Source organism: Aquarana catesbeiana, linkage group LG03, assembly GCF_042186555.1.
Source record: "Aquarana catesbeiana isolate 2022-GZ linkage group LG03, ASM4218655v1, whole genome shotgun sequence".
Classification (NCBI taxonomy): domain Eukaryota; kingdom Metazoa; phylum Chordata; class Amphibia; order Anura; family Ranidae; genus Aquarana; species Aquarana catesbeiana.
In genome coordinates this window covers 285,526,702-285,648,597 of record NC_133326.1, presented here as the reverse complement: position 1 = coordinate 285,648,597, position 121,896 = coordinate 285,526,702, and the positions used below count along the sequence as shown (strand labels likewise).

At 41.1% G+C, this 121,896-nt stretch overlaps 1 protein-coding gene across 2 annotated transcripts; it reads right to left on the bottom strand.

The window, feature by feature from the left end:
• Positions 1–24,546: 24,546 nt before the first annotated feature.
• On the bottom strand, positions 24,547–71,389 carry KERA (keratocan). 2 transcript variants are annotated; one of them, XM_073620191.1, is made up of 3 exons: positions 71,177–71,389; positions 68,796–69,688; positions 24,547–27,338 (listed from the first exon to the last, which is right to left on the bottom strand). In XM_073620191.1, exons 2-3 carry the CDS (start codon positions 69,679–69,681, stop codon positions 27,169–27,171), a joined length of 1,056 nt encoding a protein of 351 aa, XP_073476292.1. In that variant the 5' UTR covers positions 69,682–69,688; positions 71,177–71,389; the 3' UTR covers positions 24,547–27,168. The 2 variants fall into 2 exon arrangements, with proteins under 2 accessions (XP_073476292.1, XP_073476290.1); XM_073620189.1 differs by lacking the exon at positions 71,177–71,389 and adding an exon at positions 70,937–71,166.
• Between the last annotated feature and the right edge of the window lie 50,507 nt (positions 71,390–121,896).

Sequence of the window (121,896 nt, the reverse complement as noted above, 5' to 3'; positions counted from 1 at the left end):
TGTTTTTATTGTAGTGCCGTCTGAGGGCCCGAACATCACGGGCATCCAATATTGCATTTCAGCCTTGTCCCTTGCATACAGAGATTTCTCCAGATTCTCTGAATCTTTGATGATATTATGTAATGTAGATGATGATATATTTAACCACTTCAATATTGGGCACTTTCACCCCCTTCCTGCCAAGGCCAATGTTCAGCTTTCAGCGCTGTCACACTTTGAATGACAATTGCGCGGTCATGCAAGACTTTACCCTTATGAATTTTTAGAACATTTTATTTACATAAATAGAGCTTTCCTTTGGTGGTATTTAATTACCACTGGATTTTTTTACTTTTTGCTAAATAAGCAAAAAAGCTTGAAAATTTTGAAAAAATGGGAAGGGGATGAGTGTCATTGGCTTCCTTAATCTGGCCTGACACTCATCCCTTTCCATCAGGCTCTGCTTATTGTAGATGAGTAGTACAGCCAGACCACCGCAGCACCATCCCGCAGGGCTGGACTATAGCCAACCGCATGTACAAGGTACTTACACAGTGCTTTTTTACGCTGATCGGAATTTCCATCTGCCTGAGGAGAGCTCTTCATTCATTGACTTATATCATCTCAGATCATTGTCTTAATAAACTTTTGTGTTTTAACATTATTGGCATCATCATAGACTGTTTCCAGCATAGCGGTCATCTGTTTTTTCCCACAGTGGTTTCCATTTAGCTCTTTTTGTTGTGGCTTTTTTCTGATGGTTTGTTTTTAGTTCAAGGTATTTAGTAAGAGGCATGGTGAGTTTTTTGAAGTTGTCATTTTAGACAAATGTTTAGTAAAATTAGGAAATTAAAAAAAAATGTTTTTTGCAATGTTTTTTGTTTTTTTTTACATACTGTCACTAATGCAATACTGCATTATCATATAACTGGTGCAGTGGCGGCCAGGGACCCTGACTGGTTGCAGTATGTAAAAAGAAAATAATCATATATATTTTTTTATATATTTTTCTTTTTTATTCTTTTGTTTGCGTTTTTTTTTTTTTTTTTTTGTGCATGCTGTGACCAGAGGAATACGGTGTTACCATACTAACACTGTACTACTCTGGGGAGGTGATTGGGACTTTTTTTTTTTCCACACTAAGATTGCCTTCTGTACCAGAAAGTAAATCCTGGTGCAGAAGGTGTATTTATTGCAATTCCCTTGCTAAGAAAATTGCACACATTAAATAACAAAATGAAATTAAAGTAGAGTTAATACAAAACAAATCGAAAACAAAATTGAATTAAATAATATATTGCTCATTAAATATCAGCATGCAGAAGACTTAATTTTAGCTACCTGCCGACCGTTCACAGTGAATATACTGCGAGCGAGCAGCAGGTACAGGCACAATCATGTATGTGTACATAACAGCCTTCTTCTGGGTTTGTGGCGTGTGCCCCCTGATGACCCGTGCTGTGATTGGACACAGTACAGGTTTGGCAGAAGATTTCAGCTAATGATTTTGACTAAAATCAGCTGATCAGCTGTGTCCAGAGTTCTGTGCTCACAAACACACACAGAAGTCTGTGTGCACTGGAACAGCGATCTGGCTGTTTCTTCTCCCTGAAAAGCAGGGGGAAAAAACAGTCAGATCAAAAAGTAAAAGCAGCACATATTACACACATTACACATTGTTAGACATGCATTTAACCCTTTGATTGCCCCTAGATGTTAACTCCTTCCCAGCTAGTGTCATTAATACAGTGTCAGTGTACAGTATTATCACTGATCACTGTATTAGTGTCACTAGTGATGTCAGTGTCAGTTAGTGACAATCCCAGATAGTGTCTGTTAGCGTCTGAATGCCCGCCACCCTATCACAGTCGAACTATAAGTCGCTGATCACCGCCATTACAATATAGCATGTATAGCCATGTAAATTCCAGTATACTGTACAGTGCCTTGAAAAAGTATTCCTACCCCTTTAAATTTTCCAGATGCTGTCATGTTACAACCAAACATGTAAATGTATTTTATTGCAATTTTATGTGATAGACCAACACAAAGTGGCACATAATTGTGAAGTGGAAGGAAAATGATAAATGGTTTTCAAAATTGTTTACAAATAAATATGTGAAAAGTGCATTTGTATTCACCCTCCTCGAGTCCATACTTTGTAGAACCACCTTTCGCTACAATTACAGCTGCAAGTCTTTTTGGGCATGTCTCTACCAGCTTTGCACATCTACAGAGTGACATTTTTGCCCATTTTTCTATACAAAATAGATCAAGCTCTGTCAGATTGGATAGAGAGCTTCTGTGAACAACAATTTTCAAGTCTTGGCACAGATTCTCAATTGGATTCAGGTGTGGACTACTACTGGGCCATTCTAACTCATGAATATGCTTTGATCTAAATCATTCCATTGTAGCGCTGGCTGTATGTTTAGGGTCGTTGTCCTGCCGGAAGGGGAATCTCCGCCCCAGTCTCAAGTCTTTTGCAGACTCTAACAGGTTTTCTTCTAAGATTGCCCTGTATTTGGCTCCATCCATCTTCCCATCAACTCTGACCAGCTTCCCTGCTGAATAAAAGCATCCCTACAATATGATGCTGCCACCACCATGGTGTGTTCAGGGTGCTGTGCAGTGTTAGTTTTCCGCCACACATAGCGTTTTGCTTTTAGGCCAAAAAGTTCAATTTTGGTCTCATCTGACTAGAGCACCTTCTTCCACACGTTTGCTGTGTCCTGCACATGGCTTCTCGCAAACTTCAAAGGGAACTTCTTATGGCTTTCTTTCAACAATGGTTTTCTTCTTGCCATTCTTTAATAAAGGCCAACTTTATGTAGCGAACAACTAATGGTTGTCCTGTGGACAGATTCTTCCACCTGAGCTGTGAATCTCTGCAGCTCCTCTAGAGTTACCATGGGCCTCTTGGCTGCTTCTCTGATTAATGCTCTTCTTGCCCGGCCTGTCAGTTTAGGTGATCAGACACGTCTTGGTAGGTTTGCAGTTGTGCCATACTCTTCCATTTTCAGATGATGATTTGAACAGTGCTCCATGAGATGTTCAAAGCTTGGGATATTTTTTTATAACCTAACCCTGCTTTAAACTTCTCCACAACTTTGTTCCTGACCTATCTGGTGTGTTCCTTGGCCTTCATGATGCTGTTTGTTCCCTAAGGTTCTCTAACAAACCTCTGAGTGCTTCATTGAACAGCTGTATTTATACTGAAATTAAATTATACACAGGTGGACTCTATTTACTAATTAGGTGACTTCTGAAGGCAATTGGTTCCACTAGATTAGGGGTATCAGAGTAAAGGGGGCTGAAAACAAATGCACACCACACTTTTCAGAAATTTATCTATAAAAAATTTGAAAACCATTTTTTTATTTTCCTTCCACTTTACAATAATGTACCACTTTGTGTTGGTCTATCACATAAAATCTCAATAAAATGTGTTTCCGATTTTGATTTTGGTTGTAACATGACAAAATGTGGGACATTTTCAATGGGTATGAATACTTTTTCAAGGCACTGTATATACCATAGTTTGTAGACAATATAACTTTTGCACAAACCAATAATACATTTTTTTTTTTTTTTTTTTACCAAAGACATGTAGTAGAATACATTTTGGCCTAAGTGTATGAAGAAATGTGATTTTTTTTAATTGGATATGATTTATAAAAGAAAGTGGAAAATATATGTATATATTTTTTTTGGTACAACCAAAAGAAAGCTCTATTTGTGTAAATTTTTTTTATATCATTTCATTTGCGTACAGTTTTGCATGATCGCGCAATTGCCAGTTAAGGTAGCACAGTGCTGAATAACAAAAAATGTCCTGATCACTAAGAGGGTAATCCCTTCTGGTCGTCAAACGTTTAGGCCGAATATGAACACAAAGTGATAGTGACAGCGCTCAAAGTCTATTAGAAGCTAGTATAACAACAAGTAGCTGCTGTTTATACAGCTTTATGAAAATACAGACGTATGGAGCAAAAAGAATTCCCACTAAAACCGAGTAGCTTCTTTTACTATAAAGTTTTTATAAAGCTTTGGGTTAGTGGGATACACTGGAACCTTTAAGGTGTCAAAAGACAAACTTATATTTGTAAAAAATATTAATGTTCTTCAAAAAGTTACAATAAAATCATATATAAATATATTTGATTACAAAAGAGGATTGTAACAGTGCTGTACACAATTATGTTACAAAATATGAACCCATATATCTACCCTTGACCTTAAGCTTCTATATTCTGTAAAGAGACAAAAAACAGAATATGCTAGTATGAGGGTGATAGTTTTGATGTGTTTCCCAGAACTAATTCTGCTTCCTCAAAAAATACGGGAGACGATCAAAAGATAATATAATCACAATATTAACATACACACATATGTACTAAGGTATAATAAATACACTCACATGTGCTACCATCATATACCCATTGGTACAATGCTAATTCCTTCCAATTCCTACCATATATATTACATCTCCTGTGTCCCAAATATCCTATATGACAAAATGTTTTATAGTGTCCCTAGTGTAAAAATAATATATTAGGAAGCGACAATTTAAACAACAAAGTCAAAACAATAAAGTCTCTCTGGGAAAAACCATGATATATTTCAATGTCTTTAGTGCAAATATTCCACTAGTTTGCTGGATTATTCACAATCTATAATCATGCTACCAAAATCCTTATCTGTGCACCCACTACCATCAGATGTGCACTCACCTGAAGGATTGAATTGTATATATAATAAAGAAGAGGGGGGGCGCCACCTAAGTGCAGTATCATAAGAAAGTTTAATGGGCACACAGTTAAAAACACTTACAATGTGTAAGAAAGTGCAAGCTTATCGTATGTACCAGGGTCCACCGAAATCCTCAGTCCTGCATGGGCTGCTGGGTTCCAGTACTGAAAAGCGATAATAGAGGAATGGACGTGCTGCCGAGTGCAGGAAGTCCACGACAACCAGTGTGGAACGCTCGGGTGGATGTGACGTCAGTAGGAGAGGAAGAGATGTGGAATGCAGGCAGGCTATGCACTCGGAGCTCTCTGCTCCTTCTGAAGGCCATTTTTTATGATACTGCACTTAAGTGGTGCTCTCCCCCCTTCTTTATCCTGTCTTTTCTACAGAGCTGGCTCAACGCAGAGGATAGCAGCCCCATAGTGCTTTATGCCCCGGCAGCAGAGACTGAATTAGGCTATTACAGCCTTCATGCACGTTGCGTCACTGGGACTAATCACTATCTATACCCTATGCGCCTGAACATATTGTGTTTTTTTTGGACCTTATATATAACTGCTCAAACGGACTTGTGTCCTCTTAAAGAACATCTATAAAACTTCCAGGTTTCTTGAAGTCTAGTCGAAGTTTAGTTCTGTACCAATGGGCATATAATGTTGTAGTACAATGTGTTATATGAGAGTTTGGGAGTGTACTGGCAGCTGAGGGGTTAGGACATGATAACTCTGTATCCCAGGGGAGACTGCTGGGGGGTAAAAAGTTAAAACAAATTGCTCAGATGTCACTAAGTTCAGACCAAGGGTTCTAAAGATGATACACAATATCCTTAAACAAAAATAATCATGGAATGATGATAAACAACACAAAGGGGAACCTTTTATTACCTCAAATGTATGCTACAATGAATGTATTTTTCTAGAACCATGATGGCTTCTGAAGGAGATAGCTGAACGCTTAGGCTGGGTTCACAGCATGGGGTCTGGTGCGTCCCTCTTCAGGGGTGAGGGTGAGTAGGGGTACTCTATATACATTCTATACATTCACATAGGGGGACTGGGATTTGGGGGCCCCCTTGTTGAAGGGGGCTTCCAGATTCTGATAATCCCCTGTGCGCAGACCTCCACAACCACCGGGCCAGGGTGGGGAAGAGTCCTTTGTCCCCATCAATATGGGGAAAAGGTGCTTTGGGGTGGGGGAAGCAGAATCTTCCCTGCTCCAAAGCACCCCAGAGTGTTGAGGGGATGTGGAGGGGGGATCTCACTTGTTCCCCCTTTCCTGGCCTACCGGGCTGCATGCTCGGATAAGGGTCTGGTATGGATTTTGGGAGCAATTCTTTTTTTTACATTCAGTTTTCAGTGGGGAAACCCACTGACAGCTGATGAGTCATCAGTTGTTAAGGACGTGTTGTTCGACTTCCCGGCCTGCTCCTTAACGACTAGCTATTCTTCACACAATATTCAAATCGGTCGATCATTTCTCGACCGGCCCGAATCCGAATCGTTCCAAAAATTTGGAATTTATTAGAAAACGAATAAACGAAATAAAATTAAACACATTTCAACTAAGTTTGATATTATTTTATTCGGAGATTCAGATAAATCCGAATCTCTGAATAACCAAACATTTGTAAATTTATTTTCAGACCGAAACTAATTGCACATGTCTGAAAACTCTATATACGGAACGCTATACCTACAGTTGAAGGTAAAAGAACTATAAAGCATGGACTAGTTTGCTACAGCGGGGAAAAAAATTCTTCCTGATCCCAAAAAGGCCATCTGATATTTTCTAGATCAAGAGTATTGTTATTATCACCTATAAATGTTAATATCCAATTGTATTTTATGCATTTAGGAATGCATCCAGCTCTTTGTTGGTTTTTTTTCTACTGATCTGGTCATAACTAGTTTTTCAGGGAGTCTATTCCGCATTGTCATAGCTCTTACTGTGAAGAAACCTTACCATATGTGGAGGTTAAAGCTCTTTTCCTCTAGACGTGAAGACTTGACCTCTGTAATGACTGCAGCCTCCCTGGCGGTTTTCCCGAGTGTGGCTCGGGGTTAAAATTCAGGACCATTAGCGGTAACCCCGAGCCACACTCGGGATTACATCGCAGGATCCTGGTGTGGCCTTACTTACCTTGTCCCTGGGATCCTGCGATGTCCCCCGCTGTGTCTGCGGGCTCCGTCCTCCTCCGAAGCCTCTCCGTGCCAGGCTCCGTTCCCTGCGAGCGGCGCGGCGCACGGGGGCGGAGCCTGGCGGCAAATTCAAAAAAGTGTAAAATCATAACACATACAGTACTGTAATCTTACAGATTACAGTACTGTATGAAATTATTTCACATCCCTTTTGTCCCCAGTGCTTTGTCCTATGCCCTGCATGCAGTTTTATGTTATATATACTGTTCTTTCTGCCTGGAAACTGGAGATTGTCCATAGAAACCAAAAAGTGTCCCTTTACTTCAAAAGTGGCTTTAGACCAGCTAGAAAACAGCGATAGTAAATTAGAACACTTACAGAATTGAGCGATAGTGAATCGTGGGGAAATTTATTTTATTATTAATTTTTTTTTTTTTTAATTATTTATTTTTATTTATTATATTATAATTTATGTTTTTGTGTTTCAAACTTTACCATACCCGGGATATCTACTAGACTCTTGTTTGGACAGATTTAAGTGTGTTATTGTTAAGAATTACAGACCTACAATATAAAATGCCAAATTTCCATGCAAAATAATTGTACCGCTTTTGGCACCTAAAATCCGAAATAATCATACCGCCAGGGAGGTTAAAGAGATTAACAAGTTCACTATATCGGCACTCTTGGAAAATGTTCATTCAGTTTTTAAATGGTGCAAAAAAAATAAAAACGAATTACAGACATGCCTATCAGGTAAAAGTACGGGGGAGATGACAGTCATTAAATCTTCAATAAATGCACAAGTTTATATTGAGATTTTGGACACTTTTCTTATCAATTGAAAGGATGTTTGGTGATGATGACATCATTTTTCAGGATGTAATCTGATGCAGATGTTTGTTTTAGAACTGCAAAGTACATGGTGATTCCATAATATTTTCCTCAGAATTTAGTGATTCCATATTTTTCCTCTACTTGATCTGCAAAAACAGTTGCGACTGACTACAGTTTTCTTTAATTTTTTCTTTTTTTTAAGTATTTCTTAAAGCCAGAAGGTTGGAATGTTAAATGAAACTAGTTTTGAGGCATGTCTGTAATTATTATTATTTTTAAACATTTAAACAATTGAATGAACATTTTCCAAGAGTGGTGATCCCAAGGGGGGTTGTATACTACTAGTCATGTCTCACTCTGGAGTCTATACCTCTTTTAATACAAGAAAGTATTTTGCTTGCTTTAGAAACTGCAGCTTGGCATTGCATACTATTATTAAGGGTATGTTCTACGAGAAAGCCCAGATACTTCTTGGCCACTGACTCCCCCAGTTGTACTCATCCTAGAATGTATGATGCATACATGTTTTTGGCCCCCAAGTGCATAATTTTACAAATGCCAAGATTAAACCTAATTTGCCACATAGTTGCCCAATCAAACAGTGCAAACCACAGACGTGAAATATCAACAAAGCATATCCCTCAATAGTGTGTACTTGTCTCAGTTAAGAGCATTAAGTGTAATTTCTGTCTGCTGCCTCTTTCCTCTGCCATCAGCATAAATCACTTCTGACAAGTTTTCTTGGCACCAAGAAAAAAAAAGGTAACGGGGAGGGACCTCCGGCTGTTTGACAGCCTCAGCTCTGTTCCTGTGTGCTGTGTGAAGGGGGGTTAGTCCCTTCCCTCCAGTAATCTCTCAGACCTCTCCTCACTGAGCTCTGCAGAGTGTAACTTCAGCTCTCTGCCCCCTGTTGTCTGAAAGCTCAGATAAGCTTTATAAATGGTGGGCTTTAAATGGATGTAGAAAAGAGAAGACGGCAGATAAACAGGTACAACTTATATAAGAGGACTTGTTTCATCTCTGTGTATCACCTGAGGCCAGTCATTTCACTGGGTTTATTTAAGGGTTTACAACCCCTTTAAGGCTTGCTTGTAAGTTGGGGGCATCCTGTAAGGACATTATTCAACTAAATAGTTTGATGTTATCTGCAAACACAGAAATGGGACTGTTAATCCCAAACACTATATATTTTATAAGTATGTTAAAAAATAAAGTTCCTAACACTGAACCTTGGGGTAGAGCACAAATAACCTTAGGCCATTCAGAGGTGTGACTCATTAATCACTACTGTCTGAGTACGGTCTTTTAGCCAGTTTTTTTTTATCAATTTACAAGCTGATTTTTCAAAGCATAGAAACTTTAACTTACAAAGTAGCTGGTTGTGAAGAACCATGTCAAACACTTCTACAAAGTCCAAGTGTAGTATATCCACAGCCACTCCTTTGTCTAAGTTTTTGATTACTTTCTTATTAAAAGAGAGCATATTTGTTTGACAACTTTGGCCTTTGATGAACTCGTGCTGACTATTGCTTATATTATATATATTGTTTTCTAGGAAAAACTTTTCTGTATGTTTTTTTTTGATAAACCTCTCCAGTATTGTCCCTACTATAGAAGGTAAACTAACCAGTCTGCAGTTACTTGGTAAGACTTCAATCCCTTTTTAAATATAGACTCCATATTGGCCTTGTGCCAATCTAGTGGTATCAAGCCAATCATTAAAGACTCCTAAAAAAGTAGAAAAAATTGCCTCGGTTCTGTACACCTTGTAAAACTTCAATAAAATGGCCTCGGAATAACAGAGCTCAACTCTTTGAGAACCCTTTCTGTTTCGGGCCCTTTTTTAAATTTTTTTTTTGTCTAAGCATTTTTATACCATATACATTTTGAGTCAATGTGGTTCTTTTGAGGCTATGTCAATAATATCCTTATTATGGACTTGAGCTCCTCCATTTTCATTTGTTTACACATAGCTGAAGATTTTAAAAATGTGGCTTCTCTTTGTACTATGTACCCCTTACTCATTCATGTAGGGGGGTATCTGGGTGCCCTCCATTTTACAGGGGTTGTGGGAAAAAAGGCCCTTGTCCCCCATCAATATGATGACAAGGTGCTTTTCCAAAGGGGTCCTCCCTGGCAAGGCACCCCCCCAATGAGGTCATGTGGCCTGGTGTGGGTCAAGAGGGGGGTGCACACTTGCCCCCTCTTTCCCTGGCTAGCCTGGCTGCATGTTCAAATTAAGGGTCTGATATGGATTTTAGGGGACCTCATTTTTTTGCATGAGGATCACCCTTAAATCTATATCAGATCCTTTGAGGTACTGCCCTAAAATGTATGCAGACTCAAAGGGTATGGTATGCATTTTGGGGGAAACTGTATTTTGGGGACCTTTGGATAGGTCTGTGTGCCTTTTTAAAATAAATAAAAGCCAGGAGGGCTATAAAGATCATTGCCCCTGGCCAAATGGAATGTTTTCAAAATTTTCTTTGCACTAGTACATGTTCCCCAGGGCAGTACCCATCCTCCTCCATGCTGTTTTTTGACAAACCTTTGCTGAAGTTTGCCGAACCCTGTTTGCACCAAACACGTCAGATTGGCTTATCCCTAGTGGAGAGCAGCCTCAGTCTTGGAAAGTTTGCTCTATTAAAACTAAGTGTTTTTATCTTTCAAGTATGCGCTTGATGGTTACAACTTATATTAAATTAAATCATGTTGTGGTCACTACTATCCAGATGTTCTTTTATACGAACATTAGTAATAATCTCTACATGACCATAAATGTACCATAAAAATGTCTTGTAAATTACAAATTTCTGCCCTGATACTGTTCCAGTAGTGCCATTGCTCCAGTCCATATCAGGGTAGTTAAAATCTCCCATTCTTACCACTGGCCCTTGAAGCTCTTTCTACCTTCTCATTAACACGGGGGGGGGGGGGGGGGGGGGACTGTACCAGACTGCAATAATTAACTTTGAATTAGTCACAGCCAAAGGCAGCTCTACCCATAACGTCTAAGCACCATTGCTCTCCTTTACGGAGGTCCTCATTCACACTCATCTTTAGATCACTTCTCACATAGAGATGGACACTGGAATTTTTTTGTTTTGAAATGTCTCTTCAAAAGAGAACATAGTCAGGAATACTAATAGTCCAATTACGTGAAGAATGAAGCCAAGATTCAGCAATACCAATTTAATCAAATTTCTTGTCATGTACAGATGGGCCTGGAGCGCCAGTTCTGGGGTACCATTGATGTATTTGTAAACCACAGGGTTACTTATTAATTACAGTATTTTATAGTTTGAAAAGACTGGGTGTTATCCATTATTACTATATTGCTCCACTTATCAGAGGGCTTTATAGTAATAACACAAGTTTGTAAATTTTTTAGAGCTTAATGTTGAGTTACGTTATGAATACTGATTTGTTTTCAAAAGAAGTAAATCAGTTTAAGCCAAACCCTGTTGGACTAAAGCCCACATATTGCAATTGGTCTGCACTGATAGGAATACCTGAGATTTCGTTTTATATGCAGAGTGTGATGTGTACCGAGTAGGGGGTATCTTAGTAAAGAATTGCAATTTAAAAAAAAAACTACTGGGTAAAAGTATTGTTTTATTCCCATGAGCAGAAAATTACAATTTAAAGGGTGTTTTGTACATATTAAGCATGTATACCCACTTAACGACCGCCCTATAGCAGATTTATTGCTACAGGGTGGCCGTTCTGTGCAGAATCATATATATATATCTACACTCCGCAAAGGGGGCGCATGCATTAGATGTGCCACTTCAGCTGTGATTAGTCACAGCAGAAACCGATAAGTGGGTGCCAGCCAATGGATGTCTGCCGACACCCGCTGATCGGCTACTGCTGTGACTAATCACAGCTGAAGTGGCACGTCTGCTACATTCTTTTTCTGCAAAGCAGGGAATAAAATCCATCACATCCCTTGGTAAAAGCACCTCACAGAATACACAAAAACACTGCCTAGGCATACATTTAGCCCTTTGATTGCCCTAGATGTTTAATCTCTTCCCAGCCAGTGTCATTAGTACAGTGGCAGTGCATATTTTTAGCACTGATAACTGTATTAGTGTCACTGGTTCCCACAAAGTGTCAAATTTGTCAACGTTTGCGCAAACCAATCAATATACATTGAACCAAAAATATGTAGTATAATACATATTGGCCTAAATTTATGAAGAAATTTGATTTATTTTTATTGGATTGGATATGTTTTATAGCAAGAAAGTAAAAAAAATATATATATATTTTATTTTTATTTTTTTGTTTTATAGCGTAAAAAATAAAAACCACAATGGTGATCAAATACCAATAAAAGAAAACTCTATTTGTGGGAAAGAAACAACATAAATTTTATTTGGGTACAGCGTTGCATGACTGCGCAACTGTCAGTTAAAGTAACAGTGCTATACTGCAAAAAATGGCCTAGTTATGAAGGGGGGGTAAATCTTCCGGAGGTCAATTGGTTATATTGAGCATGTTCCTTGTGGTGCAATGGTTATAACAAAGTACCGGCTCGTAACACGCACCTTTACCCCTGAAAATCGAGTGAAAATCATGTGTGTGTGTTATATGCCGATATTTTCATTGGGCTGCCTCGGAGGAGAAGTGGAGGGGGGGGCGAGCGCCACCCGATTACACAGAGCAGGGATCTCCTGTTTATTCTGCGGCTGCTGTAATATGAAGTCCTGCTTCCTGGATCGGCTCCTATGATAGACGTCACATGTCCCAGCATTGGACCGGTGTTCTGTCTATTATAGGAGCCGGTCCAGGAGACAGGACTTCATATTACAGAGGTAAACAGGAGATCCACGCTCTGTGTAATCTAATCTCCTTACACTGGTGAGGCTGCAGATGGGCACTGATCAGGCTGAAGAGGTGAGGCTGCAGATGGGCACTGATCGGGCTGCATTGATGGGCAATGGTGAGGCTGCAGATGGGCACTGATCAGGCTGCATTGATGGGCAATGGTGAGGCTGGAGATGGGCACTGATCAGGCTGCATTGATGGGCAATGTTAAGGCTGCAGATGGGCACTGATTGGGCTGCATTGATGGGCAATGGTGAGGCTGCAGATGGGCAATGATCAGGCTGCATTCATGGGCAATGGTGAGGCTGCAGATGGGCACTGATCAGGCTGCAATGATCCCGTGATCACGTCCTGTTGTGACGAAACGGCGTGGGGAGGAGGAGCTACGTCCCGACGACACCGCGATTCATACACCCGGAAGACACGGGTTACTTTGGAGCCGGCCGGCTTTTTCTTACGTGTTTTAAACTTCTATGCTTCTGTAAGTGCAACCTTTAATTTTATATTTAATAAAACGCTGGTTTTATGCTATGTGGAGCACTTTGTTTTTTGCATGGTGACATTTCCTTATTTGCGGAGGCTGGTGGGAGAGAGTCCCTGGATCTGGACGCTGAGTGCCTGCTTTAAAGATCCCTGGCTGGGGTTGCAGCCATCCGCTCCCTGGGTCTCCTGTAATTAAGAGACCATTTTTATCTGGTAAGAGGCAGCATTTTTCCAAGAGGTGGAGGTCTGTCTACGCACTCTAATTTTCACCACAGCAAGATTTTGTTACATTATTTCACAGAGCACTGGGAGACAAGTTATTTTCTTTGCATATCAATTTAACACGGATGGACTTTTACTATTACTGTTTTTGTTGAGCCACGGACTTTTTTGGGTTTATTGTATTTTTCTTTATTCATTTATATTTTTTCCTCATTCATCACGGTTCAGTTTTTTAGTCACAGATTTGTCACAATATTATTCCTACAGTTATTTGAGATATTCACCTGTCACTGATTGGGTCATGCAATATTGATCTTTTCACACGGACATAGTCAATGTTTTCTGTGTCCCACTTAATTAACAGCATTTATTTTTGAAGTGTGTATTTACATTGCTCAGCACTCCTATGAAACTCATCTATTTAGTGATCACTATTCACCTTCATATCCTTATGAAGTTTTTTAGACATTTGTCTGTCACCTCTAGTTTTTAGCGCGACCTTTTGATTTATAAATGATGTGCACTGATCAGGCTCCATTGATGGGCAATGGCGAGGCTTCAGATGGGCACTGATAAGGCTGCATTGATGGGCACTGATCAAGCTGCATTGAAGGGCAATGGTGAGGCTGCAGATGGGCACTGATCAGGCTGCAATGATGGGCACTGATCAGGCTCCATTGATGGGTAATGGCGAGGCTTCAGATGGGCACTGATAAGGCTGCATTGATGGGCACTGATCAAGCTGCATTGAAGGGCAATGGTGAGGCTTCAGATGGGCACTTATAAGGCTGCTTTGGTGGGCACTGACCCTTATTTTGTCTCAAAGTTCTTTATTTAAAATTTAAGTTTTTTTCCTGAAACGTCCCTCTTAAAATTAAGGTGCGTGTTATACTCCGATAAATACGGTAATTGTTGATTTTCTGACAGATTTAGAAAACCAAATGGCTGCAGACTGGTCACTTTAAAATTAAAAAAAACGATTGTCTAGCATTTATGTATGATATGTCAATATTTTAATGCAAACCATTTAGCTACTTTTTGTTGGCAACTGTGAGTTTGGTGAATTAAATCTCATTATGTTTATGCAGATACATCTTTTACATATGACATAAGGGGATTTCTTTTTAAGTACAATTTTTATTTATTTATGATCTTTAAAATCAAAGCATTGATTGGTGTCTCTGTCTCACACAGAACATGTTTGCTTGCTGCAGTCAGTCCTTGAAATGACTGTTCTAGTAGGACCGAATGGAAGAATACTGAAGGTAGCAGGTGAGTAAACTGTACTATATGAAGTGTCTGTTAGGGAGCAGCTTAAGGCAGCGCGGGGGCAATGTCTTTTTTCAGATTTTCAGACCATATTTTTTTAATTTTCTTAAATGATACATCCCCCTAGGTTTGTAATATGTTCTTTTTATCAATTGAGTTACCTAACTTCTTTTTTCTTTCTATCTTTCTCTTCTTTTAAACTATATATAGCTTACTTTATGTAGCTTTCATTTTCTGTTTTCAACCCTGTAGACCTACTAATTTCATCATCCATCCATACATCATATAATTAAGGCTAGTGTAAACCCATATACATACGCAGGTACAATATGTGCAAGGATGCTCATGTGGAGTGTGTCAAGATAGGTTTATGGGTGTCCGCTTTATTAACCACTTCAATACCGGGCACTTATACACCTTCCTGCCCAGACCAATTTTCAGCTTTCAGCGCTGTCGCAGTGTGAATGACAATTGTGCGGTCATACAACACTGTACCCAAACTATTTTTTCATTTTGTTCCCACAAATAGAGCTTTCTTTTGGTGGTACTTGATCACCTCTGGGATTTTTATTTTCTGCTAAACAAATAAAAAAAAGACCGAAAATTTTGAAAAAAAAATGTTTTTTTTGTTTCTGTTACAAAACGTTGTAAATAAGTAAGCTTTCGCCTTCACTGATGGGCACTGATGGGGCTGCACTGACGGGCACTGATAAGGTGGCACTGATGGGCACCAATGAGGTGGCACTGATGAGGTGGCACTGATGATGGGCACTAATATGTGGCACTGATGGAGCACTGATAGGCGGCACTGATTGGCACTGATAGGTGGCAATGATATGCAGCACTGATGGTACATATAGGCAGCACGGATGTGCACTGAAAGGTGGCACGGATGGGCACTGATAGGCGGCACGGATGGGCACTGATAGGCGGAACGGATGGGCACTGATAGGTGGCACGGATGGACATGGATGGGCACTGATAGGCGGCACGGATGGGCACTGATAGGTGGCACGGATGGGCATGGATGGGCACTGATAGGCGGCACGGATGGGCACTGATAGGCAGCACGGATGGGCATGGATGGGCACTGATAGGCGGCATGGATGGGCACTGATAGGTGGCAGGGATGCTCACTGATAGGCGGCACGGATGGGCACAGATGGGCACTGATAGGCAGCACGGATGGGCACTGATAGGTGGCACAGATGGGCATGGATGGGCACTGATAGAGACACTGATGTACACTTATTGATGGTATGGATGGATGCCAATCAGTGCCAAACAATAAAGCCTGCCAATCAGTGATACCCATTGTGAGCACTGATTGGCATCCCTGGTGGTCTAGGGTGGCATATCTGGTGGTGACATCCCTGGTGGTCCTTGTGGCCTCCCTGGTGGTCCAATGTGGTGATAATCAATCAGCACAGACCCCCCCTGTCAGAGGAGCAGCCGATCACCGGCTCTTCCTGTTTACATTGTGATCAGCCGTGATTGGACATGGCTGATCACATGGTCATATGACGTCCAGTTCCCGGGGGCGCGCAACGGCTTGATATCATGCTGGACGTCATATGATGCCCGGTCAGGATATTGAAACCACTTTGCCGACGTCATATTGCTACATAGCAGGCGGCAAGTGGTTAAATCCCATTTTTTGTCTCATCTAAACCTTTAAAGGAAAAACTTTGGACTTTGAGACAATATGTCTAATAATATATTCTATTTGTGGCCATACAGGATAAATATAAGCAAACAATAGGTTATAGAGATGCTTACTAGAAAGAAATACTGACTTTTTTTTAATTGTTGGAAACTATTGCTTCAGAATTGTTGTATGAGGTTGAAACATCTCTGCATTAAATAGGCAATGGTAGCCATTCTCTATAAAAAAGAGGACAATTCATTCAGTGATTTAATATATCACCTACACTATATTGTCAAAAGTATTGGGACACCTGCCTTTACACACATGAACTTTAATGGCATCCCATTCTTAGTCTGTAGGGTTCAGTATTGAGTTGGCCCACCCTTTGCAGCTATAACAGTTTTAACTCTTCTGGAAAGGAGTGTCTACAATATTTAAGAGTGTGTCTATGGGAATGTTTGACCATTCTTCCAAAAGCGCATGTGTGAGGTCGGGCACTGATGTTGGACGAGAAGGCCTGGCTCACAGTCTCTGCTCTAAATCATCCCAAAGGTGTTCTATCAGGCTGAGGTCAGGATTCTGTGCAGGCCAGTCAAGTTCCTCCACTCCAAATTCGCTCATTCATGTCTTTATGAACCTTGTTGTATGCACTGGTCCAAATCATTTAGTGGAGGGGGGATTATGGTGTGGGGTTGTCTTTCAGGGGTTGGGCTTGGCCTCTTAGTTCCAGTGAAGGGAACTCTTAAGGTGTCAGCATACCAAGATATTTTGGATAATTTCATGCTTTATGCGACCAGTTTGGGGATGGCCCCTTCCTGTTCCAACAGGACTGCACACCAGTGCACAAAGCAAGGGCCATAAAGATATGGATGAGCGAGTTTGGGGTGGAGAAACTTGACTGGCCTGCACAGAGTCCTGACCTCAACCAGATAGAACACCTTTGGGATGAATTAGAGCGGAGACTGTGAGCCAAACCTTCTCATGCAACATCACTGCCTGACCTCACAAATGCGTTTTTGGAAGTTTATGTGCATGTAAAGGCAGGCGTCCCAATACTTTTGACAATATAGTGTATCATGGTTTTGGCATGTTTCAGCAGTATTGAATTCATGCAGGGACTGGAAGATTTCTCATCCTCTCTTAGTTTCAATGAGCTACCTTTCACATAAATGCATAAGATCCAGTTCTTCTAGCATTAGAAGGATGGTACCACGCTCAAGGGTTTTGTATGCCAAACAAGAAGTTAGATCCCTGCACCTGATTTTCTCCTTTCGGGGAAGATGGACACATATAATTTTCTCCGCTGGGTCTTAAGCCTAGTACACATGATGAAATTATTGGATGAATGATCATCCATTTTTTTTTTTTGCATGCAAGTCTCCTTATTGAAAATGAAGAGGTTAATAAAGAAAGAAAATTCTCGTACGTCAGAATAAAAATTTGGAAGTGATGTAATGTATTGTATTTTGGGATGAAAACTGTACCGATTAAATGAAAATCGTACGATCTGGTATCATACGAGAAAAGTTTTCGTGTTTTTGTCCCTTACGATAATTTCAGACGAAAGCTGTGTACTAATGATCATATTATTGTACGATCGCTTCAAAAGCGGTACTTTTTGTACAATTTTCTGATCATGTATACGGGGGGGCTTTGTTTACAGTCTGAGAGCCTGGCAAGAGAATTCCCTCCAGTCTGAAAAGGCCATTATCTGCAGTTATCCTGGTTGCTTTAATCACTGTCCTCTGCTTTTAGTGTGTATTGCTATGGAGCATACAGTACACTACAGGATTTAGGTGTAAGAGAAGGAAACACCTGGCAACTGCTCTATTTTGAAATAGAAAAATGTTAGCATGTAGCATCGTGCTGGGGATGGGGTAATAAACCTATTTATAGAGCTGCCACTCAACACTTTGCACAGCTGGTGGCTTTAAATTCTAGATGTTGCTGATAGCTATGGTCTCCACTACAATCAGGAACCAATCAGAGTGGTTCCTAGTCATGTGATCACTTTATCAGATATGACATGATTATAGGCAGGCTGGAGGTTTAACCAACAAAATAAGCCTGCAAATGGTACTTCAGAGTGTGGAAGTGTTGATCTGTTTAATACTATAATTGCCAAAAGCAATTACAGTATTAGCAAAAAAAAAGTTTAATTAAACAAAAAAATCTTTTTTTTTTTACACACCTGTCATCCTATAATAAAAAAGACAACAAGATTTTTATTTAAACAGTGTACCAAATAAAAGCTGTAAATGCTTAAACACACACACACACATTTATTTTGATATACTGTACAAGACTTCAGGGATGGGTCCTGGACAGATGGGGTAGTAGGAGTCTCAGAGTTATAGAGTTATTTATAAATATCTGGGGAAATTGTTTGTGCTATTGAGCATTGCTAAGAGATCTGTCCCTGCTAGAGAGATAGAAAGAGGTGTGATACACCTCCTGCAGGTAAAAGCCCTGAGTCGACAAGACGTTATTTTCTTTTATTTGTGCTGAAGACAAGCTTACTTTGCTACATTATTTTAGTATGCAAATTAGTTAATGATTTATTGTTAACCAATGCATGTAGATGTGCCAACTTTGGCCTGGACACCAAGGCATTTATTACCTGTGGCCACAAAAGGGTGGAAGGCAAAATTGCACTCCATAAAAACTAAAGCCAGCCATACATGGATCGAAATTCTGACAGTTCTGGCTGGTTATACACAAGTTTAACAATCAGCCTGTCTGTTTTTTCCCAAATGATCAGTGCCACCGGCAACACTGATCATTGTATTCTGACGGCAGGCAAGGCTTCCTGCTGTCAGAATGTAATAGGACAGTGGGATGGATTTCCCCAAACCACATGAAATGTGTAGATGGGGGTGGCGAGGCATTTTCTTTTATTCAACCTGCTGCCTAATGTATGGGCTGCCTTAGTCTTTATTTGTAGCTCCCAGTCCACTCATCCTGAAACATTAGGGCTAACAAAACAAAAAAGGAAAAAAGATTTACCTTAGACCCCTGCTTCTGGTTCCTTTACTTTGGTGATGATGTCAATGAACCTGGTTGAGGGGTCCTGGGAAAGCTGAGCATTCCAAATCTTGCAAGAATGCTACAATATAGGACCTTATTGCTGTGAAATACGAGGTTAATTTTAAGAATTGTACCTTAGATTTCTAATATTTGCAATGTTTTACTGTGCTAGAAACACAGTGCTGTCAGAGGTAAACAGTATGAATTCATCAGAGATCAAATTCTCATTTCCACAAAGCATACCTAAAACAAAATTGTGGTTTAGCAGTGAAATAATTCCAGGGTTTTGTTTCAGCTGTCATGTTATTATGGCCAATATCAAGTGTATAATTATCTTTAAGCACGTAGGTTTAAAGGTGGGTTGGGGGGGGGGGGGGGCATTTTTTAACTTCCCTTTACTTGTATTTAAATTATGATCGCAGTGATGATGAAAGTGAAATGTGAAATATAAATTGTGTTCTAGTAAGAGGCTATTGTGCATTTTTTTTTTACAGTTTTGGAGTCCCAGATTTGCAGATGTCAATAATTTACTGTAATATTATTAGATATGAGACAGTCTCTGTGCGGGCTATGTTTTCTTCTTTAAAATACAATTATACCCACAACTTTTGCTATTCTTGACCTCATGGGGAGATGTACCTTTCCTTCCTGGGAAGTGTGAGTAAAAATCTCCCCAATCTGGCATAGAAAGCAATAAACCCTGACATACTTTCTAACCCTTCCCTACATAAAACAAAATAGGTAGACATCTAATTTTATGTTATTATTCTTGTAACTGGGAGAAGTGTAAATGGTGTTAGCAGTTGTGCTCTAGCCAAACCATCACAGGAGCTGAGATTAAGTGGCATGATAATTCATTAGCTATCTCTTGTATCAAGACTCTTATACCTAGTTTTCTTTTAGCCATGGTTTAAACAAGGTTGGTTTTTATAGAAAGTGTGGATCACAGAAGTGTTTTTGTCAGAATTGCCAGCTCTCAAGCACAGCAGTGGCTCAGTATTAAAACCACAAGCTCACTAGCTCAGCTATCTGATTCCAGATCTTGCTACAAAGAGATCCATAGGACTATAGTTTACACACAGTACTTTCAAGCTGTGTTTACATAGAAAGTCCCAGCTATGTCATCTTTGACATTTGGAGGTCTCTCTGGGAATTCCATCACCATATTGGATCAGAGAAAAGTTAACCCAACGCCTGCTTACCCTTCCTACAGTATCAGATCATTGTAATAGTCATCTATGTCTGCAGATTTTTTTTTTGTGCTGCAATGGTGTAGTTGGGCAGGGGTGTTGGCTGGATCAGGTCTCCCTTTACATGATCCAATCCCCACTTGAAAAAAAAAATGTATTTTTTTTCTAAATAGATTAAAACCCCTCAAAGGCTAAGTTCACTTTTTTTTCACTGTGTTTATGGCTGCTTCAAAACACTGCTCGATTACTTCTGCCTTTCTTCCTGGACAGACTTTAGGTCGTGACACAGGAAGGAGTTGACCAGCTGAGGGTAGATGATGCACGTTGTGTGCTAATGAGATCAGCTGGTCAACTCCTTCCTGTGTCATGATCTAAAGTCTGTCCAGGAAGTAAGGCAGAAGTAACCGAGCAGTGTTTTGAAACAGCCATAAAGACAATGAGGTAGGTGTGCGTATAATAAATGGAAAGCTGTTTTATTTTTTCGAAAGAAGTACATTAATTGTATTTTGGTGCATAGAGGAGCTGGAATTTAGAAGAAAAAAGAAAAGGTGAACTTAACCTTTCACATTAGGCCCATCAAGCACACCAAATGTTCATGCAGGAATTACAAATGTGTTATTTTATGAGTATCAAATGCTCGTGCAGGAAAGATGCATGTCATGTAAAGTTTTTGCAAAATGCTGACCTGTGTATGCAGCACTATAGAACCAGCTTCTGACTGTGAATTTGATGTGGTTTGGGATTTCCCCAACCCACATCAAATGTGTAGATGGGGGTGGCAAGGCATTTTCTTTTATTCAACCTGCTGCCTAATCTATGGGCTGCCTTAATCTTTATTTGTAGCTCCCAGTCCACTCATCCTGAAACATTAGGACTAACAAAACAAAAAACGGAAAAAATATTTACCTTAGACCCCTGCTTCTCGTTCCTTTACTTTGGTGATGATGTCACTGAACCTAATTGAGGGGTCCTGGGAAAGCTGAGCATTCCAAATCTTGCAAGAATGCTACAATATAGGACCTTATTGCTGTGAAATATGAGGTTCATTTTAAGAATTGTACCTTAGATTTCTAATAGTTTTACTGTGCTGGAAACAACAGTGCTGTCAGAGGTAAACAGTATGAGCTCAGCAGAGATTATATTCTCATTTTCACAAAGCATACCTAAAAAAAAAGTTGCTTTAGCAGTGAAATATTTCCAGGGTTTTGTTTCAGCTGTCATGTTATTATGGCCATTATCAAGTGTATAATTATCTTGAAGCATGTAGATTTAAAGGTGGGTTGGGGGGAGGCAGTTTTTAACTTCCCTCTACTTGTATTTAAATTATGATTATACCCACAACTTTTTCTATTCTTGACTTCATGGGGAGATGTACCTTTCCTTCCTGCGAAGTGTGAGTAAAAATCTCCCCAATCTGGCATAGAAAGCAATAAAACCTGATGTACTTTCTAACCCTTCCCTACATAAAATAAAATAGGTAGACACCTAATTTTATGTTATTATTCTTGTAACTGGGAGAAGTGTAAATGGTGTTAGCAGTTGTGTTCTAGCCAAACCATCACAGGGGCTGAGATGAAGTGGCATAATTCATTTGTAATCTTGAAAAAAAACCTAGCTATCTCCATTTGTATCAAGACTCTCTTATACCTAGTTTTCTTTTACCCATGGTTTAAACAAGGCTGGTTTTTATAGAAGGTGTGGATCACAGAAGTGTTTTTGCCAGAATTACCAGCTCTCAAGTACAGCAGTGGCTCAGTACTAAGCCCACAAGCTCACTAGCTCAGCTATCTGATTCCAGATCTTGCTGCAAAGAGATCCATAGGACCATAGTTTACAACCAGTAGTTTCAAGCTGTGTTTACATAGAAAGTCCCAGCTATGTCATCTTTGACATTTGGAGGTCGCTCTGGGAATTCCATCATCCATATTGGATCAGAGAAAAGTTAACCAACATCTGCTTACCCTCCCTACAGTATCAGATCATTGTAATAGTCATCTATGTATGCAGATTTTGTATTTTTTTGCTGCAATGGTGCAGTTGGGTGGGGGTATTGGCTGGATTAGGTCTCCCTTTACATGATCTAATCCCCACTTGAAAAAAAAATGTATTTTATAATAATAAATAAAAACCCTTAAAGGCTAAGTTCACCTTTGTTCACCTTTTTTTGTTCACTGTCTTTATGGCTGTTTCAAAACACTGCTCGATTAGTTCTGCCTTACTTCCTGGACAGACTTTAGGTCGTGACACAGGAAGGAGTTGACCAGCTGAGGGTAGATGATGCACGGTGTGTGCTAATGAGATCAGCTGCTCAACTCCTTCCTGTGTCATGATCTAAAGTCTGTCCAGGAAGTAAGGCAGAAGTAACCGAGCAGTGTTTTGAAACAGCCATAAAGACAATGAAGTAGGCATGCATAGAATAAATGGAAAGCTGTTTTATTTTTGCAAAAGAAGTACATTAATTGTATTTTGGTACATAGAGGAGCTGGAATTTAGAAGAAAAAAAAAGGTGAACTTAACCTTTAACATTAGGCCCATCAAGCACACCAAATGCTCATGCAGGAATTACATTCGTGTTATTTTATGAGTATCAAATGCTCGTGCAGGAATGATGCATTTCATGTAGAGCTTTTACAAATGCAGACCTATGTATGCAGCACTATAGAACTTCTGACTGTTCCAAACTGACTCATTCTTTCTAAGGCTCTGTTCACACCTAGGCGTTGCTATTTTAAAGGTGTTTTCAGGCATTTTTTCCAGTGTTTTTTCTGGTGTTTTTGCTGAGGTTTTGAAGCGTTTATTTACAGGCGTTCTCAAGGTTAAAAGGTCACCAATGTAAAAGAAGAAAAATGCCTGTAATCTGCCAAAAAAGAAGCTCCTGTACTTTTTTGTGCGACAGGCGCTTTGCTTCAGGTGACAGAACACCCAGATATGAACAGGGGAAATTGAAATGAATGGGATTTGTCTTGTTGGGCGTTTTTAGAGCTAAGGCTTACAGCAGAAAAACGCTCAAAAACGCCTAGGTGTGAACGGAGCCTTAGTGCTGCAGTGACAGTATATGCTAGCTAATCCTTTTCATCTGTATGTGCTACAATGTAATGACAAAATTGAAAATCTTCTCCTAAGCTGCAAGCTAAGTTTTGAATACTACACTGCATTATCCTGCTAGTCAGGTGCCCCAATTTATAACATTTTGGTGCCAATATCTGGGGTAGTGCAAGTAAGTAAACTCTGCATCATCTTTTTTTGCATCTTGTCTAATTAAATTAATAAAACAAAAATATAGACAACCAAATCTGATACAAAAATTTGAGCTCTAGCTGACCCCTTTAAAAATACATATAATAAGGTGGGATACATGTTAAATACTATTTGGAGCAAAATGAGTTGGGAAACATTTGTTTTAAGAAAGCCATTATTCTTTGATGCCATTAACACTTTACAAATATTCCAGTCAGATTCATCTGTTGATTCTTCCAGAGAAGCATGAGCTGAATGTTTTGTGATGGTGTCAAGAACGTTTCTTTGAAGCACAAATTGACCATAACATTTCTAATCGTAACATAATTGTTGTTTCTCATGTACATTTTATCAGCTTCCCTTCCCCCTTTTCGTGTATTTTTAAAGTGGCAGCAAACTGAGATAATACAAAATCTGCTGAAAGGCAGGGTTTATATAACAGAAGGGACCCTGGAGGTCTGTTCTGTCATAAATCTCCCTACTGCCTGTCAACGAGTAATGTGACCTGAGCCGCACATGCCGCACCAATGTCACTGGCGTTTGAATGCAATCAATTCAAGCGGCCAAAGATTCCAAACCCAGAAGGAAGACCGGGTGAAGATGGAAGCGCTGAGAAGCCTTGACAGCGCAGCACCGGGGGGCTCCATTTATAGGTACATCTGTCATTATGTACTAGTACGCAGTGCATACTAGTATATTATGACTTAAAACTGCAAGGGGCCCATGTTTGTTGTTAACAACCAGGACTTTACTACTGCTGTAACCTAAATGTGTCCATTGGGTTTTACCCACTTTACCCTCAGATATCATTGGTTGCCAAGGGTGATATGCATAAAATTGTTAGTACAGAACTAAATAGTCACTGAAATCATGCTAACCTAATTATAACTGCCAGTCATCCATATTGTAGCACAGTGCAGAAAACTACAAGTTTAGAGTAAATATACTGTATTCAGGGACAGGCTTTCATACAGTATGGTCCATTCACAAATTATTAAAAAAATGCAAATACTTAAGCATATAAGGCTTTTAAACATATAAAATGATAAGATATAATATTCCTAAATTATGTGAATTAGCCCATACGAGTCATCTGCTTTTTTTTTCCTTTTAAGGTGCTTAGGTAAATTTATCTATGAAGGCACTTTGATAACAAAACTATCCCTCACTGCTTTCTATGTGCCTTCTGCCCCCCACTAATAAAGGAGCAGGCAATGCCGGTAAGAAACATTAACAGATAATCTGACTAATTAGAAAACAGGCTAAAGGAGAACTTTTTTGGGGTTGTTATATGACCTTAATTCTTTATCCCCTATGGCCTATGTAGCACCTATTAAACCCTGTGCTGAAGAGGAAACCCTAATATGATGTTTGCTAGCATGATCCATTTCACCAGCAAAAAAAATCAAAAACAACAAAGGACAACCACTGAAAAGGGTTTCTGAGCTGCGCCTGCATCAGGATGTGATCAGTAAAAATCAGAACCCTTCCCCGCTCTTTGCTTCTGTGGTGCAGTGGACCCTATTAGCAGTGATTTTGCATTATGCACCTGCACTTGGCAGTTAAATCCTAAAAAGATCCTTTAAAAGGCATAGCCGATATAGGCAGAGCCCGGCTGGGCTCTCAAAAAGTCTTCTACACCTGTCCTTCAGGTGCTTCTAAAGCCAAAATGTTTTTTACCTTAATGCTTTCTCTGCATTAAGGTAAAAAACTGTGTTATAGCTTTCTACTTTCCCTCTTCCCTGTGTGAAGGGGAAGAGAGGAGAGTAGAGACTCAGTGCTGTGCATGGCCACATCTCTTCTCCCGTCTCTTGCTCTTTACACAGGGACTAGGGCAGTAGCAGTAGCAAGAGCCATTGGCTCCTTCTGTTAATCAAAAGCAGTGAGGAGGAAGCGGGGGTGGGGCTAAGCCTCTTGTGTGTATCTATGGAGCTCAGCTCGGGAAGAAGCATGCACTGTGTGTCCCCATAGCAAGCAGATTGGGGGCACACAAAGAAGGGGAGAAGCCAAGATCGCCAGTTGTGGACCCCAGAAGAAAATGTTCAGGGCCTCTCTGTGCAATACCATTGCACAGAGCAGGTGAGTATAACATGTTTATTATTTTAATTTTAAAAAATTACCTTTAGTAACACTTTAAAAGTAGCTATACTAAGGGTGGTATTTCTGTTGTTGCTCTTATGAGGACCATTGTGATAATGCACCAGACTCCCTAGCATTAGTAAGCTGCTTTTTTGCTAATTGGAGATTTCTCATCTCTAATCTATTACCAAATGGTCATAAAGTGTTATGGTAAAAATGAGAATATTGGATTCATTTTTTCTAGATTTTAGTTTTTTGAAGTTTTATGTTTCACTTGTGGCCATCTATACCAAAATTATCCACAATGAAACAGAATGAGCATAGACACATTAACTTTGTTAAACTATTATTTTAACTATTGTGGTGCATTGTACTCATGTAGGCCATGGTGTGTAGTCAATGTAGCGTAAGTAGGGTTAGGATTAAAGAAGAAAGTTTCATTTTAGATACAAATAAAAAGGTTTCCCCTAAAGAAATTAACTTTTTTTTTTATCTAGTTTAAGTATAAAAATATGAATAAATGACTTGTGGGGTTGGATGGACAGCTAGTTAACAAGTCCCACGTTAAAAGGAAAGTGCTGTATAGTAAATGTGTTAATTTTTCCTCCAGTTTTGTAAATTTAAAACAACCTGCCCTACTCATCGGGTGTAGATTTAGCCATAGACAACGTAGGCTTTTGTCTAAGATGTGAGAGCTGCCATGGAAGTACACAGCCACCCGCACTTCATATTGCTGACTCTGAAACAAAAAATTTCAGAAGGCTGCCCTGCCTGCAATCCAAGTGGGTCCTCATTGCTGTTGTTCTTGTTGTTCTTTTTTTTTTGTTGGAATAGTATACTGTGCACTTACAGTTTACCCACCCTGGGTATATACACCTAGGACTGAAATGCTAGCAGGCTGGTGTGACAGTATTGCCTATGCTTATTGTTGCCAGTTCTAGGTATACTAAGACAGAGTGTGAAAACTTTTTCATTCGCCCTCTGTTCCTATATCATTGTATTATAATAATGGCTTTGGTTAGTGTGAAATTAAGCCTAGCCAGTGGAATGAGATGGCGGGGAAGGTGGCACAAGGCAATTAGCATAGGTTGCCTGAAAGGATAAATCCAGGCCTGCCTCTTGTTATAATGTCACTGTGTTGGAGAAACATTATATTTGCAGGTGCTATGGGTATAGTTTTGTAAATTTGCTGGATGATTTACCCCCACCCCCAACCAACCCAACTAACTTAAATTATGTTAGAGGAGCTTTAGCACTTCTATAATTAAATGAATCATCTTGCAAAATAGTGAGACTCTTGTGTGATCTGCATGGAGTCCTGATTTGATGTTATCTTAAAAAAGAAAAACAAAACAAAACATACAAGACATCCTATTTTTAAAAGTCACAAATAATAACCTAAGGAAAAAGTCACTTTAAGGTTTAAGTTGACCTAACTTTTTGAACACATTTAGCTTAATGTAGCTTCCAACACTTAAATCACTATAGTTTGCAAAAGTCTGAAACAAATAATAAGGTCAAGTGGGATTGGTGGTTGAATTTCATTTCCATCCAGTCGCAAATAACGAAGACGAGGTCCGTGAGGATAGTGAGGGTCAAATTCTTCTCTTATTTCATTGGGACAGCTAATAGTTCCATTAATGTCTGCAAAATATAAATGTGTACATATAAGTTGATACAAATGATTTGATGTTTCATAAGATATCCAAGAAGTTATGACATTTATGATGTTTATTGGTACACTTTTTGGCTTTCTGCACTTTCTGCTTTCTTCATTGTTAGGAAACAAATTAAACAATTTGAATAATCTGAAAGCATAAGAAAATGGAACAAAAGGGCACTACAGGTTTGGATTCGCTGCTACCATGGGTTCACGTCAAAATCTGTGTGTTTGTGGACAATACAGGCTTTGCCTGTAGTAACGCACTGGCTGGCCTTTAAACTTAAAGTGATTGTAAACGTTCACCTTGTAAAACAACCCATTCAGTTGAAAATAGAAATGAAAGGCAAAAAATGTTTGTATAGATATAAAAATCATTATAAATACCTTTCTTCCCTTTTTTCTAAGTGATCACATTCCCTCTGTTCTCAGCTGCATAAGAGCCGGGGGAGGAGAAGCAGCAGCACACTGAGATTACCAGTGAATGGTTGTGCAGTGGGGGCTTGTCAGGACAAGTCTGATCATTGGAGGAGAGTATACTGAGTTCCCAGAATAGCTAGAGAACTGACCACTGTGTGCTCTCCTACTTAGTTTGGTTAGTTTTTAATAGAAAAGAAAGGGGACTAGCAGGATCACCAGGGATTTCACACAAGGGAAGCACTACAACAGAATACTTTCCCATACAAGTACATGGTACAGCAGACACATATCAGGAATATGAAGTGTTGGGGTAACAAACGCTTTAAGTCAGTTGGCTGTTGATGTCCTGAGGCTCTTTACAGCTTGTCTCTGTCCATACGCACTACAGTGGTAGCAGGTAGGGATGGGCCGAACAAACCCCTGTTCAGTTCGGACCAGAACTTCCGAACACCGTGAACGTTCGGACCCGAATAACGAACCCCATTAAAGTCAATGGGATCCGAATATCAAATATCAAAAGTGCCCATTTTGATCTTTTAAATGCAAGTAATTAGGCATACAATAGTTATAGGGATCTGGGTCCTGCCCTGGGGGACATGGATCAATAAAAAAAAAGTTTGTGAAAAACTTCATTTTTAAATGAGAAGTGATTTTTTTATTTTTAAAGTGAAAGCCTAAAAATGAAAAATTCCTTCCAATATAAGGGTCCCCTTAGTCTAACTGTAAAGTGGCAGATCTGTACCATGTCTAGAATCTGCTGTAACAATAATTTAATTTATAAAGCCAAAAAAATGACATTTTTCCTGCAAGAAGCTTTTATTTTGCTTAGCAACAGCTGGGGAGCCAGTTTGCATGATGAGGCCACAATGTAGTGCACTGGGAACAAGATTAGAGATTTTTTGGATACATTCTGGTGTCACTTTGACTTTGGATAGAAGTAACGGGTGCGTTAAAAATGGTCTTTGGGTGTTGGTGGCGCCTTCCCGCCGTAACCCTATAGAGATAATCTTGATGAAAGCAATAATTTGCCTTGCTGTAAAAAATTGCAATGATATGCACCTGTCAAACAGGTACAGAAAAATTGGTCTTTGGGTGTCGGTGGCACCTTCCCACAGTAACCCTATAGAGGTACTCTTGATGAAAGCAAGAATTTGCCTTGCTGTAAAAAATTGCAACGATATGCACCTGTCAGACAAGTGCACAAAAATTGGTCTTTGGGTGTCGGTGGTGCCTGTGGGGAGTGGGCCAGGAGATAACAGCTGCAGAATGTGATGGAATAGGGTGGCTGCTCTCTACTTTTTGATGCCAACCTCCTTGGGGTTGTGCCGACTCACCTTCAGTTTCCTCCTCTGCTCTATCTGGCACCCAAGTTGCATCAGTGACCTCATCATCATCATCTCTATCTCCTCCATCTTCATCATTACCACTGGAGACAACTTGGCAATATGCTGCGGCTTGGGGAACATGAATGTCAATTTGTCTACCAGTGTTCCTCCCTCTCTCTAGGCTCATGTTCCTGTCATCCTCAACCTCAGAACCAGAATCTGAATCCAGTAATGGCTGGGCATCATCAAGGAGCAAGTGGCTGACTCTGTGGTCAAATAACTCAGCTGACTCCTCAATGGCTGATGTTAGGGCTATGGCAGGAATAGATGTGGACAAGGAGGCAGGTTTATCCACTCTGGCAACTGCAGGGGACTGCACACTTGTCTCTGCTTGTGTGACAGAGGATGAGGAAGGTTTAGTAAGCCAGTCCACTGCCTCCTCTGCATGCTGTGGCTGGATAGCATGGGCAAACTCACTAAACAGAGGAAATGATGCCCTGCCTGAGGACTGACCACCACGTCCACCTTTGCCTGTGGACAAATTTGTTGCTGGCCCCCTTACAGTGCCAAGGGAGCATCTGCCTCTCCTTGCTGTTCTCCCAGACATTATTGGGAGGGAGGGGGCGGTGCTTATAAGCAAATGTAAAGGAGAATTTGAAATCTATACGTAGATGCACTTTAATCAATGTAAAGAGGTGTTTGGTGCCCTTTAATTTGAGTACTCACACTACACAGACACACTCCGCGGATACAATATAACACACTGCAATATAACGCGCCAAACGTACAGTGATGCAAAGAACCATATGTCGTTAAACTGGCAGTAACACACACAGAAGTAAATGGCGTTAAACTGGCAGTAACGCACACAATTATATGGTGTTAAACTAGCAGTAACGCACACAGAAGTAAATGGCGTTAAACTGGCAGTAACGCACAAAACTATATGGCGTTAAACTTGTAGTAACGCACACAGAACTATATGGCATTAAACTGTCAGAAACGCATGCAAAACGATATGGCGTTAAACTGACAGTAACGCACGCAAAACGAAATGGCGTTAAACTGGCAGTAACGCACGCAAAACGATATGATGTTAAACTGGCAGTAATGCACGCAAAACTATATGGTGTTAAACTGGCAGTAACGCACGCAATACGATATGGAGTTAAACTGGCAGTAACCCACGCAAAACTATATGGCGTTAAACTGGCAGTAACGCACACAAAACTGTATGGTGTTAAACTGGCAGTATGGTACGCAATACGATATGGTGTTAAACTGGCAGTAACGCAATCAAATAAATGGTGTTCAACCATCACTACACTGACGCTATCTGAACTGTCCCTACTCTAGCTATATACTAATGTCAAGATTACTGACACGGTCTCACTACACTACAGTGAAACTATCTGAGCTGTCCCTACTCTAGCTGCACACTATGAAAAGCTGAATGATGGTCCTCCTCACTACACTCACACTATCCCTAGACTGACACTAAACTAATATTCTACACTGATAATTGAAGCAAAATAGCACAGTATAGCACACTAACTAATAGCACTGAACAGAACCCTGTTCTATCTCTCTCCACACCAAAATCACACTGAAAATGGCTGCCATTGAAAGAATACTTTTATACTTTGGGGCGGGAATGAGCCATGATTGGATAAAGTCATGATGACAATGTCCAATCATGACTCTGACAGTGCTCTGTGCCCTGATTGGCTGAAGCTTTCAATGCTTCAGCCAATCGGGGCTTGCAATGCACTGTTCATTGCCACAATGCATTGTGGTCGGTTCGGGGGGGCGAACAAATGGTTGAATGACCTGTTTTTTTGGCTGTTTGCCGAACGTCCGAACAATGAAAGTTTGGCCTGAATTTATGCTCAGGCTGAACTGTTCGCCCATCCCTAGTAGCAGACTGCATTTGTTTTTTCACAGGACATGTTTTCTAATTTTTTGCTGACTGCAATTGTTTTTTTTTGCATGCCCTGATGACGTGTTTATGCTAAATATGTTGGGCAGAGCAAAGGAAGGACAATGCAGTGAGAGTAGACTGGCTCTGATGTCTGTGTAGCACTAACAGATAAACAGCCTGGCTCAATGTGTAGCTTTGTGAGTGTTATATCTCATAGCGAGATCCTTAAAGTGAGAGTGCCTTTTTTTACATGTAAGTGCATTTTACTCTGTTAAATAATACTAGTTATATGATGAACACTATTTTGTCTTTCATTGATTTATAAACATGTTTGGACACTGTTTTTTGGCATCTATATGCATTTTTGAACACAACATGTTTGAACGCCAATTATTCTTTATATACATGGGTGGACCACGTTTATTATCATTATATTTGATGATTGTTTATTAGGATAAAGATTTTTATATTTAGAAGGAAAAAAGGGGGTTGGAGCTTTGAATGAGGCGCGTGCATGACAGTTGGCGAATAGATGGGCAAATGAACATTAGAAATATGTATACACAAATGGTCTCAGAGAAACAGATTGAATTAAAATTTCAACAGTGTATATATATTGATACATACATATAGTAAATAAGTACATCAATGATTAAAACATGGCACAATGTGGAAAAAGATTTTTGGACTATGAGCTGATTCTAGATAGATTTAAACAATATAAAGTCAGTGCATGATTAGGCAATATTTTAAATGTAAATAATTCAGACACATGATTGTGGTAAGAAACTTGCATCCTGGGGCTTAACGTGTTTCGTGGACTATGGTCCACTTCCTCAGAAGAAGATGCAGCACATAAAAATCAGCTCTACGAGCAACAAGTGTTATTGTGGACATAGGGCTGTCTGGGGACATCTGCCCCAGGAGCTGTGGTAGTAATATCTGCGGCCCGTGTATGGGGACTTTGAAGAGGTGCAGACAGCCTTGGTGTGGTCAAAAGTGGCATGAGTATCAATCTCAATTGTAGTTCTCATTATGCATAGCGTAGGCATTATCAAGTGCTAAAAACATGTATATCCCGGAGGTGTAGGAAAAGGAAGCATAAGGGGAGATTTTATATCATGCTTGTTTTATATGTAGTGCAGCATTTCTTTCTTCACAGGCGGTGGTCTCAGCGGGGAGCATTGATAGCTTCAAGAAACTATTAGATAATCACCTGAATGACCGCAACATACAGGGATATGTAATGTAATACTGACACATAATCACACACATAGGTTGGACTTGATGGACTTGCGTCTTTTTTCAACCTCACCTACTATGTAACTATTAGGCAATGATTCTGATACACAAATTTTCACTTTTATGCTTGTGGCTTAATATTTGTCAGGGTTGGGCTCAGCCCTTCCTTCTCTGAGCTGGCCGCTCAGCTGTCAGCTAATTGCCAGCTCCTATCTCTCCACAGTGACTTACCTGTTGATGATATCCTGCTCGTCAGTCCTCCCTACTTAAGCCGTCCAGCCTAGATGATCTCTGTCTTCGCCATGATCAATATCACAGAGACTATCTCCTGCGTTCCTGTTAAAGACTTGCTTGGCTGACATTCCTTCTGGCTCCAGATCCTGCTTGCTGATCCACTACGCTGTTCCCTGGCTTCCTGACTTTCTGGCTTGTCTGACTATCCGTTCCGGTTACCAAACTTTGGGGGCTATGTTTGGACTACATTTGTTCTATTTACTTTAAGTATTAAACAAGTGTGATTTAACTGTACTTCTGTCTCGGTCTGATTCATAGTTTCCAAGTATATTGGTGTGTGCACAAATGTTTTTGTATTATCAATTGTTTTTCTCCGGCCTTTTTTTTAAAAAAAAACAGACCTTCCATGAAATTGGAAGGTCTGTCCTATTGAAAGACCCCCAAGGTCAAATTGCCTGCAAAAAAAAAAAAAAAAAAAAGTAAGTACCTTGGTCCCGACTTTTTACACTTTTTTTTTTTTTTTTTACAAATAACTTGGTTATTTTATTGACAGGAGTATACAATTACAAATTATTGACATTAATATCACAATCATAAGAGTGGTATAAAGATCGTAAAAGTAACATATGTAAACAGCCTGTATATTACTTCGTGCATCACACAGAGACCATATTTAAAACCAGATACATGAATAGCCAAACTATTTAGTGTATTACAGATGGAGAATACCCGTTAGACTTAGTATTCCGTGTTCAGATAAGCATTCGGTTGTATAATCACATGTGGCTGCATTTGCCAACCAGGGGTCCCAAATTTTCCCATATTTGGCTGGGCAGACCCTATGGGCATAGATTTCCTTTTTGTAGGGTAAGATGCTGTTAATAGCGGAGATCCTATCCTGTATTGTCGGTGGAGTAGCCCTCAGCCATTTTCTTCCTATAAGTAACCTAGCTGTGAACAGGAACTCATATAAGAACAGAATATGACATTTGTCTGAGTCAAGATCTGGGAACACTCCCAGTAAGCATTGTTTAGGGCATAGCGTCAGAGGGGACCCCATCTCATCATGTATGAACTTTACTATATGGGACCCGTAGCCTTGTATTCTACAAGTGTCCAGTGCATCCTCCCATTCATCATCCTCCAGCTCCCCCACATCGACAGCCCAACGGTCTTTCAATCTATAAGCAAGTTTTGGCGCTGTGGGACGAAGAAGAGCATTATAGAATACTGAGATAAGTTTTAAGGAATCTTGTCCTGTTATTATGCTAAAGATATACAATTGATCTAGGTTAGGAGGATCAACGTGAAATTAAGTCTGGAGAGCATTGCGGAGCTGGAGGTCACGGAAGTGCATGGAGTTATGAAGATTAAATTCTTCCTTTAGCTGTTGAAATGATTTCATGGTAGTACCGCAATAAACATTTGACAAATATACCACACCTTGTGCAACCAATAAGTTATGGTCTGGTATGGGTAATAATTCCTTTAGGCCTGGGTTATTCCATAGTGGTGTATGTGAATGCGTGAGTGGCGTTTTCAGTTCAGGTGGACCTTTTACACTTCTAATGAAGTGGGTGACAATAATAAGAATGCAAGCCTGCAGTAGGCTGGAGTACATTTGGGTTTTGTAGAGCCCAGCTCTCTCAGGAGGCAGTGGTGAGGCACGGTAAAATCACCCACACCTCCAAAAATCTCCAAAATGAGTAGCCTAAGTCCTTTTTTTCTTTTGTTTAACAACAGCTTTGGGTTAAATCGACTTTGCAGATTATTTGAATTTGGGGAGTGGGGAGCATTCAATAGAATGGACCATTTTCAAGGAATGTTCACTTTATATGGTGACAATAGTAGAATATGCTTGGTCAATAAGTAATTAGCACAACAGCTTATAGTTTAATTTGGAAGAGCATGTGACAGGGTGATTTACCGGCGGGAGAATATGGGAGATATGGTAGAATGTTGTTTCCCCATAACACAAAGAGCCAAAACAAGGACCTTTCTTCATATTAGTATCATTAGCTGTTTTTTTTTTAATGAAAGCTAGCGACGAAAATATAAATAGGCTTTCCAAAGGATAATTATTATGTTAAAGCGTATATGATATTTTAGTGGATGGTTTACAACTACTTCAACAAATTATGCTTGAGATCTTTGAATTGCAGTGCTAGTGTACATTTATGTGTTTTGCATGCCCGCGGGGGGGGGACCAATGGTAAGCAATTTTTCACGGGCGATGGCTGGTGTTGGCGCTTCAATCATCATGGCATAATGGTTGGTATGGTGTCAGGGTGATTGAAGTGCATTATTTCTATTGTTACATTCTAATATATAATGAAGTGGTTCAACTCACCATACTGCATAATCAGTGGGAGCCCTGGGCGTGTCACTTGCCACATCTCCTGCCACCAGATGCAGCGTCTTACTTGCCACCGTCACCTGCCACTAGATGTGGATTGTCACTTGCCATGTCGCCTGCCACCAGAGGTGGATTGTCACTTGCCACGTCTCCTGCCTCCATTTGCAGATTGTCACTTGCCACATCTCTTGCCACCATTTGCAGATTGTCACTTTAGTGAGAGCAGGAGAGCGGTGATGCAGGGTTGGCAGTGAGAAATGATGTCATCTCGCTGCTCCCCGTCGCACCTCCGACATTGAAGCAAGGGGGTCTGGCTGCAAAGTGGAGCTCAACAAAGACCGTGCTGTGAGGGTGGAAGAGCACCGATTTGTGGCGGACAGTGAGAGATTATGTCATCTATCTGCTGCTCGCCACACCTCGCTCCCAAATTGAAGAGGCCCGGCTGTGAAGAGCTTGCTTCTTTCCTCTCCTCCACCTCTCTCATGCAGCCAGCCCGCCTGCCACAGCAGCCGCAACCCGCTGGTTAGGCAGGGACCCTGCAGAAAGAGACTCGGGGCTATGGGCCCCAGATTCTGGGCTATAGCCCCAATAGCCACCCCCTAGCAACGCCCCTGAGCAGAGGGATTGTGCAGCTGCGGACCCGCAGGAGGGTTCTGTGTTCGGCCCTCCTGGTCATATAATGGCTGTGTCCAATCAAAGTCATCAAGTAATGTTTACAGAGAGCCACTGCCAGACAATCGGCTTTCCTTCTCTGCACACGGAGTCTGTCAGTGAGGAGAAGGAGAGCGGATCTGTGCTGCAAGCTGGGGAGAAATGTGTATGAGCTGTTTTTGCAGCTTTTTACACACTGATCACACAGCTAGTGTCCCCAAAACAATGTCCCTACACAGCATCCTGTCACAGTGTCCCACACCATAAAAAACACCTGTCCGTGATCATCTGCCACATCTGTCCATGATTATCTGCGCAAATCTGTCCGTGATCATCTACACACATCCATCCATGATCATCTGTGCACATCTGCCACATCTGTCCATGAACATCTGCCACATCTGTCCCAGTGAACATCTGTCACATATGTCCCAAAATACATCTGCCACATCTGCCCCAGTAAACATATGCGCACATCTGTCCATGATCATCTGTGCACATCTGTCCATGATCATCTGCCACATCTGTCCCAGTGCACATCTGCACACATCTGTCCACAATCATCTGCCACATCTGTTCCAGTGCACATCTGCACACATCTGTCTGTGATCATCTGCCACATCTGTTCCAGTGCAAATCTGCACATATCTGTAAATGATCTTCTGCCACATCTGTCCCAGTGATCAGCATTTGTCACACATTTGACACATCTGTCACATCTGTCCCAGTAATCTGTCAACATGGCTAAAAAATTATTTAGCAGCGATAAGGCTTTCCATATACTCCAGAGTACATCGGACAAGAGTAGCAGGGAACGCTCTCTGTCAAACTCCGAGAGCGAGTATGAGCTAGTAGAAAGCAGTGGCTCTGAAATGGAAATTGAGGAGGACAGAATCCTAACAAAGAGGCTCAGGAGCTTTCAAAAATGTGATAGGTACTCACAAAATGAAATGTGTAATGTATGCCTTTAGAATGCCTGACAGTGCTACTTGAATGTTGGGCCTCTGTATGTGGCCAGGCTGTGGAAAAGTCTCACACATGTGGTATCGCCATACTCAGAAGGAGTAGCAGAATGTATTTTGGGTTATAATTTTTGCTACGCATATGCTGTGTGTTAGAAATATCTTATAAATTGACAACTTTGCGTAAAAAAAATAAATTTTCATTTCCTTTCCACATTTTCCAAAAACTTGTGGAATAAAATGACACGTTCAAAAAACTCATTATGCCTCATAGAATATACATTGGGGTGTTTGCTTTCCAAAATGGGGTCATTTTGTGGGTGTTTCCATTGTCCTGGTGCTCCAGGGCCTTCAAAAATGTGATAGGTACTCAAGAAACTAAATGTGTAATTTAAGCTCCTAGAACATCTGACGGTGCTCCCTGCATGTTGGGCCTCTGCATGTGGCCAGGCTGTGGAAAAGTCTCACACATGTGGTATGGCCATACTCAGGAGTTGTGGGGTGTAATTGCAAGTTTACCTATGCCATGTGTGAGAAATAACTTGTAATAATATGACAATTTTGAGGAGAAAAAAGACAAAAAAATTCTTAATTTTCCAAACAATTGTGGGCAAAAAATTGCAACTTCAAAAAACTCACTATGCTTCTTGGTAATTATATTGGATTGTTATCTTTAAAAAAAAATTGTGAATCAGTACTGCTTGGACCTTGAAGAAGGGGACATACCCCGAAAGCTTGTCCTGAAAAATTGTATGTTAGTGCAAATAAAAAAAGTATCACGGACAGTATTCAATTTTCTCTGTCACAACTGCATTAATACTGGTGACCCCACAATAGGGATAAAACTTTTTCGCAGAAGAGAGTTTAATAAGACTCGTGGCCACTCATTACAATTAGAAGAAAAGAGGTTTAACCTTAAACTACGTAGAGGGTTCTTTACTGTAAGAGCGGCAAGGATGTGGAATTCCCTTCCACAGGCGGTGGTCTCCAAGCGGGGAGCATTGATAGCTCAAGAAACTATTAGATAATCACCTGAATGACCGCAACATACAGGGATATGTAATGTAATACTGACACATAATCATACACATAGGTTGGACTTGATGGACTTGTGTCTTTTTTCAACCTCACCTACTATGTAACTATGTAACTATGTAATATGGCTACAATCACATCCAGTAATACATAGCATAGCTTGTAGACACTATAACTTTCACACAAACCCATTATCATACACTTATAAGGATTTTTTTTACCAAAGACATGTAGAAGAATACATTCTGGCCTAAATTTATGACAACATTTGATTTTATTGGATTTCTTTTAAAACAGAAAGTAGAAAATATTGTTTTTTTTTCAAAATGTTCATACTTTTTTCGCTTATATCGCAAAAAATTGAAAACCCATGGAGAATAAAAACCACCAAAAGAAAGCTCTATTTGTGCGTACAAAATGATAAAAATTTAATTTGGGTACACTGTAGCATGACTGAGTAATTATCATTCAAAATGTGAGAGCACGGAAAGCTGAAAATTGGTCTGGGAAGGAAGGGGGTGAAAGTGCCCAGTACTGAGGTAGTTAAAGTGGATGTAAACCCATTCTCATCATTTCTAAATTACTTCCATAGTGCTAATCTATAAGGATATACATGCCTCCTGCATGTATCCTTACCTGTCAAATATCTGCTTTTTAGCTGTTTGGAGCCCTGCAATACTCTGGATTCTGTGGGCACATATGTTGTCCAGGGCTCGGTGGGTGGTGTCATGATGTCAGTAGACTCCCCGCCCACCTCTACACACCCTTGGCCAGGCATCGATATTTCTTACACTGAACTTCTGCTGGTATCGTGGATTATGCCCCATGTTCACTAAAATCCAGTCAAAACCCAGAAAAGTCACCACATGACTTCAGCATGCCCAATCATGCTGAGGTGTGGAGCAGCCAATCCTGGGAGAGCTGGAGAAGAATGGAGGGGGCATATGAAGTACACAGAATGCCTCTCTCACACTGGTGCATGAGATAAAGAAATCACCTGTCACTCACAGCAAGGGGGAAGAAACTGATACCTATTTCTCTGTGTGTCTGTTTTTATCTTACTGAAGAAAAATAAGAGGATTGCTCAGATCTGGATTAACTCTTCGTGGCAAGACTGGGCACAGATGAAATCATATCCTCTGCTGTAAAAGATATGAGTCTTAATTAAAAAAAAAAAAAAAAAAAACATTTTAGCGCTATATGCCTGCAACAACTGATTAATAGTAAGTCCTTCAATTCAAAACAACTTAAAATAATTGTAAATGATCACTTTGTAAAAACAACCCTTTCAGTTTAAAATAGAAATGAAAGGCAAAACATGTTTGTATAGATAAAAAAATACATTAAAAATACATTTTTTTTCCTTTTTTATAAGTGATCACATTTCCTCTATTTTCAGCTGCATAAGAGCTGGGGGGAGGAGAAGCAGCAGCACACTGAGCTTCCCAGTGAATGGTTGTGCAGCGGGGGCATGTCAGGCCAAGTCTGATCATTGGAGGAGAGCACACTGAGTTCCCAGCATAGCTAGAGAACTGATCACGGTGTCTTCTCCTGCTTAGTGGTCCATTTTTGAAAGGGAAGAAGAGGGACTGGCAAGAACACCGGGGATTTCACATAAAGGGGTAACAAACTGCTTTTTCTATTCATTTTAGCTTGTTGAGATTAGAGCACATCAAGCAGTTGTTGAAGTTTAAGAATTGCATTTTTTTTGCATCTCCTCACTGCATCTATTGAGAACAAAATGTAAAAACAATGTGCACCCAAAACATTGCACACTTTCACCCCTTGTGCAAACAGAGGATCTCCCAATCTTATACCACCCATGTGCAGCTCTCTGGGTTTGAGAGAGGGAGAAAAATCCCCCTTAAAGCCTGTTCTGTTTTCTCCTCATCCTCACTTCCAACATCCCAATCCTTCTTTTCATTATTCTTGTCTGTCACCAGAGATGGGAAAAGGCATGGCCTTCTGGGCAAAACAATGGTATCTAGGTACCTGCCACTGTGGTGTAGAATAAGGGGGTGATTCCATGAGCTGGAACGAAGGCAGTAGAGGAGGCCTCTCCTCATGCCATGATCATATTGGAGCAGAAAGTGGTGAAGGAGGAAGGCAAGGAGGAGTTGAGTGGGGAGTAGGTGGAGTAGGTGGAGAAGGGGGAGGTGGAGGAAGAGGTCACATTAGCAAGACTCATCTCAGCAAGACCATCTTCTTCCCCCATGTGGAAGCACCCCTATCTTTCCTTTCAGGCTTGTCTTTTTTGGATGGTGCTTTTTTGAAGGAGATTGGGAAGCCTATGGCAGCAGTAATATACTTTTAATTTTCATGCTTCCTGCCCTTTCTCCTAGCAGTAGAATTTTCCCCTTCTATTTGCATGCCCTTTCCTCTGCATTGTGGAAGTATGAGCAGCCTATGACCACCAATTTTCCCCTGCAGTTTTGTCTCCAGGGCCCTGACTATATTTAAATAAATAAATACGAATACACCAGGCTGATAAATTCCTGGGAGGAGAAAGATTATGCTGGCAAAGCAGAGGAATTGCAGATGTGCCTGGCCTCTGCTGTGTGCAACAAACAAACAGAAAATAGTGGATTGAAATCTGCCATCTTGGTGCAATCCAGGCTAGGAAATTTCCACTAGTTTCTATATGGGAAGGGTTGCAGTTTAAAGTACTTGGACAAAGTGGGGCTCAGACTGCCAGACTAATGCCGTGTACACACGAGCGGACTTTTCGATCAGGCTGGTCCGACGGACCAAGTCTGACGGACAATCCAACCATGTGTGGGCTTCATCGGACTTCCAACGGACCTTTTCGGTCAAAAATCCGATGGACTTTAGATTTGAAAAATGTTTCGAATCTTCCCGCCGGAAACCTCGCCGGACCCAGTTACTATCAGGAAGCCCGTTCGTCTGTATGCTGGTCCCATGGACCAAATACGACGAGGCAGCTACAGCACCTGCCTGCGAGAATGTTTCGATAGGATCGCGCTGGTTCTTGGCGACAGGGTACTATACAGCTCATGCTCGCTGCAATAGGAAAAACACATTTTCCTATTGTGGCGAGCGTGAGAGGGAGGTGACAATGTCCCTTAGGTGTGGTATGGACTTATGTCGTCACAGTCCCATCATGCCCCGGGACTGTGACGTCATAAGGGGCGGGGTCACCGGGTGACATCACTCGGTGACCACGCCCCATGCCTATACAAGTCATTGCACACCGCTCACGCAGCATTACAGTGGGAGAGAGTGTTGTGTCAACATCAGAAGAAGAGAAGAGGGAACAAGACGACGGAGAAGACCATGCCACTGCTAGTAAAAGAAGAACCGGAGAGTGGGAGCAGAACCGGACACCGGGAGAAGAGGCTGGAGAGCGGGAGAAGAATCGGAGAGTGGGAGAAGAACCGGAGAGAGCGGAGAAGTTGGAAGAGACCCCTGAAGTTGGAAGAGACCCCCGAAGTCGGAACAAGACCCCCGGAGCTGCCTAATAAATTACTTTAAAAACCTGTGTAGTGTGTTTTTTTATTGACACTTTTTCCCCCAGGTGAATGGTTAGGGGTACGATGTACCCCATACTCATTCACATAGGGTGGGGGGCCGGGATCTGGGGGCTCCCAGATTCCGAAAAGCCCCCCTCCCACAGACCCCGACAACCAACGGCCAGGGTTGTCTAGAAGAGGCCCTTGTCCTCATCAACATGCCCCAGGGCGCCTCCCTCCCCCAAAGCACCCACGCTCCATCTTGAAGGCATGCGGCCTGGTGCGGTTCAGGAGGGGGGCACTCGCTCGTCCTCACCCCCTTTCCTGACCGGCCGGGCTGTGTGCTCGGATAAGGGTCTGGTATGGATTTTGGGGGTGTAGGGGGTTCCCCTTAAAATCCATACCAGACCTAAGGGCCTGGTATGCTCTGCTACGGGGCTCACAAGGTGTCAATCTGGTCGATAAAAGTGGTGAGATTGACTTCCTTTTCTAGTCCCGTCGTACCTCATCACGTTCAAAATGAACAGACTTTAGTCCGTGTGTGGGCAAGTCCGTAACTCCGTCGAAAGACCGGCGGGCTTAGTCTGTCGGAAAGTCCGGTCGTGTGTAGGCAAGTCCATTCGTTCGGAAAGTCCATCGTAAGTCCGTCAAGAAGACCATCGGACCTAGTCTGCCTGAAAGTCCGGTCGTGTGTACAGGGCATTAGAGTAGGTAAAGTTTAGCCTTGTTTTTCAGCTTCAGATGGCAGCTGATGCTTGCTTTATTTGGAGCTGCACTGTCCAGCCACTATATTATATTTGTAGCTGTTATCTCTCAAATAATAAACTATAAAAATCATCAAATAAAATAAGATAAAGCCTTGCTTCTCCCTCTTATACTGATTCAATTTAAGTAAGTTTACATCAGAGGTGGGGGACTCGAGTCACATGACTTGACTCGAGTCAGACTCGAGTCACCTGTTTGAGGACTTGCGACTTGCTTGACAAAATTAAATAAATGACTCGACTTGACTTGTCACTAATGACTTGCGATTTGACTTTGACTTGGGCTATTTGACTTGCAATGACTTGGCACCATCCCCCTGAAAATATTACCCACACACTCCGCCCACCACCGCCTCTGAGCCAAATGCCATTGGAGCTGTACTGTAACCCGCCCTCCTCCTGCAGCCCGCCACATGTGACGAGACTCGAGAGGATACAGAAGACGAGTATAAACCGATAAAGTAACTGTGGCTGACTTCTCATCACCATTCAGGTGTCCAGATGTTGGCATTGTTTCAAGTTCAAACTTTGAGCTTAGTTATTTTCCCCCTCAGCAAGGACTACTTTTCAGGCTTGTTGGCCATTTAATTGCTGAGTGTTCTGCTCCTTGTCTGCTGTTTGGGCATTCAAAGTGTTTCTTTAATATGCCAAGAAAAAAGCACTAAGCAGTTTTGTTAACCACTTGACGACCGCCTCACGCTGATGTACGTCGGCAAGGTGGCACGGACAGGCAAAATCACATGTACGTGATTTGCCTTCCGCGGGTGGGGGGTCCGATTGGACCCCCCCCGGTGCCCGAGGCGGTCGTCTTTTGTTCCCCGGCGATCGGAGGTGAGGGGGAGGCCATCCGTTCGTGGCCCCCCCCTCGCGATCGCCGCTGGCCAATGGGAACATTCCTTTGCTAAACAGCAGCAAAGGAAATGATGTCATCTCTCCTCGGCTCGGTAGTTTCCGTTCCAGCGCCGAGGAGAGAAGACATCACTGTGAGTGAAAACACAAACACACACAGTAGAACATGCCAGGCACACAAAACACCCCGATCCCCCCCCCCGATCGCCCCCCCCCGATCACCCCCCAATCACCCCCCCCGTCACAAACTGACACCAAGCAGGTTTTTTTTTTTTTTTTTTTTTTTTTTTCTGATTACTGCATGGTGTCAGTTTGTGACAGTTACAGTGTTAGGACAGTTACTGTTAGCCCCCTTTAGGTCTAGGGTACCCCCCTAACACCCCCTAATAAAGTTTTAACCCCTTGATCACCCCCCGTCACCAGTGTCGCTAAGCGATCATTTTTCTGATCGCTGTATTAGTGTCGCTGGTGACGCTAGTTAGGGACGTAAATATTTAGGTTCGCCGTCAGCATTTTATAGTGACAGGGACCCCCATATACTACCAAATAAATGTTTTAACCCCTTGATTGCCCCCTAGTTAAAGCTTTCACCACTGATCACTGTATAAGTGTTACGGTTGACGCTGGTTAGTTCGTTTATTTTTTATAGTGTCAGGGCACCCGCCGTTTATTACCGAATAAAGGTTTAGCCCCCTGATCGCCCGGCGGTGATATGCGTCGCCCCAGGCAGCATCAGATTAGCGCCAGTACCGCTAACACCCACGCACGCAGCATACGCCTCCCTTAGTGGTATAGTATCTGATCGGATCAATATCTGATCCGATCAGATCTATACTAGCGTCCCCAGCAGTTTAGGGCTCCCAAAAATGCAGTGTTAGCGGGATCAGCCCAGATACCTGCTAGCACCTGCGTTTTGCCCCTCCGCTCAGCCCACCCAAGTGCAGTATCGATCGATCACTGTCACTTACAAAACACTAAACGCATAACTGCAGCGTTCGCAGAGTCAGGCCTGATCCCTGCGATCGCTAACAGTTTTTTTGGTAGCATTTTGGTGAACTGGCAAGCAAGCACCAGCCCCAGGCAGCATCAGGTTAGCGCCAGTACCGCTAACACCCACGCACGCACCGTACACCTCCCTTAGTGGTATAGTATCTGTACGGATCAATATCTGATCCGATCAGATCTATGCTAGCTTCCCCAGCAGTTTAGGGTTCCCAAAAACGCAGTGTTAGCTTGATCAGCCCAGATACCTGCTAGCACCTGCATTTTGCCCCTCCGCCCGGCCCAGCCCAGCCCACCCAAGTGCAGTATCGATCGATCACTGTCACTTACAAAACACTAAATGCATAACTGCAGCGTTCGCAGAGTCAGGCCTGATCCCTGTGATCGCTAACAGTTTTTTTGGTAGTATTTTGGTGAACTGGCAAGCACCAGCCCCAAGCAGCGTCAGGTTAGCGCCAGTACCGCTAACACCCACGCACGCAGCATACGCCTCCCTTAGTGGTATAGTATCTGAACGAATCAATATCTGATCCGATCAGATCTATACTAGCTTCCCCAGCAGTTTAGGGTTCCCAAAAACGCAGTGTTAGCGGGATCAGCCCAGATACCTGCTAGCACCTGCATTTTGCCCCTCCGCCCGGCCCAGCTCAGCCCACCCAAGTGCAGTATCGATCGATCACTGTCACTTACAAAACACTTAACGCATAACTGCAGCGTTCACAGAGTCAGGCCTGATCCCTGCAATCGCTAACAGTTTTTTTGGTAGCTTTTTATTGAACTGGCAAGCGCCAGCGGCCTAGTACACCCCGGTCGTAGTCAAACCAGCACTGCAGTAACACTTGGTGACGTGGCGAGTCCCATAAGTGCAGTTCAAGCTGGTGAGGTGGCAAGCACAAGTAGTGTCCCGCTGCCACCAAGAAGACAAACACAGGCCCGTCGTGCCCATAGTGCCCTTCCTGCTGCATTCGCCAATCCTAATTGGGAACCCACCACTTCTGCAGTGCCCGTACTTCCCCCATTCACATCCCCAACCAAATGCAGTCGGCTGCATGAGAGGCATTTTCTTTATGTCCTCCCGAGTACCCCTACCCAACAAACCCCCCCAAAAAAGATGTTGTGTCTGCAGCAAGCGCGGATATAAGCGTGACACCCGCTATTATTGTCCCTCCTGTCCTGGCAATCCTGGTCTTTGCATTGGTGAATGTTTTGAACGCTACCATTCACTAGTTGAGTATTAGCGTAGGGTACAGCATTGCACAGACTAGGCACACTTTCACAGGGTCTCCCAAGATGCCATCGCATTTTGAGAGACCCGAACCTGGAACCGGTTACCGTTATAAAAGTTAGTTACAAAAAAAGTGTAAAAAAAAAAAAATATATAAAATAAAAAAAAATAGTTGTCGTTTCATTGTTCTCTCTCTCTCTCTATTCTCTCTATTGTTCTGCTCTTTTTTACTGTATTCTATTCTGCAATGTTTTATTGTTATTATGTTTTATCATGTTTGCTTTTCAGGTATGCAATTTTTTATACTTTACCGTTTACTGTGCTTTATTGTTAACCATTTTTTTGTCTTCAGGTACGCCATTCACGACTTTGAGTGGTTATACCAGAATGATGCCTGCAGGTTTAGATATCATCTTGGTATCATTCTTTTCAGCCAGCGGTCGGCTTTCATGTAAAAGCAATCCTAGCTGCTAATTAGCCTCTAGACTGCTTTTACAAGCCGTGGGAGGGAATGCCCCCCCACCGTCTTCCGTGTTTTTCTCTGGCTCTCCTGTCTCAACAGGGAATCTGAGAATGCAGCCGGTGATTCAGCCAGCTGACCATAGAGCTGATCAGAGACCAGAGTGGCTCCAAACATCTCTATGGCCTAAGAAACCGGAAGCTACGAGCATTTTATGACTTTCGCCGGATGTAAATAGCGCCATTGGGAAATTGGGGAAGCATTTTATCACACCGATCTTGGTGTCGTCAGATGCTTTGAGGGCAGAGGAGAGATCTAGGGTCTAATAGACCCCAATTTTTTTAAAAAAGAGTACCTGTCACTACCTATTGCTATCATAGGGGATATTTACATTCCCCGAGATAACAATAAAAATGATTAAAAAAAAAAAAAAATGAAAGGAACAGTTTAAAAATAAGATAAAAAAGCAAAAAACTAATAAAGAAAAAAAAAAAAAAAGCACCCCTGTCGCCCCCTGCTCTCGCGCTAAGGCGAACGCAAGCGGCGGTCTGTCGTCAAACGTAAACAGCAATTGCACCATGCATGTGAGGTATCACCGCGAAGGTCAGATCGAGGGCAGTCATTTTTGCAGTAGACCTCCTCTGTAAATCTAAAGTGGTAACCTTTAAAGGCTTTTAAAAATGTATTTATTTTGTTGCCACTGCACGTTTGTGCGCAATTTTAAAGCATGTCATGTTTGGTATCCATGTACTCGGCCTAAGATCATCTTTTTTATTTCATCAAACATTTGGGCAATATAGTGTGTTTTAGTGCATTAAAATGTAAAAAAGTGTGTTTTTTCCCCAAAAAATGCGTTTGAAAAATCGCTGCGCAAATACTGTGTAAAAAAAAAAAAAAATTAAACACCCACCATTTTAATCTGTAGGGCATTTGCTTTAAAAAAATATATAATGTTTGGGGGTTCAAAGTAATTTTTTTGCAAAAAAAAAAATAACTTTTTCATGTAAACAATAAGTGTCAGAAAGGGCTTTGTCTTCAAGTGCTTTCTAAATGTTGTGCATAAAATGCCAGGACAGTTCAAAACCCCCCCAAATGACCCCATTTTGGAAAGTAGACACCCCAAGCTATTTGCTGAGAGGCATGTCGAGTCCATGGAATATTTTATATTGCGACACAAGTTGCGGGAAAGAGACACATTTTTTTTTTTTTTTTGCACAAAGTTGTCACTAAATGATATATTGCTCAAACATGCCATGGGAATATGTGAAATTACACCCCAAAATACATTCTGCTGCTTCTCCTGAGTACAGAGATACCACATGTGTGAGACTTTTTGGGAGCCTAGCCGCGTACCGGACCCCGAAAACCAAGCACCGCCTTCAGGCTTTCTAAGGGCGTGAATTTTTGATTTCACTCTTCACTGCCTATCACAGTTTCAGAGGCCATGGAAAGCCCAGGTGGCACAAAACGCCCCCAAATGACCCCATTTTGGAAAGTAGACACCCAAAGCTATTTGCTGAGAGGTATAGTGAGTATTTTGCAGACCTCACTTTTTGTCACAAAGTTTTGAAAATTGAAAAAAGAAAAAAAAAAAGTTTTTTCTTGTCTTTCTTCATTTTTAAAAACAAATGAGAGCTGCAAAATACTCACCATGCCTCTCAGCAAATAGCTTGGGGTGTCTACTTTCCAAAATGGGGTCATTTGGGGGGGTTTTGTGCCACCTGGGCATTCCATGGCCTCCGAAACTGTGATAGGCAGTGAAGAGTGAAATCAAAAATTTTCACCCTTAGAAATCCTGAAGGCGGTGATTGGATTTCGGGGCCCCGTACGGGGCTAGGCTCCCAAAAAGTCCCACACATGTGGTATCCCCATACTCAGGAGAAGCAGCTAAATGTATTTTGGGGCGCAATTCCACATATGCCCATGGCCTGTGTGAGCAATATATCATTTAGTGACAACTTTGTGCAAAAAAAAAAAAAAAAAGTGTCACTTTCCCGCAACTTGTGTCAAAATATAAAATATTCCATGGACTCAATATGCCTCTCAGCAAATAGCTTGGGGTGTCTACTTTCCAAAAAGGGGTCATTTGGGGGGGTTTTGTACTGCCCTGCCATTTTAGCACCTCAAGAAATGACATAGGCAGTCATAAACTAAAAGCTGTGTAAATTACAGAAAATGTACCCTAGTTTGTAGACGCTATAACTTTTGCGCAAACCAATAAATATACGCTTATTGACATTTTTTTTACCAAAGACATGTGGCCGAATACATTTTGGCCTAAATGTATGACTAAAATTTAGTTTATTGGATTTTTTTTATAACAAAAAGTAGAAAATATCATTTTTTTTCAAAATTTTCGGTCTTTTTCCGTTTATAGCGCAAAAAATAAAAACTGCAGAGGTGATCAAATACCATCAAAAGAAAGCTCTATTTGTGGGAAGAAAAGGACGCAAATTTTGTTTGGGTACAGCATTGCATGACCGCGCAATTAGCAGTTAAAGCGACGCAGTGCCAAATTGGAAAAAGACCTCTGGTCCTTAGGCAGCATAATGGTCCGGGGCTGAAGTGGTTAATGTTGAAAATAAAACAAAACCTTTCCTGAAAACTGACTTTTAACTCATTTAAAGGTGGAAATGGGCTAGATCAGTATTTTGACTTAATTTGTGACTTGACCAAAATAAATGACTTGACTTGACTTGCTTGACTTCTAGCAGGGACTCGACTTGACTTGCTTGCTTTTCGCCACAGTAACTTGGGACTTGCTTGTGACTTGAAGGTTAAGACTTGAGACTTGCTTGTGATTTGCACATGTGTGACTTACTCCCATGTGTGGTTTACATACTGTCCAGCCACTGAACAATATTTGTGCCTGCTATCTCTCACATAATACATTCTTATTTGTATTGCAAGATGAAACTTGTTTTGTCTTTCTGTTTCTATTGCATCGCCTATTAAAGTGCTCGTGTATTGTCCTAATAGTAGCCAATTTTTAATTTTTTAACATGAATATTACTGGGCGTTTGGTAATAGGGGGAGGAGGGGTTCATGGAATGTGTGACTGATGTTTTTGTGCATTGTATTACACTTTTAAGACATTGCAATGTAGTACTGAGAAAAAAACTGACTTTACAAATAAATAGTTTTGCCACTTCCCAATTAGTACACACTTAAGGGCTTTCCCCTAGTGTTTAGATTTATTGCAGCTGCTAAATGCATTTTTTCAATTCAGGCCTATTACTGCTCGATACAAATCAAGCCTCACAGCCAAAACTACCTAAAAATGTATCCCATTGGGGTGCTGCTGTATAATTATTTTTTAAAGTTGTTTTGCTATGTTATATGTCCACCGTGGCAGTGCTTGGCTTCCCAAGCCCTTTGTTGCCTAAAGCTTGCCTGTTAGCCTTGGAAATGGCCACAAGTATTAGGACTCTTCCTTATAGTTTTCAATTTGGTTCAATGCCAAGTTTAGATTTTGCAGATTCTAAACAGAATTTAATGTTGCCCCCCACCCCCCACACACACCCAACATTGAACCCTAGCAGACGTACTCATGCCTAGTGAATACTGGAAATGCATGAACGTTTTTGAGGATATATGGGTTAAGTGACACATACATCAGGGGTTACTTCCAACATATTGCTGTTTTAAAGAGCTAAATGCCATAGTGAGGTCAAGAAGCACTGGTTTAAGATAGAGTAGTGATTGTCCTTTAAAAAAAAATGTTGAGGGCAGGGACAAATTGACATCTCAGAAAGTCTATGCACTCATAAAATACCCACCCATCAGCATATATGATGCTATGCGACCTACCAGTGGCATGTTACAAAATCCAGATTTAGTGGCAAGTTATATTTTTCAGTAGTGCAATATTGTATGAGGTGAGTTTTACCACCTGTGTTTAAATGTTGTGCCCAGCTTGTGCCCCTTGGACCTATCCATGACCTCTTTATTTCCATGCGTTTTTTTCCACTGCTATGCCCACTCTTCTCCGCTGTAGGTTCCCTTTGCCACCTATTCATCTCTACACCCACCTCTACGTCTTTGCCCATGCTTTGTTAATGCTTTGGATACCAACTTCTGTGTATCCAACCCCCTGGTGTGCCTACTCTCTGCCCTTTTCTGTTGTAGTGGCCAAACTTCAACTGTTGCCAGTCTTCTATATAGTACCTCTGAAAAACCATATTAGCTGTAGCAACTCCTTCTTTTATTACAAAGAATATGCCCCAATGTAACCTCATTGCATGATAAAGTGAGCGAAGATGCCTGCAAGTCATCAAGTGTTCATTCTTGTGGCAGCAGAAGGACTGAGTGGGCCTTTTCTCTGGTTTTGTATTGGCTGGTGAGAGCCTGGGCCTCAGAGTGGGCTCCACTATGCGCAAAAAATCCAATGTAGAAGCAAAGAGGCACATAATATTTAACAAATGCAGAGGACATAACAGGGAACAGGTAAATTCAGACTTATAACGGGGAGAAAATGCTTCAAAAGCAAATAGCATTGTGACGATGGTGTTTGTAATTATAGTCAAATGTTCAAATGATAAATATGACCTTCTTGAAAGTCAATGATAGGGAGATGTGACATTTCCAGACATTATAAGTGTTTTACATACACAATAACTCATGGTTGTACATCTGTGATACATTACTTGCTGTTATATGTTCATTCTAGAGAGTAAAGGAAGAGTGTATTGCAAAATAGTGATATATTACACGCAGTGACAAATGTAGTAGTTTGGCATGGCAAATGTTATGTCTGTACAAACTATATCTCCTCTTGTTAAAGGAGTAAAATGAGAACTGGATGGTTTCAGGTGACTGTCTTTATAGGAAAGTATGCAGTGAAAGTAGAAAGCATTGAAAGCTTCCCAGAGCAGTAGAATAACATTGATGTCTGTTTTAGATACAATATTATAAATTACATGAAATATTAGAGTTAAGGTAAAAGTTGAATAGGTATTAGTTTCAGCCACATAGATGGAATCATATGGTTCATCACTGAACTAAAGAGTATATAATAGTCCATATTACAACAAGCAAAGGACACATATGTGATCAACTATTCTTTACCCCCTTGGTAAAAAAGGGTCACAGGAATATCCAAATATGAATTAGTCAAACATTTCTATGTGTTGATTCAAGTTCACCTTACTTTGGCAAAGGGTAAGTTAAGTTTTGGATAAAATGTAAAAGGGGTAGTGTCTCTGTCAGGTTTCTATTACTGTCTGTGCCCCAGCTGGTGAGACTGACCCTCAGTTTGGTTCTGGTGACTATTGCACAAAAAGTGATGGGAAATCTCGACAAAAAAATGAGTTGTCACAGAAACAGGAGGGGAACATATTTCAATGGAGAAACCTGGAAACCTCCTTCCTGCTTTGTCTTTGGGACAGGGAGTGAAGAGAAATTTTCCAGAAGGGTCGCAAAAAAATGCCTGATGGGATCTCAACTAGTCCCTATTATAGCCAAAACTAAAAAAAGTTTTCATTCTACAAACACTTGAATTGTCTGCTGTTCTTGAATTGTTTGCTTTTCATCCCCCACCCATAGATTTACCTTTACTCATCTTGTCCATGGATGAAGAAATAAAGATGAACATTTTGCAAATCAAAGCAGACTTGAGTCAAAGTCATACACAATGTGCATACTTTTCACAAAATATTTTGTGCTATGGTACTCTATCCCTATATTTTACATTGACATTTTTTACTGTTATCTGGGACATCATTCCATATGCCCCCTGCCCCAAAGCACCCACCCCCCATGTTGAGGGCATGTGGTCTGGTATGGTCCAGGAGGGGATAAGGGTCTGGTATGGATTTTGGGTGGGGGGACCCTACATCGTTTTCTTTTTAAATTATTTTGGCGTGGGGTCCCCCCTCAAGATTTATACCAGACCAAAAGGGCCTGGTTTTGTTGGATCAAAGTTGGATTCTGTTCATTGAAGTCTTTTTGAAGTCAGACATGAAGTCGTAGGGAAGTCATCCGACTTACATGTCAGAGCAGTGTGAACCCGGCCTTAGAGGTACTCTAGGCAAAAATCTAGTTGCCTATGTGTAGAAATGACCTTGACTGTATGGTCATTCATGGTGAATTCTAATAACCTTAAAATTTTGATCAGAGAGTATGCTATTTTGTCATTTGACTTTTTTGCAATATATAATTAACACGTTTGCTGAGCTTCTTAGGACACTTAATTTGTTTTAATTTACCACTGTTATTATAGCATAATAATATGTAACATATCATCTATTATACTAGAGGAAAGGTAAAAGAAAAGACTAAATAAAAACTTTTTTTTTCTGTGGTATAGAAAACAAAAGAAGTATGTCCCTGGAAGTCTGTAAAGCACACCATACACTATACAATCTGATTGTAATCTACTTTAGATCTACTATTAACTATGTAGTGCAAGGGATTTCCGCAAGGGCCTTCCTGAATGTATAGTTTTGGTAAATCTAACAGAAGATGGTACAGAGATTGTGCAATCAGATTGTATAGTGTATGGCCACCTTTATACACCTAAAATGAACTAGCTGTGCTTTTGGCATCATTATTGTTAACAGCAACCCAAACACAAAAGCAAATGCATAATTTACCAACTGAAAAAACGAGCAACAAACACGGCAAAATGCACAGTAGAAATGCAAACTGCAACATGCCTAAATGTCCCATTATCTACTTTGCCACGTGTAGGGCAGCCCAATGCGTGTTGCAGAAAAATACGAGCCGGAAGAAGTCCTTGGTGACACATTGCACAGGACGGAGCGACGTGCTTGCGTCATCGTGAACTGGAAGTGACAGGGAAACGTCATCTCTGTTAGGCGGCAAGTTTGATATGTCATTGCGCAATCTTCTTTTATACTATTTGATTTGTATGTTTTCTTCTATGCTATTACTGATATATGGGGGAATAGCCTAGAATATATAGAGTGCCGCCCATGCCCGTGGATGCTCTGGAGAACTATTTGGCAAACAGCTTGTCTGACCTTTCTTTCACAAGATCCCCATGTTACTCTCTTTGGTGGTGGTCTTCATCTTAGGAGGTGACGGGAGGTTAACTCACTTTTCAGTCACTGGTTTCAAGGGAGAAGTGGGATCCTTCACACACTGGAGGAGTTGTTTATTCTTTTCACCGAAGGACTTTATAATCTTTATGATTTTTTTGTATGACGTTTTTATGACTTTTAACATATTTTCTGTCAGCACAGCACTTTATTATTAAGCATATTAGAATGGCTTGGGCAGAAAAGACCTTAGAAAACGCTTCTATTTATTATGAAAAGTGAAATTCTATCTGAAAGGGTGAATATAGCCTTTAAACTTTCTTCTATAACTATAAAAGCATACAATATGTGCAATGTACCATTTTTATGTAAAAGGAAAAAGAGTTTACGTGATGAATATAATACCTACTCCTGTAATCCTGCAATAAGCAAATGGTTGATTGTCAATTTTTTTGCCAGCAATCACGGTACTGCTATTTTACAAGAAAGTGTTGTTATGATACCAAAACTATTTGCCACATCACCAGAGTATGTTAATTTTTACTAGAGGAGTATCGTGTTATCACATTGTAGCAACTGTTGCTTTTCACCAGAGACTGCTATGACAATTGTCCATTGCCATAGAGACTGTCATGAAAGTTGCATATTATACCAGCCTGTTGGCTGCTATTTTCCCAGAAGCTCTCTAAGTGACATCACACTCCTATCACAACATTTCTCAGTGAAATGTCCCTACACTGAGAAATCTTATGTAATTTTAATTTTCCCACCCTCCTCAAAGATTCTAGAATGCTGAGCAAGAGTTATATCAAAAGTGTTGGAGTCCTTGAGAGCTTCAGTGAGGGCCTGAAAAAAGATCAACTCTACCACAGGTGATCAGAAGGACATTATACATGGAAAATAGCATCTTGAGGAGGCCAGGTGACTAGACTGTTGACAGTGAGTAGCAAATTGCTGACCATATCTGGCCAATTTGCCCACATAAATGTATCATTTAACAGCAGTAGCATTTTAGCATTACTGCTGCTAAATGACAGATGCTTCTCCAATTTCTGATTGTAAACAGGCCAGCCAGGGATCCCAGGAGATGTCATGGACCAAGTATGGCAAAAAATGTCAGGCACCAGATCACCATGGCAGGTGGCAGCAGATCCCCATAATAAACACTCAATATACTTTGTTAAATGGAATGATTCACAATAGATTTACATATATTGTTGAGATTTTTTTGAATGAAACATTTAGTAAAGGACTTTTTCACTCTAGGTCCGTGGCCTCTCTACTCATTCCCCTGGGGGGGGGGGGGTGCAGATGTCTGGCGCTCCTTTATTATAAAGATGACTTCCAGATTCTAATGAGCTCCCTGCCAAAAACCTCCACATTCCTTTTGGAAAACAGGATGTGGGGATGAGCCCCTTGTGCCCTGAACACGAGGACAGGGTGCTTTGCAGGGGGGGGTATTTTCCCAATGTTAAAACCCATGTGGTCAGTGATGTAACCAAGGATCCTTGGCCAATTTGTTTATGCATGCCAGCTGAGCAGATATGGTCATTTAAAGACAGCAGTGCTACCGCCACATAATGTCAGATTCCCGGCCAGCTGCTGTTTGTAAACAAACCAGATAAGGATCTTTCATTTTCATTTACATTTTTTTTTTTTTGTGAGGGGGGAGTAATTAGTGGTAGCAATGTACCCCTTATTCAGTCCCCTGAGGGCTATATCTGGAGGCTACCTTATTTAAAATGGAGCTTCCAGATTCCATTACATTCCCCCCAGAAAATCCCTTCATCCTCTTAGAGATGGAATGTTTAGATGAGGCTCTTGTCCCCTCAACATAGCAACAAGGTGCCTTGCAAGAGGTAGAAGGACTTTCAGCTCCCCTTTGCAAGGTGCCGTCCCAATGTTAAAAGAAATGTGGCCTGCTATATTTCAGGATGCTTGCTAACTTCCCTCTTTTTTCTGACCATCCAGGCTATATGCCTGCAGAAAGGTCTGGTGTAAGTTCTTTTTTTTTCTAATTTTTTAATGTCACTTTTAAAGGGTTAATTAATTGAGTTCTGTAGCTTCATGTCATCTCCCAAGCATGTTATTTAAAGGATTTGTGTATTTTTTATGTTGCTCTTTAAATAAAAGATTGTCTCACCACACAGCAGTATTCCCCCATGGCAGTGTCCAGCTACTCATGTTCTTTTTTTAACAAAAGCTTGCAATTAGAGTTGGAAAAACCTCAGCAATAATTGCAAAATTCACTTCCCATAGACTGTAGGGTTCAGTGCTATGTTCATGGACGTCCCACCAATATTGTTGGACCTCCTGCAAACCAAACTTTGCTCATCCTTTGTAACAGTCTCCAAAAAAATATAAATACTTTCCCTTCTTGCTTCATGTTTGTAGAACTCAGACCATACATTTCCACCAGACCATAGGATTATTTTTTGAGGATGGGTTATTATTTAGTTGGTAATCAAAAAATGTTTTTTTTCTATCACCTGGGCTTGGTAAGGTCAATTAATTGACCTTGGTAAGTAGGTGGGTAAAGTCAAATAATAGATTTTTTAATATATATATATCTTTATCTTGCAAACACTGTTGTGATGTATATCAAAATAAAAGGGACCCTTAGACCATTTACAGCATCGGCTATTATGTCCTATCAATATTAAGGCTCTTGGCGGGTCACCTTTCCTTGCAGGCCAAGAACAATTAATCTTTTTTTCCCTAAGCTGACAGGTTCGCTGAGACCTCTAAAATTTTGATACTAGGCAATGCATTTAGCATACCAGCCCTCTTAAGACATGCCATGACTGAGTTTACAAGTATTATCATTTAAACTAAACAACCTAAATTGCTTGCCTGCAGTCCATAGAAGCTCAGTAAACTTAGTGATCGGAGGATTATTTTTTTTTTCTATTCTTTCAATCCCCTTCAAGCAGGTGGTGTTTTTCTAGAGGAAAGTATGAAAAATAGCCTGCAGACAAAAAATATCAAAGGACACATCTCTCATTCAGCCCTGTCAAACATGAAAAGATCCAAGAGTCCAAGGGAGCAGAAAGTTTATTTTTTCTTTGTTTATATCCAGCAAAGATTAACACTGATATGCTACTAGTGATATCTTTACCCCTAGGATATAGTTGCGGGTGATTTTTTAAAGGTGTAAATTTAAACAAAAGAATGATTTTTTGCCTGCAGAAATACCATAGCATATTTAACATGCAGCATGTTTTGAACAGATACCGAAAAAAAGGAAGGTGCTGTATGTCCACAATGTGTGGACTTGATGTGTGTACTGCCTGATCCTACCAATATTGTCATCACTGGATGACTATCTTGATGTGTGTCTTGACAACCTACAACTTCGGGGGGTAGGTTTGATTCTGATGTTAATGCCCTCCACGAGATGACATTAGGCACATACTAAGTGCACAGAAAACCAATATCATGGTTTATTAAAGTATATATCTGCTTTCAAAGACTGGGTAGACAGCCTTTTTTCTAATAGTTTGCAGCCACCTGATGTTTAAATATTAATATGGGCTTTTACCATTACATACCTAGGTTGACACCAGAATAACTTTTACCTTTTCCTACAAGCCTCCATTCATGAGTTATGGGAAACCTACACATTTGAGAGCGTTGATCTCCTGGGTCTCCCCCGGCTCTCACTGGTTTCTCCTGCTGACCTCATTGTCATTACAAGAGATAGCAGTATGTAGAGGTGAGCAAGCAAAAGCAGTGAGAGATGCAGGGACCCAGGTGATTGACATTCACAAAAGTGTTGGTTTTTTTGAAGATTTGACAAATGTCGGTCAGCACCCTAGACAACTGGAAAGGTGACTGTGTACACCAGTGGTCTCCAAACTGCTGTCCGCTGGCCAAATGCGGCCCTTTGCTTGCTTTTATCCAGCCCTCGGGGAACCATTCTTCCCACTGACACCAGCAATGGGGCACTATTCCTCCCAATAACACCAAAGATGGGGCACTATTCCTCCCAATGACACCAACAATGGAGCACTATTCCTCCCAATGACATAGTTAAATACCTTCCAAACAGTGGCACTGCTTTAGTGCAGCTGATAAATATGCACAGCATTGTCACCCTCACCCTTTCTTCCTCACTGCAGCCTTTAAAAGACAGGAGTAGATTGTGACCCTGCCTCTTTACCCAATATTGCTATTGCTGAGGGAAAGGCAGGTTGCTCCCACAGTTGCAATGTCATGGCAAGTCCTTCCCTTGTTTATTGCAAAGTTTATTGCAAATCATATTGACCTGAAGAATGCAGAAAGGAATGATGGGAATTAAAATCCCGAACCCCTGAATCCCACCTATAGCTGCTGATTGAAGCAGAAATGCAAAGGTCACGAGTCCACCAAAAAACGTAAACACCATGACAACCCTTTGCTTTGCCTGCACTTATATCAACAGCAAGGATTCATTAGAGTTGACAAGTGCTTTAAGTGATCCAGAGGATCCCCTGTACCTGAAAGTACTGGGCCTTTCCAAGGCCTGCTGCAAGTAAATTTGTGGCTAGGTAGTGGTGAGGAGTAAGTATCAGTGCAAAGGGATTAGGTGACAGGCCTTCTTTAAATGTAACTTTCAATTTTTTTTAATTACTTTCAAAGATATTGTTACTCGGTCTCTGGTATAAGTTATGACAGCAATATTCTTTAATTATAAATACAAGTGTTCTAGGAATTGTTTAATGCTATGGATGTGCTTGATACAGATGGTAGGATGGAAGTCCTATAGTTATAGCACTTGTCAGAATGGCTGATGTGCCTAAGAGGATATTGGGCTGGTGGGAGCTTCTAATGTCACGTACACACAAGCGGACTTTCCGAGCGGACTGGTCCGACGGACCGAGTCCGGCGGACATTTCGACTGTGTGTGGGCTTCATCGGACCTGCAGGGGACTTTTTCGGTCGAAAATCTGACGGACTTTAGATTTGGAACATGTTTCAAATCTTTCCGATGGACTCGAGTCCGGTCGAAAAGTCCGCTCGTCTGTATGCTAGTCCGACGGACGAAAACCGACCCTAGGGCAGCTATTGGCTACTGGCTATCAACTTCCTTATATTAGTCTGGTCGTACGTCATAACGTTCGAATCCGTCGGACTTTGGTGTGATCGTGTGTAGGCAAGTCTGTTTGTTTGGAAAGTCTGTCGGAAGTCCGCCAAAAGTCCTTTCGATAGACCGTCGGACTAGTCCGAGCGAAAAGACCGCTCGTGTGTACGCGGCATAAGAGGCACCTTAACCTCTGTTAGGGGATACTATTTTTTGCAGTGCAGGGCTCCTTTTTAGCCCCAAGTTATACAGATAGACAGATAGATAAACAGATGTGTCTTCACCTTTAGAAGTAGAACATGTTACATTTAGTGCTGAAGCCATATTAGGTAAGTAAACAAGACTAAACTAGACAAGAATATGTTCAGCTATAAATGTCAATTATACCAAATGTGAAATAAATTAAATCATGATATGCATGAAAAACAGCTTTTGTGACTACAAATATATTTATTGCTTCGGGGACACAAGATTTGTAAACATTCTATGGAGCAGGTTATTTATTTTTTTAAATTGTGGTATTAGAAACGACTATTGAGTAGTAAGAATTAGCTCATGGTTTATTTTTAATTACATACACTCTAAACAAGCACAATGTCTTCAAAGCTGTATATTGATGCATATCCATCTTAGGTACTTGTAACATAATCCATTCACCTTTTTGGAGAACTCAAGCTATGTTGCCTACATGGTGCACGGGACCTTTTTTATGTCTTGCTAACATTGGGGTTGATTTACTAAAAGCAAATAGGCCCTTTGCAAGGGAATTTGCCCTAAAACATAAGCGATTGCTTGTTATACTTACCTGCTCTGTTCAATGGTTTTGCACAGAGCAGCCCTGATCCTCTTCTTCTGGCATCCCTCGTCAGCTTTCCTGGCTCCTCCTCTTTGGCGAGTGTCCCCATAGAAAGCCTCTTTCCATCGGTGTGCACACAGGATGTGCTGGGTGTGCTTGGATTCACTCTTCTACTTCTGTATGCTGTAGGGGATATTCCAGCATGAAGAGCAGGGCAGGGGGCCAGTAAATATGTCATTTACCAGCCTCTTTCTTTTCTGAATGAACACAGTGCGTTATTGGTATTGATATATATATACAGTGGGGACGGAGAGTATTCAGACCCCCTTAAATCTTTCACTCTTTGTTATATTGCAGCCATTTGCTAAAATCGTTTAAGTTAATTTTTTTTTTTCCTCGTTAATGTACATACAGCACCCCATATTGACAGAAAAACACAGAATTGTTGACATTTTTGCAGATTTATTAAAAAAGAAAAACTGAAATATCACATGGTCCTAAGTATTCAGACCCTTTGCTCAGTATTTAGTAGAAGCACCCTTTTAATCTAATAAAGCCATTAGTCTTTTTGGGAAAGATGCAACAAGTTTTTCACACCTGGATTTGGGGATCCTCTGCCATTCCTCCTTGCAGATCCTCTCCAGTTCTGTCAGGATGGTAAACGTTGTTGGACAGCCATTTTTAGGTCTCTCCAGAGATGCTCAATTGGGTTTAAGTCAGGGCTCTGGCTGGGCCATTCAAGAACAGTCACAGAGTTGTTGTGAAACCACTCCTTCGTTATTTTAGCTGTGTGCTTAGGGTCATTGTCTTGTTGGAAGGTAAACCTTTGGCCCAGTCTGAGGTCTTGAGTACTCTGGAGAAGGTTTTCATCCAGGATATCCCTGTACTTGGCCGCATTCATCTTTCCCTCGATTGCAACCAGTCGTCCTGTCCCTGCAGCTGAAAAACATCCCCACAGCATGATGCTGCCACCACCATGTTTCACTAATTGGGACTGTATTGGACAGGTGATGTGCAGTGCCTGGTTTTCTCCACACATACCGCTTAGAATTAAGGCCAAAAAGTTCTATCTTGGTTTCATCAGACCAAAGAATCTTATTTCTCACCATCTTGGAGTCCTTCAGGTGTTTTTTTAGCAAACTCCATGCAGGCTTTCATGTGTCTTGCACTGAGGAGAGGCTTCCGTTGGGCCACTCTGCCATAAAGCCCCGACTGGTGGAGGGCTGCAGTGATGGTTGACTTTCTACAACTTTCTCCCATCTCCTGACTGCATCTCTGGAGCTCAGCCACAGTGATCTTTGGGTTCTTCTTTACCTCTCTCACCAAGGCTCTTCTCCCCCGGCAGCTCAGTTTGGCTGGACAGTCAGCTCTAGGAAGGGTTCTGGTCGTCCCAAACGTCTTCCATTTAAGGATTATGGAGGCCACTGTGCTCTTAGGAACCTTAAGTGCAGTAGAATTTTTTTGTAACCTTGGCCAGATCTGTGCCTTGCCACAATTCTGTCTCTGAGCTCTTCAGGCAGTTCCTTTGACCTCATAATTCTCATTTGCTCTGACATGCACTGTGAGCTGTAAGGTCTTATATAGACAGGTGTGTGGCTTTCCTAATCAAGTCAAATCAGTATAATCAAACACAGCTGGACTCAAATGAAGGTGTAGAACCATCTCAAGGATGATCAGAAGAAATGGACAGCACCTGAGTTAAATATATAATATATGAGTGTCACAGCAAAGGGTCTGAATACTTAGGACCATGTGATATTTCAGGTTTTTTTTAATAAATCTGCAAAAATTTCAACAATTCTATGTTTTTCTGTCAATATGGGGTGCTGTGTGTACATTAATGAAGAAAAAAATAAACTTGAATGATTTTAGCAAATGGCTGCAATATAACAAAGAGTGAAAAATTTAAGGGGGTCTGAATACTTTCCGTCCCCACTGTATATATATATATATATATATATATATATATATATATATATATATATACAGTTACAGTGCCTTGAAAAAGTATTCACACCCCTTGAAATGTTGTCATGTTACAACCAAAAACATTTTATTGGGACTTTAGACCAACACAAAGTGGCACATAATTGTGAAGTGGAAGAAAAATGAAAAATGGTTTTCAAAATGTTTTACAAATACATACGTGAAAAGTGTGGCGTGCATTTGTATTCAGCCGCCTTTACTCTGATACCCCTAACTAAAATCTAGTGGAACCAATTGCCAACTAATTAGTAAATAGAGTCCACCTGTGTGTAATTTAATCTCAGTATAAATGCAGCTGTTCTGTGAAGCCCTCAGAAGTTTGTTAGAGAACCTTAGTGAACAAACAGCATCATGAAGGCCAAGGAACACACCAGACAAATCATGAATAAAGTTGTGGAAAAGTTTAAAGCAGGGTTAGGTTATAAGAAAAAAATATCCCAAGCACTGTTCAATCCATCATCCGAAAATGGAAAGAGTATGACACAACTGCAAACCTACCAAATTCATGGCCATCCACCTAAACTGACAGTCCGGGCAGGGAGAGCATTAATCAGAGAAGCAGCCAAGAGGCCCATGGTAACTCTGGAGGCGCTGCAGAGATCCACAGCTCAGGTGGGAGAATCTGTCCACAGGACAACTATTAGTCGTGCACTCCACAGATCTGGCCTTTGTGGAAGAGTGGCAAGAAGAAAGCCATTGTTGAAAGAAAGCTATGAGAAGTCACATTTGTAGTTTGCAAGAACTACAAATGTGTGAGGGACACAGCAAACATGTGGAAGAAGGTGCCCTGGTCAGATGAGACCAAATTTTAACTTTTTGGCCTAAAAGCACAATGCTATGTGTGGCAGAAAAATAACACTGCACATCAGCCTGAACACACCATCCCCACCATGAAACATGGTGGTGACAGCATCATGTTGTGGGGATGCTTTTCTTCAGCAGGAACAGGGAAGCTGGTCAGAGTTGATAGGAAGATGGATTGAGCCTAATACAGGGCAATTTTAGAAGAAAACTTGTTAAAGTCTGCAAATCTTGAGACTGGGGCAGAGGTTCACCTTCCAGCAGAACAACAACCCTCAACATACAGCAAGAGCTACAATGGAAAGGTTTAGATCAAAGCATACTCATGTGGCCTAGTCAAAGTCCAGACCTAAATCCAATTGAGAATCTGTGACTTGAAAATTACTTTTCACAGATGTTCTCCATCCAATCTGACAGAGCTTGAGCTATTTTGCAAAGAAGAATTGGAAAAAATGTCACTCTCTACATGTGCAAAGCTGGTAGAGACATCCCCAAAAAGACTTGCACCAGTAATTGCAGCTAAAGGTGGTTCTACAAAGTAACTTGACAAAATGTGGAAAATTTCAAGGGGTATAAATACTTTTTCAAGGCATTGAAAAGGTCCATATATATTTGGACACAGTCACAATTTTCATACTCTTGGCTCTGTATACCACCAAAATAAAATTAAAACAAAACAAACCAAATGAATTTGAAGTGCAGCCTTTCAGCCTTAATTCAAGGGGTTGAACATAGATATCAAGTACAAATTTTAGGAAACCATTAGAAACCTTTGTATACACAGTCCCCCCATTTTCCCCCATTCCCCCCATTTTCAGGGGCTCAAATGTAATTGGATAAATGAATATAATGTTCATTTTTAATATTTTGTTGATAATCCTTTACTGCCAATGACTGCCTGAAGTCTGAAACCCATGGATATTACCAAAGGGTTTCCTCCTTTCTGATGTTTTTCCAGGCTCTATCTGCAGCTGCCTTCAGTTGTTCTTCTTTGTATAGTATAGTCTTATTGGTGATTCTAAATATGAATTCATTCTTGTGTGTTTGTGGGAAGATATCCAAGAGTGTAGAACTCAAGTAGTCACCACGATGTGTACATCTACCACCCAGGGGAGAAGATTAAATACGCTTAGCAGAAGGCAGCATCAACCAGGAATATAGTGTCAAGGATTCAAGATATAGGTCGCAGGAATGGTGTTTACAGATAAAAGTGGCGCAATTCCTACTTTGCAGCTTAGCCTTTTATCAACCAAGCATATAGTGGTAAGGATCAGGATGGTAATCACCAAGATGGTATCCAAAAACAATGAAATTTCCTCCACAGCAAATCCATTTGATAGGTTATAGATTGTGGTATCCAAAAAAGACAAAAAGCCTCCACATAGTGTAAAACCGTTTGGTTATGGATTTATTAAAAGTAGAAAGCTTTACATAAATTGCGGGATATTATGCATCAATAAAATATCCCCTATGTGATCGCAAAGCAAGAAAAGTTCAAAAAGCGCAATGGCATAGAAAGGACTCATCAGACCCAACACGTTTCGTCCACAAAGACTTCAACCTCCAAACTAATAGAAAAGCCAACAACACAGTAGGAAAAACCGTTCCCCAGTTGTGTACACAAAGGTACTGTTGATCCTGGTAAATTCTGCATCACAGCCTCACACAGGTGTGCTCCAAGCCTCCATGTGAATTCCAATAGTGATAGGTACTAATCCACACTGAGACTTGGATAGAGTTGAGCCCTAGTCAATAGGACATCTCTCAATCACGCAGCCGTATCTATCATGGCTTCTGGGTATCTCTCCACACCCACACCTATGACTGAACAGTAATAGGATTCCTGCGGATCAAGCCTCAGCATGATCATTCGCTGATACACCTTCACAATTCAGCTAGATGACAGGGGAGCCATCCGGATGAATAGTAATCAACCAGAGCTAAGCTAAATGTATGGAACACATTCCAAACCTCACTCTGGACTGCATTCAACATGAGCGGGTCCCTGAAATGTCAACAAAGCCTCACTCTGGACAGCATTGAGCATAAGTGGGTCCCTGAAACATGAACCTGGCCTCAATCTGGACTGATCAATAGTCACATTAATAGAATCAGTAAAAAATATATATATATTTATACAATATATTACACCAACCGTATAATAAAATGGAAGGTTTAAACATGATTATATAAAAGACAAGAAAAATTCAAGCTGTATTGATAAAAGCATTAATGTCCCAGTCAACATTTATGCCATATGACCAAAAAGATTTAAGTTTGTATATCCAAAAAGGTTTCTAACTGTGATACACCCCTTATGCTAGGACCCCCCCTCCATGGAGATATATATTTATTTATGATAAGGAATTGAGCACCTTTAGGGTCTTTATTGTGATATTGAAGGTAGTGCTTGGGGACACTATGATTTGTTACTCTTATCTTTCTCTATATGCTCATTAACTCTAAGGGAAAATGGACGTATGGTCCTTCCAACATATTGCTTTTTACATGGATAGTTTCATAAGATAGGGAAATACCTCTATCATTGGTGTTTAATAATGCCATGAAATCACACAGGGAGTCATCGTCACCATTCCATAAGAGGAGGATGTCATCTAGGTAACGTGCCCAAAGGACCAATTCTGGTCTGTCTTGGGCATAGAGGACATCCTCCTCCTACTTGGCCAAACATAAATTGGCCAGGCTAGGGGCAAATTTAGCCCCCATGGCCACACCCCTTTCTTGTAGAAAAAACATATTCTCAAACCAAAAATAATCGTGTTTAGTGGAAAATTCTAAAAATTCCATAATAAAATCCTGTTGGACTCTAGGTAAACTGTTATCTTTTGAAAGGTAATGCCGTACTGCAATCAACCCCAAATGATGGGGTATACATCTGTACAAAGCTGCTACATCAGCAGTGACTAAAAAAAAATTCCCATGAAAGTCTACTCCTTCTAATAATCATGTTTACACCTTCCGTTTTATTATACAGGTGGTGTAATATACTATATAAATATTTTTATTTTTTTAATAGTTGTATTAATGTGACTATTAACCAGTCCAGATTGAGGCCGGGTTCACGTTTCAGGGACCCACTCATATACAACGCTGTCAAGAGTGAGGCTTGACCAGTCCTGATTGAGGCTTGGTTTGGATTCCAGGGACCCGCTCATGTTAAATGTAGTCCAGAGTGAAGCTTGAAATAGATTCCATACATTTAGCTTAGCTCTGGTTGATTACTATTCATCCAGACAGCTCCCATGTCATTTAGCTGAATTGTGGGGGTATATCAGCTGATGACCATGCTGAGGCTTGATCCGCAGGGATCCTATTACTGTTCAGCTTCAGAAAGAGTTGTGGAGCGCTACCTGGAAGCCATGATAGATACGGCTGCGTGATTGAGAGATGTCCTATTGGCTAGGGCCCAACTCTATTCAAGCCTCACTGTGGATTAGTACCTATCACTATTGCAATTCACATGGAGGCTTGGAATGCATGCCAGATACCATGATGGATGTGGCCACATGTCAAAATGTTTTATACAGGTTTGTTCAATTGCTGCTATTTACTGTGTGTATATTATTGCGCAATGTATGGATTTGGACTCATATCCCAGTTAAAGTCTTTGTGGATGAAACGCGTTGGGTCTGATGAGTCCTTTCTAAGCCATTGCACTTATGAACTATTCATGCTTTTGTAATCACATAGGGAATATTGGTTTTACACTATGTGGAGGATTTTTCTCTTTTTTAGATGCCACAATCTAAAACCTATCAAACGGCTATGTTGGAAATGTCATCATTTTTGGATACTATCTTGGTGATTACCATCTTGATCCTTACCACTATATGCTTGGTTGACAAGTGGCTCAGCTGCGAAGGAGTAATTGCACCACTTTTATCTGTGGACACCATTCCTGTGACTGCCATCTTGAACCCTTGACACTATATGCCTGGTTGATGCTGCCTTCTGCTAAGCGTATTTAATCTTCTCCCCTGTGTGGTAGATGTACACATCGCGGTGACTACTTGAGTTCTACACTCTTGGATATCTTCCCACAAACACACATGAATGAATTGATATTTAGACTCACCAATGGGACTATACTATTAATGTTGGTTTCATATATAGAAACTTTTGCACAGTGCATTTTAATTTATGTCAATAATCAGATGTTTGGTCATTTGGTTGTACATTGAAGTCACAATTCACATTGTACATTATAGTATGTTGATATATCAATATTCAATATTCATTATTTAATTTTAGCTCTGCACTTTTTCACTTTATTCATATACAGATTATCTCTCAGACCTTTGCTACCTCTCATAATTTGATTTATTATACCGGCCATAGATGGTTCGAATCTCCACATGTTCAGCAGGGACCAGCCAAGATTCGAACCATCCATGGGCAGGCTGGTTGTACCCAAATTGATCCATCGATTGACTTGGGTACAACCAGCATGTTGGATTTTTACATGCAATTATTGCCAGCGCCAATAGCTGCTAGCAACAATCACTGTGTTCTCCTGGCAGGGATGGCTCCCTTCGCCCCCCTGCTGGGAGAACACAAGAGCTTCATGGGAGAGATTTGTTCATCAACTGACTGTGTTGATGGGGAAATCAAGCTATTTTCTTTCCTGCAACCCATGGTTGCAAGAAAAGAAATGGCATCATCTATGGCCTTCCCAAGAAGCATTCTCAATGCTCCTTTCAGGCAGAGCTTTTGTCGGTGTCAGTTACTTAAATAAAGCTCAAGAACTGGTTTTTAATTATAAAATGTGCACCTCTTTAATTATGTTGTTGTATATTGTGACATTAAATGTGATTGCGCAGATTTGGAAAGGTAGCAATAGGTCTGCTTTAACACTTGTTTCCAAAAGCCTCTTGTGGAAACACATACTTATATCAGTAGTCACATACTAATTCTAAGCAGTAAAAACGAAGCAATGTAGTTTAAATTCAAGAGAAAGTCATTGCCCAAAGGATTGGTATGAGGTCTGTAATTCAGGGAATAGCTGTTTCCATTGGAGGCTTCCAGGGCAGGTAAGGACTTATAGCATGTTTCCTATAATTACTAAATTTGGGAGGGTGGCCAAAGCCCCAGTTATTAGTGTAAGTTGACCAAGGTATTGCATTGTTATACATAAACCATTTACACCCATGCTAGGGCCCTATTTTAAGAACAGGTACATCAATGCATTGCAGCCAGTCAGATTATCTTCTTTTATTTATTCTGGTTACTTTTCGGCCCATGTGTACGACAGCCAGTGCAACAGAAGCCAGCCATTCACCTGGCTTCTGTCGAATGGACATGACTGTGAAAGATCTTCCGATCAGCACCAGTTCAGTGCTCTCAGCCAATGGCTGAAAGTGCTGACCGGTGTGTCCTGGCAGCGGGGGGGGGGCATCCCCTTGGCAGAACACAATAGATCAGCTGAGGAGATCACTGTACCAACATCGGATTGTTAGTACAGCGGCTCCTCCTGAGCTCTACAGTTTTATTTTGTTGAGCAAGCTGGGTTGAATCAACAAAAACTCACAGTGTGTACCAGGCTTTACAGTACCACACAACATCCACTAAAAGAGTTAAAACTTAATTTTTAATAGTCATCACAGTAGATGAAAAGCATACAATATTACAAATATGAAAGAATTGTATTGACACGATTTGTTAAAGGAGAAGTGTGGGAATAATAAAAAACAAACTTCTATGCTCACTTCCCTATTGCAGCATCAGTCTGATGTCGCAGTTACCCCCCCAGCTCCAAGCCCGAGAACTGGGCGATAACATGACTGCTGATTACTCAGTCATTGCTCTTTACTCTGTCCCTCTGGAACTTACTGGAGCATCGGGCTATGGAGGAAGTAGGAGTGGCTGGCTCAGGCTCTCAGCAGCATGCTGAGAGTCTGAGCCAGTTACCAGTCAGGCATCTGGGTGGATCTTGACATTATTTTTGGGATACTTTCAGAGTCTGGAGCAGTTCTGTAATGTCAGCCAGTGGTGGACTTTAGCTGGTTCTGGGACACACGGGAGCAAAAATAAGTGCAATCCAGTGATCTAGAAGAAAGGATAGCCAAAAAAGCTTTGGCTATATTTATCTTTTAAATCCTATATTGGTTTGGACTTATTTGTGCTTAATCTCCACCTTACAGTGACCAGCTATGATATCATACTCAGTTTAACCTTGTGTAAATCGAGTATTGTATATCCAGATATATTCACAAAATTGTTGCTTTCAGTCCCCAGACTGCTGACAACACCAACTATATTACTATATCCCAATATCCCAATATAAAACATTCTCTATGAACAAAGTTAAACTGAATATGATACCATCAATATAAATAGGGGGAAGCAGAAAAAGGTCTAAAATAATATAAGGTTTACAAACTGTGTTAATACAATTATTTTATATTGGGGATATTGTTTGTTGTATTGTGATAGTAATACAAATTATATTTTAACTATATTATTGGATGTTGCCTGATAGGGTCCAGCCCACTAATTTTTCCCATTTGTGGATGTTGTATTAGGGCTAACCACCAATATACCCTAATACAGAATTGTACTAAAAGCTGACATGTGATTGGTTAGCAATGGTAGGTGCACCTCAATGCACATATCATTATCATTGACATATTAAATAATTGCTATTAATGAAATCCTCTGAGTGTATCTGCATTAGAAACACCATACAATTTTCATTACCCGACCCTGATATGCTTTTCTATAACGTTCTAGGTATCAGTAACATGACAGTACACTACAGATCATCGCCATGCTTTCTCTCTTTCTATGATTTTCTTTGGAGAGTGATACATTGGTGAGCTAATCAATTAAGATGACCTAATTGTCATAAAACACTCACATTGCACAAACTTTAACATGAGTAATCCTCTCTGGTAGCTACAGGAAATATAGCTCTCTTTGTGTCTGTTTAATAAATGTCACCAATTGCTTCAAGACATTCCAGCACATGTCATAAAATACAGTAGTTCAATGTGTACAACTAAGTGTTTACTTACAAAATAGGCCACTGCTGCCATAAATTTATTTCCAAAGGGAGTTTTAAAAGTCAGTTCCATTAAATCATGTCTCAGGAACTGTCTTTAGTCCCCCTGATTCCCAGATATGCAAAACATTATAGGGAAAGTTACCTATTATAAAAGCTCCTACAAACTACAGACTGGCAACCTCAGCTAGAATTATGTCACACTGTCATTAGTGCCATATTGTCACTTAAAACCAAATAATATATTATTCTAATGAATGACAAAAAGTTAAAAGTGTAAGCCCAGCCAATATGTTTATTTTGAGTCCTGGATAAAGCAAGGAAGGGTAAAAACCCTTACAGGTTTTTACTGTTCCCTAACCGGGCTCCACTAGTGAGATTACCACTCTTTTGGTGTCAGAGTGACAATGGTTTCACCAGACAGGAAGTGAGGGGAAATCTTTAACAGTAACACATACAGCTGTAAAACACTGACATAAGATATAGCCTTATCTTACTAAAAAAGATAATTATTTCTGTTTTGTTACTTTGGGGAATTTTTGGAGATTTTTCCACACTTCCTGTCTGATGAAACCATTGTCAGCAAAACAGAAAACAAAGGAAAGTTTCTCTAATGGAGCCCTGGATAGAAGTAAAAATCTGATATGGCACTAATCCTTTCTAACGCCATCTAAAGCTAAAAAAAAAGTTTTGTCTGGACAACTGTTGTTTAGCTCAAGATTTATAAAAAAAATGCCACAATGACAGCAAAATAAAACATTTAGTATGGATTAGGCCTACAATTTGCTTCCATTGGTAATATAAAATATCAGTATTTAACCTCAAGTGCTTAAATCATACTATATGAAGTTGACTTACTTTTTATCTTGTTGTGATCAAGATGAAGACGCTCCAGATGACCATTAACAGTTGGTACAGAAGCCAGTTCATTGTATGATAACTGCAAGTCTAACATAGATGTAATATTAAATACATTTGCTGGTACACCCGAATCAGATAATTTGTTGTAGTTTAATCTAAGAAATGCTATTTTAGGTATATTGTTAAAGTAGTTGTTAGGTATAGCCTCAATGTTATTGTTGTCTAAATACAATTGTATGGTGTTAGAAGGAAGGCCTGATGGCATTTTCTTGAGTGAATTTTTGGCCACATTAAATTGCATCAGGCTCTTGAGTCCTGTAAGAGCATCAGCTTGAAAGGAACCATCTGTAAGCTTGTTATGATGTAAGTCCAATAGGGTAAGGTTTTCTAAATTCTTAAAAACACCTTCAGGAATCTTTGAAATTTTATTCCTTGCCAAACGAAGTTGCTCCAAAGTGCTTGGCAATGGTGCAGGTATTCCATCTAATTCATTGTCCTCTAGAAATAGGTAAAGTAGGTTCTTCATATTCTTAAAAAAATTCTTCTCTATCTTTTGTTTGGTCAGCTTATTTTTATTCAGATTTATCCATCTTATTTGAGTAGCATTCACAAATGATTTCTCATTAAGTGCCTCAATAGCATTATTATGTAGATATAGGTACCAAATTCTTGATGGGATGGGAGGAACTTCTTTCAGTCCTTTACTGTCACAATATAAAGCACGTGGGAAATGAGATGGACAAACACATTCTTTGGGACATTCAAAGGCAACTAAATGAGAAGGCTCCAAGTCATAATAGTCATCAGCTTGTGTCTTAGAAAAGGTGAAGATGAAAAGCACCAAAAAGTATATAGAAGTTCTTAAAATTGCTTGTTTTTCCATTGCCAACCTTAAAGAAAATGATAAGATTATTCAGGGTCACAAGAGAGTGACAATATATTTCCAGTTATGTAATAAACATTTTCCATTTCTGATATCAGGTTACAGCTGTAAAATCCTGTTTAAAGATGGCATTGCATGTAGGCCTTGTGACATTTCTGACATCATGGGATATCTTAAATATGGGTATACATCATACCCCATACAGAGGGCCAGATGTTTTAGTTTTTTACATCATATTCAAACTCAGTTGCTAAGAACTAGCTACATCATCTCAGTTTTATATTTCCATAATCCTAAAAGGCTAACAACACAAAGCTCCTTTTTGTTCTGTACTTCTACAATTTTCTGCAATGTGTAGGTAGTGAAATTAGTCAAATGGGAACACTGAAAACACAGACTGAGTTGTTCAAATCAGAAATCTTTTCTCCATCTATTTACAAAACTTTCAATTCTTCAATATAAAAAAGTCATCTGGATGGGATTACGTATGAATATGTTATGCACTAGCACAAAGCTTCAAAGGCCATTTAAACAGCTGCTCCTTTTGTATGCTTCTCAGACCTTGAGATCTCTCTATGAGAATCCCTGCCCTCAAGCTATTTGAATGTCCTTGCATAAACAAAAAATGTTTAATCATCTCTTTGAACATATTGTTTTAATTGAATACATGTTTTTAATAAAGAAAGTGACTATCTATATTAGCTTGGATGTTTAAAAATCAACTGAAACCATTTTTCTACAATAAAATGAAAATATCAAAAATATTAACAGAAGCAATGATAATAAAACATACATGCATGTGAACATGCTAAATAACACTACTTTAATCAACGTTTTAAGGAAATTCTTAATAAACTTTTTAGCAAAGTAAACCAGTACAAGTTAAACACTGCTTTGCTTTTTCAGTGTTAAATTCCACTGATGTAAGTGATGCTGAGCTCAAAGCCTCTTTGCTAACATGTGAAAACTGTATAAAGTGTGCATAAACAAAGCACACATTATGCACATCTACAAAATACCACAGAAATACTGTACAAGACAGCAAATGACAGTTATACATATCAATTTACAAGACAAACAGCTACAACTTGGACACTATCCAAAGGCATTACATGAAAAAGTCCAATTAAACTTTGAAACAACTAATCAACAAAATATCCACAATTAACTGGCTCATATTTTTAAAAGAAATTTTAGAAAATATTAGTCATAAAAGAAATGCAATTAATTTGTAACGTGTTAAAATAATTTTTACCTTTAGCATGCAGATAGTTGAAGTTCTTCCTCACACTATGTGATGCCTGTTTGAATTCACCTTAAAGTGGAAACTCTTGGCTCCTAGCAGATTGTTTTCATTCTGTCCTTAGAGGTTTAACTGCCTATTACATCAACTGAACTCTTCTCCTTCAACTCACAGCCAGTCTCCTATGTTACAATTTAATCACAGCAGTTTGCTCTAGAGCTCATTTTGCTGATGTTTGAGCTTCAAGCTTACCTCTGATTTCCTGAATCCCCAGTTGTTTTGTGTTGCTCCCCGGTCAGACTATGACTGAGGTAAAATGCCTAAGTCTATGAATGCTGCCTGTCTAATATATATGCACCAGTGACTACAACAGTTAACCCATAAAGCATCTTTAGACACTTCAGCACCTAAACATCACAAAGGAGGATACTGCTGGCTCTTATAAGTTGCTAGAGGGCACAGTGCTCTCATCTGCATTCATATTTTAGAAATGCCACAAACAATTTTAAGCATTGTCAACATATTGAGTGGTTGTGCATATTTTGCGTTGAACATCATTTGCCAAGATGCGCATGACTAGGAAGATATCATATAATCTGACTTAAAATTTGACCAATGATAAATTTTAAAACTAATAGTATTAAAGTAATAGACAATTTTGGGTGGGAAACAGTTTTTTTTAAAATGTATCAATTGTCATGGCATTTTGTATAATGTTAATGTATAATGTTAATGTAATCCTAAACAATTTATTTGGCAAAGAGTAAAAAAAAAAAGTTACAAAAAGGTTATTTCTCTGTCTTTTTTACTGTTTTACAGCAAATATGTACATTTATATATATATAGGTTTTGTATGATTATAGAAATATATTGGAGGGTAGAAACTGACAGAAATAACTAGATTATAGAAATATATTGGGGGTAGAAACTGATGGGAGTAACTGGATTACAGAAATTGTGAGGACAAACTGATGGTAGAAACTATAGGGATGGAGGAGGACATTTAAACAGTCCATAAGAAAAGTGCAGGTGAGTCAAATGGTGAAAATTATTTTGTTGTGCACTTGTTGCAAATTACCTAAGCCTCCTTGTAAAGGGATGATTGACTGTTTACATGCTGTGGCATGATGTTATATCCGTAAAATGTTTCAGAAGTGGTGCCATTAGTGTTCAAAGGAGGAATGTACCCAAACTCTAATTTGATTGAGATTAATTTGACTTCTAGCAACCAAATTTTAACTGTGGATCCCTAATCCACTAGGAAGATCAATCTGGTCATGTAGTGACCTAGTAAAACAGTTTGATATTAGATAGTCACATTCACCTGGACTTGTTTTGTGTTCAATGGATGAACTTACCTAAACTCTAATTTGATTGAGATTAATTTGATTTCTAGCAACCATATTTTAACTGTGGATCCCTAATCCACTATGAAGATCACCTGGTCATGTAGTGACTTAGTTTGATAATAGATCATTATAGTTAGATATTAGTCACATTCAACTGGATTTGTTATGCATGTTGAAGACTTTTCACTATTCATCAAAATGTAATTTAAACAAGGTGGATTCACAAGCTTTCACACCTCCGTTCAAGTTCTTGGACAATCAATATCTACCTTGACACATTCAATAGTGATTGGTTTAAGGTGACTGAAGATGGCCATTTTTGGTGATGTTTGATGTCACTTCTGCTCGTTGGAGCTCATACTTACTCAAGTAGGATACAGGTGTAGTGGCACTTCCTGGATGACCTTATACATGCTTTTCTTCTGGTGATGGTTTAGCACAAGTGAAGTGGGCTTTATTTTAAGCATTTTATAAAACTGGTATTAAGCATTGGAGGCTCTATTTTTCTTTTAATCATGGCGCTCTCTCCCCATGTAATGGTTTTGAAATTTGAGTACCCATAGGGAGACAGGGCTTGCAGCATCTGCTGTGGAACATGGAGTACCTATTAAGGAGTAACAAGAACCCATTTTCACATTCTTTATGTAAGAGGTCAATGACATCTGGTGAGTACTGGTGGAATTGGGGTTACGGATGTGTGGTTTGGCAACACTTTTCAGCACTTTGTAGAGCACTGTCGAATGTGGATTTCAGATTTAGCACTATATGTACAGTATATGTAGGGATTGAACTTGCACAGTTTTGTTTATATAATGAATTTAGCAATGTGATAACCTGTGTATGGTTATGCAATTGCTCAGAGTGCTGTGGTATATGCACTGTTGGTAAAAAGCACCAGATAGTTGGAGATATTTTTAAAGTTGAGATTCACATGATTTAAAATATTGATCACTATTAGTAGTGCTGCAATTTGTCATTAATTTCCATTGGATTAAGGTGACTGAGTTACCTGTATGGTGATAAATGCTGGAGTGCCTGACATTCGTTAGAACTGAGTAAACTGCTTGGATGAGTGTTACAACATCTTCAAAATTACAGAACTAATGCAGTTAAATGTGACTACTCCTTAATTGCTCATAAGGGTAGTATCCTGACGCTTTGTTGTCCTTATTTGCTGACTAGTTATCCATATTTTTTTGTGATTTAGGGTATAATAGGACAACGTTTTTTTCTAACTGACATAGTTGACCTAATAAGTAAGTAGAAGTGCATTCTACTTGAGTGAACTAGTAAGAGGTAAATCAGACCCATGCACTGGTGGTTCACTAACAATAGTCAATAACCACCTGGGAGAGCAGATCTCAACTTCTCAACTTCTTCTTTTCTTATTTGTTATATGATTAGATTTTATGAATTGTGCTCATCTCTAGTTGCCAGTGGTACAAGTATTGTCATTGTGAATATTGTTACATTGAACAGGCTTGTCATTGACTGAATATGTCAGGGTACAAAAACAAAAGATACACCTGTGTGAGCAGAAAAAACTGTTCTGTTTGTGTGTTTTGAGTCCATTATAGCATTAGACTTAGTAGATATAACATCATGCCATGTACATGAAAATAGAAAATGTATGTGGTGTAAGTTTGCCTAAACCAGAGTATTGACACTCTTTCTGCTAAGGCCATTGGTTTTTCAATTTTCCATGAGAGTGAGAACCAAGTCTTTTACTTTGAATTGATGAGGATAAGAGAGCAGAATTGAAAATAACATTTACCCATATTCTTCTCCAGCTCTACAGATTTAGATACAGATAATATTTACTACATTGTACAGACCATAAAATGTATCCGCCAGTTGGATAATAACAAGTTGAAGGAAAACAATATGATAATTTTTATTGGCTGCTATCATACAAATAAACATACACATAATTGTATATGATATAATTTACAAATTATGCTTTGAGTCATGTATTCATATTGACATTGACCAGTCATAAATCTTACACACTGACCTAACTGAGCCCTAACTTTTTTTGTCCTCCTTGTGCTTGTCTAAGGTAAACAATTACGGATGAGCAAATAAAACTAATTATTCTGTTACACCCAGCACTGACTGTTTACTGTTGGATGGAATCTCTTGCAGGAAGAGTAGACTAGACCTAAATCCTTCCGGCTGATGGAATGAATAGGGAATATTCATGGCATGGAGATCGATCACTATGTTTAGCTTGAATGAAAATCAGGAAAGTAAAGGGAGCTTTATGAAGGATTCAGGGAAAAGCAGATGATGGTTCTTACAGGCCATTTCTGTTTGATCAAACTGTCTGAAATAAAAATCATCCTTATTCTCTCATAGCATCCTACCAGATTCAAAACTGACCTTGAATATACAAGCTGAAAAAGGAAAATCTGAACCTTGTCTCTATTGGGAAACAGTTTTAATGTTACTTTTTGATAAATAAGTCAAGCCTTTAACTTGCCATTTGTACTCTTTCAGTGATGACTGGAGTTTACTTTTCCAGTTTATTAGGAGCTATCAGTAAAACTATATACTTCCTTTATGGGTGTCTTTCTTCCCATACCTAATTTCACCCCTTCTTGTGGAGTATTTTGCGGTAAAAGAAACGTCTCAAAATACATTGGTTTAGAGATGTAGTATTGTGACAAGACATACATGAAGCATTGCCAGAAGTGAAATACTGGCTGTTCCAGCATATATTTGTGGTTGAACAATTCCCCATATGGTTAAAAACTATATTGTATTAGTTATAGTTATTATTCACCAGAAAAATATTTCACCAGAGGAATATTTCGATCTGTGTGTGGCTTTCCCTGTCTTTCTTCCCTGTCCTTTCCAAAATACAATGGATGCATAACATTTGATTAGCATGCCCTTGCAGGATCCCTGGCTTGCACTCCACATAAAATGTAAAGTCCTACAGAGCCATCATTTTGTGACTCTAGCCATGTTTCCTAAATTCTGAGCAATACATTGTCTTGGAGAATGGTCTGTAATTACCGGAAAGTAATACCTCAAAGACTGTAGTGCCAACTTTATATTCCCTTTGTAATATTGAATAGTTCCTCTCTGCAGGGGTTAGTTTCTAGCTGGGGCATGCTACTGGATGCTCTTCCTCAATCATTTTCTTTGACAAGAGTGCTCCCGGGCCAGCATCATAGGCAACTGTTTGTACAAGAAACTCCTGAATGAAATAGAAAGGCTCTAAACTTTTTTTTTCACAAAGGATGGGGACAACTTTTACTTACTTCAATCTTCTATCAGGAAGAAGAGGAAACACACCTGACATATGGCTTAATTGGATCTGAGGCTTATGAGAGAACGTTAGACACAGTATTGGCATTCCCTATAATAGGTGGAAAAAGCTGAACTGGATATACCTGTAGTAAGGGTTGACAACTCACTGATGCACATATCGGCCTTGAAAGGTCATGATATCTGGTAAGAGGATATCTTTACTTTAATTACCTCCTGGGGAGCACAAAGTTTAATACCTGCAGTTGATTTGGAAAGACATAACTATCTTTCTTTCACAATAAGGACTTTTTTGGTGCTTTGGATTTGGAGCTATCATTATGTTTTGTGGATCACATGAATGGACTATTATTGTTGATAAATATTTGGCTTATTTGTGTATTGATTATCATTATCACATTATCATAATTATGACAGTGTGACATTTTACTTATTTAATCTCTTTATGGTGTGTACATACTTATGAGTGCAGCTGTTGGGTTATTTAAATTAATCATCGGATCACTGAGCGCAGAATTTTATTTTTTATACACCTGTCACTGATATATCTGTTAATTCTGGCACTGAGGCCATTTTCTTTGACTCTGCAACCATGAACACTATTGGGAAGTAGTCAGGCACCTTTAACATAGGATTGCCAACATCCCTCTCAAGTTTAGGCAAAATAGTGACATCATTAATTCAGCCATTAGCCTCACCAAGGATCTATCAGTGTCACCCAGGAATAACAGAGCGTCATGGGCATAACATGTCACCTTATCTTCCCTATGTCCCTGCTAGAACCCTTCTATATCAGACATTTGTCTAATTGCCAAGGCCGGTTGTGCAACTGCCGGGACAAAAGGGAGGGGGGTAGGGGCAGACTTGCCTGGTCCCTCTGTGTAGGCTAAAGTAGCAAGAGAGGACATTAATAATGCTTAGTCTAGCTGTAGGACTGTGATATAAAAGGTGGATCCCCTAAGCCTTCTTAAACATTGCAAAAAATAAAAAAATAATGGCCACACCTTGGAGAAGTACTTTATTTAGAAAGAGTTTAATTAATGTCCCACCATGTCATCGATGTAGATCCCGTCAGTCACTATGAACCACTCCCATAATGCCCCATGATGTTACACCACCTCGTGACCATGATTTCCCATCACTACACCCCTTGCAATTGACAGATCTTCAGCTGGGTTCTGTTTGTAAACAAACCTGCCAGCAATTATGGGTAACATCATCAACCAAATATGGGCTTGACCATATTTGGTCAGTGACATCACCCGTGAACTCCAGCTGGCCTAAAAACAGAAACTGGGTTTTTCGGTTGATGAACTAACCTAATTTGGCCACTTTGGCAGCTTCCAAGAATAATTGGTAAAATAGAAATAGATTTACCAAATGGTCTGACATGTGTCAGATACAAAGGATGGAGGACACAAAAGTTCAAAGCTGTGTTATGCAGAAAAACAAACCATTTTATGTTTTTCTTCATCTTCAAAATCTGTTTAAGGTACACCCATTCTTGGGGTTATTAAATGTATTAAAGAAGCAATATGCAGAGATAAAGTAATATAACCATCAACCAGTATTCTTTACTGTTAAGACTTCAGTAAATTAAAATCTGGTTCCAATGAGATACTAAATTGTGCACAAACGTTCAAACAGTGGGTACTGATGATGCTACAGTTGAAATAACTTGTTTTTTCTTGACAATCAGCTGATCCATGCTTTTAAAGAAGTGCAATATTATTATTATTTTACAGGATTTATATAGCGCCTACAGTTTGCGCAGTGCTTTACAGCGTGAGAGCAGACAGTACAGTTACAGTACAATTGTAAGCTCTAATGAGCAGGGCCCTCTGATTTCTCCTGTATTGAATTGTATTGTAACCGTACGGTCTGAGATTTAGCATCCACTGGCTGCCCATGTGACTATTCACAGAAAGTTTCAGTAGATCATCAAATCTGATTGTATTTAGGATACAGTTGCTCATTGAAATGAAAAGCACATTTTCTGGAACACCAGAAGACTTCTCTCTTAAAAATGGGGACACTGTAAACAGTTTTTTCTTATCCTGTCCGCAGCATCAGATAAGGAGCAGCAAAAAAAAAAACCCTTCACTGCATAGTAAACTAAAATATTTTAGGAAGTGGAAATTTTGAAAACTAATAACTTACATTAGAGCACACACACCGCCTCCAGGTAACAAAGTGGACCCACCCAGCTCAAGGTGCTAACCCCGGATCACCACCATTTGTAGCATAAGGAAGAAGAAGAATTAGTTACACACTTGAGTCCAATGGATGCTGCTGAAATTTTCTTTATTGTCATGAGCCAGACAAACTTGCAAAGATTACACTTGACGCGTTCCACACTGAAGAATTGTGCTTGTTCACAACATTTGAACTGCTCTCCGCACAGGCTACTTAAAGGCATATATCTAATTAGGATCAAACCTGAAACACCTGAGGCTCGAGAGCAGTCAATAGAGAAACATCACCGACAAATAAATATAAATTTAAAATCATTTCATAGTTACTAAATAGAAACATACTAATATGACTTCAAAATAATCAAAGAACAATGAATAAACAAATAAACAAATAAAGTATTAAAAACACCAGAAGAGAGAAAAAACATAAGTCAATATATAAAGAGACCGGCTGAGACATGTACCACAGAGATGGAATAATGAATGGGCATGGGTGGGGGGCATAGACTAAAACGCAATCTACACATACATATGGGAAAACACAGCAAATGTCTGCCAACATAGAACTTATATGAAGAAAAAGGACACATAAGCCCATGAACCCATAAACTAAATGGAAGAGGAAATGCTGCCAATTGTAAAAAATACAAATATGTTATAGATGTTATAAAAATTATTATGAATGTTACACAGATGATAAACAGCAAAAATTTTTCACCATGTCCATGGTGGAACCATACAACGAATGCAACCACACCTGGAAACGTAAGATCAAAACCATCGCAAAAAAGAAAGTACCTCCCAAATTAGGATCGCCCTTTAGAGTAAGATATGAAAAGACACACAAAACCCGTATACCAGACAGGACTACAAAGCTTAAAAGTTTGAAACAAATTAATCATAATAATGTGTAATGTCCCACTCAAAGTTCATCCCAAATGGAATACGAGTTTAGAATTGAAAAATCCAAAAAACTTCCCTTTTACAGAGAAGTTTAAACACATCACCCCCTCTCTTAGGTGTATGGATTTTGTCTATGATTTGTACCCCAACAGCTGAAGTGTTGCCTTCATGATACTGTTTAAAGTGTTTAGCAACACTTGTTGAAAATTTTTTTTTATGCTACAAAGATGTTTCTGGAACCTGTCTCTAAGTCGTCTCATAGTGCGACCAATGTATTGCACATTGCAAATAGTGCATGTGACAACATATATCACATAATGAGTGTTACAATTGTAGAATGATGTCAACCTATGTTCCTTGCCATTGGAGTGCAAACTCATCACACTTCCCTTGGTAATGTGTGTACAACATGAACACTCGGTCGTCCCACATCTATAGTTACCTTTAAAATGTAACCAAGTAGTTGATCTAATTTGCTTGGTCCAAAAAACCTTGGTGACAAATAATTCCCAAAGTGGGGGCACGTCTAGAGACAAAGTTAATACCATCTTTCAGGAGATCTGCACACATGCGGTCCTCATGTAGAACAGGTAAATATCTGTGCACAATTGTCCTGATGTCATTAAATTCCTCACTGAAGGGCGTACTGCTGGTTGGTCTCTTTTTGTTAAACTGTTTCATCTTACATCCACTATCACGATGGTTAGTCTGTTTTAGGAGATCGTTCCTATTTTAAAACAATAGGAATGCCTTGTTGATGGCCAAATCTGGCCATCCTCGGCATACCATTAAGGGCATTCCTGTCAGCCAGTTTCTCAGGATTCGTAGAATATACAATGATCAAAGTATTTATGAGACAGAAGCACAGGCTCTTTATGCCCGTTTTTTGCAAAGGGGATATCCCAGGTATATGATGGATAGAGCAGTGTCTATTGCCAATTCTAAAAATAGGAATGATTTCCTAAAAACAAACTAACCATTGTGATAGTGGATGTAAGATGAAACAGTTTAACAAAAAGAGACCAACCATCAGTTCGCCCTTCAGTGAGGAATTTAATTACATCAGGACAATTGTGCACAGATATTTACCTGTTCTATATGAGGACTGGTTCTGTGCAGATCTCCTGATAGATGGTATTAACTTTGTCTCTAGACGTGCCCCCACTTTGGGGAATTATTTGTCACCAAGCTTTTTTTAGACCAAGAAAAATTAGATCAACTACTTGGTTAAATTTTAAAGGTAACTATAGATGTAGGGGGACCGGGTGTTCATGTTATACACACATTACAAAGGGAAGTGTAGTGAGTTCGCACTCCAATGGCAAGGAACATAGGTTTACATAATTCTACAATTGTAACACTCGTTATGTGATATATGTTGTCAGATGCACTATTTGCAATGTGCAATACATTGGTCGCACTACGAGATGACTTAGAGACAGGTTCCAGAAACATCTTTATAGCATAGAAAAAACTTTTCAACAAATGTTGCTAAACACTTTAACTAGTATCATGAAGGCAACACTTCAGCTGTTGGGCTACAGATCATAGAAAAAATCCATACACCTAAGAGAGGGGGTGATGTGTTTAAACTTCTCTATAAAAGGGAGTTTCTTTTTCATTTTTCAATTCAAAACTCATATTCCATTTGGGATGAACTTTGAGTGGGACATTACACATTATTATAATTTATTTGGTCCTTACTTTTAAGCTTTGTAGTCCTGTCTGGTATATGATTTTGTGTATCTTTTCATAACTTACTCTAAAGGGCGATCCTAATTTGGGAGGTACTTCCTTTTTGTAATGGCTTAGATCTTATGTTTCCAGGTGTGGTTGCATTGGTTGTATGGTTCCACCATGGACATGGTGAAATATTTTTGCTGTTTATCATCTGTGTAACATTCATAATAACTTTTATAACATCTATAACATATTTGTATTTTTTACAATTGGCAGCATTTCCTCTTCCATTTAGTTTATGGGTTCATGGGCTTATGTGTCCTTTTTCTTCATATAAGTTCTATGTTGGCAGACATTTGCTGTGTTTTCCCATATGTATGTGTAGATTGCGTTTCAGTCTATGCCCCCCACCCATGCCCATTCATTATTCCATCTCTGTGGTTCATGTCTCAGCCAGTCTCTTTATATATTGACTTAAGTTTTGTCTCTCTTCTGGTGTTTTTAATACTTTATTTGTTTATTTGTTTATTCATTTTTCTTTGTCTGGCTCATGACAATAAAGAAAATTTCAGCAGCATCCAATGGACTCAAGTGTGCAACTAATTCTTCTTCTTCCTAACAATTTACCTTGGTCAAAGCCAAATGGGGTTAAGTTTGGTACTTTTAGGAATACAGTAATTAATCCTATCTTTGATGTGGTATGTAAACATCTGTTAAAATCATAATATGAATGTGTAACTACTGCAGCCAACACTTGTTTGTGATATCTTCCCTATCACTGTGCAAACATACAGGTGCTCATACAGGCATATGGAGCTCTATGCTGGTTGAGGTAAATAAATTCCAGGATATGTATAAATGTGTTTTCTATCTTAGTTGTTTTTCTAACATAGGAGTTTACTAAAGAAATATCACATATTACTTTTTAGATGAATAACTAAGAAGCTTTCAGCTGAATGAAGGAGTCTTGTTTCTCGTTGAGACATTACACAGTGACATAAAATATTTGTCTACTAGTCAAGGAAATGGCATGTCATCGTTGGCAGTGAATAAAAGTCACAGGGGAAAAGTCCACATTATTAAGAACAAGACTGTCAGATAATTTATACAGTACTTGACATGCCCCTTTAATTTAAAGTGCTCAAAGCTGGCAGTTTAGTGAAGCTGCAAGTGGTTTATCTGTGTTTTAGTGTCTGAAAGACAATTATCATCATATAGGCTTGAAAAAATGTGAAATAGACAAAAAACTAACCAGTTTTAGCAAATGCTAGTATTCTTTTATTTATGTGTTGCAATTCTAATATTTAAAGTAAATGTAAACCTTTAATCTATTTTTCACTATTATTGGCATCATGTCAAAACTGTATTTATTTTACTTAAGCAAATATTTTTTGTGCGTATGTTGCAAAGTTTTTTTAACCTGAGATCCTGCCAGTAACATTACTTCTTGTTTTAGGCTGACAGCACTAAACTACAAGGTGAATGGAAGAAACCAAGTGCCAAATTATCATTTAAAAGTTGATATAGCCTTTATTCTTGATAACAAACTAGTACAAAAGGAAGCTATTTCTTTTGTTTTCTAAGAATAATGGATATACAGACTTTTAATTGATCATTCAGAGCTTGGTTCCTTCCATTCACCCAATCTCTTCAGGAAGGGTTGGTCCTGCTTCTGTGAGCCCATCCCTTCACTTTGTGTCTTCTGGGTGGCCGAGATTTATGCAACAAAAAACACTATCAGTTTACATTTGGGGAAAATGCTCCAAGTACAGTGCCTGACACAATTGTGCAGATGACACAATTTGTAGTTTAATGGCCGTAGCAACCTTTTATTAACAAATTGATAAATGACATACAGTGTAAACATTCAGTACAATATGAATGAAGCCCCAAGGTCCTTGTAGGCATCTCTACTTCAAATACCCCCCGAAAAAATAGGCCTCTATACGCAAAAACACAGACTTGGGGACAACACCAATATTTAAAGATACAAACGAAAGAGAATTATGGGAACCATACCAAAGTCAGGTCCCTACCAATGTACATTTTTGACCATATTAAAAGCATGCAAGGACCTTGTACCCTAACCAGCTGCTATGACAAATGCACACAAAAACGTAATCATCCCAACAGATTCCAAAACATCCTTACATAAAGTAGAGAGGAAGGGTAGGAAGTTTTTCCAATGCAGGCTCTCTTCTAATTGAAGACCTCCCAAGATCCTCCTACTGACCATTCCCTGAAGTCTCACCTTCTCCTGCCAACCCACCAATCTTCTAACTACCCTTTGATTTGTTTACTTTAACCTGCCCAAAAACGCCTCCTTTGCCAAACCCCTTTTAACCCAGTCATGTCAGATCTGCACCCAAGCTTCCTCTTGTACTTACTCCAGGCCCAACTATTTCTCTGACATCACTGGGTGGCCCCGTCCCTTAGTTATTTAAGAGCTGTCAGATGGCAGGAGCATTCATCTAGACCAGAGTTTTTTTTCTTTCTTTTTTCGGACCGATCAACACTAGGGGACATTTTTTTATTTTTTATTTTTTAATAAAGCACTTGTCAAAAACTTGTGTTGTATTTTTATTTACTTTTTACAATTGTTTGGTGAATGAGTAGGGGTACCATGTATCCCCTACTCATTCACATAACGGGGGGGCAGGATTGGGGGGCCCTTGTTAAAGGGGGCTTCCAAATTCTGATAAGCGCCCCACCCACAGACCCCCACAACCACCAGCCAGGGTTATGGGCAAGAGGCCCATGTCCCCATCGACATTGAAGAGCCCCCCCATGTTGAGGGCATGTGGCCTAGTATGGTTCGGGGGGGGACTCGGTCACCCCCCTTTTCTGACCTGCCAGCCTGCATGCTCGGATAAGGATCTGGTATAGATTTTGGGGGGTACCCCATGCCATTTTTTAAACAATTTTGGTGGGGGGGGTTACCCTCAAAATCCATATCAGAATTAAAGGTCTGATATGGATTTGGGGCGCCCCACGACGTTTTTTTTTATTTTGGCGTGGGGTTCCCCTTAAAATCCACACCAGACCCAAAGGGCCTGGTATGGATTGGGGGGGCCCCCCCCGGCCTTTTTTCAAATTTCTTTTATTGCCGGCAATGTTTTTTTTTTACATTCAGCTGTCAGCAGGGAAACCTGCTGACATCTGATGACTCATCCGTTGTCAGGGACAAAAACGCCCATTGTTCATGAGGCCTAAGAAGTATGTGTTCCTTGTTAGGGGGAAGGCTGCAGTAAAAATAGTTCAAAAATTATTTCTGCTTGTGACTAAATGTTGGTCATAAGTATTTAGTGTTTCGGCTTTCTTTCTTTTTTATAAGGAACTCATTTTTAAGTCTTATAAGTTAATCAATATTCAGCCATAGTAGAAAATTATATAGTAATATTTTGATGTTTAAGTCATACATCATTGTAGTTTGACATCGAGTCTAGTATTAATGAGAAGCTTCTGTTGTTTCTGATTCTTCCTAAGATGTCTCATACGTTGTTAAAAGAAATGCATTGAAATCCTGAGAATATCTTGTAAAGCAAAAAAAGGAATTTTTACTATTCCTCTGACATAAAGTTTACAGAACTAAGATGGCTAATAAGATGGGACCAGATGTTAAACAACAATGGAGCCTTTTTTGTCTTGCCATTAAAGCTTTGTAAGATATTTATTAATGTACTCATATAGAACCAACAGATTCTGTAGCGTGGTACAGAATGCAATGTAATTAGATAAGCAATTGTTACTGAAGAGCATTACAGTCTATCACCCATGTTAAAGACATATATTTACACACACAGGCATGTATTGATATAATAGATGCAATTTTCCCTGATGAACTTTAATTTGAGTGCCATTAAACAGGAAAGGAAACAATGCATGCTATTGAGGCAGCACGTAGACACATACAATAATCATTTCCACAAACACACCAAACTACACTATATTATCAAAGACCTCAATAGAACACCTTTGGGACGAATTAGAATGAAGACTGCGAGCTAGGCCTTCTCGACTTCACAAATGCGCTTCTGGAAGAATAGTCAAACATTTCCATAGACACATTCCTAAACCTTGTGGACAGCCTTCCCAGAAGAGTTGAAGCTGTTATAGCTGCAAAGGGTGAGACAATTCAATATTAAACCCTACGGACTAAGACTGGAATGCCATTAAAGTTAATGTGCATGTAAAGGCAGGTATCCTAATACTTTTGGTAATATAGTGTATGTCAGACTTTGGCACATTGGTATAACAAAAAAAGCACCGAATCACTTAACCCAAATTCCCTAAGAAACACATCAAACATCTATAAAAAAAAAAAAAAAAAGATAAACCCTAGGTGAACTTGTAATAACCTGAACCTGCCCTGTTTTCTGAACTAAAGTCCTCTCTGCAAAGTGATGTATTAATACTTACCCCTTTTGCTGCTGATCTTCAGCATCTGACATTTCTAGGTATGTCAGATGCTTGGACCTCTCTGCTCGCTCTGGTTTCTTACACTGACCCCTACCCAACCACTGGGTCCCATTGTGACATAAGGGTTGGAGGAAGGAATCATAGTGCCCAGCGAGAGACCAGTTATCCAATACACCTGGAATTGTGCCAGATGCTGAAGCCAGTGGAGCCTCTGCATAAAACAAGTATAAGGAATGCAGGTAGGGGGAAAGGTAAGCAGTGACCCCTTATTTGGCAGAGAGGACTTTGGAAATTTTAAAGTGATAGAGTCTCTTCAAATGGTAGGGATTCAAAAGCATGCTAACAGGTTATTTCCTTCAGTGACTGATGTGAATTGCTCTATGCACTTTGTAAAGTACTAGGTAATATGCCAATGCCTAAACAGAAAATATATAAAATAAATGAATAGATTTTAGTATTAATACTGATCTGTAGATTTCAATTTGATCTGGAATATTTTAAAGATTAGACATGTAACTATAACGCCCTGTGTTACCCCTTACTATTTGTTTTACTTTCTCTGGACAGTTCTAGGGCAGCCTTTTTCCTTGTAAAAAGAACTTTATTGAGTATACAATGTTATAAAGATACATAAAGTAAGTTTACAAGGATCTATAAAGTAAGCTCATTGTTTTACAGTAGGGTTTATATAGGTAAATATCATGAAATTTCAAATATTAAACATTGGGTTCACGTAAACCTAAATTAAAGATATATATCATTTCCTTATTTACTTTTGTAGGTAATTAAATGATTTATACCTACTATACATATTGTTTACAAGTAGTGTGTATATAGGTCAAATAAATTCTGATAATGAGCTTTAATCGTAAGGTGGAGAAAAGGAAAGAGAAAGAAGAAAAAGGGTTGAAAGGTAGAGGTATGGTCCACAAGGTTGTCCCGTTCGTCAGTTTATTATTCTTTTTAGTTCTCTTTGAAGTCTTAGAATGGGTGTCTCTGTAAGTCATTTAATCTGTTACCATGGCAACAGGACAGAGTCATTGAAGTTTGACAGGAACTGTTGTTTTATCCAAGGATGCCAACGTTTTTCAAATTTTGGAATTTGATTTTGATCGATGGCTACCATCTTAGCATGGGACATTGTATTATTCATTCTGTGAATTGTTTCTGCTAGTACCAATGTAGGAGATTTCCATGCCTTGGCCACTGTTTGTTTTGCAGCCGTTATTAGTTGGATCATAAGTTTGAATTGAGAGAGTGTTAACCATTCCGGTTTTAGATTAAGTAAAGTTAAATATGGATCTGGTTGTATTATTTTTTTAAATATTTTAGATGCAATCACGAAGACTTCCTTCCAAAAGGTTTGGATTACTGGGCACGTCCACCATATGTGTAAATATGTGCCTATTTCTGGGCATCCTCGAAAACAAAGAGCTGAGGTATTAGGTGAATATTTTGCCACTCTAGCGGGTACAAGGTACCAGCGAGTTAGGACTTTATAATTTGTCTCCAGTGCTAAGATGTTGGGTGAAGATGACTTAGATGTGAGCCATATGTTAGACCAGTCCGTGTCTTCTAAAGTTCGTCCCAGGTCCTCCTCCCACCTCTGAATGTAAGAGGGTCTATTAAGATTTGCTACTCCATATAATTGATTATAAAGTGATGAAATTGTACCTTTAGCAAATGGATCTTTTGTACAGATTGATTCAAAAATGGATAATTGGGATAATGGTGTATCCCCCTTTAGGAATGGTGTATAGAAATTTTTGATTTGGAGATATCTAAATATCTCAGAGTTTGGTAGATCATATTTTTCTCTAAGCGATGGGAATGAAAGGAATGATTTAGATGCTATGAAGTCATTTAGTGTCTGAATGCCTGATGTTGTCCAAGCTTTAAAAGAATTTGGGTAGATCCATGCCGGATAAAAGGCCGGATTTCTGATAAAAGAAAGGAGAGGATTGTGTGGAGATTGTAACTGATATTTGGTTTTTAGTTTATCCCAGAGAGATAAGAAGTGTTTAGTTATAGGATTATGAATTTTAAAGCGGTCTTTAGGATCAAGCCATAATAAATTTGATATTAATAGAGGGTCATTTTCTGAAGCCTCTATAAATACCCATAATGGGATTTCCTGTTTTGCATGGTATTTGGACAGACTGGCCAAGTGTGCTGCTCTGTAGTAGTTAGTAAAATTAGGGTATCCCAGGCCTCCTTTATTTTTGGGAAGATGTAGTGTGTGTATAGGTATACGTGGTTTAGAAGAGCCCCATATAAACGAAGTTGCTCTTTTTTGTACTATTCTCAAAAAATAGGAAGGAATTGGAATAGGGAGGACTCTGAATAGATAAAGCAATTTGGGTAGAATAGTCATTTTGATTGCATTAATCTTCCCTATCCAGGATAAAGGAAGTTGCGACCATTGTTTTATTAGATTTGTGATCTGTCTTAATACAGGAGGATAATTGGTTGAGAATAAGTCAGAATGAGATGCTGTTAAATGAATTCCAAGATATGGGATTGATTTTTCTGCCCATGTGAATGGGAGTGCAGCCCTAGCCGGGATCAATTCCATGTTTGTGAGTGAAATATTAAGCACTAGGCATTTCTTAGGATTAATCATAAGGCCGGATAGGGCTGCAAATCCATCAAGAGCTGGTATTAAGTGGTGATGATAGAAAAAGTAATATATCGTCTGCAAATATACATAATTTGTGTGTAATACCTCCTACTTCAATGCCAGTTATAGTTTGGTTTGTTCTGATGTATTGGGCCATGGGTTCGAGTATAAGGGCAAATAATAAGGGAGATAATGGGCAACCCTGTCGGGTACCTCTTTCGATATTAAAGGCTTCAGATTTGTATCCAGCATATTTTATATAGGCTTTGGGTTTATTATATAATGCTTTGATCCATGTTAAAAAGTGGGGTCCAAAACCCCATTTTTGTAATGAATATTGCATATATTGCCAGGATACTGTGTCAAATGCCCTCTTAATATCGAGAGATAGAAAACATAAAGGGATTTTCCGTTTTTTAGCAATATGTGCCAATAACACTGCCCTGCGTATATTATCGCCTGCCTGTCTATTTGGCATGAAGCCTACTTGATCTCTATGTATTAATTTTCCTATAATGCTATTGAGGCGTTTTGCTATTATTTTTGCTAATAATTTAATATCGAGGTTTAACAGAGAGATAGGCCGATAATTTACACAGGAAGTATCATCAGAAAGGGGTTTTGGGATCATACAAACAATTGCCATTAGTGTTTCTTGACGAAAAGAATGTCCATCTAGAAGTTTGTTAAAAGTTTCAGTGAGAATGGGAGAGAGTATTTCTGAGAATGTTTTATAGTATAAAGCCGAGTAGCCGTCTGGGCCTGGTCTTTTGTTAAGTTTTAGGTCTTTTATGGCGTTAGCAACTTCATCTATAGTTATAGGCTCATCCAAACTGTTTTTTTGATTCTGAGATAACTCAGGTAAGGTTATTTTTGAGAAGAAGGATTCAGCCTCTGTAGGATTAAATTCATTGTTTGTCTTGTATAAAGTTGCGAGATGTGAGTGAAATTTATGGACTATTTTAACTGGATTACAAGTGTAAACATTTTTTGATAATTTCAAACGTATTGGTTTGAAAGATTTGTTAGTTGAATTTAATGCCCGAGCCAAATATGTACCTGGTTTGTTTGTATTCATGTAGAAATTGTGTTTGGAGCGTTTGAGGGATTTATCAGCTGACTCAGTGAGAAATAGATCGTATTCCAATCTAGATTTTTCCAGATGAGATTTTGTACTCTGAGATGGATTATCTTGAAATGATATGTAGGCTGCATTAAAATTGAGTTCTAGTCTTTTTGCTAGATTCTTGCGTTCCCGTTTAAATAGTGCCATTTGTCTTTGTATTGTACCACGCAAGACAGGCTTATGAGCTTCCCACAGTGTTATTGGGGAGATGTCTGTTGTATTATTAATTGATATGTATTCCTTTAAAGCTTGTTCAATGGCCATCTGATGTAGTGGGTGTTTGAGCATTATGTCCGGTAAGTACCACGTTGGATCATGCGCTTTTGGTATGGCTGAGGCTATAGTAGTGTATACTGCATTATGGTCAGACCACGGAATCGGAATTATATCTGATGCAATAATTTCTGGTATCATTCCTATTGTTAGAAAAATATGATCTATTCTGGTGAAGGTTTGATGAGGGTGCGAGAAATAAGTGAATTTCTTTTTCATTGGGTTACTTTCTCTCCACGAATCTACCAGATTGTATTTGGAAAGAAGTTGAGAAAAAGGTAATCTAGAGGTTATTTTGGATGGTGTAAAAGGTGATTTATCTAGAAATGGGAGGAGGACCTGGTTCGAATCCCCACACATTATCACTGTTCCTATTTTGTGTGTATTAATCACTTGTAATATATGTGAGAGGAATGGTGTAGGTTGTTTGTTAGGAGCGTAGTAGGAAATCACCGTGATTGCTGTATCCATTATATAACCCATGAGTATCAGGTATCTACCTTCTGGGTCTTTAATTTCTGATGATAAGGTGAATGGTGTGGATCGGTGAAATGCAATTAGAGTTCCCCTTTGCTTGGTACAGGCAGAAGCCGTGTAAATTTGTTGATAAAAAGGAGAAATATATTTTGGAGTAGAATCTTTGGTGAAGTGTGTTTCTTGGAGGCATACTATGTGAGCCTTCTTGTTATGGAAAGTACGGAAGGCTTTGGTCCTTTTTTGAGGGACATTTATTCCCTGAACATTCAGGGAAAGTATATTCAGTGGTGCCATGGCAATAGATCAAATAGTTTTAACTTACTTTTAGTTATGCAGAGCTGACTGCGCAGATCAACCTGTGTGGACTGAAGAGATGAATAGATAGAAAAGAAACCAGTGAATTCTGGAGTAAAGAGTAAACAAAAAACATATGAGATTAGATGATACATTGTATAAATTATTTTTTGCAAGTAATCACAATTTACCCGTGAAAGAGAATAAATATCTCTCTCAGGGGAATAAATGCCTTCGTCACACTCCCACATAATATGGTTGGGAGAATGAGGAGGGCTAATGGGGGTACACGGATCTTCCGCTTACAGGAGAGAAGTGCTATGTCAAAAGACATCAAAATGATGTTTCATTAATTGGAGTGCAGAATATAGTTTTTGTTGAAATTATTTATTCCAGGGAGGTTGTATATGGTTAGTCTTGCCCTAGGCTAAATAATTCAGTTAGAAAGGTACTGTTAATAACTTTGGTATTGATGAAGATAGTTTGAATTATTTTGGGATTTTAACCCATTTAGAGTAAACAATTACATATTTTATTCATATGTAACTGTTTAGATATGTTAACTCATAAAATTGAGGTTGTATTGCTTCAGATTAAAATAAACAAAAACATAATTCTAGGAACTAGTTAGGTAATAATATATTTGTTTTAAGAAAAGAAAGAAAAAGCTTTCATTACTTCTGGGTTATTGAACATATTTGTCCTAAAAAGTAATAAATCTATTGTTATTACCTGATAATATATAACTGAACAAGAATTTCCTTATTTCACTTATATATTCTAAGGCTATATGAATCAGAAGTAATAAGAAATATAACTGGAATGTAACATGATCCCACACAGTGTGTGACTATCAGAATGCAGTTACATTCAGTTATAAATATAGTTTTTTTATAGAGAACCATCTCTTAGTATAATAAATGAAGAGATATCAGGAATTAGGATGTCAGTCCATTGAATCTTCTTGGTCCATGGATGATGTGGCATAACGGCCTCTTTTGTGAGAATGATGATTCCCATTTTGTTCTGAAATTTTCTGGGTGCTGCCTGAAGGTGAAGATGATGCCATTCTTCTGCGTGTGGGAGTGTTGCTGCTTATGGGTTCTGTCAGATTTAATTTTAAAAGGGTTTGTTGTAGTTCATCTGCTGATCTGCTTCTGTAAATTGTACCTTGGTAGTTAAATCTGACTGAAAAGGGGAAGCCCCATTGATACATAATGTTGTGGCGTTGCAGTTCCATTAGTTGGGGTTTCATGGATCGTCTTTTAGTAATAGTAAGTTGGGATAGGTCAGCAAAAATTTGATAATTGTGTCCTTGAAAATTAAGTTCCTTTTTTTCTCTTGCAGCAATTAGTATTTGTTCTTTCGTTCTGTAATAATGAAATTTTGTGATTATATCACGTGGGGGTCCATCTTTCTTTTTGGCTGTGAGGGCTCTGTGTACTCTGTCCAGTTCTAAACGTTCAATAGGGATATCTGGCTTTAGTTCTTGTAATAGAGCAGTAATAGTAGATTGCTGGTCTGTCACAGTTTCAGGTATTCCCCTTATGCGCAAGTTTGAACGTCTGGCTCTATTTTCGTAATCTTCGAGCTTAGTTTGAAGTATTAAATTCTCTTTTTTTAATTGTTCCAATTCTGTTATATTTTCTTGGGTTGTAATTTCAATTTCATCCAATTTTATTTCTAAGGCTGCGGTGCGGTTTCCCAGCTCTCTTATTTCTTTGGTTAGGCTTTTTGTTATTTGGTCTGAGGTTTGTTTTAAAGCCTTATGAAGCATCTTTTCAAATTGTAATAATATTACTGGGGATGCTGAGGAGTCTTGTGGAGAAGTTTGTGAGAGGATTTGTTCTGTATCTGACTCAAATGGAGAGTCTTGCTGTGACATTTTCTGTCTGTGAGAGCGCCCTGATGCTGTATCTTGTGAGGTGACTGGAGCTGCTTCAGCTGCAGTGAGTGCCTGTGAGCTCTTTGTGAGGTGATTTTTATTTCTGCCACGGTTTCCTCCCAGTACCATATTTCCTGCCCAAACTTTCACAGTTTGTTCCCTGGGGCAAAAAGGTTCAAATGGATACCTTTTGAGCCTGCAGGCTCCGCTTTGTCCTTCTCTTCTCTCCTCAGCGGTGTGGAGCTCTAACAATGCATGTCTGCTCCGCTCAGGGCAGCCTTTTTCAACCACGGTGCCTAGGCACCCTGGGGTGCCTTCAGGTTTTTTCAGGGGTGCCTTGGAAAAATGCCTGAAAATTGCCCAAAAATTGGATGCAAGCCAGCAGGTGCATCAAACCTTTTAGTAACACAAGGCCACAGGGCATCCTACAAACAATGATGTAATTGGCTGATAATGAGGACATCAGGTGCCTTCACATCATCCTTGTTTGTCCTCTTCTGCCCCGCTCCATCAGCACTGGGGTCACTCTAGCTGAGTGAGAGAGAGAACCTGAGGGACAAGAGAACTATTGCAATGCTAGTTAGTAACAATGTGCAAAGGTGTGTTTGATTTGGAAGAATAAATCATGTTGGGTGCTCTACATGTGTGGTGTTACTTTCGTTTTTTACATTTTAGAATAGGGTACCTGTGCAGGATTGTAAAGGGTGCCTTGACTGAATAAAGGTTGAGAAACACTGTTCTAGGGTATGTTTTTAAACAAGAAACATATCATTTTTGTATGGTTGTTCAGTGCAAATGCTGAATCCTACCGTTGCAAATCAACTGATTAGAGTCTGGTATAAATCTTTTCTATATCTCCCCTGATAGACTGTCCTTTACTAGCCTCGGGACCATTGTCCAAGGTAAATCTACACTCATTCCTATGCCTGACCACTATGCCTATGCCATTCTTTCCCTATTCTGTAAAATGTTCAGTCCATACCCATTCCCCTTTCAGCTGTGGTCCGATGTAGCTCCATTTTCTAAATTAGAGGGGCTCATGCTGTTTATGTTGCAGCCTCAATAATCAGACTGACATTTCTGGTATACTTAATTGTCATTGTTCTATAGACTCTGGACTATAAAGTTGTAAAACTTAAATTTTTAAAATAACAAACATCTTATACTTAGCTGTTCTGTACAATATTAAACATGTTATACTTAGCTGCTCTGTGCAATAGTATTGCACAGAGCGGCAGCCGAGCCTCATCCCCCACGGTACTCTAGGCTCTTATCGAAGCGCCACCATAGGCAGCTGTTGCTACCTCTCTGTCATGTGAATGCAGGGAGAGAGGAGAGAGATGCTGGAGATGGGCACAGCGCTGGATTGAGTGAGGACTCAGGTAAGTATTCAGTGGGGGGGGGCATGCAAACACTGGGACATTTTATTTTATCTTAATGCAGGAAATGAATTAAGGTAAAAAAAATCTCCTGGCTTTAGAAACACTTCAGCAGCATCTTATCAAACTAATATCCACACTAACACACTAGGCATCTAAAAAATGTATTGGGAGACCTAACTTGGGGTCCTGAGTCACTGATATCAGAATTTGTTTTAACCAACAAAATTAAGAACTACTGTACTGTATATTACAGCATAAAATGTAAGTGAAATTTCTATTATCATACATTTATTGGTGAGCTTCTCTAACTGGACTAATAACCTAACTCCACTTGCATATTTCATTTTAATGAGAGGGTTGTGTGGTTTCTCTTTTTTTCCATATGTCAGCAAATGTGTAACACAGAGATAGAATTCCTATGTAGACATGGATAAAATTTGCAGAATAGCAACAAATCCTAATGCCACGTATACATGATCATACCTTTTTTTTACAGCAGCTCAGTGTGTACCAGGCTTAAGGCTCCATGCACACTAGCTTAACAAAACACTCCTAGCAGCAGCTTTTGAGAGGTTTTTTTCTGCTTCTAGAAGCAAATAGTGTTATGCTATGTGTCCATGCACACTATTTTAGTATAGAGGCGTATTTAAGCTTCATCTTCTAGGAGCAAAAAAAATGCTTTTTTTTGCGTTTTTGGGAGCGATTTACCAGCAGAAAGAAAGTTGACAGCTCTTAGAAGCTCCTAAACGCTACGAACCACTGCTAAGTACCGGTTTCCAGCATTTTTTCTTTTTATGTCTTATCAGGCGGCTGCCTGGCATCCGTAACAACCATATATAGCTAGTTGTTGAGAAGCAGACCGGCAAGCCGGCCACTGCGTCCTTAACAACAGATGACTCAACAGCTGTCAGCAGGATTCTCTGCTGACAGCTGAATGTAAACAAAACAATTATCTGCAATAAAAATTGAGAAAAAACAGTATGGGGCTCCTCCCAAACTATACCTGGCTTTTCGGATCTGGTATGGGTTTTAAGTGGAACCCCACACCAAAATAAAAAAAAAAAAGGTGTGGGACTCCCCCCCCCCCAAATAAACCAAAACCTCATCCATATCTCTATGGACCTTGCTGTGTGCACTGGTCCAAACCATTTGGTGGAGGGGGGATTATGGTGTGGGGTTGTTTTTCAGGTGTTGGGCTTGGCCCCATAGTTCCAGTGAAGGGAACCCTTAAGGCATCAGCATACCAAGACATTTTGGACAATTTTATGCTCCCAACTTTGTGGGAACAGTTTGGGGATACCCCTTTCCTGTTCCAACATGTCTTTGCATCAGTGCACAAAGCAAGGTCCATAAAGACATGTATGAGCTAGTTTGGGGTGGAGGAACTTGATTGGCCTGCACAGAGTCCTGACCTGAACCCAATAGAACACCTTTGAGATGGATTAGAGTGGAGGCTGCCAGGCCTTCTCATCCAACATCAGTGCCTGATCTCACAAATGCGCTTCTGGAAAAATGGTCCAACATTCCCATACACACACTCCTAAACCTTGTGGAAAGCCTTTCCAGAAGTGTTGAAGCTGTTATAGCTGCAAAGGGTGGGCCGACTAAATATTGAACCCTACGGACTAAGACTGGGATGCCATTAAAGTTCATGTGCGTGTAAAGGCAGGCGTTCCAATACTTTTGGAAATATAGTATCATCAACATAGATATGATATTTGTCATGTGAAAAAAGAAAACTAAAGCACTGATGTGGATTCTCTATAAAATAACAAAACACCAAAAAGAAATGTGTAAGCTGCAACCAACCAATTAGTGCTGTGACACCTGTTGCTACAAATCAATATAAAATATGTTGGTGTGCTTATCAAACTATCCCCATCTGTTGGAGTGGGGCTTATATATGAAATCCTAAACCACACAAATACTATGATATCATAATCAGTAAAGTGAATAAGTGCAAATAAATAATCAATCAATAAAGTGAATAAATGCAAAAAAAAAAATGCATCAAAAAACATATACCCTGATATCACAATCAGTGAAGTGGATAGGTGCAAATAAATATATCAATCAATAAAGTGAATAAATGCAAATATATGCATCAAAAAACATATAAGGGAACACATATCCCAAGATATATATAAATGAAAAAAGAAAAAAAGCAATAAATAATGTCTGTTTGTGTTAATCCAGCTGTGGTCTAAATGTCCAATCAATTGCCTTTGATGAACTTGCTTGTATTTCAATTCTCACAGATCACAGTTGCATGATGAATTACATTTGCAAAGTGATGATTCACATAAAGATAAAAGAAAAACCATAATTTCACAGTGTTTTTAAATGCTACTAGACTGGGCAAACAATGTAATCCACGCACACATTTGCAGTAGCTGAATCGCTTTTGTTATAATGGTCAGACAGCTTCACCGCTCATACAGCTATCGCTGTGTTTGCTGAACACTATGCGAAGACGTCACTGACTCCTTCTCCCCACGTGTATCATCACATGTCACGTGAGACCCTTGAGAAAGTCACGTGACATATGATGATACACATGATATGTGATGATACTCGCGCGCTCTTGCTCCCTCTCAGGCTCCCTCTCTTGCACTCTCTCATGCTCCCTCTCGTACTCTCTCTCTCTCTCACGCTCCCCCTCTAGCCCTCTTTCTCTCACACACTCTCTCTCTCTTTTACACTCTCTCTCTCACTCTTGCTTGCTCTCTCTTGCTCTTTTGCTCTCTCACTCGCTCTTTCTTGCTCTCGCTTTCTCTCTCTCACTCCCTCTTGCATGAACTCGCTCCCTCTCTCACATTCTCACTCGCTCTCCCTCTCTCTCATTCCCATGATGTCTCTCTTGCTCCCTTGCTCTTGCTCCCTCTCTTACTTTCTCTCTCTCTCATATGCTCCCTCTCTCACACTTCTCTCTTGCTCTCTCTTTCTTGTTTGCTCTTGCACTCTCTCTCGCTCTCCCTCTCTCCCTCTCTCCCTCTCACTCTCTTCCTCTCGTGCTCTCTCTGGCTCCCTCTCTTGCTCTCTCTTCCTCTCTCTCTCTATCTCTTGCTCCCTCTTCCTGTCACTTTCTCTTACTTTCTCACTTACATGCTCCCTCTCACATGCTCCCTCTCTCACTCTCTCTCGCTCCCTCTCTCATGCTCCCTCTCTTACTATCTCTTCCTCTCTCTCTTCCTCTCTTTCGCTCCCTCTCACACGTTCCCTCTCTCACTCTCTTGTGCACTCTCTCCCATGCTTCCTCTCTCTCTCGCTCTCTTGCACTCTCGCTCCCTCTCTCCCTCTCTCTTGTTCTTTTGCGCTCTCTCTCGCTCTCTCTAACTTGCTCTCTCTTCCTCTCTCCCGCTCTCTCTCTCACACACTCCCGCTCCCCCTCTCATGCTCCCTCTCTCACATTCTCTCTCTTACTTTATCTCTCACACTATCGCTCGTTCTATCCCTCTCGCTCCCTTTCTCACGTTCCCACTCTCATGCTCTTGCTTGCTCTTTTGCTCTCTCTCTCACTCTCTCTCTCTCTCACGTTCCCTCTTTCCCTCTCCCTCTCTCTCATTTCCATGCTCTCTCTCTCACTCCCTCACTTTCGCTCTCCCTCTCTCTCACATTCTCCCTCTCTAACGCTCCCTCTCTCGTGCTTCCCCTCTCTCTCTCTTTCTTGTTTGCTCTTGTTCTTACTCTCTCCCTCGCTCTCTCCCCCATGCTTCCTCTCTCTCTCACTCTCTTATGCTCTCGCTCTCTCTCTTGCTCGCTCTCTCTTGCTCTTTTGCTCTCTCTCGCACTCTCTTGCCTTTTTGTTCTCTCTCTCTAGCACACTCTTGCTCCCTCTCTCACGTTCCCTTGCTTGCTTTCTCTCTCACGTTCTCGCTAGCGCTCTCTCTCTCGCTCCCTTTCTCACACTCCCTCTCTCATGCTCTTGCTTGCTCTCACACTCTCTTGCTCTCTATCTCGCTCTCTCTCACATTCCCTCTCTCATGCTCCCTCTCTCTTGCTCTCCCTCTCTCACTCTCTCTTATTCCCATGCTCTCTCTCTCGCTCCCTCACTCTCGCTTCCTCTCTCGCTCTCCCCCCCCTCACGCTCCTTCTCTCACTCTCCCTATCTTGCGCTCCCACTCACTATTTCTTGTTTTCTCTTGCATTCACTCTCTCACCAATCACAGTCCCTCACTCTCTCTTGCTCTCTCTTGCCCATGCTCCCTCTCTCACTCTCTCTCTTGCTCTCTCTTCCTCTCTCTCGCTCCCTCTCTCATGCTCCTTCTCTCGCTCTCTCTTCCTCTTGCTCTTCCTCTCTCGCGCTCCCTCTCTTTCACTCTCTCTCGCACTCCCTCTCTCATACTCCCTCTCTCACCCGCTCTCATTCTTCCTCTCTCTCTTTTTCATTCTTCCTCTCTCTTGCTCCCTAGCACTCTCGCTCGCTCATTCTCTCTTGCTCTCTCTCTCATACTCTCTCACAATTTTTCTCATGCTCTCTCTGTCGCTCTCTCTCTTTAATGCTCATACTCTCTCTCAAAAATTGCAAGGAGTGCTAAAAGTCCATGGGTTAGGGGGCGCAAATTAGTTCCCTTGCCCCAGGCACTGACAATCCATTCTATGTCACTGCAAGAGGCAAAGTGGTAGCGATCAGTAGGATAAGACCTGATCCTTTTCAGAGAAATTTCTGAAACTCCAGATATGGTTTCAAGGCAAGAGATCATGATCTACAGTGTCAAAGGCAGAACTAACTTTAAGAAGAAAATAAACAGATAGAGAGACAAAAACAGAAGGTCATTAGTGTGTAGCACCCTCTACCAATAGGTAGGTGCTAGTATGGGAATTTACTAGTGAGACTGCCAGCACAAGTAAATTTAGGCAGGCCTATGCTGCAAGCTGGGCCTGTCTGTTTTGATCTGGGGGCTGGAAGTGGTTAGAGTAGTGGTTAGTGGTTAGAGAGGCGCCTCCCCTGCTTCCAGGGAGAATGTTCTGGAAGAGGGGCAGAGCCTAGAGCTGGCGTGGCAGGCAGCTCATGTGGGAGCCCTGACCAATACCCAACTGGTATTGGCAGGGGCTGGGCCTCCTATATAAGCTGAGGTAACATGCCACTGGGGGGAGTTGTCGGCCGGGTGAAGTGGAGAATGGAGTACTAGACAGCAGCAGGAGGGCACCCCCATCTGGGGGGTGCGCCAATCGCAGGAGGAGGCCCAGGGAGAACTGTGAGGGAACTTCGCCTTTACACAGTCATTGGTGATGTCCTCATCATTACACGGTCATTGATGAGGAACTCCTGGAGCAGAGGGGCAGGTGAAGCTGTCAGAACGTATGGTCCAGCTAAGTTCTCCATCAAGAACTCAGGGCAGAGAAAGGTTGGTGAGTGTACCACAGTGGAGGGCTGGATGTGCCAGGAAGTCTGTGAGGGAACTTCACTTCTACATGGTCATTAGTGAAGTCCTTATCATTACACGGTCAATGATGAGGAGTCCTGGATCAGAGGAGAGACTGTGGGGAGTTGTGTCAAATCGATGTGGCCTGAGGGCACAGGATTTGCAAGCAGGGCTAGCTGGGAACAGTAGTCCACCACTCAGTACGTGCTTTTAAGCTACTAGGCCTCCGGGGAGAGGTACTGCAGGCCTCTGGCCTAGTAGCAGGGAGCAACCAGAGCCTGCATGAGGAACTATTCAGAGTGGGTCCTTTTTGCTTAACCACCTGCTATCCGCGCTATGGCCGGATGACGGCAACAGCGCGGACCTGCATTCCTGGGAGGCCGTCATATGACGGCCTCCCCTGTGCACGCTCCCTGCGCGACATCGGTCCCCAAGTGGAAGAGGCACATCTGCCTCATCAGTGCCACCTATAAGTGCCACCTAACAGTGCCCACAGTGCTACCTAACAGTGCCAACAGTGCCACCTAACAGTGCCCACAGTGCCACCTAACAGTGCCCACAAGTGCCACCTATCAATGCCCACCTGTAGTGCCAATCAGTGCCACCTGCCAGTGCTGCCCATCACTGCCACCCATCAGTGCCCATCACTGCCGCCTATCAGTTCCCATCACTACCGCCTCATCAGCGTACATCAATGAAGGAGAAAAATGACCCGTTTTAAATTTTTTATAACAAAATATAAAAAAAAAAACATTTTTTTTTTAAAAAATTCAGTTTTTTAAATTTTTTTAACAAAAAGTAAAAACCGCAGAGGTGATCAAATACCACCAAAAGAAAGCTCTATTTGTGGTGAAAAAATGATAAAAATTTCATTTGGGTACAGTGTTGTATGACCGAGCAATTGTCATTCAAAGTGCGTCAGCGCTGAAAGCTGAAAATTGGTCTGGATAGGAGGGGGGTTTAAGTGCCCTGTAAGCAAGTGGTTAAAGAAGAAGATGTGACATTACACTAATAACTACAGTATAAGTTTGTGCAGGATGAGGAAAGGATTTCTGGGAACATCACCCTTACACGGTCAAAAGTGATGTCCTCATCCTTACACGGTCATGGGTGAGGAAGTTCTGGAAGCAATAGTCTGCAGGAGTTACGCAATTACGCAATAGTCTGCATGATGATGCAGGGAAAGGACTGTAGCTGTTAAATATGTACATCATTCCTTCAGGCTCAAACTATGTGTTAATCTATAAGAATCTACAAATATGATGGCAAAGTGAACTATTCCATGGGCATCCCATATACCCCCTTTCCCCAACCAAGTTGTACTAAACAAAAACAAAACACAGCAAATCACTTTTTATTGTCTCTGCAAATGATATATGGGAGTCTTGCAGCAGGGTGATATGGTGGATGTTTGTTACTTGTGACAACTACACCGCTACAAGTGGCTGGTCAAAAACCAGACTGGATGGGTTCAAATAGGTGATTTACAGTCAAGTGGTTATGTAATTGAGATATTACAGTATGTGCCAGACTCTTTGCAAGGAAGGGTAAGTTAGATATAGGATTAAGTTGTCCAGTGCCACCGGAGTGATAGCAGCATCTTTGAGGATCATTGGTACAACCACTGTGCTCGAAGATTTACAGTATGTTTCATATTGACAGTGAAACTGACCTAACATGGATCGAAATTTGGCTGGTTCAGCAGGGACTGGCTGAATTTCAAATCAGTTACTCCGGTTTAACAAAAGTCGATCGCTACAGGCAATAGGCTGCAGTGCTGATCTGTGTATTCTGACAGTGTTGAAATCTCCCCACTGTAAGTATACAGTAGCACAGTGGGAAGGATTGCTGGTAAAAAAAAAAAAAAAAAGGGGGAGAATCAACGCAAGATTTAAGTTGTTTTTGGGTGGGAAAGAAAACAAGAAAAATGAAAAATGAACAATTTCATATTGGAGACCAATTTAATGAGAGATGAAGGATAAAAAAGTGTAGTAGATAGAAAGAAGAACCAGTAAAGTTGGGTGAACCAGGAATAGATGTGGGAGAAATGTGTTGTGGAAAAATTTGATTCTGGATGACGTCAGTCTTTGAATTTACAAAAAAGTATTACAGGGCTATGTTGTGGCTGGTAATGCGGAAGAACAGTGAGATTTTACCAATCTATTGATGATGCTGAAAAGCTGTCTGGGGTTGCTAATATTTTTTCCAATGGTATGGGAGAAGTATGTGGGTCTATCAGACTCATATTTACTATTTCCACTATATTTACACGAATAATCCTTTCAAGCCTATTAATGACTAGGGATAGGCAAACGGTTCGGCCATAGCCTAAGTTCATGCCGAACTTTTGTTGTTCGACCGTTTGTTCGGCCCCCTGAACCGACCACAATGCATTGCAGCGCTGTACAGTGCATTGCAAGCCCTGATTGGCTGAAGCAGTGAAAGCTTCAGTCAATCAGGGCACAGATCACTGTCAGAGTTATGACTGGACACTATCATCATGACTTTATCCAACCATGGCTCATTCCCGCCCCACTGTATAAAAGTATTCTTTCAATGGCAGCCATTTTTCAGTGTGATTTCGGCGTGAAGAGAGATAGAACAGGGCTCTGTTCAGTGCTATTAGTTAGTTAGTGTGCTATACTGTGCTATTTTGCTTCAATTATCAGAATAGAATATTAGGTTAGTGTCAATCTAGGGATAATGTGAGTGTAGTGAGGAGGACCATCATTCAGCTTTGCATAGTGTGCAGCTAGAGTAGGGACAGCTCAAATAGTTTCATTGTAGTGTAGTGAGACCGTGTCATTCATACATACATTAGTGTAGAGTAGGGACAGCTCAGATAGTTTCAGTGTAGTGTAGTGAGACCGTGTCATTCATACATACATTAGTGTAGAGTAGGGACAGCTCAGATAGTTTCAGTGTAGTGTTGTGAGACCGTGTCAGTAATCTTTACATTAGTGTACAGCCAGAGTAAGGACAGTTCAGATAGCATCAGTGTAGTGATGTTTGAACACCGTCTATTTGATTGTGTTACTGCCAGTTTACCAACATATAGTTTTGTGTGTTACTGCTAGTTTAACGCCATTTACTTCTGTGTGTGTTACTGTCAGTTTAACGCCATTTACTTCTGTGTGCGTTACTGCCAGTTTAACACCATTTACTTCTATGTGCGTTACTGCCAGTTTAACGTCATATGGTTTTGTGTGTGTTACTGCCAGTTTAACGCCATTTACTTCTGTGTGCGTTACTGCCAGTTTAACGCCATTTACTTCTGTGTGCGTTACTGCCAGTTTAACGCCATATAGTTCTGTGTGCGTTACTGTCAGTTTAACGCCATATCGATTTGTGTGCGTTACTGCCAGTTTAACGCCATATAGTTTTGCGTGCGTTACTGTCAGTTTAACGCCATATAGTTTTGCGTGCGTTACTGCCAGTTTAATGCCATATAGTTCTGTGTGCGTTACTGCCAGTTTAACGCCATTTACTTATGTGTGCGTTACTGCCAGTTTAACGCCATATAGTTCTGTACACGTTACTGCCAGTTTAACGCCATATAGTTTTGTGTGCGTTACTGCCAGTTTAACGCCATATAGTTTTGCGTGTGTTACTGCCAGTTTAACGCCATATAGTTCTGTGTGCGTTACTGCCAGTTTAACGCCATATAGTTCTGTGTGCATTACTGCCAGGTTAACGCCATATAGTTCTGCGTGCGTTACTGCCAGTTTAACGGCAAATAGTTCTGTGTGCATTACTGCCAGTTTAATGCCATATAGTTTTGCGTGCATTACTGCCAGTTTAACACCATATAGTTCTGTGTGCGTTACTGCCAGTTTAACGCCATATAGTTCTGTGTGCGTTACTGCCAGTTTAACGCCATATCGTTTCGTGTGCGTTACTGCCAGTTTAATGCTATACAGTTTTGCGTGCGTTACTGCCAGTTTAACGCCATATAGTTTTGCGTGCGTTACTGCCAGTTTAACGCCATATAGTTCTGTGTGTGTTACTGCCAGTTTAACACCATTTACTTCTGTGTGCGTTACTGCCAGTTTAACGCCATATAGTTCTGTACGTGTTACTGCCAGTTTAACGCCATATAGTTTTGCGTGCGTTATTGGCAGTTTAACGCCATATAGTTTTGCGTGTGTTACTGCCAGTTTAACGCCACATAGTTCTGTGTGCGTTAGTGCCAGTTTAATGCCATTTACTTCTGTGTGTGTTACTGCCAGTTTACCGCCATATAGTTCTGTGTGCGTTACTGCCAGTTTAACGCCATATAGTTTTGCGTGCGTTACTGCCAGTTTAAAGCCAAATAGTTTTGCGTTCGTTACTGCCAGTTTAACACCATTTACTTTTGTGCGCGTTGCTGCCAGTTTAACACCATATCGTTTTGTGTCCGTTGCTGCCAGTTTAACACCATATCGTTTTGTGTGCTTTACTGCCAGTTTAACGCCATATAGTTTTGTGCATTACTACCAGTTTAAAGCCATTTACTTATGTGTGCGTTACTGCCACTTTAACACCATATAGATTTGCGTGCGTTACTGCTAGTTTAACGCCATATAGTTCTGTGTGCGTTACTGCCAGTTTAACGCCATATCGTTTTGTGTGCATTACTGCCAGTTTAACACCATTTACTTCCGTGTGCGTTACTGCCAGTTTAACGTCATGTCGTTTTGTGTGCATTACTGCCAGTTTAATGTCATATAGTTTGGTGTGCATTACTGCCAGTTTTAATGCCATTTACTTCTGTGTGCGTTACTGCCAGTTTAACGTCATATAGTTCTGTGTGTGTTACTGCCATTTTAACACCATATAGTTTTGTGTGTGTTACTGCCAGTTTAACGCCATATAGTTCTGTGCGTCACTGTACGTTTGGCGCATTATATTGCAGTATATTATAGTGTATCTGTGGAGTGCGTCTGTGTAGTGTGAGTACTCAAATTAAAGTGTACCAAACACTTCTTTACATTGATTAAAGTGCATCTACGTACAGACTTCAACTTCTTCTTTACATTTGCTTGTAAGCACCGCCCCCTCCCTCCTAATAATGTCTGGGAGCACAACAAGGAGAGGCAAATGTTCCCTTGTAAGGGGGGCACTTTAAGGGGTGCAGCAACAATCCTCAGGCAGGACATCATTTTCTCCTTTAGTGAGTTTACCCGTGCTATCCAGCCACAGCATGCAGAGGATGTGGTGGACTGGCTTACTAAACCTTCCTCATCCTCCTCATCCCCTGTCATGCAAGCAGAGACAAGTGTGCAGTCCCCTGCAGTTGCCAGAGTGGATAAACCTGCCTCCTTGTCCCCATCTATTCCTGCCATAGCCCCAACATCAGCCATTGAGGAGTCAGCTGAGTTATTTGACCACAGCATCAGCCACTTGCCCCTTGATGATGCCCAGCCATTACTGGATTCAGATGTTGGTTCTGAGGTTGAGGAGTGAAAGGAACATGAGCCTAGAGAGAGGGAGGAACACTGGTAGACAAATTGGCATTCATGTTCCCCAAGCCGCAGCTTATTGCCAAGTTGTCTCCAGTGGTAATGATGAAGATGGAGGAGATGGAGATGATGATGATAATGATGATGAGGTCACTAATGCGAATTGGGTGCCAGATAGAGCAGGGGAGGAACCTGAAGGTGAGGCGGCACAACCCCAAGGAGGCCAAAATCAAGAAAGAGTAGAGAGCAGCCACCTTATTCTATCACATTCTACAGCTGTTATCTCCTGGTCCAATCCCCAAAGCTCAGCTGTCTGGGTCTTTTTCAGCACATCTGCAGCAGATCGCACTGTTGCTATCTACAAACTGTGTCTCAGGCACATCAAATGTGGCAAAAACACCAACCATTTGGGTACCACATGCTTAACAAGCCATTTAACATCCAACCACTCGGCCCGTTGGCAAGAGCACCTAAAAGCCACACAAAAGGAGCACAAAGCTGTCCCTCCTCCTTACCCACTTCAGTCTGCACCTGCGATACCAAGTCATTACCTCTCAGCAGCCTCCACTGACAGGGATGATGGTATAGCACAGGGTGTCCCATGTCCTAGCAGCACATATGCCAGCAGCACACCACCAGCTGTAGACTGTAGCCGGCAAATCTCTCTGCCCCATCTGCTGCAGTGGAAAAAAAATACAGTTCCTGCCACCCACATGCCCAGCATCTGAATGCAAGCTTGTCAAAGCTGTTGGCTCTCCAACTTCTGCCTTTCAGTCTGGTGGATTTTGCCCCCTTTCGTGAATTTGCACAATGTGCTGTACCCCAATGGCAGGTTCCCAGTCGCTACTACTTTTCACCTAAGGCCCTTCCATCTCTCTACCATCACGTGGAAGGGAATGTTCTGGGATCGTTGGGCAAGGCAGTCAGCCATAAAATACACTTACTGCTGATACGTGGCCCAGCAAGCATAGGCAGGAACAATGTATTTAGTTCACAGCACACTGGGTAACGTTGCTTGCAACTCTAAAGGATGCAGGACAGGGCTTGGTGCTGCAGCTTATTGTGCCCCCACGTCTCCATACAGCTGGTGGTGATGATGCCAGACCTGTGAGCTCTACCCCCTCCTCCTCCTCGTTCGCCACCTTCATGCCCTCCTCTGCAGAATTGTCCTATGAACATCAGGTACCCCCTAAGCGTTCAAAGGGCTATTCCCAGAGTCAGGCTAAAAGGTGCCATGCAGTGCTACAGCTGGTGTGTTTTGGGGACAGGAACAACACAGAGTTTTTTGCAGCTCTGCAGGGACAGACCCAGAGGTGGTTCACACCATGCCAGCTGGAGCCAATAATGGTGGTGTCCGATAATGGATCAAACCTCCTGTCTGCCCTTAGACAGGGAAAGTTGACACATGTGCCATGCCTGGCACATGTCCTCAATTTAGTGGTGCAGTGTTTTCTAAGTACATACCCAGGGTTGCAAGATGTACTAAAGCAGGCCAGAAGAGTCTGTAGCCATTTCAGGCGGTCATACACAGCCAGTGCTCGGTTGACTGAAATTCAGTGGGAATTCCACCTGCCTGTAAACCGCCTGATTTGTGACTTGCCCACCAGGTGGAACTCAACTTTGGGAATGCTGCAGCGACTATACATGCAGCAGAGGGCCGTCTCGGGGCCAAAAATTAATCAGTCCTGGATTACCAGCTATGAAGTCCCTGATGCCGATGTCACTTATTAAGTCTTTTTGGGATGTGGAATCTCTGCAGGACTTCGAGGCTGCCTAGCTTTGAGGGTGTTCAATCATTTTGTCTGGTTTCATGGGCACAATTAACACCCAAAGACCAATTTTTCAGCACCTGTTTGACAGGTGCATATCATTGCAATTTTTTACAGTTAGGCCAATTCTTGCTTTCATCAAGAGTACCTCTATAGGGTTACGGTGGGAAGGTGCCACCGACACCCAAAGATCAATTTTTCTGCAGCTGTCTGACAGGTGCATATCATTGCAATTTTTTACAGCAAGGCCAATTCTTGCTTTCACCAAGATTACCTCTATAGGGTTATGGTGGGAAGGCGCCACCAACACCCAAAGACCAATTTTTACGCACCTGTTACTTCTATCCAAAGTCAAAGTGAGACCAGAATGTATCCAAAAAAATCTCTAATCTTGTTCTGAGTGCACTACATTGTGGCCTCATCATACACACTGGCCCTCCAGCTGTTGCTGAGCAAAATAAAGGCAGCTTGCAGGGAATTTGTGATTTTTTTTGGATTTATAAATGAAATTATTGCTGCAGCAGATTAAAGACATGGTACAGATCTGCCACTTTACAGGTAGACTAAGGGGACCCCGCAGGCACTATATTGTAGGGAATTTCTAATTTTTATGCTTTCACTTTAAAATTCAAAAAATCACTGATCATTTAAAAATGAAGTTTTTCACAAACTTTTTTTAGATTGATACATGTCCCCCAGGGTAGGACCCGGACCCCTATAACCATTGTATACCCAATTACTTGCATATAAGCCTTAAAAATGGGCACTTTTGATTTTTGACGTTTCGGGTCCCATTGACTTTAATGGGGTTCGTCATTTGGGTCTGAACTTTCACGGTGTTCGAAAAAGTTCTGGTGCAAACCGAACAGGGGTCCATTCGGCCCATCCCTAATAATGACCAGTAAGGCCAGAAAGGCGTCACCTAAGCGCACATTTCTAGAAAACAGCCTACATTGTCCACAGCTGATCATTGTACCAGGGAGCCGAATAAGAAAAAGAGACAGTTTGAGTTTTTAGGGGAGTAAATGTGTCAAGGGAATGGAAAATTTAACTTAAGGAAATGTATTTTGCAATCAAGAGGGTTAGAGGAGAAGCAATATAGGGTGGAAATAACAGAGTTTGCAAATTTGGGCTGGTCAATTACATTCCAGTTGCAGTAATTTACAGAGTAAGATGAGGAAAGTGTTAAAAATCATAAATTCATAAAATCATAAATAAAGCAAACATTTATGTCATGCATATTGACTTGATAAACAGTGCTTTACTATAACCAGCTATGCATTTTATAAAGGGATTGCAGTATGGTTATAATAAGTACATCAAAGACTAAGGTACATATTTCATCTTCTACTGTTTTTTTATTGGCATGTGTATTTAATATGCACTATCATCTGTATTAATAACTGTTCACAAGCTTCAAATGAATGTTCAACCTCTGTAAATTGCAGATCCATATCTAGGAAATATGAAACATTTACTTTCATTCTACTCCAGCCAGGACAACAGTTATAATATATATATATATATATATATATATATATATATATATATATATATATATATATATATATATATATATACTGTAGATATAGATATAGATCTTTATCTATATAGATATAGATCTATATCTATATCCAGTGTATATATATCTATAGATATATTTCTATAGTATATATATAGATATAAATAAATATCTATATATATAGTTCATTCTTGATGTGTTACCCGGTCCTTAGTAATTAGTTGGCTGCCTGGTATATGCTTTGTAGATTTTCAGTTGCTTACGTGAAACAGTTACTATGTACATTGCCTGGTCAGTAACAACAACAAATATGTAATGTTTTGAGGTGGATCTACAAACAGTTTAGACAACTAAATAACACTGACATGTCTTTAAAAACAGGAAGACTCTTTGAAAACAGGAGAGCCTTTATTATGTCTACAGATTTGTTATTTATAAGCTAAGATAAAAGACAAGAAGATGGCACACTTAAAGCGGTAATAACTTTTTTTTTTTTTTTTTAGCCCTGTAAGAAAATGGCATAATGTACTAGTATGCATCACATTATGAAATACTTACCTTAGAACAAAGCCCTCCATTGGCGCACTGTCACAACTGAAGGTGTTTCCATCTTCACCCAGTCTTCCTTTCAGGTTCGGGTCCTCTGGCCGTCCTGATTGGCAGTGCCGCAATGACGCCAATCCGCAGCACGGACCTCAGAAGGGACAGTATAGGCTTACCTGTAGGTACAAGATCAAAAAAAGGGTCTACTTGCACTTTAACTTGAGTGCACAATTTAATAATTATAGGACCCATAACAGTAACTTTTACTTAATTTGAGCAAATGAGTACATATTTTCAAAGCATTTATGTTTTAGAATTTGTATTTTTAAACCGCCAATATAATATTCAGCATTTGACATTAAATAATGTGTGAGTGAAAAATGACCAACTACAGAAGAAAACTGAAGAGGTGGAGAGCACAGGTGGAAAGCAGAAAGCACTTTTATAGATTTCTGGTTGTTAACATTGTAAAGTAAGATTGCTTAAGTGATGTTTGGTATCTTCAGGAATCTGGTATATCTTAGTTTTCCTACTCCAAAGTCCAGGGCCATCTTTAACGCGGGGCAAAAGGGGCAGCTGCCCATGGCCTGTCATTGTTTTAGGGCCCAAAGCAGCTGCCCTTAGAGCCCCATCGGTGCTGCAGAACGGCAGGTACACTGTACACACAGGGAACAAGCAGTGGCGCTTTCCCAGCAGCCAGGGAGGGGCCGTGAGCTCCGCTGATGCTCTGACCCTGCCCCATGGCACACAGTCCACCCAGGCTACAGGTAGCAGCGCTTTCCCAGTGGCCAAGGAGCGGGCAGGGCCGTGAGTTCCACTGATTCTTTGACCCCGCCCATTGCCTGTGTTTACTGCAAAAAAAAAGTGCATGCAGCATTTTAAAAATGCAGTGGCCTTGAAATCGCATCATGTTTTTGCACCATGCAATTTTCCTGAGGTTTCTGCGCCTGCAACTGCGTGTTTGCGGTGTGGAAACTTCAGGGAAGTCGCATGGTGCAAAAGCATGATGCAATTTTAAGGTCACTGCATTTTTAAAATGCTGCATGCACCTTTTTTCTGCTGGAAACGCAGGCACGGCAACAGCCTATTTAAATTAATGGGCTGCTGTGCCTGTGAAAATGTGGGCCGCCAACCTGCATACACGTGAACCAGGCCTAAAGCGATAGTAAAGTCATTTTCAAAAATAAAAACACTGGCCACCTGCAGGTTTACGTCATAATGCGCTAGTATGCACTGCATATTAACACATTATGACAGACTTACCTGCAAACTGAGCCTTTCAGAGCTGTGCAGTCACGGCTCCCCTTGGCCCTCGGCACATCCCTCTTCTCCCAGTCTTCCTTCCAGGTTCTAAACCTTTGACCACTTGAATGGCCAGGCTGAGGTGACATCACTCCCATGCATGCACACGGGAGTCACATTGCTGTGGGCTCTAGATGTGATGTGCATACGTGGCTCAAATCACATTATCATTGGCAGGCAGGGGGAACATTTATAACAGAAGAGACAACTAGGGTCTTTTCTGTTATAACCACTTGCTTACTGAGCACTTTCATCCCCTTCCTGCCCAGGCCAAAAGAAGCTTTCTTTCAGTGGTATTTAGCCACTGCTGGGTTTTTTATTTGATGCTAAATAAACAAAACAGTCTGAAAATTTTGGAAAAACAAATATGTTTTTGTTTGTTTCTGTTATAAAAGTTTGCAAATAAATAATATTTCTTCATAAATTTAGGCCAAAATGTATACTACATTTCTTTGAAGAAAATAACCTAAATGTATATTATTTAGGCTTCATGTACACACTGCCTACTTTGACTCCCGCAGGAAAACGCAAAACGCAGAAAAAAAAATCTCACCACAATTTTACTGTGATTTTGCCCGTTTTGCGGTCGGTGGTCAAAACTTTTCTATCATGAAGGAGATTCTTCCACATTCAAGAGTGGGAGGGTGAGGGAGGTAACCGCAGCAGCTCCTAAATTATCGTAAAAGCCTATGTATACATTGAGTTGAGTTTAGGAGCTTTGGCAAAAAAAAGTTTAGGAGTTGTAGTGTACATGAAAAATGTATGTTGTAATTGCGCAGGTGAAACAAATTAAAATAGCAGCTGGCAGTCACACAACAGAACATTGGTGTAAAACGAACAAAAAAAAACTAAAGATGGCCGCTCTAAAGAAAATACTGTGACAAAAAATATAAATGAGATAAATATGTAGGAATCAATCTTTAAAAATACAAAGTAATGATAGTGATTGAAAATGAAATCCAAGATGAGTGAGAAGTCCTTGAATAATCGTGTCCCAAAGATACCAAACGATTAAACACCCAGGAGTGCACCTTCCACCGTGATAACAAAAACGTTGTACCCTTACCAGATGACTAGACTCCCCATTATAGGAGCCTAGTAAAGCGTAGGTTCATACAGGGAATCCGTCCTCTGGATGTACACAGGGTGACAGGAATATCAATTCCACTGGCTGCTTTCTCTGTCTTTCACTCCCAGGTAAGATGTAAAAAAGAGGAAAAACGCCAACATAGCATAAAACTGTAATAAACTGTGATGGTTTATTGGGTGGCAAAAATCCAATCAAACATGGATAAAAAGTAATAAGGTAAAAACAATCTGTAGATTACATAAGAACCAGCGTGGTGAGACTAAGCATAGGTGGAGTCTATGCTTAGTCTCACGAGTGACAGCAGAACAAGAAAAAATAAGTGGTCTATCTAAACAGCCCCCCTTTTTTTTCTTTTTTTAAATGTATTTTGGCTAAGTATAGATCCATGTATGTCTCAAGCATGTTTGCATCCACTAAGGCCGAATTCATATGTATGTACCAATCCGTACACCCCTGTGGAGGGCTGTCTTTATGGATTTTCAATCAAATCTTTAAATGGAACAGAATGCAGACAGACTGTCTTCTGATCTGTGCATTGGACCTGCATGGATCAGAACACTCCATGATGGACTTATAAGCCCGTGAAGTCTATTCCAAGCATCAACCACTCATTTGGTAAAGAAATACTTTCTAAGATTGGATTTGAACTTTCCTCCTGCTAGTTTGAGGTCATATCCCTGTTTTTGATCTTAGCTTTCATATTGAAAACACTGCGCTCCTGAACCTTATGCAAACTCTTATAGTGTTACTAAATCCACAACAGTAAAATTAGTCTGTATATGCAGTAAAACATGCTTGTTATACTCACTGTTGAACCTAAGGGGTTAAACCTCTGCAGTGTGTAAAACTGCTGTTTGGTCGTGTCTTCTCTGATCCTCCCATTCTTCCGCAGTCCCCAATCTATCTGCTGATAGAACAGAACCTTGGGGACTAGCTGCACATGCTCAGTTTAGTGTGTATTGCTAGAGAGTTTTTTTTTTTCTTGGGAGTGTGCATGTGATTAGAACAGGGCCAATCATCACTGTCCAGGCAGAGGTTCAGGGGTCCTGCAACTTCATAGGACAATCAGGGGAGAATCAAAACTCCCCCTACAAGCTTTAACCAGGCACTGATAGAAGTCACAGGACTGCTCTAACTGCTGATGAGAAAATGTACCGTATGTATCGGCGTATAACATGCACTTTTTTTCCCCTGAAAATAGGGAGCAAATCACGGGTGCGTGTTATATGCTGATAGTGTACCTCGGAGGGGAAGGAGAGGGATGAGCGCCGTTGGAATTCACTGAGCCGTCATCTCCTGTTTACTCTCCCACTCAGCTCTCACTCGGCTCTCATGTCACACGCATAGTCCCGCCTCCACCACCGGCATTGGACCAGTGTTCTGTCTATCATAGGAGCTGGTCCAATGCCGATGGTGGAGGCAGGATTGTGTGTTTGAGAGACCCGAGTAAACAGGAGATGACGGCTCGGTGATTTCCTGCACAGTTCAGGCTGCATTGATGGGAGATGGGCTGCAGATGGACATTGATCAGGCTGCAGATGGACATTGATCATACTGCAGATGGACATTGATCAGGCTGCATTGAGGCTGCAGATGGACATTGATCAGGCTGCAGATGGGCATTAATCAGGCTGCATTGATGGGAGATGGGGAGGCTGCAGATGGGCACTAATCAGGCTGCATTCAAGGGCACTGACCCTTAATTTGCTTCAAAGTTGTTTATTTAAAAAATATTTTTTTTTCCTGAAACTTTCCTCTTAAAATGAAGGTGTGTGTTATACGCCTGTATGTGTTATACGCAGTTTATATTTACTAAAATAATTGCATTTCCATGTTCTGTGTACTGTGGGAGACCAGATATAGTGAATGCAGGGTCTTGGGTTTAGTAACACTTTAATGTTTTTAAAAATTTCAGCCATATCTCCCTTTCCCTTCTTTCCTCAATGGTGCACATAATGCAGTCTCTCTTGAAGTATCTTGTGATGTGTTTTATCCTTTAATACCCTGCCATACCCTGCAATACTCTGCCATACCCTGCCATACGCTGCAATACCCTGCCATACTCTGCAATACCCTGCCATACTCTGCAATACCCTGCCATACTCTGCAATACCCAGCCATACTTTGCAATACCCTGCTATACTCTGCCATACCCTGCCATATGCTGCAATACCCTGCCATACTCTGCCATACCCAGCCATACTCTGCCATACCCAGCCATACTCTGCAATACCCTGCTACACTCTGCAATACCCTGCCATACCCTGCAATACTCTGCCATACCCTGCCATACCCTGCAATACCCTGCCATACTCTGCAATACCCAGCCATACTCTGCAATACCCAGTCATACTCTGCAATACCGTCATACTCTGCAATACCCAGCCATACTCTGCCATACCCAGCCATACTCTGCAATTCCCAGCCATAGTCTGCATTACTCGGTGATACCCAGCCATACTCTGCAATACCCAGCCATACCCAGTCATACTCGGCGATACCCTGCAATACTCAGCCATTCTCAGCCATGCTCAGCCATACTCGGCCATACTCGGCCATGCTCAGCCATACTCGGCTGTACTCGGCCTCTGTATGTGGCCAGACTGTGGAAATCTCACACATGTGGTATCGCCGTACTCAGGAGTAGGAGAATCTATTTTGGGGTGTCATTTTTGGTATGTACATGCTATGTGTTAGAAATATTGTATAAATGGACAACTTTGTGTTAAAAAAAAATGCGTTTTAACCACTTCCTGCCTGCCGTCATATGACGTCCTTGACTTTGTGTGAGGATATCGGAATGATGCCTGCAGCTACAGGCATTGTTCAGATATCAGCTTTTTCAGCCGGCGATTCCTATACCAAAAGGATGATCATAGAGGCTGTTCCACTGCTTGATCGTTCTTACAGGAGGCGAGAGGGGGCATCCCCCCCTCCCACCGCCCTCCGGTGCTTCTACCAACTCACCGCTACAATCGAAGCCAGGATCTTTTTTTTTTTTTTTTTTTTTTTTTTGATTTCAGGCTTCCCAGCCTAGAGGTGAGATGTGGGGTCTTATTGACCCCATATCTCACTGTAAAGAGGACCTGTCATGCCGTATTCTTATTACAAGGGATGTTTATATTCCTTGTAATAGAAATAAAAGTGATCAAAAAATTGTTTTTTTGGAAAAAAAGTGTCAAACTAAAATAAATAAAGTAAAATGAACAATAAAAAAAAAAAAATTTTAAAGCGCCCCTGATCCCGGGTGCTCGCATGCAGAAGCGAACTCAAATGTAAGTCCCGCTGACATATGAAAATGGTGTTCAAACCACACATGTGAGGTATCACTGCGAACGTTAGAGTGAGAGCAATAATTTTGGCCCTAGACCTCCTCTGTAACTCAAAACATGTAACCAGTAAAAAATGTTATAGCGTCGCCTATGGGGATTTTTAAGTAGCGAAGTTTGGTGCCATTCCACAAGCGTGTGCAATTTTGAAGGGTGACATGTTAGATATCTATTTACTCGGCGTAAATTCATCTTTCACATAGTGCAAAAACATTGGGCTAACTTTACTGTTTTGGTTTTTTTAAAGCACAAAGCTGTTTTTTTTCTGCTGGGAGGGGAGAAAAAAAGTGTTCGAAAAAATTGCTGTGCAAATACCGTGCGAGATAAAAAGTTGCAACGTCTGCCATTGTATTCTCTAGGGTCTTTGCTAAAAAACATATATAATGTTTTGGAGTTCTATGTAATTTTCTAGCAAATAAATGATGATTTTTACATGTAGGAGAGAAATGTCAGAATTGGCCTGGGGGCTCCAGAATGCCTGAAGGTGCTCCCTGCATGTTGGGCCTCTGTATGTGGCCACGCAGAGAAGCCCATAGCTGAGAAGGAACGAGTCAGCGGAGGGGGACATGACAGGGTGATAAGGCAAGCCAGCAAGGTCAGGTTAGGGTGTGGCATATAGTTGTAATTAAATGGTTATTTATTGGTTAATATTTGGTGCAAAGGGGGGAGCCAGTAGTTAATAAAATAAGGAGGAGTGGGTGGGGCTGCAACTGTCTGCTGAACTGGACAAGAGCTTCTGGTCAAGAGGTCAGGACTTGGAACTTTGTGAGTGGAGTTCTCATTAATGATGAGTGAGCTACAGCAACTTTTGGCTCAGCTTAGAGCAGCTGCAGACATACATGGAGCGGCCTGGATACAGAGCCAGGTCGCAGATTCACTGCAAGGGGTCCAGCAGAGTCCCCCCAGTTTGGGACCTGCGCCCCTGCGCGCTAGGAGGTCTAAACCCCCTGAGCGCTTCACACCTGAAAGGACCCCTCAGACTCAGCGCCGCAATGGGAGCCCGCAAGCGGAACCTTCAGGCCCCCCTGCCAAGCGCACGCCTGCCTCGGATGGGGGTGAGCCTGGAAGGAATCCCACCTTAGGCAGAGTCTGCGGGGGATGGGGTCTTCCCGGCGATCTGCGCCCCCCCCATCCTCCATCATCAGGATTCCGGACAATGCGGCCAGTGTGACCAGCGATGTGCCTGTTGGTGCACTGGCCCAGCGTCTGAGAGGCATATCTACAAGCATCGGCCTAGAGCGGGACGCGGCAGGTGGCTTACCTGAGGATTCGGATGGCCGGCGGGAGAGGAGGGGCGCGTCTGCCCGAGATCGTGGAACGCCTGCAGTGCGCACCTCCGGACGACAGGTGGAATCTGCGCGCCTGGGTCAGGCCGGGGCGCAGGCTGATGACGTCAGCGGCGCCGGAGGTCGGAGGTCGGAGCGGTGCAGGCCCGTGAGCCTGTCAGCACAGCGCTCGGAGACAGCTGGAAGAAGAGAGAGAGGGTGGTCGGCGCAGTGGCGGCTGCCTGTGCTGGACGGAACACAGGATCAGCCTGGATCGGATGCCAGCAGCGCGGAGGAGGGAGAGCTGGTGGAGGAACACAGGGACGCCGAGAGGGAAGTCGGGCCGGCGGCTGGAGGGGTCTTCCGCCCCATGCAGCCTGGTGAGTCACAACCTTTATTGCCTTTTTTGTCTCTTTCCCTACTGTCAGGTTTAGGTACCCAGGGACAAGGGGGAGGGGTGGATGGTAGCACAGGGACGGATGGTCTCACACGGGAGGTACTACTGGGGATCAAGGATTTGCTACAGAGGCTTGGTAGTGGGGGGGGCTCGGAGGAGCGGCTGCGAGGGGAGATGCGTCCGTGGGACCGGCGGAGACTGCACCGACTTCATCCACCCCGTCGACAGTTGGGACGGCGGGGGAGGTGACGCATGTGGCTGGTCAGGTGGTTACGCCGGAGAAACAGAAGGAGTCCCAGGACAAGGATGCCGATGAGGTAAGGCTGGCGGATGCAGCGAAGTGCGAAGTGTATGTATGCTTCGAAGGGCCCCTGGGTGCACACCTTAAGCAGGAAGTTCGGGATAGGATTTGGAAAGGGGAGTATGTGGAGATATTTTCTGTACTTCCCCTGGAAAAATTTTATCTGGACAGGGTCAAGCCAGATGACAGTAAAAAAGAGGACGAGGAGAAACGGAGGTACCGCCTGATCCCTCGCACGTTTAGTAACTGGTTGCAGGCATTTGCCATTTTAGCCAGTGTGGTGGGGGAGAAGGAACCGGCGAGCTGCTCCGCCTTGTTCTGTTATCTTGATGCAATCGGGGAGGCGTATAGGGTGTATGGCGGCGTGGCCTGGTTGCGCTACGACGAGCAGTTCCGGCAATGTAAGGCGGTCCGTCCTGCTATACGCTGGGACCACAAGGACATAGGGCTTTGGATGAAACTGATGACCCCGGCCAGGAGCGGGAATCAGTTTTTTCCAGGGGGGGGCTGGCGGTGCTTCCACCCCAGGTGCGTCGGCCAATAGAAAGAAGGGGGTCTGTTGGCAGTTCAACGACAGCTCTTGTCATTTCGGAGGGTCATGTCGATTCAAACATGAGTGCTCTGGATGCGGGGGCAGCCATGCCTTTACTAGGTGTTTCAAAGCTGGGAAACACAAGACAGGAGAAGGGTCTGGAAAAAGGGAGGACTCCGGTGAGGGTGGGAAGGATGCTTCCTTTCCTAAGTAGATACCCGGATCGGGAGTCAGCTCGACTCCTCGGGGAGGGATTCTCTGTGGGTTTTAGAATCCCCTGTTCGTTGAATACAGTTCCCTCTATTCCAGCTAATTTGCAGTCAGCTCGCCTATTCCCTGAGGTGGTTATGGAGAAACTCCGAAAGGAAGTTTCATTGGGCAGGATGGGCGGCCCCTTTTCTTCCCCACCATTGCAAGGATTGATTGTGTCCCCTTTGGGAGTGGTTCCCAAAAAGGAGCCGGGCAAATTTCAGCTGATTCATCACCTTTCTTTCCCGAAAGGGACGTCGGTGAATGATGGGATTGACCCGCAGGCCTGCGCGGTTACCTACACTTCTTTTGATGCCGCAATCACTTGGGTTCGGAGGTATGGACGGGGCACTTTGTTGGCAAAAGTGGATGTGGAAGCAGCATTTCGTTTGCTTCCAGTTCATCCAGACAGCATGCATTTATTGGGCTGTAGATGGCAGGGGTCGTATTTTGTCGACCGTTGTCTGCCCATGGGATGCTCCATATCCTGTGCGTTGTTCGAAACCTTCAGTTCTTTTGTAGAATGGGTGGTACGTGATGTATCAGGTCTAAATTCTGTCATCCATTACCTGGATGATTTCCTGTGTATCGGCCCGGGGGATTCCAATGCTTGTGCGGTGCTGCTTGGCACATTGCAACACATTGCAGAGCGCTTTGGAATTCCTTTGGCACCGGGAAAATCTGTGGGCCCTACTACAGAGTTGGTCTTTTTGGGAATAACGATTGATTCCCTGACCATGGAGTGTCGCCTGCCGGAAGACAAGCTCGCTGCGTTGAGGCAGGCAGTTAAGGAATTGGGGAGTAGGAGGAAGGTAAGGGTCAAGGAACTACAGTCTCTGTTGGGCAAATTGAACTTTGCCTGCAGAATTGATCTGATGGGGAGGATATTTTGCCATCAACTTTCATTGGCAATGGCTGGCAGTAGTGACCCTAGGTATTTCATCCGGCTGACACGGGATCATCGAGCGGACCTCGGAGTCTGGGATGCTTTCCTGGCCGATTACAATGGGAGGTCGTTGTGGATGTCGAGCCCAGTCAGCAATGTGGACATGGAGTTATTTACGGATGCGGCAGGGTCAGGAGGTTATAGAGCATTCTTCCAGGGTAAGTGGAGTGCGGGAGGTTGGCCAGATGCATGGAGAGAGGCGGGTTGGTTACACAACCTGACACTTTTGGAATTGTTTCCTATAGTGCTGGCCGTGGAGATCTGGGGTGCCTATCTGCAAAATAAAACAGTGCGTTTCCATTGTGATAATTTGGGAGTGGTTACTGCCATAAACAATTTGTCGGCTTCTTCTCTTCCGGTGGTGCGATTGCTGCGCCATTTGGTGTTGTTATGCCTTCGCCTTAATGTGTTCATCTATGCGGTTCACATTCCGGGGGTTTCTAACAGGATTGCGGATGCTTTGTCTCGTTCGCAGTGGACGGTATTCCGAGTATTGGCACCGGAGGCGGAGCAACATGGTACCCCTTGTCCTCAGCGATTGTGGGCGATCGCATCGGAGTCGCCGCAGGATTGATTCGCAGGTCGTTGAGTGAGGCGACATGGGGAGCCTACGCTGGAGCATGGCGGGAATGGACTTCGTTGGTGGCGGAGGTAGGGGGCTCGAGCCCCGGGATGATGGGTCGACGTTAGTATTGTACTTTATCGTAAATAATTTTATTCAAGGAGCCTCGGTGTCATCGGTAGAACGTAAGTTGGCGGGCTTGGCATTTTGGTTCAAAATGCAGGGTGAGGTGGACGTCACGAAGTCTTTCATCATGCGTCAAGCCCTGAAAGGGTACCGCAAGGGTTACAAGGTTAGGGATCAGAGGCGCCCAGTATCTTTTGGAACACTAAAGAAGATAGTGGAGGTTATACCACGGGTGTGCTTTACGCAATACAAGCAGCGTTTATTTCATGCTGCATTTTTATTGGCGTTCTTTGGGGCTCTGCGCATAGGGGAGCTGGTGAGTCCAACTAAGTACAGTGCGGGTGGTCTCGGTGAGGAGGATGTGTCGCTGCAGAAGGACTCGGTGAGAATTATTATTCGGAAGTCCAAAACGGATCAAAAAGGGAGAGGGGCAGTTTTAGAGCTGTTTAGGGGGGTCGAGGCCGGACTATGCCCAGTCACGGCTGTAACACAGCTGGCGGCAGTCAGGACGGCTGGGGAAGGACCTTTCTTGCGACACGTGGATGGCTCGTTCCTTTCACGTTTCCAGTTCATTGCGGTTTTCCAAAAATGCCTTAAGGCGGCGGGATTGATTCCCAGTCAGTTTGGTTCACATTCGTTTCGGATTGGAGCTGCTACGGAGGCGGCCAGATGGGGACTAGGGGATGCTGTCATTAAAAGGATAGGCAGATGGGAATCAAACAGGTTCAGGCTGTATGTCAGACCTCATCTTCTTTAAATATGTGGTGTGTTTTTATTGTCCTTTCGGCAGTTCAGCCACTTTATCTTTCTTATCTGTGTTATATTTGTGTATTGTTTGGTGGTACTCAGGTGCTGGTGGTGGGGCAATGTCTCTCATTTATTTGTTACAGGTCACAGATGCCTGGTTTGGATCCTCGGGCATTCCTTTGTTTATTGGGGGGCAAAGAGGGCGGAAGTGAGGCCAGCGGCTAGACAGCTAGGTTTGCCCTGGGAAGTGGGTAATGTCCGGTGGATTGGAGTCAGGGGCATGATGTGGAACAGGGTGGTTCCGGAGATTCATAAATTTGCACGATGGGACAGGGCGCCTGATATTGTAGTTATACACGCAGGGGTAAATTATCTGGGAGTCAGACGTTCAAGGGAGCTCATTCGAGACATTCGGTTTGATTTTCTCAGACTGAGATGTGATTTTCCGGGCACCGTATTTATTTGGTCAGAGATTGTGGCACGCACTTTTTGGAGAGAGGCCAGATCAGTGGACCGCATAAATAAAGCCCGAGTGAAAGTCAATAAGGAGGTAGGGCGATTTTTCATCAGGAATGGGGGCCTGGTCATCAGGCATTTGGATCTAGAATCCGAGACCTGGAGGTACCTCAGGGGGGATGGAGTTCACCTCAATGCAGTGGGCACTGACTTATGGTTTTTGGGCCTGGAAGACGGAGTACAGAGGGCTTTTCAGGTGTGGCGGAGCGCGCAAGTATAAGGTGTCATACCTGCAGCGCTATGGCATTTTGGGATCCTTGGCGGTGGTAGAATGTGATGCATTCTGGTAAAACGGTGGGGAACCATCAGGTATGGTATCCTCGAGTGGAACGGTTCACTGGCTAGTGACCGTGTAGATTAAGGACCCTGGGGGGTGGCTGGGTTTAGGCCCTGAGTCTTTAGAAATAGCGGCTGGGGTGGGAACTCAGTTAGATGGGCCTCGGACACAAACAAAGAGGGTTGTTTATACATTGGTACCGCCTTGGATCTTCAAATAAAGTTATACATTTTCAGTGAGAATAGTGAAGTTTAGGTGGGTGTTATATTATGCAGTGTTAATCAAAAGTTGGTTATTAATAAAAGGCCATGTTGGCCATTTTTACCCACCTCAGGTGTTGTGTGATTATTTAAGTGGAATGATGGGGTGTTATGGTAAATAGGTAAGTAGTATTTAGCAGGGGTAAAGCTCTTAGCTACCCTTGTCAAGAGAAGCCCATAGCTGAGAAGGAACGAGTCAGCGGAGGGGGACATGACAGGGTGATAAGGCAAGCCAGCAAGGTCAGGTTAGGGTGTGGCATATAGTTGTAATTAAATGGTTATTTATTGGTTAATATTTGGTGCAAAGGGGGGGAGCCAGTAGTTAATAAAATAAGGAGGAGTGGGTGGGGCTGCAACAGTCTGCTGAACTGGACAAGAGCTTCCCTCCCTCCCACCCTGCATACAGGTGTGGGGTATTGGAGTGTACTTAGAATGGTTAAGAAGGGCATTTTGGGATCCTTGGCGGTGGTAGAATGTGATGCATTCTGGTAAAACGGTGGGGAACCATCAGGTATGGTATCCTCGAGTGGAACGGTTCACTGGCTAGTGACCATGTAGATTAAGGACCCTGGGGGGTGGCTGAGGTCAGCTGGGTTTAGGCCCTGAGTCTTTAGAAATAGCGGCCGGGGTGGGGACTCAGTTAGATGGGCCTCGGACACAAATAAAGAGGGTTGTTTATACATTGGTACCGCCTTGGATCTTCAAATAAAGTTATACATTTTCAGTGAGAATAGTGACGTTTAGGTGGGTGTTATATTATGCAGTGTTAATCAAAAGTTGGTTATTAATAAAAGGCCATGTTGGCCATTTTAACCCACCTCAGGTGTTGTGTGATTATTTAAGTGGAATGATGGGGTGTTATGGTAAATAGGTAAGCAGTATTTAGCAGGGTAAAGCTCTTAGCTACCCTTGTCATGTGTAAAAGTCTCACACATGTGGTATCGCCATACTAGGGAGTAATAGCAGAATGTGTTTTGGGGTGTAATTTGTGGTATGCATATGCTGTGTGTGAGAAATAACTTGCTAATATGACAATTTTGTGATAAAAAAAAGAAAAAAAAAATCTTGATTTTGAAAAGAATTGTGGGAAAAAAATGACTATTTCAAAAAACTTACCATGCATCTTTCTAAATACCTTGGAATGTCTTCTTTCCAAAAAGGGGTCATTTGGGGGTATTTGTACTTTTCTGGCATGGTAGGGTCTCAAGACCGTCAGTACTTTAGGTGTGATCAATTTTCAGGTATTGGCACCATAGCTTGTGGACTCTATAATTTTCACAAAGACCAAATAATATACACCAATTTGTACTTATTTTTACCAAAGATATGTAGCAGTATAAATTTTGCCCAAAATTTATGAAGAAAAATCACTAATTTGCTAAATTTTGCTAAAACAGAAACAAAGAAAAATTCATTTTTTTACAGAATTTTCAGTCTTTTTTCTTTTATAGCGCAAAAAATAAAAAACCCAGCGGTGATTAAATACCACCAAAAGAAAACTCTATTTGTGTGAAAAAAAGGACAAAAATTTTCATATGGGTACAGTGTTGTATGACTGAGTAATTGTCATTCAAAATGTGAGAGCACCGAAAGCTGAAAATTGGTCTGGTTAAGAAGGGGGTTTAAGTGCCCAGTTGTCAAGTGGTTGAATACTGTGCATGCAGGCATTAACAAGCCACCTGTGTGATAGGATTAGGCAGATGGCAGGTCCTCCTTAGGGAGATATTAGAGGTCTATCAGACTAACAATGTCTGCCCTCCACTGCAGCCAGTATCGGGACAAGGTCATCTAGAGCCCAGGGCAAACATACCAAACTGTGCCCCACGCATGTGTCAGAAAAAATCCCCCCACCCAGGAAAAAAAATAAATTCCTCATCCACCCAGTACAAATCTACCCCTTGCTAAAGTCCCCCCTGCCAGCACAAATCTTTGCTCCATCCCCCTCCAAGCTCAAATCCTCTCTCTCTCCATATCCCCCAAGCACAAATCCCCCCGACTTGCAAAAAAAGCCCTCCTAGCAGAAATCCTCTACCCCTCAAATTTCCCCTTGAGCACAAATCCCCTCCCCCCACTTCAAATAACCCCTCCCAGCAGAAATGTGTCTCCTTATCCCCCTTCTATCACAAATCCCCCCCCAAAATGTCCCCTCCTAGCACAAATACCCCCCATTCAACCCTACTAGCACAAATTGTCCCCCCCTCAAAAAAATTCCCCTCTAGCACAAATTCTCTCCCCCCTCTACCATATCACCTCTTCTAGCACAAACCCCCCCAAATTCCCCTCCTAGCACAAATCTTCTTCCCCCATCTCCTTCCATCACAAATCATCATTCCTACCCCTAATTTCCGCTCCTAGAACAATTCCTATCCTCTGCCACCCTCCAAGTCCCCCCTCTCAATACAAATCCCCCCCAAAACACCTGCTTGATGCTCCCCCCCAACCTCACATGATATCACAGTGCCCAGGGCAGCGGCCCCCCCTGCCCATCCCTTGCCCCGGCCCTGACTGCAGCTAATCAAGCACAGATCGGTTGGCCAGCCTTCTGCCACTATG

Excerpts from the sequence above, each read along its gene's own strand:
- KERA (XM_073620191.1), bottom strand. The coding sequence starts at position 69,681 with ATGGAAAAACAAGCAATTTTAAGAACTTCTATATACTTTTTGGTGCTT. Across the intron at positions 27,339-68,795 it reads TGATCACAACAAGATAAAAA|ACATTAATGGAACTATTAGC; the intron begins GTAAGTCAACTT and ends TATATTTTGCAG.